Here is a 144,179-nt window from a genome sequence, read left to right on the forward strand (position 1 = left end):
CTTATGAAGTTTGTTGTACAGGAATGCCCTAAGAGTCTTGTAATATTTTTAACACGGCTCTTGACGGTGGATAAAATCATTTCTGATGAACCCGCAGACTCCATCCTGACAAAGAATAAAAAATAAATACAAATAAAATGAGATAGTAAACGGTGTAAGAACGTTGAAAAATTGAGCTGATTAACTGAGGCAGAGTGACCAGTGTGGAAATGTCTTTATATATACAGTGGTGTGAAAAACTATTTGCCCCCTTCCTGATTTCTTATTCTTTTGCATGTTTGTCACACTTAAATGTTTCTGCTCATCAAAAACCGTTAACTATTAGTCAAAGATAACATAATTGAAAAGAAATGCAGTTTTTAAATGAAGGTTTACATTATTAAGGGAGAAAAAAAACTCCAAATTTACATGGCCCTGTGTGAAAAAGTGATTGTCCCCCTTGTTAAAAATAACTTAACTGTGGTTTATCACACCTGAGTTCAATTTCTGTAGTCACCCCCAGGCCTGATTACTGCCACACCTGTTTCAATCAAGAAATCACTTAAATAGGAGCTACCTGACACAGAGAAGTAGACCAAAAGCACCTCAAAAGCTAGACATCATGCCAAGATCCAAAGAAATTCAGGAACAAATGAAAACAAAAGTAATTGAGATCTATCAGTCTGGTAAAGGTTATAAAGACATTTCTAAAGCTTTGGGACTCCAGCGAACCACAGTGAGAGCCATTATCTACAAATGGCAAAAACATGGAACAGTGGTGAACCTTCCCAGGAGTGGCCGGCCGACCAAAATTACCCCAAAAGCGCAGAGACAACTCATCCGAGAGGCCACAAAAGACCCCAGGACAACATCTAAAGAACTGCAGGCCTCACTTGCCTCAATTAAGGTCAGTGTTCGCGACTCCACCATAAGAAAGAGACTGGGCAAAAATGGCCTGCATGGCAGATTTCCAAGGCGCAAACCACTTTTAAGCAAAAAGAACATTAAGGCTCGTCTCAATTTTGCTAAAAAAACATCTCAATGATTGCCAAGACTTTGGGGAAAATACCTTGTGGACCGACGAGACAAAAGTTGAACTTTTTGGAAGGTGCGTGTCCCGTTACATCTGGCGTAAAAATAACACAGCATTTTAGAAAAAGAACATCATACCAACAGTAAAATATGGTGGTGGTAGTGTAATGGTCTGGGGTTGTTTTGCTGCTTCAGGACCTGGAAGGCTGGCTGTGATAGATGGAACCATGAATTCTACTGTCTACCAAAAAATCCTGAAGGAGAATGTCCGGCCATCTGTTCATCGACTCAAGCTGAAGCGATCTTGGGTGCTGCAGCAGGACAATGACCCAAAACACACCAGCAAATCCACCTCTGAATGGCTGAAGAAAAACAAAATGAAGACTTTGGAGTGGCCTAGTCAAAGTCCTGACCTGAATCCTATTGAGATGTTGTGGCATGGCCTTAAAAAGGCGGTTCATGCTAGAAAACCCTCAAATAAAGCTGAATTACAACAATTCTGAAAAGATGAGTGGGCCAAAATTGTGTTTGATGATCAGAAACATTTTGTGTGACAAACATGCAAAAGAATAAGAAATCAGAAAGGGGGGAAATAGTTTTTCACACCACTGTATATATATATAAGGCTATAAGAAATATGGTTCCACAGCCCTAAAAAATAAATACATATAATAATTAACACAAAATAAAAATAGTAAAGTAAAAATAAAATAAATTAACCTGCACTTTACCTTTAAAAAAAGTAAAAATAAATCCCGACAGATAAGTGTTTCCGTTTGTGCGTGCAGGTGCTGTGTGTGTGTGTGTGTGTGTGAATCTAAAGTATGCTTCCGCTCCCCCTTCTTGTCTTACACAGTTACTCTTCCTCCACTCTTTTGACACACACGCATACAACGGAAACACTTTTTATTCAGAAAAATAAACAAGAAATCTCTCTAATAACACTCGATTGAGTGACACACTAACGGAATCACTTCTGTAAAGTAAAAATAAAACAAATTACCCTGCACTTTACCTTTGAAAAGAATTGCGACAGAGCAGTGTTTCTGTGTAGAGCAGAGAGAAAGAGTGTGTGGTGTGTGTGTGTCTGTGAAGGCGAAAGTAGGAGGGGTCTGTGAGACACAAAGAGCAGGCTGATACAGAAAGAGAAAATGGATCTTTAGCCTCTCTAATGAGACTTGCTTTTGCTTTACATGCGCGCTGTACACCACAAAATAAAATATGTTTTACGCGCACACACAGGGTCACAGTGGTATGGTAAACAGTACACACACGCACGGATGTTAATTATACCAGTAAGAGACGTGCACTAAGATGAGATACTGCTTACAAAAAAGCAGGAAATACAATTGCCCACAATTCCACAGCGCAAGAGAGAGAAAACACGCTGACTCAGTTGTGATCATGTGACACTCGGCGTCAAAACAAGAAGTGCATGCGTGATACAGTACATGATACTCGAAGATTTGTATGTTTTCCAAGTCAAAATTTATTAAAAACCTTTGCTCGTCTTGCAGCACTTGAAAACTGCATTACTCGCAATCCAAGGTCTCACTGTATGTATATACACACATAAAAGGCTTTGTGAATATCATGCTGAAAGGCATCCAATCACTCACTCACTCATTTTCTCTACCTCTTTATCCTGTATTCAGGGTCGCGGGGGGCCGGGAGCCAATCCCAGAAGGCTTAGGGCACGAGGCGGGGTACACCCTGGACAAAGTGCCAATCTATCGCAAAGCACACATACATACACTCACTCACACAATATGGCCAATTTAGGAATGTCGATCAACCTAATCTACATGTCTTTGGACTGTGGGAGGAAACCGGAGTACCCGGAGGAAACCCACCAAGCACAGGGAGAACATGCACACTTTATGCACACAGAGACGGGAATCGAGCCTGGCCGGGAATTGAACCCGGACCCTGGAGGGCGACAGTGCTAACCACTACACCACCGTGAAAGGCATCCAATCGTAGTGTAGAAAGGAAATCAGATGTAGCGTCGAAGCTTTACAGTGCTGAGCTCCAATCAGTGGTTTATATAATTATAGTCATTACATATAAGAACTGATTGTAGATCAGAGCTTTCTGCCCAGTTGCCAGAACAGCGTGCATGAATTTACTTTCATAAAAGAGCTCAGAGCGAGCAGCCCCGTGTATGTATGTGTGTATGAGAGAGAAAGAGAGTGAGTGACAGGATAATTTTACTGAAATGCTGAAAGACCGTGTTGCTTCTATTTGGTGTGTTTTGGACTAAAAAATAAGGGTTTAATTTTGGGTTACTGAGATTAAGAATTTGATTAAGTATAGCATTAATTATATACATTAATCATTATGTCAGCAGAAGATCCTTGCTCTGATATTATATTAATGTGTGTGTGTGTGTGTGTGTGTGTGTATAAGAGAGAAAGAGAAAACATTAATCGTTCACACACAAAAGCACCTAAAGAACTGCACAGACTTTGTTCCTTCCTCAGAGATCTGTTCCAATCATCAGTTTTATTTATTGCTCAACAGTGAACAGTAACACTTTACATGAAGGTTCCCTTAACTAACATTATTCACTGCTTCAGTTAACATTAAAAATATTCAGCATTGACAAAAGTGATGTTAATAACACAGCAAAGTAAGTTCCCACATTCATTAATTCATGTTTGGTGTGAAAAACATTTCCAACGAGTCTCTCCGTGCTTAAGTATAACTCCGCATAAATAAGGATTGAAATAAATCAGAGCGAATGACTTAATGAATGATGAAAATCAAATCAGCTCAGGTCTCTGGGTGTAATTATTGGCACCTTAAATTTTGCCAATGGACCATCAAACGTTATTAAAAGCTTTAGTTCTTGCTGGGTGTTCTGGACTCATTTTCACTCATCAACTGTTGTTTTTCTAACGAAGCATCTTCTAATGAAGCATCTGTTTGTCCTGTGTTTGTTCTGTAGAGAATGTTAGACCATTGATTTTGTCATTTGGTGACAATAATCGTTATATTCATAATCAACTAAACTCAGGACTTCACAACCAAGCGTTTAATCTCAGTTATGAAATTTACCCGTTAAACACAAAAAACACATTACTGAATGTGTTAGCTCACATTGGTGTTTGTGGACTATTGGTTAGCCATATTAATAACTATTTGCTCATCAAATGCTTACATGCTTAACATTTTTAGAGACATTAATTTAGAAACAAAATAATTATATTTTATTAATTTTCCAAAAACAGCAGCTCTGACAATATTTCCAGATTGCGGGGAAAAGATTTCTTAAGAGATGTTTAACATTTTTGCTTAGCATCTAAAATTTATTGTAAATAGAAATGGAAAAAAATGAATATGTATATAAATAAATGATTGGCAAAGTGCTGCGGTATAAAATGAATGGTGTCATGCACACACTGTGCCATCATTGATTATTTTCCAACAAGAGAACACACGTGTGTTTTATTCCTTATTTAAAAGATTTCTGTTGCACATACAGTAATACTGTGGACTATAGAATGTGTAGTTAATAATCTTGTTTATTGTTTCTAAATGTTCCTAAGGTCAAGAATTTAATTAAGGTACCCCTTCTGTAAACTGATCCCAGTAAAATTTGCGAATTGGTTAAAAAGCGAGAAAGAGAAATGAAGAGCAATACAGAACACATAGTCAGTTTATCTTATTTTTTCCTCTTGGCCACATTTTACATATATCACTAGAGGGATATTTATTTGTTTTGTATGTGTGTGTGTGTGTGTGTGTGCGCACACACATGTGCATGTTCTCTTAAGACCCTGCTCCACAGGGGCTCTATCTTTAAGAAAAAGAAGAAGAAAAAAAACACTAACAGGCGCTGTTTATTTACCCAGGCCCACTAATCTGTCTGGCCATCCGGATGAAAGAGAAAGCTGGTGCTAGACTGAGTCACCTTTACCAGTGTAGGATTTTTGTACAGTCGTGTAGACACAGACGGTGGAGACAGACACACCCGCCTGTGGCTTTCACACACATAAATAGGCAATTTCATCATTTTCAGACTCTTCTAATTCACAGTCATAACAAAAAAGGCCATAAAAAGACACTTCTACAAATGAAAGCATGTGGTCCTTTGAAGCGCTTAAATTGGGTTAAAGACATTGAAATGGAACAAACATGGGTTTAATGCAAGAAACAGATACCGTCTAGCACTTTCTCTCATCTCATCCCCTCTTTTCTCTTTCTCTCTGACTCTCTCTCTGACTTTTAGTCGGTCTGAATAAATTGTTCCTATGAGAACGGCTCAGAAAGCAAAGGCTTTACTTTCCTTTTGGAAAACATGAGATCTGTTAAGAGCTCAGCAACATTGTACCATGTAACAGCAATGGAAGAAAACAAAACATTAAAAATATCAATACTACCAGTCAAAAATTAAATCATGCTTTCTTTTGCTTCTTTTTACACAGTCTTTTAAATAATGTTTAATTCAGCTGCTCGCAGCTATCTTTCATAAGTCAATAAAAACAACAAAAACAAGTAAATTTCTCCATTTTTTTTTTAAGATGTCTGATAGGTCTTACAGTAAGAGTGCCTCTTAATGATTATAACCTGCTTCCAACCTCTGACATTTCAATGCATGACAGCTAATGACTCACAAGGGCAGTATAGGATACACCCTCACCACAAAGGCACCTCTCGATGTCATTGTCATACCCTCGTATATGAACACAAAGGTCCTCCTTTACATATGCATCATATAATTACTGTACACACACACACAGAGTCTTCACACAGAGGATGCCTGTAGTTAGGGGGGTAAACTATAAATAACATTAGAATGAGCGTGCCGAAAAGTCCAGCCCACATCTGTATTTGAAATACAAGTCAACTGCGGTTTCAGGATCATCGTAGAAGTCTTTCGTTCATTAAGTGTCTGAAGTTGAAGGTAGGCGGGTGAGATCTTTACTTGTTACAGTAAATGAGCCTTTGGCTCAAAGTCATATTGCTTAATGATGGTGTGGAATATAAACAGGAACATGATCTTTATCTTACAATCTGATGGACACGTGTATTAACACAGAGATGCCAGATTTACCTGAATACTCATCAAACATGAACTCACAACCAAATACAGTATGAATCTTTCCCTGTTCAAACACACCTCTTTAAAATACAGCAGACTGACCCCCCCATTGTTTATACAGTTACACACGTCTCCAAAATTCAGAGTTCTTTGCTCTGCTCCCATTGGCGCCAATTCATCAAGCCAATTACAGTACATCTCGTTGATCGTTTCTCCGCATGTCAACCTTCAGTTTAAGTTAAGATCAGCTCTAAGTATGTGTTTGCGCAGGTGTGCATTTAAAAATGTGCGTGCATTGTGCGCCAACGCTTCCTAGAGCTCTTTCAGGTAACTTGGAGAGGTGTAGTTAAACATCAGGAAGTCCATTTTGTAAAGCTGATAGAGTTGTCTCTGTTGCTGTGCGCTGATGTTTTTGAAAAACATGGCCGCCATCTGGTCGGTGGTGCGGGTAGACTTGGCGTAGGATGGAAAATGTAGCGAGTTGGGCACGCCGGCCAGCTTAAGCACGTAGTCAGCATCCTCCTCCAGTGTCTCATACTTGCCTACCACGTCATAGTGGATGTGGCAGGGGTGGCAGAGTGTGTTCACAGTCTGCCAATGCTCATTTAGAGGTGCCTCGCGTTTCGTAGCCGGATCTACGAGGTATTCCGCGAATTCCGTGAACTTGACATCGCTGCCACTATGGATGGCTTCAGCCGTAGCGTTCTTGCGGTACCTCCGGATAATACGTGTGCCGTACCGCTTGTGGAAGGATTTGTTGTACCGCAGTGTGAACTTATTACGGTATGCCGACACTAGGCGCTCGAAGGGCTCACGCACAAACAAGAACTTGAGGTAGTTCTTCAAGCGGTGGTTGATGTCAGCAATGTTGTACTGGTTGAGTGTCTTCAGGTTGGAGGGCACATGTGCCTCGTTGGGGAGGATCTCCATGGGATCGGTGTACTTGCCGTGCCCGCTCATAACCATCATCACCCGCTTCCAGTTAGTGCACGCCACCTTGGGTACGTAGCAGTAGATTAGCTCATATTCTTCATCCACTACTAAGTGTTTAAGGTCGCTCGGTGTCAGTACGTGTCGTCTGCGGCTCGAGGCACTGTGGGCACGACACATCTGGGCCACAAGGTCTCGTCGAGCCTGGTGGAGAAGAGCTGCTCTTGAGAACTCCGTCTGAGTGAGAGAGAGCAAATTGAATGACCATTAAATAAAATATTTAGATAATGCATGGTTCCACTTAACCTTTTATAGGGCACTCATTGAAATACTTGGAAGTTCTAAATCTCAAAATGTGCAAAAATACAAACATATAAACATACGAAATCAAGCAGATAAAGTAACTTTTAAAAGGAACAAACATGTCTGTGATATTTAAAAATAGTTCGGCAACAGAATCTTGCCAAAATCACTGGTCTTAATAGAGGATGTGGAAAAATGTGGTGGATGTGGTTTGTAGTAATCAATATTCAAAGCTTTAATACTGGTATCATATTATGATTTAGGGAAATAAAATTCGGACATCCGCAACATTGCCAGGGATTTTATTTAACATTTTATAATGGTTGCTATTGGGTGTTCTATGACTGTTGCCATGGCAACTCTGATAATGCCTTCCTAGAGCGACATAGCTGCACATAGACCACAGGTATATTCAGGTAATTTTAAAATAGGCTTCAGTTGAGGTATAAAATTTGTATAAAATGTCTGTCAGTTGCACTCTATTATATTCTGTCCAAAGGTCAGCAAGGGTCAGATGTCAAGGGTCTGTCTTGCAAGGCATCCGAGAATTTTACAAGTAGCCAACAATGCAAACTTCCCTAGACCAAAGACACACAAAGACGGCCCGGCACTCTGAATTCACCACGCTACACTTCATTTAGTGCAGACAATTAACTTTAAATAGGCTTACAAGTGATCCAATCAAGAATGTTGATTATTTTCAATCCTAAGATTTTTTTCCTTTTTACTCTTTCTCCATTTCACACACACTTACTTCACAGTATGAGCTCTTTGTTACAGTGGAATTTCCCCAGAGCTCACAGCCTTTCCAGCGTGTTTCAGTAGTTCTGTTTATCAGATCATGGAATACAGAGCCTGTGTGCAGAATGTAGTGGATAAAATGACAGGAGGACAAATAAGAGAGATGTAATCATGTCAGAGTGGATAGTACAGACCAAAACAACTCGATGCCTTAATGCCTGGAGCCTGATCATTCTAATATTGGGGAAAAAAGCATCTAAACTCGAACAAATATTTCACTTTGTATCCTTATGTAATAACTCTCTTTAAGTGTGTATGTTCGTCACACTCACAAAAGTCATCTTCAATCCCCGGAACACGGCTTGCCTTATCATTGTGCAGTATCTTTGTAATTCTTTTTTGTTTTATATTTTCTTACCCATTTTTAAAGCAATTAACTTGCTATTTATAGTCATCCTAATTAGCCAGTGCATAATTAAACCATGCTCTCCACCACGAAAAAAGAAATAATGGATAATTTTAACAGCCCTTTTTTTTACTGTTTGAGAATTCTGGGTGTTATGGAGCCTCAGCTTTTGGTTTGCACCAAAAAAGTGTGCGCAGATAGCCTATATGTTTGAGGAGAAGAACTTTAAAGACCAGTCAGTGGTTCCTGAAACTGACCTTTGCCCTCTTTGCAACTGAAAACCTACACATAGAGGGTAAAAGCCTTTGGAAAAAGGTCTGCATCTTCATCTACCACTGATGGTACTGTAGATGTGGGGGTACCTGCGGGGTGGATGGCTTGGCCTCTGATAGGCGCTGTTTCGTAAATCCTGATAGGCCTTCTACTTCTTTCGTATTTTTGTTTCTGTCATTTCCCGTCATCTGGTTGCTATCCTGGCTGATCTTAGTGACCTTGCTTTCTTTCTCCTCTGACACAAGGGTTTGAGAAAGACATTGGAAGCAGGAGGATAAGGCAGAGTTTTCTAGGGTTTGTTTGAACAATTTTTTTGTCTTGAACAAACAGGGGTTTAAAACACTTTTCTGTAAAAAGACATAGCTGATACCACGCCAATTAACCTAACCTACTTCCTTTCCTTTCCTTCTTCCTATCCATTAAACCTATCCCTCAAGGACTTCTCCCTGGTCCAGCACACTGCAGCTATTAAAATGCAACAGTGTCTTATGATGGATAGATGTCTGTGGAAACATTGCTGGGCAGTAGCGTGACAACCTAGGAGTACATGGAAAAAACTCCATAACCACTCAAATGCATACCAGATTCACCTAATATTTCTGCAACCTCTCTCCAAGCTTGGTTCTTTTAGTTGGTGTCCTAGCAGGCAAACAACATCTGGTCATAATTTACAGGGTGATTCCTGACCACAAAAAGGTATGAAATGTATCCTTCATTTTCATTTTAAAAACTAGACATGATCTCTGGTGCTCTCTAAATATTTGCATAATGTGATTTGATTGGTTAATGCCCTTGCGCTCATTTGAGAGCTTGAGTTTGTCTGGCGCAAACAATGTGAGTAAAGCGAAGCAGCAGACGTACAGTACAGTTCAAGGACACATAACATCACTATATTTAAAGTAAATGGGAAGCACTAGTGTTGGATGTGTCAATTGAACTGTGTAAACGGGGCCTATGACATTTTAGAATGTTGACAATCAAGGCCAAATCTGGGTGTGACTTCTTTAACACCTTTAATGGAGCACTGGGACTTGTTGACTGGCCTGAAAAATCACCAGACTTCACTTCTGGGATCAATTTGGAAGCTCAAAACTCTGTATAACAGTAAGCTAAAACTGACAGGACCTGACTAAAGGTCCTTTCTTTAAGGAACTGATGATGTCTTTCTTTAAGGAATTGATAATGTCCCTTGCTGACCGGATTAAAGGGGATCTCAAGGCAAAGAGCAAATAAAAAATAACCAAGTAAATAGGAAAAATGTGACATGAGACAAATTCATTTTCTTTATTTATAACATATGTCCATCTTAACTTCTTCTTCATCCTAACATTCGTTTTGCCTTGGGTCCGCTTCTGTACATGCTATTCTCAACTTTTTCTGATCGAGTGCATCGTTGGGTGCGAAGTTGGTGAGTCTAATGAGTTCTTTGAGTTGGTTGAGCCACCATTTCTTGGGCCATCCGCAGGGCCAGTGTCCATCTGGACTAAGGTGAAGGGACCATTTTGACCATGACCTCGTTGCCGCTGCGTGTGACATGTCCATGCTAGCGTAAACAAGCTATCAAGGGAGCCTAGATATTTGTATTGGCCAAGTTTTTATTTGTCTAACATTATCAGGTTTTGAACCCTATGGATTAGTTTTCTGCTTCTTCTTGCCTATGCTATTTATCACTTATTCACTTTCACTCATCTTCTATACCACTTTATCCTGTATTCAGGGTCACGGCTGCTATTTATCATGTGGTTCAAAATAAAAACTCACTGGCTTTCAGGATAGAATTTGATTCAACAGTTTCCCCTTCACACTATACCAAATAAATAAACTCCATGTGTTTGTATTTACTTTCTGATCTAGATTAATCCGCAATTCTGTTCACCTGTTCGCTGTTTGATTCTTTTAAAGTTTGTCTATTTATTCCGTTGTGCCAGTGTGTCATTGTAAAGTATTACTATATATTTGTTCCCTTGATTGCATTCAGTGTTTCAGTATTGTCTTGCTTGAGGCTGTTGCCCGCCTTCATAGAATCTGATTATGGCTTCTGCTTGTTTAACTTCTCCTGCATGTGTTTGGGTGCCTGCTATGGAGTTGGATTACAGTTCTTGGATTAAAATAAAACTTGCCTTTAGTCACTGCATGTTACACTCAGCATGAATGTTCATTCTTTTTAATGATGTGAAAACCAGAGAATGAGTAGGATGATGAGTTAGTTACCTCCATAAGAAGAACACACTACTGTACAGAGAGTCCCGAGGCCTTACACACTCCAAACACACAATATCCAAATGCATCATGATAGTACTCAAGCTATTTGAATGAACTATTGTCAGAAAAAGATTAAAGCCTAAAGAGAATGGAGAAGATTTAGGGTGATACCATGCACATGAACAATTCTAGTTCTGTGTATAGAACAAACATAATCAGGTTTGTTTTCCGAGCTACAGATAAGGGCAAAACCCAAGTATATAGTGTGTTATGAAAACTGTTTTTTTTTTTCAGTTGGTGTTTTAATGATGGCGCTGGAGCTCTCTATTCAACACATCGCTCCAAAACCCACAGATGTTCAATTGAGCTATAGCTTAAGTGAGTGTGAAGGCCATAGCGTATGTTTTACACCATTATGGTCCTCATCAAACCATTCAGTGAGCCCTTGTGGAAAATGGGTGGAGTCATCCTAGATGAGACCATGTCCATTTGGAGGTTTCATCAGGAAAAAGGTGATCAGAAGCAACTTTGTATTGATTAGCGGTGATACTTCTCTCTAATGCGACAAGTGAGGCTAAACCAGGACAATAGACTAACACCTACCACTGCATAACTGAGTCAGTGTTTTCCTTTAATTTGCCCCCGTCAGCATGTAGGTTCAGGAGGAGCTGATAAGTGGCAAACCTAACGCTTCAGACCTTAAAAAATACATGTGTATGTATTTTTTAATGCCACATTAGGAAAATCCCTTCCAAAGCATTCCAATCCGGATTAAGAACTGTTTGCATCTCGTTGTGTCGCACAGATGGTGGAGGAATAACCTCCACTCTTCACACTTGTTTCTCATCTCTCCCATCACTCACATAAGCAGTGAGGCGTGAACAAGAGTCTCACACAACACATGTTTACACCAACAACTTGCATGCCGATAAGAGAGATTTGTGCCTCAAAATTAGTCGGAATGCATTAATACATTAGCCCAGAAAAAAGAAAGAAAAATGTAGACTCTTTCTCTCTCTCTCTCTCACATTCTCTCTCCGAAACACTGCAAGTGAATGATGTAAATGGTGTGAATGTAGTTATGCATCTGTAATACACCGTGGGTGCAAGTGATAGTTCATTAAGAGCTTTTTCACTTCCATTAACACATGTTCCATATCACACATTTATACTTATTTGTGAAGATCAGACCTAACATTTACAACATGCGAATACCCTCATTTTATCTCTCTAAACGCTCTCTCTTTTAACCACAAAGTCATGTTCATCTTCCACCGAAATCTTTTCAGGCTGAACTGGATTAAACATCATCTCCTTTGAGTTTAACAAATTAACAAACAGGGGTCAAATTTTTGCATAACAACAACAACTGAAAAACCTTGTAAGTGAAATATAAAATATTAAATTCAAAACAGAAAAGCTAATAATAATAACAATCAGTCAATACATAAAAAACAGTCCTTATACATTCCCTTTTTTGCTTGATTTGCTTGTTAATTAATTTCTTTTTGCATTAAATTAAAACATCCTTTGTGTTTTTGGTGATTATTAATGATCCATAGTCTTATTAATGACTGTACAGTTTTATTAATGACTGTACAGACTGTACCCATGTTTTTATTAATTATTAATTTTGATATGATTTTTGTCTAGATTGTAAAAAATATATTTCTTCTAAACATAAACAAACAAATAAACAACAAGACCATGATCAAGAACAATAATAATGATGATGTTGTTGGAGGGTATGATGGTGATAAGGTTGGCCACCAGTATTGGCTTGAATTTGAAGGAAACCACAGCCACTTACTGTACCAAACATGACAGATATTTCACTATAAACTTCTGCAAACACAAAAACAAAGACACTTTTTATGCACTTGCCATAAAAGAAATAATTATTTTTCATCTGTATTAATTATGTCCAAATTATTTTTTTTCATCCTTAATGTTCCGCTTTGTTTATATTTTCTGCGCTCTTCCCCAGCTGAGAGATGGTTTAGCAAAAACACATCCAGCTGCCGAGAGAACAGTGACCTGGGGACTTGAAATCGCCTTCAATCTTTTATTATTATTAATGAGACTGTGGCTTACACTGGCAATAGAAAAAAGTCGTTTTGTTTTTGGGGCTGCACATGATGATAATCGAGTCCTGAGGAAGAAAAGTGCTTAAATGCAGTTTTGCCATCATTTGAAGTCAGTGGGGTTCCTCATTTACCGCCTAGAACCCTGTGTGCTTAAAAAGGGTCCAGCATGCATTTTCTCCAGGAAACCCTATTAAAGTGTATAAATAAAATGTGTGGCTGATGGCTGATCCGTTCTGGCTTACAAAACACAGAAAAAAAGTGAGATAAGCTCAGTGGTGGACTGCTGGGAGAAAGGAAATGTGAGATACCGAGCTGAACAGTTAGGCAGTGTGTTATTCAGGCAGTGTGTATCAGAGGATAGGAAGTTATATGAGGGCATTTTCAGTGCAAGAGTGTTTGTATGCATGCAGAACACACATGATGACCTTCTGATTAGTAGTACGATACCACCTCCGTGTTACTGTACGTCTGGGACTTGTCAATTAATTATAAGATTAATAAATTGGCTGATGATAACATAAAAATAATCCTGTTATAATATTAAGCAAAACACTAACAGTGATGGAATACTTATTGTATTTATTTTATTTGGTATTTAATAATTTGCATTATACCACAATGCTCTGGAATCCTCAGATTGATCGGTTATAAGTTATCGGTTAATTTTCAAATAACAGAAGCTCTTCCAGAGAAGCTACAGTACAAAAAAATACTAATTTACAAAATAAAAATTTACTGCTAAAATTTCGTAATTTTTAATTTATAAATTAAAAATTACTGCTAATATTTTATTAAAACCTATTTTATCATAATCTACAAGATTTTTAACATTCCGTGCATTTTCACCATTGGAAAGTCTTTAGGAAAGTCTTTTTTTTATTTTTGTGTGACAGACATAGAGAGAGAGAGAAAGAGAGAGAGAAAGAGAGAGAGAGAATATAGAACGGGGAATAGCATATATAGCTTATATACTGTATTGCTGCTATAACATAAGTGGTAACTTGATTTTTTGATGTACCACAACAATAAAGTAAATTTTATATACAGTATATGCCTATTATGATGATTTTCCCATAACAGCACATTCTAAAGTGTTTTATCTTTTATTTGTTTTATGTAGCTCTTTTGTCTATAAATAACAAGTACAAAAAATAAAAATCTTAACTAAAACTAATATATGGAATAAAGTATTCCATATTTCAGAGCTCAACATCAAGGGTATTGCATCTCATTTAAATTTTTCTTTCTTTCACCTTCTCTGTCTCTCTGATTGACGGTTGTGACGTGACCCCCCTGACCGCAGTGAACTTGCAGTTCTCCTCTCAGACGTCTCTGTCTACAGAACTGGTGCTGAATTATTGAAACTCGGTGGCTTACACTGAATTATTGAAGCATGATTGCGTTCTGTTTGTACTCTGCTAGTGATCTCAAAGAGTGAATGTATTTCTGCCTAGTGGGGGATATTTACCTTACACATGGATGATACAGAGAGGAAAAAGAAGAAGCAAATGCACTTTATGATGTTGAAGATGAGGCAAGATGGGGTCTGTATCTAGAAATTTCTTCTGGGACATGAACTTTCATGGCAAAATGTAAAATTAAGAGTCATTTCTAAAAAAACAACAACAACAACAACAACAACAACAACAAGTCAGTGACAATGTTATAAAGGCCATGGCATGCTTTATTGCAGCCCATGATGGTGATTTTTAGTAACGAAGTGCAAGCAGTTCGCTCTGTTGCCGTGGCAATGATGATGACTCATGACAGCTGAGTGTCTGTGTGTGGATGTATTTGTAATTTGGGTGCAAGAAAGACTGAAAGAGTGGATGTCCAACATTTTCAATTAGTTCAGGAAACATAAAGTCTCTTCCCTTTCTCTCTCTCGCTCACCTGCTCTGTAACTCTTTCACATATACAGATACAGTACACCTACATAATTATTTTTAACACTCGAAAAAAAAAAAACTCATTGTGAATGCAAATTACAAATGAACTGTTTATGTGCATCCTAAACGGGACAGTTCGCAATACATCTTTGTTTATATGCGCTTCATATTTCATTCGATCCAAAGTTATGTGCACGCGGGATAATGTGGTTTAGTGTCAATTTAACCATAATAACAGGGAATGCAAGTTAGAGAAAATGCATTTAAATCACTCTTGTGTGTTTTAAATTTCACATTTCTTTCCATCAAATGTAATTATTAAGGAGATAAAGAGAATAGTTTGAGACTTCCATAAAACTGCAGTATTTTGTTCCTCAGTAAAAATATTAACAGATTAATAAGCTGCATGAAAATGCAGCTGCTGTGTTATGTTCGTCAATCCTCTGATTCAGACAAAGTATCAACACGTATTTGTAATGAAATAATTTTGGTTAGTAATAGCATAAGCAATATTATATGAGACGGAGTGCTGTTGTGCTAAATATGAGCACTGATGTGGTTGTAGGCACAATGGTGCAGCCAGCTCCGTTATCTTTCAAAATTGGGAATCAATCCCAAATGCATTAAAAGGATCAATCATTTGTTCCACACACCAAGTAGTGCCCTATATCAGAGGGATTTGGGAATCTAGTTAGCTTCGTAGCTCTGTTGGCATAAATAAAACAATACGGACAGTTCAGATTTAGAATGACTTAAAAACGATTACTAAAGGAGACAGAGTGTTGTTTTTTGTTTTTGTGTTTCGAATGTGGGTTTTGGCAGGTAGCTGCTCTTGCCTCTGAACTGAAGTACTTTCACGCGTGCTGGGAATCCACAGTTAATTCTGTTTATACATATAGTTAAACGTCTCATTGCTCTTACTGTCTATTATTACCCCTTATGCCAAGCCTCTCGTCCAATCAGATTATTCGGTTAGAAATAATTAAATACATACCTTGACCTGAAGGTTTATGACTGATCCTCAACTCAGCTGAGACTTCAATGCCCATGACTTGCAACTCAAATGCTTCAGAAGTGATATATTACAACTCGACTGAAACTTTAAAGTTCATGACTCACAACTCAATTAAAATTTAAAGCTGAAGACCTGCAGCTCGATTAGACTTTCCAGACTTCTGATTTATAATTTGTCTCAAACTTCAGAGCAAAAGACTCTCAAGTCAAATCCCTGTCCCTGCCGTACCCTATGGCTTCGCTTTTTGACTTCTAAAGCTTTGACTCAATTTCAAAGTGACAATTTCACTTTAGGCTACTCCCAATTCAACTTACATACCAAATGTTTATGATTCCTAACTTGACTTGGACTTTAAAAGATTATGATTGAGAACTTGACTTTAAAGCATATGATGTGCATCACTATTTTGTGTAATATATTTCTTATCACAATATCACAGTACAATATTTTTGGTCTGTCTTTAAACTCTACGGTGTACAGTACTATCATCTGTTTCTTATGTAAACTCATCTCCCATGTGAGTTCTTTATGACACTAAATCAGCTTTTTCACCCAATAAAACCTTACCAACTTTTCCATGATGCAGTTAACAGCCCACATCAGATTTTGCTTTGGTGCATTTATACATCCAATTCACTGTGTACAAAGCCCATAATTCTTAAGCCAATTTCAAAGTATGAAAGTACAACAGCAGTATTTTATCACTCCTCGCATCCATGATTGCATCAGCCTATGATTTCACAATCTTTGCTCACTCTCATTCATTCATCTTCTTATATGACTGAAATAGAAGCATAAGACTGCATTAAATAAAGGCGGTTCATAATCAAGATCATATATGGCAGATCATCGTCACATTCTGGGATGATTTTCACACAAAGTTAGACCCAAGTACAAATGAGGCTTTGTTAATCCTTGTGATTATGAGCGCAGTCTGTTTTTCATTCTGTTGAGAATGGATGTAGGGCAGTGTCCTGCACCTCAGGAAGTTTCCACTGGCTCTGCCTAGGTGCTGTCAGTTTGCCCTTTACACAGCTTACTCTCTCTTACACACACACGCACACACACAAAAGACAAAAACACAAATGCTCCCAAAGGATTAGTGATGCGAGTTATGCGAAGGTGCCCAAATATGATGCTATATACCTGATCTATCCTGTGAGGTACTGTGTGAATATATATGTGTGCGTGCAGTTGTGTGTCCATCAGAGGTAAGAGGTAGTTCTGCGATGCACACACCCACACACAGGTTGCTCTGGGGGGAAAACTGGCTTCAAATAAACAAACAAATACACAGGCACTCAGTATGAGGGAGAAAGAGAGGAGGACGAGCAGACGAGTAAGAGAGAGAGAGATCAGGAGCCAGTGATTTTCCACCTTTTGCACTTGAAATATTTTTTACATCAAGTTACTGAGACAAGCTTACAGTTCAGCGAGTTCATGACCATGATTAGCTGTGCGTGTATGTGTTGGGTAGGTCACCATGTTAAGCTACTGTATGATTATAATGGGTCTTGATGAGCTGAAAGATAATGAAAGGCTACACTAACTTCCTTTGGTATATCAAACGCTACACCTGCACACACACACACACACACACACACACACACACACACACACACATTAATACAGCCATATGCAAATGTACACAGGGCCGCAGTCCTGATTTCAATTAAGCCTTGTTTTAAATAAAGAATGTGCAAAGTTAAATTGGCAGTAATGGCAAATTTTAGCTTTAAGTTTGCTTCATCTGTGTCATCAGTAAACCAGCCCACTGTGTCTTGTCCAAAATGAGCAACAATTAAAAAACCTACAGAGCAGAAAAGAAGAAGCAGGAGGCTGTAATGGCTACTTTTACTGTATGTCAGACGTCTGTCTGCGTCACGAGGTTCGGAGGAAACACGTGATAGTCTTCGGCCCCCTGACTGAGTGGTAGTAGTAGCCTTAATGCGGAAGCCCCCTAGCATGCAACTAAATTAGGGTCGAGAAAATTTTTCCCTCCAAAAAAAGGATGAAATATTCTGATTTTTTTTTTTCTCAAATCAGTATCAAGCTAATTATTCAACACTGTTTTAAACTACTGAAAGCTAAAAGCTAGTTAGCTTAGTGTCTTAACACCATTTTTGCCGTTGTTGCAGAGTACAAATTCCTTATTTTGTTTGCAAAATTTATTTTAGCATTGTGATAATTACTATAGCTAAATCTAACTGTAATTGTACAACATGAAGCAGTAGAAAACACTGCACAATAAAAGGTACACACATACAAAGCACAAAGCATAGCATCCTGCCTGCTAGTTAGCGTTCAGTTATATTGCTAACAAAAAATATGATGAATAATTAAACTGGTTATTTTAAAAAGGTCTGCTTCCTATATGATTATTGCCAATTATATTTTTCTATTTCATAAAATAATATTTCACCATATTGGAAGTTCTAAAAGTCAGTTTTTTAAACAAGTAAACATTTTAGCATTAGAAATAGGCCCTGCTTGGAAGCTTATCTTAAGCCCCTGGTTGTAAAAGTAAAACCCTCAGTGGGACAAGCTGAAGAACCACTTAAGGTGTTATGCGGAACCCTTTTCCCATGAATTTTTCATACGGTTCCATCACTAATTGCTGTAGAGTCCTACATTTTATACATTTAATAGATTTTGAACAAACAACAGACCAGATTTCAGTTAATTTTAGTACAAATTAATTATTCAACAGTAATAATTACACATTCCATATTAATGAGTGCAGATCATGTCTTTTAGGAAGCCTCAGAAAATAGGCACAGACTGACCTGAGACTACTACGCATGGTTAATCCAGCCCATAAAATGATGTTTCTTGTCGGTTTCAATTTAGTCCCAGCCTACCTTGATCTAGCTCATAAATATATATCCATTTTGGTCTTTGGGTGTGACTATTACAATCATTTGGGGGTCAAAAGGTTTTAAAAATGAACATCTAAATGAACTACTAACATATGCCAGGTGTGATTTCATTCTTTCATTTATTATTGCGCTGACTGGATAGAGGTCCTTTGCTTACTGTGCCTCCTGTTTGCAGAACACTGCCCATCATGCTGCTTGCTTCATTACACCTTATTCCAACTGAGTTCAGGGAGAATCAAAAGGACATTACTGCATCAGTATTGCACCATTTATGTAGCTATAAACGGAGTAACTGCAGCTGTAAAAGTATATGGAATGTAAAACGAGAGCTTGGATATGTATGTATGTGTGGCTATATGTGTGTGTGTGTGTTAGAGGATGGGGTGTAACAGGTGTAAAAGTGCACCCCATAATGATATTTACCAGCTGTGACTTTCCCAGGAGGATATTAACCTTGCTGTAAAAAACTGCCTAGTGCATCTAAACCACCAAAAAAGCTCTTAAGTATATACAGCAAGGGCGTGTAGATTAAGTAAAAGGTCAGGCTGAGTCAGCACACATCTGTATAAACACATGCACAATCTGTAATTACATTAATTACAGACAGGTTCAGTGGAAATATTTTTTTTCTTCTTTATTTATAAATAAAATGATCCTAAAACAGGAAGGACGAGTTTGGTTACCCAGTGCAGTAACGCAGAATCAATGATCAGGTAAGCACTTGGATGATTGCATGGCTTCATGTAAATGTGTTGTAAGTTAAGCAGAAGCCATCAACCACATTACAAGATCTTTCCTAAAGTTCACGGTGTTAATTAGTGTAAAGAGCAGAAGGAAGTAAGTGTGATGCATGTGTTACTGCATGGAAGTCAATCAGTTCCCTATAAAAGCATGACCAAGATGAGAAATGAAATTACCACTTATTAGTAAGGAACCACAAAATGCAACATTCTCTGTCCTGAGTTGATAAACCTAACCGAAAAAGCTTCATGTCTGTTAAATAAAAACAGAGATCAGTTTTGCAATATTCACTTGACAATAGTGTACTTGTAAGAACTGCTCCAGGAGAGCTGGCCTTCATGTCTTAAAATAACATCTGACTACTTTAGGTTGTTAATTAACTACATAATTCAACTGTTTTAATTCATAATTTTGAAATGTCCAGTATTATTTGAAAACATACAGTAGAAAATAAATCACTAAACAAAAAACAATGAATTAGAAAATGTGTTCTTTTGACTTTTGACTGGTACAATGCATCAAACACTTTGATTTGGAAACTAATATGCTTTCCTTGCAGATGTTGTGGCTTTTTTAAGTGTAAGGAGCAGGTGGAGATTGGAATTACTTTATATCCCTGCTGTTCTTCATAAACTTTATGTAGAGGATATTATTATTACAGACCCATTACGTTTATACTATTACAGTGGCCTAAACTCAACAGCAAAGACAGAAATTACATCATTAATTACTATTAACTGTTTGCCAATTACCCACAATTATAATTGGGTTATTATTTTAATCCTACTTTAGGTTTTTTACCCTCATCAGGACTAATAAAACAATAATTGTATATTATAACTAATAACATAATGACATCGACCACTGCATGTTGGTATGGTTTAATATTTTAAACCATAAAAGCAGAATCTTGGGAAACAACACTGGCATCCTGAATGTGCAGTTTATTATTATTCACAGATTTTTATATACTTAACACAGACTAGTGTGTAGGACTGTATATGCAACAGCCCTGTGATCTGGACTGTTGCAACACAATAAACCTTTACAATTTCATACCTTTTTTAATTCATTGTAAAGCATATTATTTAGGAACTGAAATAATAAGAGCTAATAAGAAAGGTGTGCAGTTAAAATGTGAAGTTACAGTGTACGGCCAGAAACAAATCTCTCAACAATATGTTCTAACTTATATAGTCTGTTGTTTGTTGTGCTCTAGTACATTTGTAGTTGTTTCTACAAAACATCCAGTGATTTTTCCAAAGTAAAAGCCTGTGCTCCATCTTAGTGGCATTTCCCATAATAGCTTCAGCAAGTCATCTAAGGACGGAATTAAACTTCAAATGCCTCACATAACCTCTTGGTCCAACTAGAATAGCAACTAGAATACTGGAGAAGAAAAAGAAACTGAGCTTTATATATATTCATGTCAGACAACATCATGGTGTCCTGCTTAGGATCCATTATAATGATTTGAAAGAGGCAGATACTGAACATAGATATTGTGCTAGTTGGAAGTGTGATAGTGTCCATCTTCTATGAATCAACTGGTTTTATGTACATGTTTTGTAAAACTTGCTATAAGCAAGAATATTGTAGAAATTATGCCTAAATAATTAGCGATCATAAATATCACTGGTGTAACTACAAGGTTTTTGATTCCTGCCTTAGTGTCTGTGTGCATGGAGTTTGCATGTTCTTCCTGTGCTTGGAGGGTTTCCTCATACAGTCCAAAGACAAGCAGATTAGGCTAGTTGGTGCTTCCAAATTGTCCGTAGTGTGTGACTGAGTGTGTAAGTGTGTGCATGCTTGTATCCTGTTATGACCTGGCACCCAGGCCAGGGTGTACCCCTCCTAGGCTGCTAATCTCCGTGACCTTGTATAGGATAAGCGGTATAGTGATTGCGATTAAGCTACAGTATATGAGTAAAAACTCCCTTTATTTCTCTACCTAATCCTTTGCTAGACTAATACACTTATCTCTGCATTTCTCTAGTGCTTAAATACCATCAAGGTAGAAAGTTTTCTCAGTACGCCAGAGCCATGATGGCCTGCTTTACATCTGAAACGCTGGCCTCCCAGGAACTCCTTTAATAGCCTAAACATGTGGAAATGGCTTGGAGTGAGATTAGGACTGTACAGGGAATTTGGCAGTAACTTCCAGCTGGGGTTGTGAAATGTGCAAGTGGTGTTCCTGATGATTGTGTGTACAGTTCCCACAGACAGAAGAAAGGATTAGGTGTTCCACTCACTGATTGTTCATAGGAACGAGTGCACTGGGCTCTGAGCCACATCGGCTGGGACTATCATTCACGGATGTTGGGCCTTCTTTAAAATCTTTAAAACCATTCAGATGTTTTACTGTGGCCAAGAGTCTTCTGTCAATCAGTTTTACATGTTCATTCATGAGAAAGGTTTCAGTTGAACACGCCTCGAAGTGTTAGCTTTTTGTACTGTTGCTGTTTTGAATTGCTGCACAAATGCTAGTATTATTATTTAGTTTTTATGTGGAATAATGAAACAATTAAACAATTTAATTTAATGCAGAATTTATAAAGTAAAGGAATCAAAGTACAATATTTCATTGTACCTAAGAATCAGTGGAAATAACTTGTGAACGGCAGGGGTGAAGAACTGGATGGAAGTGTGTGATTCCTAAAAAGATGATACAGCACCTGAAAGTATAAATTCCTAAATGGCAATGTTTCAGAAATCCTGGACTGCTTTATACTGTAACGTGAAACTGTATTGAAATGGCTGCAAGTCATCTCACAGCAGGAACCAGAGCCCAGGTTCTTCAATATTAATGTCAACTTAATGTCTGGTTAATGCCAGATTCGTCTGCAAATTCGCTTGAAGCCCAATGAGCCCTCCCTATTATTCAACTGCTCTTTCAACTGCTATATTCAAGCTAAAACTACTTTCATAGACAGCCTTTTGCATTGCAAAATCCATGCCTGCTCTGCTCTCTTTCTTGTACCATGAAGAAACTGCAAATGAACAAAAAGTGATGCATGATCTACTGCTAATAGCAGACAGGAGGAGATACTATAGCTTCGTTAAAAATGGAAAAGGAGAAATAAATACAAAGCAGTATGGCATTCCTGTTATATACACTCCACTGGGAGTCATGATAAATTAAACTTCTTTAAAACTTGAAATGTTTTTTAAAAATGTTTCCTAGTGAAATAAGAGATGTGACTAGAGCTCCAAGTCCATCCCTTTTCTCTTATCCAGAGGAGGACAGTTGGCATGGCAACAATGTTCATTTGTCTCCAAAAAAGACGCAGAGGTGGACAAAGTGTATGTGTGTGTGTGTGTGTGTGTGTGTGTATATGTGTGTGTGAGGTTGTGGGTACGTGTGTGTGTGTGTGTGTGTGTGTGTGTGCGCGTGTATGAATGAGATAGAAAAAGATGTATAAGGGTGAGTTTAATATATGCAAAATGTGCCTAGAGAACAGTTCCTATGCAGAGTGGTACAGATATGTATTTTATAAAAGAAAGAAAATGGGGATTTGAGTGCCATATTGAGTTTCCATAGCAACATGGTCAAGCACTGAAGTCAGGGTCGAGAGGTTACTGTGAGCTTTCAGCGCACATTTCTGGTTACAATATTCAGTAGCCTGAATGCTATTGCTATGCTTTAACCATATATACAGTGTATATATATATATATATATATATATATATATATATATATATATATATATATACTCAGCAACGTCCCTTTTTCAGGACTGTGTATTTCAACAATAATGTTGTAAAAATCCAAATAACTTTACAGATCTTCATTGTAAAGGATTTAAACAATGTTTTCCATGCATGTTCAATTAACCAAAATCAATTAATTAACATGCACCTGTGGAATGGTCGTTAAGACCTTAACAGCTTACAGAAAGTAGGCATTTAAGGTCACAGTTCTAAAAACGCAGGACACTAAAGAGACTTGTCTACCGACTGTGAAAAACACCCAAAGAAAGATGCCCAGGGTCCCTGCTCATCTGCGTGAATGTGCATTAGGCATGCTGCAGGGAGGCATGAGGACTGCTGATGTGGCTAGGGCAATAGTTGCCATGTCCGCACTGTGAGACGCCTAAGACGGCGCTACAGGGAGACAGGAAGGAAAGCTGATCATCCTCGCAGTGGAAGACCACGTGTAACAACACCTGCACAGGATCGGTACATCCGAATATCACACCTGCGTGACAGGTACAGGATGGCCACAACAACTGCCCGAGTCACACCAGGAACACACAATCCCTCCATCAGTGCTCAGACTGTCCGCAATAGGCAGTCCATGAGGAGGAGATGCACTGCAGTACTTCAAGCAGCTGGTGGCCACACCAGATACTGACTGGTACTTTTGATTTTGAGCCTCCCTTCATTCAGGGACACATTGTGAAACATTTTTAGTTTATGTCTTATGGTGTTGACTCTTTTAGTGTTCATACAAATATTTACACATTAAGTTTACTGAAAGTAAAAACAGTTGAAAGTCAGAGGAGGTTTCTTCTTTTGCTGAGTATATATATAAAGTAAAGGAATTAAAGTGCAATATGGAATCAGTAAAAAATATTTAACTGTGCCATTTTTTTTAGCTTTGGGAAATAATATTTCTTTTGATAAAATGTCAAAAAATGGACATGAGAATCTTTATTGTTTGACTATACCAACCAATAAATGTGTATTGATAATGTGAACTGTATAATGTTAAATGTAATTAAGTCAAAATTAAAACTCAAGAAACAAAATTGTTTTTGCTGTTTCAAAAAAAAAATCATATCCAGACACCACCATATTTCATCAAATGTGTTTTGTATATATATACACTATCGTTCAAAAGTTTGGGGTCACTTGCAAATTTCTACATTCTATAACAATACTGGGGATTTCAAAACTCTAAAATACCACATATGGAATTAGGTAATTACGTATCAACGACAAAAACAACAGTTAGTTGTTATTTTAAGACACAGAGGTCAGCCTTTCTGTAATAGTTCATGCAGGAACAATATTGTCAAGTGCATTTGCAAAATCCGTCAAGCACCATAATGAAACTGGCTCTCATGAAGGCCATCCCAGGAGGACGAGACCAAAACCTACCTCTGCCTCAGACGAGAAGTTCATTTAGAGTTATCAGCCTGAAAAATGACCAATTAACAGCACTAAACAGCATTAAAATTAAGTCTTTACATTTGGTATTTGCATAAGTAGCAAACACATCTCACCATTAACTGTTCAAAGGAGATTAATGCATTTTTGGACGCCTTCAGCATTCCATTACAATGTTAGAAATTAATGTAGAAAAAAAAAGTCAGAAACGATCATGGAGTTAGAAAGTGACCCCAAACCTTTGAACGGTAGTGTATGTATATATATATATATATATATATATATACAGTCATGTGAAAAAATTAGGACACCCTTTGAAAGCATGTGGTTTTTTGTAACATTTTTAATAAATGGTTATTTCATCTCCGTTTCAACAATACAGAGAGATTAAAGTAATCCAACTAAACAAAGAAAACTGAAGAAAAGTCTTTTCAAGATCTTCTGTAAATGTCATTCTACAAAAATGCCTATTCTAACTGAGGAAAAAGATAGGACACCCTCACATGTATTCCCACTTAAATTGGCTCAGATCTCACACAGGTATATCACACCAGGTGCACATAATTAGTAGATCGTTACTCTGCATGTTGAATGAGGCTTGCCCTATTTAAACCTCAGACATTTAGTTTGGTGTGCTCCTGACTGTTGAAGTGAGAGTGAGCACCATGGTGAGAACAAAAGAGCTGTCAGAGGACTTCAGAAAAAAGATTGTAGCAGCCTATGAGTCTGGGAAGGGATTTAAAAAGATCTCAAAAGATTTTGAAATCAGCCATTCCACTGTCCGGAAGATAGTCTACAAGTGGAGGGCTTTCAAAACAACTGCCAACATGGCCAGGACTGGTCGCCCCAGCAAGTTCACCCCAAGAGCAGACCGCAAGATGCTAAAAGAGGTCTCCAAAAACCCTAAAGTGTCATCTCGAGAACTACAGCAGGCTCTGACTACTGTTGATGTAGAAGTACATGCCTCTACAATCAGAAAGAGACTGTACAAGTTTAACTTGCATGGGAGGTGTGCAAGGAGGAAACCTTTGCTTTCCAAGAGAAACATCGAGGCCAGACTGACATTTGCCAGAGATAAAGTTGACAAAGACCAGGACTTCTGGAATAATGTTCTTTGGACAGATGAGTCCAAAATTGAATTATTTGGACACAACAGCAGAGGACATGTTTGGCGTAAACCAAACACAGCATTCCAAGAAAAGAACCTCATACCAACTGTGAAGCATGGAGGTGGAAGTGTCATGGTTTGGGGCTGCTTTGCTGCAGCAGGACCTGGTCAGCTCACCATCATAGAATCCACGATGAATTCTACTGTGTATCAGAAGGTGCTTGAAGAACATGTGAGACCATCAGTTAGAAAATTAAAGCTGAAGCGGAACTGGACCATGCAACATGACAATGACCCAAAACATACTAGTAAATCAACCAAAGATTGGCTGAAAAAGAAGAAATGGAGAGTCCTGGAATGGCCAAGTCAAAGTCCAGATTTGAATCCCATTGAGATGCTGTGGGGTGACTTGAAAAGGGCTGTACGCGCAAGAAACCCCTCAAACATCTCACAGCTGAAAAAGTTCTGCATTGAGGAGTGGGGTAAAATTTCCTCAGACCGATGTCGAAGACTGGTAGATGGCTACAAGAACCGTCTCACTGCAGTTATTTCAGCCAAAGGAGGTAACACTCGCTATTAGGGGCAAGGGTGTCCTATCTTTTTCCTCAGTTAGAATAGGCATTTTTGTAGAATGACATTTACAGAAGATCTTGAAAAGACTTTTCTTCAGTTTTCTTTGTTTAGTTGGATTACTTTAATCTCTCTGTATTGTTGAAACGGAGATGAAATAACCATTTATTAAAAATGTTACAAAAAACCACATGCTTTCAAAGGGTGTCCTAATTTTTTCACATGACTGTATATATATATATATATGCACACTGCATATAAATATAAATTATTTGATAAAGCCAGTGTGAAATCAGATATGTATCAGACAGGCTGGTATTTATAGCCTGTTGCAGAGGTACCTTTGTGGGGTTGTAAAGCTCCTGCAGTGCATTTCTCGAGCCTTTCCTACAGCAACCCTCTGCTGCAAATGGGTTTCGTCTCATTACTGAAAAACAAACAAAGACAGAGACAGACAGTTAGCCAGTAAATCAGACACAGACCAGAGGTGAAACCAGAAAGCTAAAATGTGTCGAAAAGACAGTAAACACCTACATGTTTATAGTTTAAACAAAGTGCATGTGCCTCAGACCAAAATCCTCAGGAGGGGTTATTAAACTTTTTTTTTTGGCAGACTCCCTCATATCTTGTAAATTTCCACATGCACAGGAGCAAATAACACATCAAGCATAATGCAAAGATTTAACACAAATTACAACAGAGCAGAACATCTCTATTGACACTAACTGATAGCAAGCTATTTTACTGTAAAATGAGACATCTCCAGTGTTAGGTAATTTTGAGGGAGAAAAAGCCGCTTTTCTTTTTTAAAAGAACCAAGAAGTATTACAAGCTATGAAAAAATATTTCATGCATTGTTTTAAGTGAGTTAAAATGGTGTTAAAAGCACAAAGGCCAATTTTTCATTGTGGACGATTTTGTAAAAGGCTATAACTTCACCTGCCACAGACAAATGAGCCTGCAGTTGTGTTTATGGCTGTGTAAATATATAATTTATAATCAATAATAGTTTTGGTTTTAGTTTCATAAAAAATAAAATAAAAAAAGACTTAAGCTTTAAGTCCAAGAAAAATGTGTCATGTTTTCTCGTTACTATTACTTTTGTAAATACTGAAAAAATACTAAAAAGCCCCATTTTGCTATAAAACTCTTCATTTTTGTTCATGTTTGATTTTTCATTTCATTTTTCTTGCCTTAGGTCTCTGCTAAATCTCGATTATCATGGATTTCTCCAAAGTGTGCCAGTAATTGTGTAGACCTAAATATATTTTAATGAATTTGAGCAATAAAACTTGTGTATACATTATGTAAGAAAAATAATGAATCAATGTCATGTTTAATGTTCTGGAACCTCCACAACACAAGTAAGTTCCTATTATCTTTATTAGTTCCTATAAGGAATTTTCCCCCTCTGTGGGACGAATAAAGGGATATCTTATCACTCATTCCGTCACCAGCTTACCTTATTTAACTCTTTAACGAAGTGAATAAGACGAATAAGAAGTAAATAAGAATAAGCAGCTTGTCATGTAATCAAGAAACCACAATGTGCAAAGCCCTTCATCATGAAGACTTCCTCGTCTTTTGTAACATAATGCTGACTTTTACCAATAAATACATTAATAAATTAAAAAAAAAGATACTATTACTATAAACCTGTTATTGAACTGACCAATTCCGAGTTGAGAATTTATGTGGTTTGTCAAAAAAAACTAAAAATCCATTTTGTTTTGTCTCCCGACACTTGGCATCACAGACCTCATGCATTATTAGCTAAAGCGTGCAAAAAAGTGGGAAGTCCTTTATGTCAAAGCATATATGAAATATATGTGCCATGAATATTTCAGATAGAGAAAAACAAATCTAAGATTTCCCTTCTGCTTTCATGCTATCTTTATGTACCAGGGTCATCCCTTATGCGTTTTATGCAAAGCCTACAATGATTGAGTTTGTAAAACTGAATCACTGAAACCTGTGAAGCCATATTCATTTGATGTAATACGTAGGAACTGCGTCCGTTTCTCAGGAACCAGTAACCATTGCTTAAAATGGGAACATTACTGATTTTTTAAAATGAATGAATCATTTATTGAAAAGTAAGCAAAGTCATTGAAATGTCTTGATGAAAAATGCACTGTTCCAAAGTCATTTAACAAGTCTGTATTGTTGACAGTAGCAGTTTTGGGGACCAGGGTTTTAAGAGAGTAAAGCTGCTTTTCCAGGAAGTTATTATGCAATATGGTTATATATATATATATATATATATATATATATATTGTCTGCCTGCTGCTCTGAGAATGTTGCATGATTTTTACTGTATTTTATGTCTATTTGAGTTTACATCAACTCAACCAGTCACTTTATTAGAAGCATTTGAACACATGCTCACTCTTTCAATAAACTAATCAGCCAGATCCACCGAAACTGGACCACTAGATATTTTGAGGGATGTTACCTGTTTTTTTCTTCAGCCCTCCTGTTTTGGTCTTAATGTTTTGTCAGTTCTGAGATGTCTTTTCTTCTCACCATGGTTGCACAGAGTTAGTTATTTGAGTTACTGTACCCTTCCAACCAGTTTGGCCATTTTTCCTCTGACATTTCCAATGAATTTTCCATGAATAATGCATTTCTACCCACAAAACCACTGCACTTTTTCTGCACCATTCTATGCAAACTCTACAGGCCACTGTACAGTATGTGAAATTCCCATCATATCACCAGTTCCAAAACGCTCAAACCAGCCAAACTGCCACCAACAAGTATAACATCGTCAAAGTAACTAAGATCACATTTCTAATGCTGGATGATTTGGTGGTAATTATACATTTCGGGTGTACAAGTGTTTCTAATAAAGTTGACACTGGCTGGATACACTAGCCCTTATTCAGAAAACTGAAGACTGCTAGGATTTTGAATTGTTCTTAGAGTGTGCCAAAGCCATATTACTTTAATAGCAAAATGAACAATGAACAATCATTGTATCTCTTCAATTAAAGGGTTTTCCCGTAAGCCATTTATTTCTCAGAAACTTTGTGAATGAATAGTGTAGTAGTCTTTATACATCCGTGACATTTAAAAATGATTCTTTTTTTTTGCTGCAGAGGTTTAAACAAGCAGAGCTTCGGTTTTCTATAATTAACTGTAATGGATACATATTGAATAACCAAGTATAACATTGCACCAACTAACATACTAGACAGAAATGAATTCAGTTTTCAGTTTGGAGTGAAGGTCTTGATTCTCGAGATTTATTCCCCCCCTGAAATTGCTACAAAGAATGCTCTCTACTATTCAGGATTTACAGATGAAATCGTCACTAAAACCAAAAGTCCATTGTGTTTTTTTTCTTCATGCTGTATATATATATATATATATATATATATATATATATATATATATATATATATATATACAGTAGGAAGAAAAAACCACAATAAACTTTTGGTTTTAGTGACGATACTGTATATATACGTTTTGTATATACATTTTGTGTTAGCAATCAATGCTAAGAGTAACTACCAAGTCATTTTAGGCATGCTGGGATTTTTAGGTAATTTACAAACACATCTGGGATTGTTGTGTTTCGTTTTCACCGTAACTTTGCAAATCACCATCACTTTAGAAATTTTTTTTACATGATGCACCAGTCGATCAGCCAGTGACCAGAATTGTCTGTTTTTCAGCTTGATCTGCCATGACCGATCACGCTGGACATAACTGTACCTGAGTAGTAGGTTCTGAGTAGTGCAACAGAAACGCTTTTTCATGCGTTATTTCTCATGCAGAATTATGATTATGATTATTTTTATTATTATTAAAGTTGCACATGTTAAAAAGCCTCAGATTGGGCTTTATCTCAGTAACCACTGAATTAGTTTCAGACCCACTCATCCAAGACTTTGGAGGGATTTGACGCGGTAAAATGTCACTGTTTCTTTATAATTCTACAGATGGTACACTTTAAACTATACTCACACTAGCATCCTGTGTAGTATAACTATTTGTTTAGAAATAAAAATTATGGTAGATGATAGAGACATGCCACTCAGTAACACATCGGTATGTATGTCAAAGAAATGTAGCTTTTTCTTTAAATTAATTTTAAGTTAAATGTTAAAGTCTTATATTTGAAAATAGTCTGCATCCTTTATAACTGCTGCGCATGGTTTTAATGGTTCTAAGTCTTAAAATTGTAACAAAATCTAAAAAAGATGTAATATTAAAACCAAGCGCAGCATGTATCGTGGTATTGTATCGGTTGGTGACTGGTGACTCCCATCCCTAATCTCTACACACTTGATAACAGGATACGATCAATAACAACAACACAGGTATAATGTATGTTTTACTTTCATTGTTGCGGCCTGAAAGTAGAAACTAATAGTTTGGAGACATTTGTAAAAGGGAAATGGAAAAAATGTCAGATTACACAAATTATAAGATTCCGAGAAACCAAGTTAATAGTTTGGTTTTACTGGTTTATAACATCACACCTAATGTACGCACAATTGATAAATGTGTCTTGTTTTACTGATGTTTTGTCACTTTTAGCTCACACACATAGCAAATATAAAAAATACAAAAACAGCCACCTGTTGCTTTGTTAGGCTTATATACAGGAAATGACTGTACAACTTTTATATACCAACTTTACTTTCTAAAATTACAAAATGAAAAACAAAACCTAATAAACCAGTCAATTCTGTACTCTCACACACCGATCTACTTTAGTGTAAGTCTCCTGTGAATATGCTTTAATAATTTATGACATTTCAGTCTTTCAATGCTAAAAATTAAGTTATAAAGTTGATATTTAAGAAACAATACCATACCATAAGCTTCCTAGTGTTATTCTCTATTTTCCCCTACAGTTCTCTATTCTAGCAGAAAACAGAAGTGTTTGAAATTCCCTTTCAGATTCACTTACTAACCCCCTACACCTTTGGAAATGGAGTTGTGTGCGTATCGGTATATCAGATTCAGACATCATAAATAATTGAAGCATTTTAACAAGCCATGATGTAACTGGGCTTAATGGGTTTGCAATTCGGTCCACTGACAAAAGCAATCATTGCATAACAGAGCTAATGTCCACTAAAGAAAAAAAAGATATCCTGTGAATACTCTCTTTGTGTCGCACTGATACATGATAAATGCAGATGGTTACAGTTCATCAAGGCCTTATTGCACTAGTTCAGATGATATTCTCAGAGAATGTTCTTATAAAGAACAGATTACCAAATATGTTGGATTTGATACGTCTGTTATCAAAAAGAGCGTTTTTTACAACAGAACTAAAAAATGTGCCTGTTATCAAGGCAGTAGATATGAGTAATGAACTTGTCCTTACGTGCACTGCACCGTATTGTGCGCAACATGATGCTTATTCCCGCCTTTTACTTCATACTGTGCTGTGATCAGCGGGTTGAGATGTTAATCAGGCTAAAGGCCTGTCTTTTGTGTACATAATGGTGGTTTTTGGTCAGTTTCTTAAGTTCCTCCACCTTTTGATCAACTCCCTGTCATGCTTGATGAAAGCTTCTTGTGGATTCTTTGTTTGAACGTATGCAGCTTGAGAGGTAGTCATACTGCTTCATGTGTACAGAAAATCACTTCCTCACCTCCAGGTGCAGTTTGTGCATCGTGCAATGCAGCAGACGTGACATCATGTGCGAACAACCTTTCATTATCTCTCTACTTCTACCTGTGATAAACCGATTGTTTATAAAAGTAATAATGTAAGCAATAAAAGGTACCAACTTAAATGTAACTATAAATTGATTACAAAATATGTAGTGCCATTCTTTAAATTAAAAGAAATGAAAAAAATTATAATAAAAAAATCTTTTTATGAAATTTCAGGGCAGGCTGCTATAGAAAACAAATCAACTTCAAGGCTATAACTGCGCATAGACCACTTTGCATAGACCACATCACACTACTCCATCCTTGGTTGTTTTCCAATAACAGCACACAACCGAGTGAGATGGTTATCACATAATATTAGCACACGTGCACATCCCTGTAGCGAGAATAGATACTGCGTCTCGCTTTTTATACCAAACCATTTGCTGAATCTGGGCATATTAAATGCCGGGAAGGACAAACTAGAGAGAAGGTTAATGATAAAAGAAGAGGAAAGAATGAACAAAATGAACAAAACCTAATAATTATGGAGAGGAAAGAGGGAAAATGTGAGAGAGAAGAGAAATGGGTTTCTACAGCCATTACACACAGAACAGTTTACAGCTCATTAAGGCTAGAAACAATAAAGGGTACACAAAAGATCAAGGCTGTGTGTGTGTGTGTTTGTGTGTGTGTGTGTGTGTGTGTGTATGTCTCTCTGTAAAGTTCAGTGTGCGGCTGTTCCACCTGAGAAAGCAACTCAGCAGTATGAGACACCATTATTCCACCAAAAAGAATGTTCTTGGCTAAAACCAAAATCACGACACAGTGGGGAGGAAATTTTAAATGGCTTTTAAAATTTAATTTGCTTTCTTCATTTGTTCACTGGTGCATAAATAATACAGACTTACTATGCTATGCATTTGTAATTGTAAATGGAAAACTCTAATGTGATGAAAGAAAATATTGATAAGCCATTACTTTGCAATTTATTAAAATACAATTTCAGAGTTTCATCATCAGCCTTTTACTGAACATTACTTTTTATTTATCTATTTAGACAGCAGGGTGTCTTAGTGGTTAGCACTGTCGCCTTGCACCTCCAGGGTCCCTGTTTGCATGATGTTTGCATGTTCTTCCCGTGCTTGGTGAGTTTCCTCTGGGTACTCCAGTTTTCTCCCACACTCCAAAGACATGCAGATTAGGCTACTAGTTCCCAAATTGCTTGTAGTGTGTGAATAAGCGTGTGAGAGACCCTGTACACAGGACAAAGCAGTATAGACGATAAGATGATGACGACGATGATGATTTATTTATTTATTGTATAGGGATTTTAACCAACGTTCCCCCGTCCCTGAATGTAACTAAAACAGTTGCGACATATTATACTTTAAACCATTTCAAATTTCCCTGCACTATTGAAACGCCAGGAAAGAAAGACGTATTTTGGGGATATTTGGTACAGAGTGAGCTTATTTGCTATAATTTGCTTGTGCAAATGAAACAGCTCATGGTGACAGTTAGAGGTCTATATTTATTCTCATATTTATTCATTCAAAGTCACTTGCCAAATGAAATCTGCAAATATAGAGTTTCCAGTTTATTTGGTGTTAAATGTGTGTGTCTAATAAACACACAACTCAGTGTACATATAAAATGACATTTTTAACAACAGTGTGAAACATTACAAGGACTGTGGCAAAGAGTGTGCACACTGCTGAACTAAAGATCTAAAAGAGAAGTACTACAATAAACTTTGCTCATTTTAATACCCAACCCTGAAACAATGCTGCCAGGTATAAAACTCAAGTAATGGGGATTTCCTTCTTCCCCTTTTGCAAAACATTTTCAAATTGTTGTCTAATTAATACATCCTTCCAATTTTGTTATAATTTCCTCCTTAATCTTAACCTTAAGCTATGTCTCCCTCATCACACCGTAGTTCTCGATCGCAGTAAAGCAAATACAAGCCTCCTCCGAGATACAGAGGACTACACTGCCGCATTTTTACTTTTTAACCACTTCTCGTGGAAGCACATATGAGAATCGTGATAAATATTGAGCTAACAGATGTCCACTGTTTGTTAGCATCACTCTGACTGACTGGGGAAAGAGGAAGGTCATCCTTCATGGATCCCTACTGAGTACAGGGTCAACTGATTCTGCTCTCCTGGGTGTGAGTTACTCCTGACATCTGCATGTTTTACAGCATGACCCATGTGCGCCAAGTTTCATATTCCTCGCCTATGTACATCCCCTTGGTACTTCTGTAGAATAAAAAGCTTGGCGCTGTTGAATTTGTGATGCTGATGGAAGTTTTTTAAATTCATAATATTAATGCTTTCAGACATGCCATATTGGAATTTTTTTTTTTTTTAGCATTTATGGAAAGAGTCACCACTGTGTAAACTATATCTTTATCTTTATTTCACCTAAGGAAAGTTTTTCGCAATTGCTGTATGGTTTTTCTTAGTAATAAGATTCTTTCTGTCTTATCTTTAGGAGAAAGTGTCATTTTTCAATAAACACGAAGGGTGATCATGTCATACTGGGCCTGGTGATAAATGAAGGCGTAAATTTGAATGACATTTGCAGGAGACTTTAAGCGCAGCACGGTGATGAGACTCTTAGTCGCAGTAAAACATTTGAATGGTGCAAACGTGTCAAAGAAGACTGTACATCCGTGAATGATGATCCCCGCCAAGGTGGCTTGGAGCCCACTGCAGTCGTTCCAGTGAACGAGTAGAGCACATTTTCCAAGGCATTTTCCAATACCTTATAGTACTGAAATAATTCAGTGACATAAACCCTGCGCTAACATTAAACATTTCTGCTTATCCAGAAGTTTAAGAAGTAGTTTTTTTAGGACACGGTCTACTGTTAACGGTATTTTCAAAAAAACAGTAATTACACAATTTCCGGTATATCATCCACCCAAGCCTAGAATATACTCTATCTATGTGATTACACAATGACGTGGTTAAAACATACCCTCACCCTGCACATGGGTCACAGCCTGTTTCCTCCCAGGCTGTAATAACACATTATCTCCAACCATTCATCAACAACGGATTATGGTATACAGGGGAATTAGTTCTTCGCTATTTATCCCTCACACACATACACACAAGAACTGATTACTTCCATTATGAAGTTTTAAAAAGCCAACAATAATGGACACCCCTGCACACACACCCCCACACAAGAACACACCCTAAACTTGCCACAGGAAAATTCAGAGACCAAAATTCAGTGGGCCATAGTGCGAAGAAAAAAAACGGGGGAAAGAAGTGTGTGTGTGTGTGTGTGTGTGTGTGTGTGTGTGTGTGTGTGCTCTGTGATTTCTTGTTGAAGTCATTTCTGAAGATTACAGATTTCCCATTGGCAAAATATAGGTCAAGGGAACTCCACCCAAAAATACACACACACACACACACACACACACATGGATGGTTAAATACGATACACTTTCCTAAATATATTTGGGTAATGTTTTCCATATTAATCCAAAAAAGTTAACCATTTATGTACAAGGGGTGTTTACATCAAACCAGGACTTTCCAATGAATGATGGTATAAAACCGACTGACATTTACAGAAAACTTCAAGAACAGTACGGTGATGAGACTCTTAGTCGCAGTAAAACGTGAACGTTGTGAACATTTTAAAGAAGGCTGTACATCTGTGAATGATGATCCCGGCCGTGGTGGCTCAGAGCCCACTGCATTCATTCCCGGTGAACATTCAGTGAGTGTAAATGCCTGATGTTTAAAAAAAAAAGGATAACTAACAAGTCGGCAACTTGCCAAGAGATGCTTTTGTCTGTGGGAACTGAACACACAATCATTTACCAACACCATTTGCACATTACAGGACCTCGACTGGGAGTTATGGTCATATCCCCTGTGCAGTCCTGACCTCGCTCCAAGCCAGTTTGGTCCATTAAAGGAGTTCCTGGGAGGTCAGCGTTTCAGATGTAAAACAGGAAGTCCAATAATGGCTCAGACGTTTTGAGAAAACTTTCTACCTTGATGGTGTCCAAGCACTAGTGAAACACTGGGATGAGTGCATCAGTGTAGCAGGGGATTATATAGAGAAATAAAGGGAGTTTTTACTGTTATAACTGTGCTCTGTTATTCTGCACAATCAGTGCAAAAAGTCCCAGGTTTGACATGAAAGCCCCTTGTATTACGAAACAGAATAAATTAAGTAAATATTACCATTGGAAACAACTGTGCTGTATCTTCATTCTACAATTTTACTACACACCCTGCTTCTACTGTATAACATCTATACAAACAGGTACTACTAAATCTCCAGTGTTTTATTGGTTTAATTCACTTCATACAAGAGCTATTTGCCAAACTTGGAACTCGAATAAATAACATACACATTCTGTTTTTATATCAGTTTTTGCAGTCACTTCCTGCTTGTCCACTGTGGCCAAATCTGTCATGTGTCACAGATACAACTTCATTAAATATTTAAGCGAACGCTCTGGAGAACATTCCTTAATTAAGATGTGTTTGGAAGACTTTAGATAAGAATTAATTGAGTGTGGGTGGGCATGAGGGAAAGTGTGTGATCCCGGGGGGACAACAGGAGACACAAGTGTGAGGTTGTGATGCTGTGGTAGCTTTTAACTTCCTCTTTATATATTTACATTTCAGCTTTCTTTTTATCTTAAAGGTCTGATATAGCAATTATAATGACTGCAACATAATCATTATTATTATTATTATTATTAAATGAATGGTAGAGTGGCGGTGAAAATGCTCTGTGTGTGTGTGTGTGTGTGTGTGTGTTATACATCTACAGAATAAGGACAATAGCAGAGACAAGAAAAAAAAAGAAATAGAGACAATAGGGGGCTGGATGATAAAATAATATAAATGTTGTGATAATTATACTGTTGCCTTAGACCTCCAGGTTGTGAGTTTGATTCCTGCCTCAGGTCAGTCTGCATGGAGTTTACATGTTCTACCTGTGCTTGGTGGGTTTCCTCTGGGTTTTATGGTTTCCTCCCACAGTCCAAATACATGCAGCGGTTTGTTTGCAAACATATGTCACCATGCACAGCATTTACTGTACAAATATCTTTAGTGATGTAATAATATTTTTGTCATATCCTCCAAGACACAAAAATTAATGTAAGAGAGGAAAAAAAGGCTAATTGCTTTTCCTCCTTGCTATATGTCCCCGCCGCTCATGCACTCAACATTCAAAACTTTACACACACACACACACGCACACACACACCAAAACTGGAATCCTCATCACCGAGACCGCAGTTTGACTAAAAATGTACAGAACAAATGCAGACACACGGCTTCTACAATGTGCACGTTCGACTCAGAGCTTCTCAGAAGATCGTAGTTCAGAGGTCAGACTGAGGACAGTCAGGCTGTTGAGTCAGCACCCTCCAGCTTCCTTACTCTTAGACAGACTGCTAAACAGACCCCCTACACACACACACACACACACACAGCTGAGGGAGAGTACTGTGTGGTTAGATGTGAGAAACGGAGCATTCATGTGCATAACTACAATCAGACAGTCGGAAAGAATTTGGAGAAGTTTAAGTCATGGCCATGACTAAGAAGGGGTACTAGAGGGGCAACTTAACATTCTCACCTCAGAACACAAAATAATATATTTTATACTCCTGTACCTTGATTTTCGAAAATTGGGTTCCCTGAAATCAGAGCAATCTAAACCTCAAGACTGAAATATCACAGAGAATATCTAATAGTAAATGATAAAGGAAAAGACCTTTTGTGAGCTGAAACCGTCTTTAGGTAAAGATTCATGCGGTGAAACACACACACACACACACACACAAATACACACACACACAGACTTTCCTATTTCTTTATGCCAGGTGTTCTTTGAAGGATCTTTTATCAAACCTACTGCCCTCTGTTTCTCCCTTGTGTCCTCTTTTCCTCTGGCTCTGCCGTATAAATCAACCTGAAACCCAAAACCTGTCACACTCGCACACACACACACACAATGGCTGTGACAACGGCTGTCACTGCTCATCTTTTCTCGGTTTACCTTGAGTCTGGCATCTCATAGTGCTCTCAAGTCACATTCAGACTGACAAGACACATGTGCCCACACACACACAAACACACACACACACACACACACGCACATACACACAAAACAATATCATATATACATAGTAGTGAAGCATATACACGTTGAAAAGCTTGAAAACCTGTTCGAATTTGAGATAATCTAACAATCATTCTTAAAAAGTGAGTCATTTACAGTCTTATGGTGAATATTATTAAAGGACTAGGACTGACAGGCTACTCTGGAAAGTGTGGGTTTAATGCAGGGCTGTCAAATCTTATCCAGGAAGATCCAGTGTGGGTGCAGGCTTTTATTCCAACCAAGCACAAGCCACACCAGCTAGTCTATTGAGCGTCTATTTAAGAATAATTAAACAGGTGGAATCAGATGTGACTTCTGCTTGCTTGGAATGAAAGCCACACCGGCCCTTTCCCGGATGAGATGTGACACCCCTGGTTTAATGCAAATAACCTAAAAAAAATGTTGGTGTGAGATTATGGGCTCTATTTCTGTGCTGTAACAAGGAGAATTTGCATAAATTAGTGGTATAACGCTAGTGTATGGCTAATTAAGTTTGGCCTGAGCTCAATTTTGTGGTGATATAAATCGCAGTGGGACTTTTGAGGGCGAAAACTGCACTTGTGATGCCACCCAAGGAGGCACTAAAAGTCTTGCCACAGGCTCTTGCAGTTTTTTTCTGGACGTTTACTACAGTCTTAAAAATGCTTCACGTCCTAAAGGATGCACACAGTAAACAAGTGCATAGCAAGGCTGTTTTTTTGTTTTTTACAGCTTTTGTTCTTCCTGTGTCCATATGGGTTTCCTCTGAGTTTTCTCCCACTGTCCAAAAACATGAAGGTTTTTACATTGGCCTGAACTGACATCACACCCTGCATTATACCCAGTGTTATCAAGATCGGCTCTGGATCCACTGAATCAGTTTAAAGAACATAAGGTAAAGAATGAACAAACAAACAAACAAATGAATTCCTAAAGACTTTTTTGATTTGTTACTCTTGAGAAACTTTTGAATGTTCTGTATGAAACATTGTTTCTCTTTCGTTAAAGGTTCTAAGTAGATCCCCTTTCAATTCCAAAGAAGAATCTTTAATTCTATTTAAGTTAACATAAATAGGTTACATCAATGGATATTTACTGACTATTAATGAATTCTGGCTAATAACTGTGAGTCAAACAGCTGACACATTATCATGCTCAGAATATATTTATATAGGCATTCAATAAAATGTGTAGTGAAGCTAATTAAATATCCGCTTTGCCAGTCCTACAGATAAGTAATTAGACTCTTCAGGCACGTGAACACACCCACAGTGTGTTCGTAAAGAAATGCATTTGTTGGAAGTAACATCAGATGGCCAGCTATTTTTAACCACTAAAATACCAACTTTACATGTGTAAGTAACTCGGATTGTAAGCCATTACTAAAATAGCACTGAACTGAGCCTCTGGCACACACTTAGCTTTAAAGGGGGACAAGAGGAATTGATTTGGCTGAATAATTGCATCTATGATCAGGAAAAAAATGCCAACATTTATAAATTTATTAACTTAATAGGGAAAATTTTTTAATACCTAATTTTTAACAATTCTGATTAATCAGCAGTACTGACTTATTTTTTGTCTTTTTTCTACCAGAGCAGTTCCAACATTAAGGCAACTCAATAGTTTTTGCTAAAACTTTGTTTCCATAGCAACAACTAATTCACAGCGACTTTAACAAAACCTAATATAACATTTAAACATTAAAAACTTGACATTATATACACACATGGCGGCATTGATGGTTTCCTTCGGGTATTCCAGTTTCCTCCCACAGTCTAAGACATGCAGATAAGACTAATTGCCGTTCCCAAATTGCCCTGAGTGTGTGAATGCATGTGTGAATGTTGCTGGGACATTGAACCATAGTCATTAAAATTGGAATGAATACAAAAATACAATGGTCACCATTAACCACCACGATCCCTAATTGGGGAAAATCGCCCGCAAGTTTCACCGTTTCGTGAGCGTGACGGATAATTCAGACCAAAAGAACAAGTGAATACTTAAGTTTAGTGTTTAACAAAAGCCCTTTCTTTTCCTTTCTATAATTTTCCATTTAATCACTCTCTCAAAGGAGAGCCTGCAGGTTAAGTCATGTCTTGTTGTCAAACGAAATCTGTGACAAATATTATCTGATGATCTCATGACGTTTGTGAAGTGTCATAATTCGTCCAATTTAAAAAAAAAAATGTGAAAAAAATGAGGAAAGTCGCCCACAAGTTCTGCCGTTTCATGAAGTGAATGGACTGGCGCATTGTCATGAAGAAGGTGCACTTCAATTTTTTTCAAGCTGGGGCGTCATTTTGTTTTTAGGGTTTTCATATAAAATTTTTGTAACAACCAGTACATATTCAGAACAAAAGACTTTTATTGTAACATTGTGACAAACTGCCTGTTTTTGTTGTTTTATTAACTTTAAATGGAAATAAATAATTGACCCTGTTTAGGTAACCACCGTTTATATCTGCCATAATGTAAGAAACCTGCATTATGGGAATTTAACATTAAATATAGCTTTACATGGATAAAAAGTATACATTCATTAATTAGTACAAATCACTCGTAGGGATCATAAAATAAAAGACTTTACAGTTTGCTGTTATTAAAAAAGATTTAACTTTGATGTGATACAATCAACTTTACTGTGTTGCAGAGCGCATGACATCACTCCGCCGTTGATTTCTTCCTGTAACAGCACAAATCAAAGAGTTCTATTCATTACATAAAGCACTACCCTTTTATTGTTTGAAGGGTTCCATAAGTCAAGAATGAAATTTCCCCAGTGGACTAAACTTCCCAAGATGAGGAAAAGTAGGCAGAAACTCAATGAAGGTTATAGCTGAGCTAGGAGCAAGACAGCGCTTGTAACAAATGCTCTTATCACACTGCATTGGTACAAACTGATACTTAGGAAAAGACACAACAGCAGTCAGATACCAGGATAAGGTGCATATAGTTTAAGGATGTACAAAAAACATTATCCATAGGATCCAAGTCTCTCGCAAAAGGACATTCTTGCACATAAAATGTGATCACTATCTATGTTCGCTGAGCATGATGGATGATTCAGAACGAGAACAAGTGAATACTTAAGTTTAGTGTTTAACAAAAGCCCCCCCCCCTCCCTGATTTCCCATTACATCAGTCTCTCAAAGGAGAGCCTGCAGGTTTAGTCTTGTTGTCAAACAAAATCTGTGACTAATATTATCTGATAATCTCATGACTTCTTGTGAAGTGTTTTCTTCAACAACAACAAAAAAACTGACTCCGTCAGTTTGAAAACAAATTTCACACAGAATATCTGAAGTCACGGCGGGTTCACTGTGCTTTGGGGCTGAAACTCGCAGGAGATTTCAGCTGCACTGACTGAGGCAGATACAGCAGCACGTTTTTACAGTCTGATGATTTAAGGAATAAGTCATCAAGGAATTTGGCTTTAATACAAGGGCTTATAAAAGTCCAGGGACTCTATCTTTTTTTTTAGTAAGAAATAAAAACAAAAACAGCCCCACACAAACATATGAACCCAGCTAAGATGAGAATATTTTAAAGGTTTTAACATTTATATTTTCACATTCGATTAATCCTTGTCAGATCATTTGTCATGTATGGATCTTTTTCTTCTGATATGAAATAGAATACAATCTTACGTTAAAATTTATACATACAGTATATCCCTGTTATATTTGATTGTAAAATGTACTTTAGGTTGTAAATCAATCATGTGAAATATAAAACCGTAATAATGTATTTCATATTAAAGTGCCCAGTGGGCTACAACACAACTTTGACAACATGCCATCCATCTTTAAGTGTTGACAACACCTACAGCACAAGATGAATTTTCACCTGGAGAGACCGCAAGCCCACCTGATCCCCAAAAGCTTACTTCTTGGGACAATTAATGCGAGAACTGTCTATCATGGGACACTCACTCACTTACTCTTCATCAATGCTGCATTATCGTATGTACAGGGGGTCTGGAGACTATCCCAAGAGACCTACTGTAGGGCACAAGGCGGAGTTCACCCTGGACAGGGTTCCAAACAATCACAGGAAACACATACACACACGCGAGCAATTTGGAAATGGCAATTAGCCTAATCTGCATGTTTTTTTAACCACTAAGCCACTGTGTCGCCTCTACCACAGAACTTTGTCACATAAATTTTGGGAAACAAATGTTTTAGAAAGATCAGTTTAAAAGGTTTGTTGGCCAGTGAGGATTGTCTGTTCTGCAAAGACAACTGGAGATACAGTGCAAAGAAAGTAGCTATATTTATTCTGAGTGCTATTGTTCTCTATTCATACAAAATCATTATGATTGTGAAGTATGATTTTTTACCTCATACTTTCACACAAATAGACAGACAATAAAACTGGGTTTAGGGATCTTCTGCATGTTAGAGTAGATGAATGTGGCTTTTTAATTATACCTGTTTTTGCTACTAGAGATGGTTCATGCTAGAAAAAAAAAATCCAACATATATGAGATTACTTTAGCCACATGCTGAAAAAAATACACTGTGTAGTGTGCATTAGGCTTAAGACCATTTTCTCCATATCCTGGCCCAACGTTGATTGAGAGGCAACCTTACAATGTAAAACGAGAAAGGGCTTTGAGACTTTGGACCTTTTCAATTCGGATAAATGTGTCAAGCCCTGCCAAGTGGAAGATAATACTAATAATTCATTGTTCCTCTATACATACGAGCCAATATCGACACAGTTCTTATATAAGAGACTTCTGGTATTTGGATCTTTCTCTATGCAGTTGTCGCTCTAGTGGTCTGTGCTTGGATGATAGTGTGTATGTGTGTGTATGTGTATGGACTCCCTGGTGTGTGATAACACGTCTGCAGGCTGGAAAGCCATCTGCCACTCAAGAGCTTCATCCATCAAAACAAAGCAGCAGTGGCGGCCAAACAAAACACTCCAATCCATTCACAGACCACACACCCAACGAGTGGATGAATGTGTGTGAATGGAGTCGGTGGGGGCAGGTGCCCCCTGGAGTGTAAGGATATGCCGGAAATCTTTAGATTGCCCAGTAGCTTGAAACCCATACTAAGAGCATCTGCAACAAGCCAGACACAGTTCCTAATTAAGCATGCTTTTGCTTTCATTGCATGTTGTAATGTCCATCAGGAGTGAGATTGAAGGTCAGTTTAATTCATGACTCAAAAATATCACAATAATCCCAGTTTAAATGTAGAGTATATAGCCAATTAGCTGGTTACAGAGCTGCTTAAGTCAGCAATGAGTATACACACACATAGACACAGACACACACATACATTCTGATTTATCAACTGGGAATTTTAATGCACAACATCCTTTCAGAATCCCTTTTCAATGCCTTCCAGCGGACTCTACAGCACAGCTCAGTCTTTTTAAACACTTTTTCGCCCCTTTTGCTCCTTTACTGTCAGTGACAGTAATCACTGTGGTTTATAATCCTCCTCTCGTATCAATTAACCGACCCGCTTTCTTTCAGTGTTAATTTATTCTCTTTCACTCTTTTATTTTTCAAACAATAGCCTCTCTAATTGCACTCACTGTAATCATTCAGTCATTTGTGTACACGTACAGCTGAAACACATCTGCTATTTTATTTTATATTTCTGTCATTCTCTTTATTTTTGGCAGTGTTCACATATGGTGACAGGGAAACACTAAAATAGCATCCAAACAGGGTATAAATCTCTCTGTAACATTAGTGAGTTTCAGGTTGTGGGTTACAGTGGAAATGATTCACATACGCTGAAGTGACTCAAAAGGAAAAACATCACTAGAATCTCTTTAGGGACTTTAGTCTGCCTCACACAGTGAACTTCTTTCCCCTCACTTAAAGCTTCACTGCCTTTTTTTGTTATTTAACTGCTATTTCCCTAGACAGTTCCTTCAGATGACTTCAAATACAAGAATGTATCTTCTTACTTAAGATGCAAAATGAGAATAAAAGACATACGCCCCCACAAATCTCCAATGATCACAATAGTACCGTACAGTAAGTCCCCTACATACAAACAAACAAACAAGTTTAACCATGGAAGTTACACACATGTCCGTATGTACATCCCTGGATGTCCGGAAGCAAGCATAAAAGCAGCAGCGATGAAGAACCGCCAAGCAATAACAAGATACAGTAAGGAATAAAAGATGGAGACAAAAGTTTAAATAATTGAAAGAATGCTTGTTCTTATAACATGAATCGTTTAACCATCGGCACGATTCTAAAGAAAAACTGTACTATAATATACTGTGTATAGCCAATTGTGTAAGTACCTGGACATGTTTGTTGGACTTACAAACAAACTAGACTTTGTCCGTATGTAGGTGACCTTACTGTATATACAGTAGATTCAGCTATCAACAAAGGAGTGTAGAGGAGAAGAGAAGGCAACTATTCACATGCACACAGAATATGTATACAATAGGATGTAGAGAAGAGAACTATACACATACACACTCAGAGTATGTATACAGTCGAATGTATAGAATAACACAGTTAGCTCACAGTTTACTTCTCCATAAGAAGAGCATGAAGCTGTAAATGTACAACAACACAAACACCATGCTGACCAGCTGTAACCTTGAACCCCTGAGACTCTTAACATGGATCCATACCCATACAGGTCATTACCCCTGACTGGAAGATGCATTACTGCTCCCTGGGGAGGCAAAACTCAGCAGGAGCTAAAGAAAGTGCACTAACTGTGGAATATTAGATTACACAGAGTCTGGTTCATAAATATTTGTACATTGACAAAATGATTTCCATTTTTAGTGGTATACCATGGTGTACAGGAGTTGAAATTACTGTAAATAATGAATATGAGTTCAAAGTGGAGACTTTCAGTGTACAATTGTGTTCATCTCCAAATAAAGAGTACAGTGTACAGCCTGATGTATATGCCCCCCACCACCTCTTAAAGACTTATTGGACAATATGACATAGTCATAATTTAAATCATAGCCTTTAATAGTTCGCACTGCCTGAAATCTGGGACCCACAGACATCACCAGACACTGGATGATGCCATTTTAACGGTTTGTCTCAATTTTCTTGCTTGTTTTTGCAGGTCAGGCGACTGATCTGGCCATCTCAGGACAATCTATTTTTTTACATTGCCGTAAAAACATCTTGGGTTGCTTTTGCAGATTGCTTCTGGTTATTGTCCATCTGCTCCGTGAAGTGCTGTCCAATTATTATTGATGCATCTGGCTTCATGTGAGCAGACAATACAGCCCTATAAACTTCACAGTTCATCCTGCTGCTTATGTCAGCAGTTTTCTTGGCAGCCCTTGCCATAAGATGAAGTGTTATGCATTGGATCATATGCAGTTTCTACTTTTCTCTTTCCATTATCCCAGTACAAGCTGATTATTGTCTTATATGTTTGTAAGATGTTTTTCCAAAGCTGTACATGCCTGCTTTTTTAAAGATGGTTTTATTAAACGATAATTTGTTCTTCCTATATTGAGGCTTAGCAACGGTCTTTTACCTTGTAGTGAACAAAGTGTATTTACTCTGGCGAAGATTTCTCTTGATTGTTGTCTTTGACAAAGATACACATACCTAGGAATGAAAGGGGGAAGGTATGCTTCTGATTTTGCAATTGCAATTGAAAAATCCTAGCTTCAAGACTTGGTGCCCAGTATATTATGCTTTCAGAATGTCTCGTGTCACCCCTGTGCCTACCTCCTTGAGAGAGTTCTGAATCTGGCAACGTATTGTGAAAAGGGTTTTCTTCACCAAAGTAAGATTTCTTCTGTCATCTACTATAAGTGATTTGACCTTTTAGTGTTTTGGGCTCATTTTATAAATGAACCACACTTAATGTTTTATAAAACCTATTAATACTGTATTATTTTTTCACTCTTAGGATGTCTTTGGCAGTGCCAAAAAGTGGTGTAATGTTTTTTAGTATACATGTTTGCATTCTGGAACCTGGTGCGCATGACGTTGCCTCCAGGTGTTTCGGTTGAAACAGACTCAAAAAGTCAGTATCATAAATCAACACCACAAACACCACACAGAGACAAAATGAGAAACTTGCACACACACATACACCTACACACTCCCCTCAATCCACGCCCCCATTAAATGCCACAGAGGCAGTTGCCATGGGAACTTGCATGAGGAAGTGAACTGATGTCAATGTCACCCAGAGCTGTGGGAATCAGTAAAAGAGAAAGTGATAAACCCACTAACGACACACATGTACCAAAAAGTATTACATAACTAACAAACCTGGCAATGCTCAATGCCAAGTTTATTAATTTAGTTCATTCAACTGTATTTTATTTGCAGGGCACTTTTAACCACACCCTGTCAAATCTGGATGTTAATTCGATCCCAAATGAGCAAGCCAGAAGAGACAGTCATGGGGAAAATATTCTCTGGGGTGAAGTAGGAAGTAGTTTCTCCAGTTGGTAAGGTGGACAGTTTGTACCAGTGTTAAAAAATGTGTGAAATCCAGTAATATAATGAGACATTTCACATCTTGGATCATTCAATGATCATACTACAAGTACCGTCAGAATAAAATACAACAAGCATTTAAATGCCCTAAATTATCAATTCTCAGAGTCTGAGATCTTAGCAATACAGCAATACAGTAGCAGTCAAGCTCCTCTCCACCAACATATAATGGACATGTATATTTTAAAATAATAAAGAATAATAAATGGTATAAAATATAATAATAATGATACATCCTTTCGTCCATCTGTAGTCCAACTAGGAACCGTGGGGGCCAATGGTGATTATCATTGAATTTATTTCCAGTCAACATTCACACACGCATTCACACACTACGGGCAATTTGAGAATGACAGTTTGCCCAATCTGCCAGTCTTTGGACTGTGGGAGGAAAACATGCAAACTACATGCATCCAGGCCGAGACGGGAATCGAACCCCAACCCATGGTGTGCAATGCAACGTGCTGACCACTTAGCCACCGTGCGTCCATTATAAATAATAATAATATGGTTTGTAGCTCTTTTTATATTCCTGTCCAAAACTGTTTTCTCTCAACAAACACATAGACTGTAATCAATTTATACACATGGTTACGGTCAAAAGAGAAAATGTCATGGTGAAAAAGACATGCACATACAAATGGACACATACACAGACCACAAAATTACAGAGTAAGAATGAACTGTACAAAAGTGAGCTCTTAAAATAGTCAGTGGGGGAAGTGACAGCAGTTACACAGCACCGAGTCAGACGCACACAGACACGGATATCCACACACAGAGAGGTGTTTGCCAAAGGGCACGTGGTTCTTACACTATACACATTTATTTGAGTCAAGTATCAGTAGCATGGTATGCAGCACTGACTACATAGAGTTAGAAATGGAAATTATTCCTACTTGTTATGATCACAAACACTGTACACACACACACACACACACACACACACACACACACAGTGCATACACCTAACCCTAATTTTAACCTCAGCAACCACATGGACAAATTGGAAGAAAACTATATTTAAATTCAAAACGCTAATGTGATGCTAAATCGAAATGAATATATAAAACGTAACATCATAATAAAAAAGTTAACATCAGTTCTATTTTCTCAACAACAACAAAAAACACACTAGAAAAACAACAAAAAAACAACAACAACAAAAAAATAGATGATTTTTTGGAGATCCCCAGAAGAACTTTAAAGTATAAATCCGATATCACGAAAACATGCTGATTGATCTTTAGGACTAAGGGCAGTGTCAACTAAGTCCCATGCCCATTTAATACACCAATGAGAGTTTGTACAGAATGTAGAATTTAACAGGCAGTCAGTGTATTTCAAATAAAACTGTCAATGTGCTCGGACCGTTCTTTCTATTAAAAACATGGTCTTCAGTAGCAGCGACATCTGGCAACATGGGAAACATAACTTGGTGTTAGCAGAGCTGGCCTACACTGGGACACAGCAGTACCAGTATACTGGTCAAACAAAGAGAGCTAAAAGAACCTGTTTTTGTAGCACTAATTCTTAAATACCTTAATCTTGGGGATTGGTCCGACCTGCTGTTAGAGCCTCTTTACTTTGTCAACGTTGTTCCAATAGGCAGCTCTTTCAATGCTATCTTTATGTTTCATACATTGGAGAACCCGAAACCAGTCTCAAATTTTCTGTCTATATATCTGTCTGTATATCTGTGTGCCTGTCCAGTCAGATGTTGTCACAGCATCACGCAAAACTGGCAGAACAGAATTTAATCATACTTTGCCAGTCATTCAGTATTTGCCTGAAGTTAAAGCTTCATCATAAAATCAATTAAAATGGTGAGTAGTTATGAGCAGTTATGTACGCGATATTTTACTGTTAGTTTACTGATACTGATAGTTTACTGTTGTGAAGCAACGTTATACCTTGCTCAATTCAAACAAAGTGAGCTTGACTAAGTTGTGCAACTGAAAAGTGTTCACTGTGATGTCACAAGATTATTTTTACTTTAAATCCCATATTAACAGCATCAGCTGCTAAGGGCCAAGGAACTAAAATTGGCTTAGCCCTCTGCATAAAAACAATGGTACTCTCTCACTCTTCCTTCTTAGTCAGAGGGACATTAACCAATCAGTAATGTGTGAGTTTAAGCATGTAGAAGACCTGTTACACTTACAAAGACGATTTGTTTATTTGTTTAACAGTGTCCTACAATGTAGTAGCACTAGCATGAAATGAGAGACCACCTGCAACAAAGTCCCTGTTTTATAAAAAAAAACAAAAACATAAGAGATGTTTAATTTTTTTGTCTTTCTGTGTTTGTGCAACTGTGCTTCTGATAAATTGTGTATCTTTAGCAAATTGCATGTTTAAGGGACGGGATAAGAAGTCAAGACAATAGTGGGCCTAAAACAAAACCTTGTGGGATACCACATTTCATTTCATTTAGACCACTATGAATTTCCCTTGTGGGTAACAATGCTATAATGGAACATTTTTTTTTATTTATATTTTTTTTTTTACAAAAGTTATGATGGAACACCATTTAAAATGAACAGAATGAATACCATCCTTTTTCGGGGCAGCAAATTCTGTTTAAAAAAAAAAGAATATATTGCGGTTCTCCAAAAGAATCTAATAAATATAATAAATAGCTCTCATATAAAAAAAAAACACACGTACAGTACCTGTACACATGCTCCAACCCCCCCCCCCACACACACACACACTCCCCATGACACCTAATTCACCCTAGTTTCCATGGTGATCCTGTTAGACTTCTTGAATTCCTTTTATATTGTTTTTAACTTTTTTGTCTTCTTGCAGTCTTTTATTTTCATTCTGAAAATCTCTAAAATAAGACGAGAGTAATAAGATGAGCATGCTTGTTCAGTGGCTGCTGTTGAAGTGTCAGACTCATCTTCCCTGTGGTCCAGTAACACCCAGGAAATTCAAATTCACACAACATGTGCACACACACATGATAGGAAACATCCAGACACAATGGAAGTGTAAATCTAACAGAGGGAACCATGGGGAGATTATTAAAAACATTCAACAACACATGTCTAACACATTTTCTGCCTCTGAATAAAATCTGATTTCAATCTGATTCACATCGGTCTTGTTCCCAACACGTTCCTAAACAGCTCTCGTTGTTTTTTAAAGGAATATGCATGTGTGTGTGTGTTAAACAGATGATCATGTGGTCTGCAATGCTAACCACTAAAACACAGAAGAAAGGAAATGATCCAGACTTTAACACCACTGCTTTATACACAAACAGAGATACAAGCAATATTAGTCCAACTTGTATCTTGTATCTGTCTGTTTTGTCTTCAGGATAGAGAAGGACTTGCTTATATAAATATAGAAAGTGCATCTGTGCATCTGGAGGACATCACAGATCCTGGGTCAATTAATTTGGCACAGTTTAACGTAACCTTTTTAATATTATGTACACTGATGAAGGGAATGGTAATTTCTTTAATGTATTATTAATGATTTTTTTTTTATTTCATTGTCATCCAGAGCCACTATGTCAGCAAAAAAATGGGTGAACTCAATAATAACCTAGTCAGGAATGCAATGGACATGTTCAAAAAGAGCCTGGTGAGGACATGGTTGAAGCAAGACGCATAAAAAACATAACGAACACAGCATTCACCAGTTAACGGCGTAAATAACGTAACTTTACTGGTGCACTAAAAGAATGGTGTTGCTTGGCTTGTGCTATGACCATGGCAAGTCCATGGCATGCTGTAAAAGACAGCATTAAGTATATTATTATGTTAAATTTTGTGGTATTTCTACCAAACCGTTAAACGCAATGATAAGAGTGTGGTAAGCGCCCGATAAGTCCCCCGCGTGACCCGACTGGACACAGTAATACCTCGAGTAATAAGCTTGATCTCATTGATAGCAAATTACTGACAATGTAATAGATGCATTTAGAACCTGACAGCGACAAGGCTAGGAAGTAGTAAAATCATGATAAATGCACATTTTTCCATTTTGACCCTGTTCCTATTGTGTTGTTCGGATGCAGTGGGAACTTGTAGTGGTTTTCAATAAAGCGTGATGAGGCCATTAACTGTATCTGAATCTTTCTGGATAGATTGCTCTATATTTTACCTTCTTCAAAATGACCAGTAAAAACAACTCCAGATTATCTGTCCCTTTTCGAAATTAATGTTTTGCTTATGGTGGAATTCTATCCAGCAGAAAGTGATATATGTTCTTATTTCTACAGTATTAAACACTCCATGAAGCACCTCCTACTTTCTATCATCTCCTGCCAAAAACCAAATCATCCCAAGTATTGATTGAGCTATATATGGAAAATCCAATTTTATGTCTCAGATTCTTGTTTGATAGACAGCAGAAAACCTAGAATCCTACAGCTTACAAACAGCAAACGGTTTGGCCAAATTCGAACTCCATAACAATCTGTTATCGGACCAGTGCTATATCTTGGGAGTCAAATCAATGCTTATCTGTAAGCACTTGAGCATGCAGCACTACTGAACTGACAGCATAATGAGCCCACGATGTCCAGCATCAGGCTGACACAGCAAGTCACAAATAACAGATACAAGCTCATTATTGCTTTATACATACCACCAGTGCAGGGGAAAGCAATTGAACAGTGGAAACTTCTGAAGGCAATTTAGGAATGTAATTTGCATGGACATCAAAGTCTGAGGACTATGAGTCGGTGAACACCTGAGGCCCAGTGCCAAAGCCCAATACGAAATGATATCTCTGAGCTCAGGAACTTAATTAACAACACAGGAAGAAGGAAGAATGTAATGAAAATCAGCTGGGTTAACACTCGTCACTTGTTCTGTAGTCCTGAGTAGTCAGGCTACTAAGAACAAATTGTCTTATTTCATCAGACATAACAAGAAATTAACAAGATTTTACTCAATTTGTAAACAAAGGATAGATGATTTAAATTGCATTACATCAATAATTTTAGTGGCTTAAAAAATCATTATATTTCTGTAAGATATTAGGCATGTTTTGTTCATACAAAGTTGTAGGGAATATTTGATTTTTAGTATGTTTCATTGTATTCTGTGTGCATGAGAACAGAGTGATTTTCGTCCTGTTCTCACGACATAAGCTGTGCTTTCAGAAAACACATCCTATGGAAGTTTATGTTAAAGGTCGTAAAACTGTTAAACGCTCGTAAATTGAGAGCTACTCCTAAATTTATGTTCTTCCTTACCTTATCTGTTAAAATCATTCCAGACTGGATGTAAACACTTCTGCATCCACCTTTTCTTTGGTTCTTTGTGTATGTGCGTATATATACTCCTGTCTCCCACAATAAACTTTGAACGTCTCACTGAGCACTGACTTGTGTGTATCATTGAGGGGTTCCCTGGTACCAGGCGGGACAAGCAGAATACAGGCTGAGCACTGAGTAGACAAAAGGAGGTCTACCAAAATTCAAGAAATCCTTACAATTTGGGGGCTCTGTCCGGGATACCTCTAATCAGGTGAGTGCTGCTTTTAAATTTTTTTCTCTATAAGCATAGAGCAAGCACGCTCACTGGTTTTTGGTATCTGGACCATATACAGTACGGGGGAGGATTGTCTTGGGGCTTTTACGCCTGTTTAGCGCGCGCTCGCTTCTGAAAGGTTCCTTGAACTGAAGCATAGTGTGGAAGCTGTATTCTGTTGCCCGCTCTTTGTTATTGTCTTTGTTGAGCTCTTTGTTGTTGTCTTTGTTGAAGATATTGGTTTTTTCTGTCGCGGGTTTATTCACATTTATAAAATGGGTAATAAGAACACAACTACTTATCCAAAGCCGGACCCAGAAGAGGTTCCGCGTGACTGGATGAATAGGTGTGGACTTACTTACTTTACCACACCTTGGCTTGATAATTTATCAGGGTGGACTGAACCACAATCTCAATTTTTAACCTATCCACGAGGAGGTACTTTTAAGCCTGAATATCTAGCCTCTGCTTACTCTCAGATATATGAGGGTATCGGTGATCCAGGTTGGGATTATCCTTATATGGGTTCATGTTATCAAAAATGGGTAGAAATGAAAGCTATTTGGGATAAATATTTAGACATAAAAGAAACTAAAATACAGAAGAAAAAGATTCCAAAGGTTACATCTGAAACTAAATTCAAGCCGCCTGTTCACTCAACCTTTCCGATTCCTCCTCCATATCCTGTTGACATAGTAACGTCAGCATCTAACCAACTAATTGTTGAGAAAATCTATCCTAATTTGAATCCCACTAATCCTTTTGTGAGCTGCCCATCTGTGCCTGTCTCCCCTGTACCCACAAAACCGTGCTCACCTTCGTCGGAAGTGTGTGCCTCAGGAAAGGGAAAGACTCCCAAGAAGGTGTCAGGACGAACTTCTGACAGCCCTCTATCGGATGATCCCGAGGATACTGATGGTGAGGATGATGATAATTCGGACGATGAAGGTCCGGATGAGAGGTCTCGCCCCAAACCTCGACAAGAAAATACTGCGTTTGTTTTCTCTATGGGACCAAAGGGTCCAAAAATCCTTCCACCATCCGTAAGCACGCTGAAGGACATTATTAAGATGCTCCCTTCTCCCAACAAACCTTTGCATTTTGTTGATATGCTGATAAAGGCTTCTAGGCACTGTCAGCTCGTGGGTGCGGATTACCGCTTTATTTTGCAATCGGTTTTGGGAGATGGGTACGATGAGGCTGATTTGATAAAAACAGTAAAATGCTTAGACCCTGAAAAAGACACATGGACTGTAGTGGTGAAACAGGAAGATGTAGAGGGTGGGGGAAGACGGAAAAAGAAGGAATATGACTTTCATTGGGGTAATTCTAATGAGGCTATGAAACTTTTAAAAGATGAGCTAACTACTTATCTTCTTGCACGTCAACAAGCTAGTCAAGATCTGTCACAGGTAACTAATTGTAGACAAGAAAAGAGTGAGACTACATCCAGGTTTCTGGAGCGGTTTCGAGAGACCTGGACCCTTTTGGGTGGTATGCCCCTCCCTGAAGAAAATCCTAACCCACTTTTCCTTACAACCTTCTTGAATAATTGTCGACCAGAAATCGTGAAAATTTTAAAGTTTCAATTGTCAGATCGTTCTACAATGACTATTAAAAAATTAGGTGAGCGTGTGAGAACACTAGAAGGAGATGGTATTTTAGAAAATAAACAAGTGGCATGTTTGTTTGTGGAAAGTGAAGGATACAGAGGTGGAAAAAAGGGAGGTAGAGGAGGCCGAAGAGGCCGTGGAAGAGGTAGAGGAGGTCTGCAGGGTCAGAGTGTACCCCGTAGATCTGGTTATTGTTATTATTGTTATATAGAAGGTCACTGGGCTCGTGAATGTCACACGAAGGCCCGAGATGAGGGACGTAGTGGACAAAATGTGTATAATCAATTGAATGATGCTAATGAGGTGTTTTCTTCTAATCCTTCCCAGCAGCCACCACAGCGAGTACAACAACAACAACAGCAATATAGACCCAATCCCTTCTCAGGGATGCAGGTAGGAGCATATGATGCATAGGGATGCCCGCAGAGTTCCAGCCCCGCAATGTTACTTTGTACTTTCGAGTCACCTCAGGTTAATGAGTTGCCCTTTATAGAATTATGTATAGATGGTTCCGTATTCTCTTTTTTGGTTGATACGGGAGCCACAATGTCATCTTTGGGTCGTGATTACGAGGGGCCGCTCTCGAATAAAAGTATCAGCTCTGTGGGAATTGAAGGGGTTTCTCAACGGAATTATTTTACTCCCCAATTAACTGTAACATGTCCTTTAGATAAGGGAATTCAACTTTCTCATCGTTTTGTTTGCATGCCTGATTGTCCTTTTAATCTGTTAGGTCGTGATTTAATGAGTAGGCTACACATGTCCCTGACTTTTTCTGGAGCGAAACTCACTGTTGAAGTGCCTGATTCAGTTTCTTTCTCCCACCTTACAAATATGCGTGTAAATAATTGTTTCCTTTCTTCACAGAACAGCTCTCTTCCTGCTGCCCTTGAATGTGTGCCAAGCAGTCTGTGGGCTGAACATAAGGATGAGGTGGGGTTAGTTCACTGTGTGCCTTATAAAGCTAAATTAAAACACTTGCAACCTGTGTACATCAAACAATATCCACTCTCCGAGGCCAAGGCTTCAGGAATAGATGAGATTTTAGGCTCACTGCTCAAGCAGGGTGTTGTTAAGCCATGTGTAAGTTCTTATAACACACCTGTTAACCCAGTCATGAAACCTGATGGTACGTGGAGATTTACACAAGATCTAAGAAAAATAAATGACATAATTATCCCTGTAGCACCTGTTGTGCCTGATGTGCTTTCTTATCTAAAACTTTAGATGCTGTGGCACAAGGTTTGCCTGCCTGTCTCAGGGCTGTGGCCGCCTGTGCGGTGATGGTACAAGATGCTGAGAAGATTGTTCTCTCTCATCCTTTAATTTTGTATTCTCCACATCAAGTTAAACAAGTGCTACAGAACCTTCAAACACAACATATGACGGCTCAGAGAAGGTCTGGGTATGAGATTATCCTTTGTTCTACAAGTAACTTAGAGATAAAATCCACCTCTTCTTTTGACACCCTTGGATATGCTCTGGCACGCTTGATCAATGCACAGGACGACACGTTAGTAGATACAGATCATGACTGCTGTTCAGAGATTATTCACTCCACTAGTATACGCCCTGATCTGTCTTCTACTCCATTAGCAACTGGTGACACTCTGTTTGTAGATGGTTCTTGTTCAAAACCGTATGATGGGAAATTTCTTTGTGGTTATGCTGTGTGTGCATTGCCAGATATAACCATTGAAGCTTACTCTCTCCCTTTCTCATCTGCTCAGGCAGCTGAACTTTTTGCTCTAACTCGTGCGTGTGTTCTTTCTGAGGGAAAAGATGTCACTATATACACTGATTCTCGTTACGCTTTTGGTATCGCTCATGACTTTGGCCGCATCTGGCAATCCAGGGGTTTTCGTTCTGCTGAGGGTAAGCCAATTTCTCATTCTTCTCTAGTTCAGGATTTGATAGACGCATGTCATCTACCTAGTACTCTCGCTATTGTAAAAACTAAGGGTCATTCTTCTGGGGACTCTATGGAAGTGCGAGGTAATTCTCTAGCTGATTGTATTGCTAAAAAAGCAGCTCAAAAACAGATTTTCTTTCCTGACTCTGGTTCTGATTTGATCAATACATCCTTTCTTGCTAGCTCTTTGATTCCTGATGTAGATTTATGGTCTTTGCAAGCTTCAGCCACGCCAAATGATTCCTCTTTTTGGCAAGCTCAAGGTGCCTATGTTGCTTCTGATGGTTTATGGTATTGTGCTGATGGTCGTTTGTGCCTGCCAACTCATTGTCTTCCGTTCCTCGTGCGCGAGTTCCACGGTGTTACACATCGCGCGCGAAGGGGGGTTAAGGAAGATATGAAAAAACTCTTTTGCATAGCCAACATGCTTGGAACAATTGATTCATTAATATCTAGATGTTTGGTGTGTGCTCAGAATAATGTGACAAAGGGTTTAGGTAAACACGAAAGTCTTCTATTACCTATTGCCCCGTTTGCAGAGTGGCAAATTGATTTTACGCATATGCCTGCATGTGGCACATTCAAATATCTTCTGGTTTTGGTAGACAAGTTTTCTAGGTGGGTGGAAGCTTTCCCGTGTGCTCGTGAGAATGCAAAGGTGGTGACCCGAGTTTTAGCGAAAGAAATAATACCTCGTTATGGCGTGCCTCATGCTATTGACTCAGATAAAGGAACACCTTTTACATCTCAGTTAACACAGAATTTGTGTAAATATCTTTCACTGTCCTGGTATTTTCACATTCCTTATCATCCACAGTCATCAGGTATAGTAGAAAGAACAAATAGGACACTGAAAGAAAAATTGACTAAAGCAATGCAAACCATGGGAAGTAAAAACTGGGTTGATCTGTTACCTGCTGTTCTAGCTGAAATGAGAATGACACCAAGAAAAGACGTGCACATGTCCCCACATGAAATTATATTTGGCAGACCCTTTCCCGTGCCATGGAGGAAAGGTAAACCCGCGATAGGAACAACTGATCTTGATGTACATATTGCTGAATATTCTGCTGCTCTGATAGATACTCTAACTAAACATTATGAACAAATTGCTAATGTGACTCCAATACCCTCAACAAAACCCACACATCCTTTTAATGTGGGAGATATTGTTCTGGTAAAATCTTTGACCCCCAGAAAACTGGGAGATTGTAAATATGAGGGACCAGCAGAAATAATCGCAATTACTCGTACTGCTGTCTTAACTGATCTTTTTCCACAGTGGATCCATGCTACTAGGCTGAAGAGATGTCCTGTCGGCGTGAGACCAAAGGATGAATAAATGCGTGTGTATTATTATCTTTCTGTCTCTGTGATTTTTGTTTCCTAGACTAAAGACGTGCTGCAGTGATGTCCAACCCGTGATGTGACATAGAGAGAGTGACGTGACACAGAGGGATCGCCTGGGGTTGCCACTGAATGACTTTACTTCTGCTATTAGTGTAGCATTTCTGGTGGTGTCTTAGCGCCTCGTAAGGTGGGACGAGTGCAGATTGGGCGTGCCCGCACTCTGAGCACTGTATCGTCAAGAAAGGCAATAGTTCACCACTAGTAGTTATTTATGAGTTTGCACTCAACTTGTTATATTTCTGTGTATTCTTTTGGTCACACTCCATCCTGTAGAGCTTGTAAAACAGCACTAGGAGTGGAAACCTCTCCTGCCTTGAGATGAAGTTTCTTTTTGTCCTCCTAATCTTGAACAAGGAATTGTTGTACATAGTGCAACCTCATCCACATGATAATGTTTTTTGGAGATTCGCTAATTGGACCGCTAAGCAATATACCAATGAGTCTTGTTATGTGTGCCAACATTTCCCTTCCGCTGTAGGACAGACGTCACTGAGACCCCTACCTGGTAATGAATCAGCTCTCTTAGTAGCTGCACGAGTTTGTATTAGTTCCTACTGTCGAAATGGTACTCAGTATATTAACTCTAACCTGACACATAGCTTATTTTTGAATCAAACAGGGTCTGACTGGTGGTGCAGACTGATGCACTACGATCATAATTTCTCAAACCCTTGTGACTATTCACTTACTGCTTTAGATATTAGCCTTCTCCGCTTCAGCACGAGGAAAAGAGCTCTCGTCACTGCTTTCCAGGTCTTCACTTTGCCCAATTTTAAATATCCTTACTGCTTTATAGGAAATGGCTCTGTATTTCTTGGAAACATGCATCTAGATATGTGTAGTGAAGCATATTTTCCCTATTCTCCAGATCGTTCTTGTCCTGAAGGTAATTGCTCAGTAATCCACCCTGGCCCCCGTGGGACCATTAATCACTATTCAGATTGGTATTGGGTTTGTGATAAGGCTGTTTACATTTTCCTCCCTGCTAACTGGGCTGGAATTTGTGCCCCTTCTCAATTTAGAGGCTCTTTTACACTGGTCACACGAAACCCTCGTGGAACCCAACATCATGCTCGCCTTAAACGAGATAGTGATCCATTCCCTCCCCCTGATCATCAGTTACAGATTAAGGCAGTTAAATTTTGGCATGCTTTTTTTCCTCAATATGGTGTGACTCAATTATGGAATCAGATTGAGGTAACACATTACAGGTTAGCTACTTTTGTTAATGCCACTAATATTGCTGTAGAAGGTATTAAAGGGGAATTAACTGCTCTTCGACTGACCACGGTACAGAATAGAATGGCCCTTGATTTAATCCTCGCAGAGAAGGGGGGTGTTTGTGCTATGATAGGTGATAGTTGTTGTACATACATTCCAGCTAATGATGATGAACATGGAAAAATTTCTACTGCTTTGGAAAAGATGCGCGAGGTTGCTTCTCAGTTAAAGGATGATGAAAAGGGTCAAGTAGGTTGGGGAGTTTGGTATACTTTGTTTGGTCAATGGGCTCCTTATCTCTCCCTTGTCGTACCGGTTTTGTTTATTTTATTGTTGTTATGTCTTTTAGGTCCATGTATTTTTCGCTGTGTGCAAAATCTTTTGTACAAGTATGTTTCAGGTTATGTTCCTGCGCCGCGTCCGATGACCTATTATCCGCCAGCGACTTCTTGAAAGCTCTGAGTTTTATTCAACGATATTTCTTATGAATAAAAGGGGGGAATTGTAGGGAATATTTGATTTTTAGTATGTTTCATTGTATTCTGTGTGCATGAGAACAGAGTGATTTTCGTCCTGTTCTCACGACATAAGCTGTGCTTTCAGAAAACACATCCTATGGAAGTTTATGTTAAAGGTCGTAAAACTGTTAAACGCTCGTAAATTGAGAGCTACTCCTAAATTTATGTTCTTCCTTACCTTATCTGTTAAAATCATTCCAGACTGGATGTAAACACTTCTGCATCCACCTTTTCTTTGGTTCTTTGTGTATGTGCGTATATATACTCCTGTCTCCCACAATAAACTTTGAACGTCTCACTGAGCACTGACTTGTGTGTATCATTGAGGGGTTCCCTGGTACCAGGCGGGACAAGCAGAATACAGGCTGAGCACTGAGTAGACAAAAGGAGGTCTACCAAAATTCAAGAAATCCTTACAAAAGTCATTTTTGTGAATCACTGTTTACTAAATAAAATAAAATGTAGAAGATATTGAATCGCAAAAAAATGACTTAAGCTGGGTTTTCACACACCAGGTCATAAAAATGAGGGCCTGCATCATTACCTGCACTCAGGAAGTTCTGGATCACAAAGACTGCCATGTATATGGTTGTGCAACATTATACTGTACCAGTTATAAACCAGATTCTATGGTTCCTGAGAGGGCAGGGAAGGTCATTTAGCATCACCCATCTTGGAGCTCTATTTAAGTTAAAATGATGCTGTGGGGACTGCTATGGAGCTCAATATGTTTCATTCAGTTCAAATACTTTGTTTACTCAATAACATTAGGAACATTTATAGATTTTTACAGTATTTATTTATTTTTAAGTTTAGGTACACATGTAAGTTTTTTTTTTAATGAATGAAAGTCATTTTGTTTTTATTTCTAGTTTGACTTTTATACGGACAAAAATGTATTCATGCTAAATCAGTTTTGCATTATTCATGATTCAAACACAAAAATCTTCTCATTAGTTTTTCTTTATTAAATATCCCAATCAATATTTAAAATATCCCAATTATGCTTCTTTGATGCTGACATTTGAACTCCAGTTAGCTAGGTTCTGACTCAGGTGTACCAAGGTGACGCAGGTTTACTGCTATGTAGAATATTTTTTAATACCTGTCTGACCTGCATTCCCAGCTACAAATGTTCCTCCACTGCAGTACATTAATTCTGCCCACCAACGCCCCTGTTCATTTATATTCCCCCATAAAACTGGTCTGTTGTAAAACAATATGATTGAAGGTCCATTATGGCCAAAAGACAGCTCTGATGATTCTACCCCTGCATCACATATGGTGGAAGACAGAAACATAATGACTAACAAATTGCTTATTCACTAGACCTGGATATTTCATGTCATAAAGGAAGGTGTGCAAACTCACCCAGGTGTTGTCTGGTTGTTGACACGGGTGGTTTTCCATCATTAATCATTAAAAAAAAAAGAATTATGAATCTAATGAGCTTAAGAAGAAACCCCAAATATCTGTAAACCGTTTATTCCAAACACATTTTTGGGGGTGGCGGGGAGGTTGGGTTACTGGCAGGGGGTGGGCCTGTTTTTTTTTTTTTTTATATCTTAGTCATGACCGAATTTGTCTATAAGGACAGGAATATCTGACAGTTTTAATCTTGTGGAAACATTTGGTTGATACCCATGTGGAAAAGACTTTGTGTAAGGGGGTACGAGCCTCACAAGGTTTTAATCTATGATTCTTCATAAAAGAATTCAAGCTGCCACACTAAAAAATGAGTCATGTATCAAAATCAATAAAATGGCCAGAAATTCTACTAAAGAAAATATGATTATAAAAAAGTAAATTATGGTATGTTGTGGTAGGTTTATGTTAAAATAATTAAATAGAATTATATACATTAACAAACTGAATTTAGTGTAGTAAAATTGACTTAACTAGCATACAGTAAGTAATCGCTGTTGACGGGTAAAGAGTTTGTAGAAATAGTGAAAAGGTTAAAGCTAAAAACAAGCTGATCAGCATCTGGCACATAACTGCACATAGCTTCTCTTCCACTCAACATTTTGATTTAATCTATGATGCAAGGTTCAGTTTTCATAGTGTATGTACCATTTTTTAAGTAAGTCATGATGAGCCGTGCTTTCGTGTCTGTATATTGAGGATTTATAGGTGCCAGCTTGTAGGTGCATTAGGGTCATTACTATGTCTTCCGCACACTCTGTCTATCTGTTGAGTGATGTGTATAGCCACACCCACCTTGACATAAAAAGCGCTATATTCCTTCAAAAAACACCAAATGCATAAAAAAACATAATCTGGCACCAAACTGTTTATAACTTTACCTCTACTTAACATTTTGATTTCATGGTACAGATTTAACATCACGCAAATACCAAAGGTCTGGCAACGTTTCATTAAATTCTTTTCAGCTAGTTTTCCGTGATGCTATGACAAAATCTGACTGGACAGACATACAGACATACAGACATACAAACATACAGAGAGAAAATTTCCTGAGACTGGTTTCAATGTATAAATGTAAAAATATAATTGAAAGAGCAAGTTCTGGCCAATGAACAGACAAAATCTTTCTTTCATTTATATGAATATGTAAAAGCTACATAGGGCCATATTCGTTTTTCTATTTAGTGCACAAAATCTAAAATTTCACCGTCATAGTTTACTTAATCACTCACCATCTGTTTTATCCTGTATTTAGGATCACGGGGGGCCTGGAGCCTATCCCAGGAGAATTAGGGCACGAGGTGGGGTACACCCTGGACAGTGTGCCAATCCATCGCAGGGCACACACATTCACACACACACTAAGGCCGATTTGGGAACGCCAATTAGCCTAATCTACATGTCTTTGGACTGTGGGAGGAAACCCGGAGTACCCGGAGGAAACCCACCAAGCACGGAGAGAACATGCAAACTCCATGCACACAGAGACGGGAATCGAACCTGGACCCATTTAATGTTTAATACATTTAATAGACAAATGTGTCTAAAGGAACAACATACATTCTCTGAACAGTTATTTATAAGATTTGGCATATTTCAAAGCAATAGAGCCAATATGTGAGCCAGTCTAAAAAAACAGCTTTTTGAGATTCATTGTTTTCTACATAAAATCATATAAAGAATGATTTTATATAGAAACACTGAATTACACACAAAAAATACTTTAGCTGTACAAATTTTATGGAACTCTGTGTACTGTATGTTCATTCAACCTTCTACGCTAGGCATTGAAGAACAAATGGTAGCTTTAACATCCAGACTCTGCTATTTCAATACATCAGTCAGCCTTTGTCAGAAGGCTCTGGTTTTAGTCTAAGGTTTCATTTTGGCCAAAATATGTAAGCACACTTAGCTACCATTGATTATAATCAATCCAACACTAACCTTTTTTTGCGTGTGTGTGTGTGTGTGTGTGTGTGTGTGTGTGTGTGTGTGTGTGTGTGTGTGTGTGCGTGTTTGTCCGTCTGTGCTACCAGTAATGAATTCCAGCCGTCTCAGTCTATCAACCTGAATAAGTCAGGCAGGCCTCAGTGGGATTGCCTCTGGCTGTTGCCCAAACACTACTGCACATGACTCCACACACACACACACACACACACACATACACCGAATGTACAACAAGGGCCATCCCTCTCTCACACACACACTCTCTATTGTCCCTCTTACTCTGAAATACAATGAGAGGCTTGGCGTTTAAAGCCAAAACAGACTTCACTCATGCCAGTATCTTTAATCAGGAAAAGACTATTACGCAAACAGGATATCCTGAATTCACACACATTGAACACTGTGGCACAAACCGACAGTCACATGCAGTAAACCTTAATTTGTAAACCACTTCCTCTTCTTAGAAGCTAACAGTGTTCATGCATGCTGATATTAGCTCTATGCACAAACAGCATGTATGAAAAAAATCGCTTGTCCTCGCGTGCAATGGTTTTACTGCTCTATGCACCCCCAGTTCGGAAGCCTGAGGAATTTCGAAATCAACCAAGACATTCCTGGAGTGACCAGTGACCATGTCCTTTTCTCCACCCTCTGCCTTTTTCGTCCTTCTGTTGTCTCTTTGTCTCCCTGGCTCAATGGTGAAGATATAAACACGGCTGAACAAATAAGGTCAGCCTTGTCACTCCACTCCATGACCCTAGCTGCTATGAACATTCAGGTGCACTATGGCCAATTTTTAGAGTGCATGTGTGTGGTTTATCCTGTGTTTAGCAAAATGGCATGAAATTAGAGGCATGCCAGGACTGCAGGGCATGGCCAGAGTGCCAGTGTGTGAAGTGGCCAAGAAAACCCAGAGAAGCAGGATCAGTGATACACTGAGAAGGAAAACACGTCTAAACATATATACAAAAATAAAAATGAAAAATGCTTACTTTACAGAGTAACTTCCAAATGGCATAACGTAAACATGTTCACAGTTTTGTGCGTTCTGATTGGCCTGGACAATTTCACTACCCTGTCAGTCACAGTGACGCAAACCAACCATGGGCATCTGTGAGCTGATATATTCATGTATGAATGTGGGGAGGTCCACAGGTGAGTTTCAGGCAGTGTAAACCTTTAGAGTATTTATTTGTGGATGGTCCCACAAAATATATTGTGTATGGCATTGGTTCTCAACCCTGGTCCTGGAGGCACTTTTGAATGCCTTGCCTCCCCCATCACACGCACTTCAGTTCAGAAAAGGATGTTAATTAGCTGATTAGTTGAATCAGCTGTGCTGAGAGCTGGGAAAACACTAAAAGATGCACAGAAGAGGGTCCTCCAGTGAAGGGCTAAGAATCACTGATGTACGATATCGTGCCTGCTCTCTTTAAAAGGGTGTGGCCACATGGGGGGCAGCTTCCACCCCTAAAACAGACTTAGTCATAAATTTTGTTATTGATTTTATATTGCCAATAGGTCTAGTACTCCATATTTCCTAACTCATATCTAGCTAGTTAATATAAATCACTGCTACATCTTGTAGTTGATTTAACACAAATCTTTACAGTAGTTCTACAAAGCCAGTGCACTAAATTCAGATAATTCCTTTTTAGATGTAACTTCATTTTATGCATATTTACGTGGTTCCAACTATCAGTCTACTCCTGCTCTTTATTCTTTAGTACAGTGTTTGTGCTGTTTATTGACTGTTAGCCATTATAATTATGAATGAGGAATAGAGTGTTTTTTTAAAGCCATGCCACAAAGAATCAAAGGGATTAGTGTCTTCTAACTGACAGGAATAACTGGTTGGAACCACAAATGCATACTGTCTGTGCATGCAAACCTCTGAACACAAGTACCAACAGGTAGATAAACTGCAGAAGAGTTTGACATCGCAGCTCCAATGACTGACACAGGAACCCAATAACTGGGCGATACAGACGATTTAACATTCGGTATAGGATAAGGAGAAGAACACAACGAAACCTTACAAGAGCATTCAGAATATTAACATTTAAAAATATTTGAGTCAGAGCAGCTGTGAGAGCATCTGGACTTGCCCATGCCATCATGGATCACAGTGGGGTCTAATAGTCTGACAAAACCAGAATATTTCCATATTCCATACTAAATATTTTGTTGTTATAAATTATATTATGAGCTAAAAGAAATAAAAAAATGCATACAGAATGACTTAATACTGGTTTTGCAAAAGGACACACTGATCTGGCACACGAGTTTGTGTAAAACCTGATGATCCAGGTTAAATTAAATTAAATTTCGTGTTGTCTGAACATGTGCTTGAGTGAAAGGCATATGACTCAAAGAGACCTTTTGTACAAATAATTTAATAATAAAGTAAAGTCTAAATAATTTTGCCACACCTTTATCCCCACACCGTGCGCCCTGGCTGTCATCGTTGTACATCTGCATTGTAATTGCACAAGAGTAAACTTTCTTTCACTAAGCTGCCCCCGTCAAGGGGCCGCCACAGCGGACCACTCAATCACAGCTTGGCACAGGTTTTACCCCAGATAATTCCGCAACAGTAAATGAGCAAATTACCCCGTACCTCCTGCTTCCAACTGCTAGCATGTATGAATAAACTCTCCATTATCTCATGCATGATGTAAATTATATTCTTTGGAATTTGGATGTTTGTACCAAAGTTGTCAACACCTCACAATTGTATTTCTCAATACATCTGTAAAATGAATCTATGAGCAATATGTATAAGGATTTTGTCAGCGACACTTAATTTTTTCAATGGGCTGATGGACAGATGACCTCATAAGCAGAAACGTAGGTCTTACTACGATTCCTAATCTCTGTGTTAAACTAGCATGCTTACTCAGTCAATGTTAGTGATGAAATAAATTGATTTTCACTAGTGTCATGGTATATTTTACCAGGTTTTGGTTGCCATTAAATAAATCTCTAAGAATTTAATGATGCGAATCAAGTTTAATAATAAGATTATAGTACATCTACAGTACATCTACATAAATGTTATACATAAGTGTTATGTGTAAAAATTGACATGCAGTTTACTGACAATCTATCTACAGTCGGTTTTAGACTGTGATTTAAGTGCTCTTTTATTACTATTACATTATCTTGATCTTGAGCCAAATTCTATTACAAACTGTTTAATAGGGCGTTTTCCATTTTAGATTATGCAATAAATATCTGATGACAGAATGATCTGTGACTTAAAAAAATTACAACATTGAATAATAAAAAAAACTTGCCACTGCCAGACCTTTGTTGTCAACTGTCTTTGGTCACAGTGGAAACTTATGCATTTTATAAATTTTAGGACTACCAATATCAACTCTCTCTTTCTCTCATTCTCTATGAAGCTTATCATATTCAAGTACACAGGAATCTTGGAGCCTGTCCTACCGGTCTCTGGGCACAAGGTAGGACACTCTGGGGGGTGCCAGTCCATTGTAGAACACGATGGACACAAACACACACTAACTCTTACACTACAGGCAATTTGGAAATGCTTTGGACTTGAGAGGAAAACGGAGTACCCAGAGGAAACCCGCAAACCCCATGAACACAAACCCGAGGTGGGAATCCAACCCCAACCATGGAGGTGCGAGCTCAAACCTATGACACCAAGCCTATGCCAAAAATCACACAGTGTTAATCTAGCTCAAGTTGTCTAATTTTGCTGAGGCTGTTTAGGAGATGCTGTTTCAGTTTGCTTGCTCCTGCATACTTGTAGAGAGTATGATTTGAATCTAGGTAGAGATACAGAAGTCCCGGAGAACTTTAGAAATGTAAAAGATTTTGGGAGGGCAATTAATTATTTAACATCAGGATCTTTGAACTGCATGTCCCAGGGGACTTGGTGCACTAGGCAGAGTACACTCTGGACGGGGTGCAAACCAAAGTGGGAGGTGCGAAGGCAAACCTATGACACCAAACCTAGACCAAAAAAATCATGCAGTGTATAGCTCAAGTGGATACTTGAAGAGAGTTGCATTTTAATCTGGATACAGATACAGACGTTCCTGAGACATTTTCTGATGACTTTTGACTTATTCATTGTCTGATCACGTGGAAGAGATGTGTAGGAAAACTTTTTAAACTGGGACGTCTGGGAGATAGATTGCAACTGTTTATTTTTTATTCCATCCTTCCTTCCTTTCTCCATTCATTCATTCATTCATTCATTCCAGCGTAAGGGCTACTTTAAGATCTGTGAGATCGCGCACGAGCCGGCGGTGTCGATGACTCACCGCTTCCCCAACGTCCGTGATCCGGTTAATCAGTTTTTAGCTGCTCGTTTTATTTCTGTCTGCTTCTTACATTAGCGGAATGACTGACTCTAAGTGTCTAACGGAATCTCTGTCTGTCTGAATGTCTGTCTGTCTATCCAACCTCCTACACGTGCAATACGGGAGAGGGGTTGAAAGGCACGAGCGCGTGCCTGTAGAGGGTCCGTGGGAGGAAAGTTTTTATCAGTTTGTTTTCACTTTCATACTGTTTGAATCAATCTGGTTAAAACAAACGTTAGGCAACTTCAAGCAATGTTGTCATTCAATAAAAAGTTACATGGTTACATCAAAAGGCGTACTGCAATGTGAATCCCCATGTCCTCTCTACACGTCGTATTAATGAAAATGCACAGCATCGCGAAACATACCAGTCAGAGGAGCGTGTCAACAATTATCTGCTTGTTTCGATGCAGCGGATATCCTCCACTGTCCAAACTGGGCTCTTCGGAAATACGGAAATTTCAAAGCGGTTGCTCTACCTCCAACGCACTAAATCAAATCTACGCGACGTATTGAACGTGCAACGTGTTCGCAAAGGTTGCACAAAGCTACGGTACAGATTCCTCCTAACCCTAACACGCACAGCTGTCTCAGTGGCTCGCGATTCTCCGTCACCGTGCACGCGCGCTTCCGTTTTTATCATACAATGTTTCTTTATTCCGATACTCTTTAACATCTCAACACATTAAAGGTCACACACGCGATCAGCAACTACAAAAGGGATTAGAAACACATTCTTAATATACGCGGTGAAATCAAAAGAACATACCTGGCAGGAACATACTTTGGAAATAAAAGATGACCAGGATAAAAGATCCCAAACATGTGGCGAGGACCATCCGGCAAATCCTGCTCATCCTCATCAGGTCGAACAGCATCTGTTTCATGGCTCGGCGAAAAGAAAGACGGGGACACGAAGACAGAGCAGGGAAAGACAAGCACCAGCGCGCGCGCGTGTGTGAGTGTGTACGTGTGTAGGAGTCTGGGTCTCGATCTGCTGATGCTGATGCTGCTGTGCTGTCGCTGCTCACTAGGCGAGAAACCGGGTTGCCAGATCACGACGGGATCCATTCAGTCAAGAGATCCACCGAGTGTGTCATGTCAATGCGATGGCCATTTAAGGACGTCCGGTGATCTGTCGAAATATGCTATCTATCGAGAAGTGCTACTAAGCTGTTCTGCAGATGTGTTGGAACATACACAAGTTTCCTCTTTCACAGCAGCAAGGTGACTAGTGGTTAGCACTGTGGCTTCGCACCTCCACAGTCGAGGGATCGAGTTTGCATGTTCTCCCTGTGCTTGATAGTTTCATCCGGGTACTCAGGTTTCCTCCCATAGTCCAAAGGCATGCCAATTAGGTTGATTGGCATTTCCAAATTGCCCATAGTGTGTGTGCCCCGCAATGCCCTGTCCCATACAGGTTCCACTTAGAACAGGCCCCGCCATAGTAGACGAAAGAAGTTGAGTGCACATGCTCAGCGTCATGTCCAGAGGTTGGCTTTTGCAATAGAAGTGTGTGTGCTGCCAGCATTGCTGCAGAGGTTGAAGGGATGGGGAGCCAGCCTGTCAGTGCTCAAACCATATTCCGCACACTGCATGGCTGTCGTCCCAGAAGAAAGCCTCTTCTAAAGATGGTGCACAAGAAAGCCCGCAAACAGTTTGCTGAAGAAAAGCAGACTAAGAACATGGAATACTGGAACCACATCCTGTGGTCTGATGAGACCAAGATAAACTTATTTGGTTCAGATGGTGTCAAGCGTGTGTGGCAGCGACCAGGTGAGAAATACAAAGACAGATGTGTCTTGCCTACAGTCAAGCATCGTGGTGGGAGTGTCATGGTTTGGGGCTGCATGAGTGCTGCCGGCACTGGGGAACTACAGTTCATTGAGGGAACCATGAATGCCAACATGTACTGTGCCATACTGAAAAAGAGCACGATCCTCTGCCTTTGGAAACTGGGCCGTAGAGCAGTATTCCAACATGATAATGACCCCAAACACATTTCCAAGACAACCACTGCCTCGCTGAAGAAACTAAGGGTAAAGGTGCTGGACTGGCCAAGCATGTCTCCTGACCTAAACCCTATTGAGCATCTGTGGGGCATCCTCGAACGGAAGGTGGAGAAGCGCAAGGTGTCTAACATCCACCAACTTCGTGACATAATCAAGGAGAAGTGGAAAAGGATTTCTGTGGCAACCTGTGAAGCTTTAGTGAACTCCATACCCAAGAGAGTTAAGGCAGTGCTGGAAAATAATGGTGGCCACACAAAATATTGACACTGGGCACAGTTTGAACATTTTCATTTAGGGGTGTACTCACTATTGTTGCCAGCAGTTCAGACATTAATGGCTGTTTGTTGAGTTATTTTGAGGGGACATCAACTTTACACCATTATACAAGGTGTACACTGATTACTTTACATTCTTGCAGAGTTTCATATCTTTAGCGTTGTCCCTTAAAAAGATATAATTAAATATTTACAAAAATATGAGGGGTTTACTCACTTTTGTGAGATACTATATATATATATATATATATATATATATATATATATATATATATATATATATATATATATATATAATGAAATTAATATAAGATTGTTGCAAGTACAGATGGCACGGCAAAGTAGAGGTTAGCACTGTGACCTCACACCTCTAAGGTACCTGTTAAGGGTTGAAGGTTCGATCCCAACTTCAAGTCTATGTACATGGAGTTTGCATGTTCTTCCTGTTATTGGTGGGTTTCATTAATATACACTGGTTTCCTCCCACAGTTTGAAGACATGCATGTTAGGATAACTGGCATTTCTAAATTTGGAAATCATGTGCGAGTGTTTGCATAATTGTGTTCTGTGATGGACTGGCATGATAGAAAATGAGTGGGTAAGCGTTACAGATCTAACATGTTACAAATAATATTACTTGCACTTATTTAATTTTACTATTGACCTGTAAATCAACAATGAAAAAAATGTTTGCCATGGTCTGGTCTGAACAAATAAATGCACTGTTTTTTTTGTTTTGTTTTGTTTTTGTACTTTCTTTAAACCCCACCACTGGTGCAGGACTGCAAATTTTTCTCTTCAAGTTTGCCAAATTGACAAGCATTTTTAAAAAATTGTAATAGGATCAGGATCAGAAAAAGCTTTGTTGCCAAGTGCTTTTTCACAAATTATGATAACACAGTAATGCACATGATCAGAAAATGCACAAAATGAGACACAGTAATGCACATGGTCACTGTTGCACAGCTCATGACGTACACAGAACGATGTCTTTTGGCACACTGACTTATAAACTTTAGTGCAACCTCCAACTGTGTGTGTGGCCTTGTGCTGCCATCAGTTGCCGTGTTACAAAACTAGACTTGAAAATTTTTAATACCCCTAGTATAATTCACAACAATAGCTGACAAAATACTTATCAAATTGGCCAATGTAACCGGACCAGTAAGTGTATCAAGATGCGGCGGACACAACAAGCAATAACTCTTCTTCTCTTAGCTTAAAACTTATTTTAGACACACTTCTTCTTTATTTAAACCTAACATTCAATTAAACATTTTTATTAAAACAATAATTACATAAAAATTTAAGTTGCAAGCAAAAGAAACCAACGATGATGTCGCAAGCCTTTTTAAATTTAAAATTTTCACAAATCAATTTTATGTTTTAAACCAAGTTAACCTAAGTAGGATAAAACATTTGTTTATCATATCACTTTTAAATAACATTTAAAAAACATTTTATAAGATGAACATAAAAAAATAAATAAAAGATGATTCAATACACCCATTTGTAAAAAGCATGAAGAAAGAAGATTATGGTTCAATCTGGCAACCCTAAGCTTAGCTCCGTCCCTGGAGTGAACTATTCCTCCCACATTCATAGGGGTCGCGGGCTGCGCAGAGTCACATTACAGTACAGCAGACTCCCCTTCTGGTGAGAAAATGAGCTCGTCCATACAGCACGAGCGCAGCGAGCCTAAGCAGCTGTATGTTAAACTATTACTAACCTAAATAATCAATATCACAAATATCTACTATAACCACTACAATAAAATTATCAACATATCACAGTCAAAATTTTTTTTTGATATTACATGCAATAAATAAATAAAATAAAAAAGCGATAGAAAAGAGCAAATATCAATTACATGTGAATATGAATAGTTGTCTGTGATAATATTTAAGAGCTCTGAGTTGTATGACAACTATAAAATATAATGTAACATATACACAATTGAAATAAAAATATAAATAATTATTACATAGTAATTCAAAAATAAAGTATATTAAAAGTAATTTATATATTATATTTATAATAAACGACTACAGGAAATATCATTTAAAAGTCAATAAAATATATAATATAAGAACAAATCTAACTGTTAATGCTAACATAACTATAAGCACAATTATTCAGTTAAAAAGGTTGTTTTTTTTTAATCGTTCAACTCAACAGTAGCCTTTTGCTGCATATCATACTGTGTTTGGTTGTGTATGTGACAAATAAAATTCAAAAATTGATCAAAAATTTTATTTGAACATTAACATAGACATTAAGGTTTTTTACAGTTTTTCTCAGTCGCTTTGGTGCTTTTCTCACATCACTTTTAACATTTGCACATGTGTATTTCTCAAAACAATTGGTGCAAACTGCAAAACCTAGTGGATAACATGCAAAAGCAGGTCACTTGCTCAAAACCGATAATCCATTCCTTAAAAGCAAGTATTCATGTCAATGAAACTGCCAGTGTCATCAAAATAAGAAGTCTTGACACCATCTTTATGAACAAGATAGTCAAATGGCTTTGTCATGTTTTCATTATGACAGTTTACAGTATTCTCTCAGTGTTTTTAATGCAAAAAAAGGTCAGAAGTTGGTAACACTACCTGAAAATGCTCAAGACAGCACGATACACTTTTTGTACAGCCATTTACTGTAAAATCTACAGTAAGTTAGACATTCCTGTAGTTAGGGAAGTAAGTGATTACAAAACACTGAATACGTATGTTTCACATTTTTACTGTGTATGCTGTTTGTAATTCTACAACATTGTGCAAAAGAAAAATACTCTACAGTCACTTATGTAGAATAAACATAAGAAACACCCTTTTGGTAGAACAAATGTAAACAATATAACAGTACATATTGTAACTAAACATTCATAAATCATTCTGGCACATCCAGACGTTCCTGTCTGTCGGGTCACATATTTTCATCGACATCACAACGGATATCATCCTGGAGTATCTCCTGGAGTGGCGAATCCACCCTCTGCATGACTCTGCTGTGATGTCATCACATGCTGCATCCATGGTGCTAGCAGGGCCGTTTGCACATGTGAATGCCGGTCATAAACTTTCCACCTCCAGGCAGAGGATTAAGGAATGGGGAGTAGGGAGGGAGATATTCAAAATAATAATAAAGAAAGCTTGACAGAATTTGATAACTAATTCAACAATTTTGTATGTAATGACTCAAGCAATGAAATAAGGACTATTAGTTTTATTGGAAACGACTATTCAGCATCCAAAAGTATAGGTAATTTTGACTGACATGACATAAGCAAATGATAATGTTATAAAATGGCAGAGAATTGTATGAAAGCAACTGATACATGTCCAAGGGCATTTGCAATTTGTTCAGAGGAATGTGCTGCTATGATGTGCACAAATGAGTAAACATTGTGGAGGTTGCACTAATGGTTTTAAGAATTTTCATTCTGATCTGAGAAAAGCACCAAAGCAACTAAGAAAAACTGTAAATACAAAAGAAATTGTCTGGACAAAAAAAGAGGTCAGAAGGGTCAATTGAAGCAAGAAAAACTACTAAGGAAATTATTGAAATTACTGGAACTGGGTTAAGACCCCTTCAACACATTATCAAAACCTGAAAGGATAGTGCTGAACGGTCACCCCTATGTGACAATAAAATTAAGTCAGCTGATGACCTGAATATACTGAATTCCCAGGTTATTACATCTATGGAGTGTCATTTGCTGATGAGATAGGCATATTCCAGGACTCATATTGTGAAAGAGTGGTTCTGGGAGCATCTTTTCTTTTGATTCTGTAAATCTGCTTTGTGATTCTGTAAATAAGCATTGTTAAAGGTGCTATATAAATAAAATTGAATTTATTCATTTTTACACATGAATTGGACACCACATTGTGTGCTGTAATTTAAGCTGACTGAATTAAATTTTGGAATGTGTGATTATTTGTTAATTTTTTTTTTGGGGGGGGGCAGTCAGTGTGTAAAGCTACATGAATCATACAGTAGTACAGTAGGTACAAATACCATCATCTTAGTTAAGGGCTGAGTTTGTCAGCCAACATTCTTTAGAATATGCTTGCTTAGGTGTTGTAAAGTAGCTAGCCAAAACTTTCTGTTTCCTAACGGTTTCTTTTAGGTTCACTCACTCAGTATCTATACCGCTTTAAACTGTATATGGGGTCCCAGGGGGGCTGGAGCCTATCCCAGGACATTTTGGGCACATGGTGAGGTACACCCTGGATGGGGTGCTAATCCATTGTGGGCACACAGATATAAACACACTCAGACACTTATTCACACACTAAGGACAATTTAGGAATGGCAATTAGATAGATAGATAGAAAGATAGATAGATAGATAGATAGATAGATAGATAGATAGATAGATAGATAGATAGATAGATAGATAGATGTACTGTTATTTACACTTGCCTTTTCCTTTCCTCTTGTAGCATTGCTACAAACGTAACATTTTAATGTCAAGTACACTGAACTTCAATCCACATGGTATAATTTTAAAATAATTCTTATCTGATGACTACAGTATGTCCAGTCACAAATTAAGTGAGAAAAAATAACATGATCGAATTATAATTTACTGTAAATTTCATAATTTCATGGTCAGTCCATGCTAAAGTTAGCTTTAGCAATTAGAATGTACACAATGGAAAGATTTTAGGCCACAGTACAAATGTGTATTAATAATTTTTATGTTGTTTAATAAGGGCTTTTGTTGAACACCTTTATTAACCCCGGTTCACATTTTGGGGCTGAGTGTTAAATACTTGAGAAAATGGGTCTGCATATTGGATCCAATACTTGCATTAGAAATAGGTAGCATACAGTCTGTTTAATTCCAAACTGTACATTTTTATAGATGTAATTTGATGTGGCGACACAGTAGCATAGCACAGTGCACCTCCAGGGTTGAAGGTTCGATTCCGTCCAGAGTTTGCATGTTCTCCCCATGCTTGGTGGATTTTCTCTGGGTACATGCAGGCTAAACTATCCAGGTTTACATCCATGATGTAGTGAATAAATAAGTGTATGAATGGATGAGTCAGTGAATTTAATGTAACTGACAAATTCCATTTTATCTCACAATTTCTTTTAATGTACTTATAAATAAACAGTGGCAGTATTTAGGCTGATTTAGCAGTTAAGATTCTCCTCAGGAATGTGCTGAAGAGCATCAATGAGATAGGTCATCATGTTGTGTTGTTTCTATCTGGTGATCCAAGACCAACAAAAATGACCCATTTGCTGTCTTTGATGGAATACACGAGCTTTTCTTTTAAATATGTGCCTGTATTTTTTATTAAATCAATTTGTTCATTATATATATTTAAGCATAGTCTGTTGATAATAAGTGGAGTTTGTGGAACTGTTGTATAAAAGCAATATCACACTCTAGGTTGTGCTGTTGTACTGAATATCAGCATAGCTGTAGTGCCATTTGTGATCAAGAGAATATGATTTGTTTGTTTAACTATTTATTGTAATTAAAAGGGGTGGAAATAGTTTTAAATTCTTACTGGAACTAGGTGAGGAGAATAAACCATAGAGTTTTTGGACAGTTCAGAGAAAATTGTGAGATTTAATTTGTTTTTCCAATTATTCTTTTTTAGAATAGCAGTTAAAGTCTGCTGTCTGTTTAAATCTCAATAGTGTTAAATGGAAAGTGAAATGAAGGGTATATCATCCCTTCCCACACATTAAGTAGTGCCCTTGAACAGGGGTTAGAGAAGGATTTGTGGTTTAGTGTTGTGTTAAAAGTTAGTTAGAAGCTTTTTTTTTTTTTTACTTTAAGCTAGTTTTAATATTCCTCCACACCTTGTTGCTTGTATGATGTTGTATAATTTTCAAACTGGCTGCTGTAAAATTACAATTTCCCTTCGTGATTAATGAAATGCTTTATCTCTAGGTTTCTATTTATCTATCTATCTATCTATCTATCTATCTATCTATCTATCTATCTATCTATCTATCTATCTATCTATCTATCTATAAGCTTTATTAGCTGTCAATTAGCTGTGAACAGAACAACACAGATGGTTCAGAGGCGAACTGAAACAGCTTAGAAGCAATTACTAAGTAGACAGAGTTTAAGATGTTATCACATTATTGCTGACAGTGCTTCCGTTACTGGTTTAAAATGTGGGTTTTGGCAGGCAGCCACTCTCCCCCAGTACTGCGGACTTTACTGACCTATTTTCACCCATGCTGTGATCGACAGTTCGTGGTATTGACAATTGTTAGATCACCTGTGACATGTAGTGGTAGATAAAGTTAAAAGTCCCAGTGTTATTATGCTCTTTATCACCAATCATTGAATGCCTCTTGTCCAATCAGATTACTCATTCAGAACTAACTGTTGTACAATATTTAGTTTATTGCTGTACAAATGACTTGAAATATTTACCAATACACTAACTACAGTTACATGTATTGATTGATTTAATAATAAATTAATTTATTAATTAATTTACTGATTGATTGAATGATTTATTGATTTATTGGTTGTTTGGTTAATTCATTAATTATATTATTTAATTATTTGAACAATAGGCCTAAGCATTGTCAGATATATAACTGTTGTATGCTTCACACACCATTCTGTGCAACCTCTAGAGACTGCTGTGTGTGAAATTCCCAGGAGATCAGCAGTTTTTGAAATGCTCAAAGCAGCTTATCTGGCAACAACTTCTATACCACGGTTAAAGTCATAGAGATTACACTTTTTCTTCATCCTGATGTTTGATGTGTTCAGATCTCTATTAGCTCAGATTATTTACTGCTAGCATCTCAGCACTCAGTTTCAGGCCTTTTATTTTTGCTGCTGAGATATTTTATATGTTACATTTACATTACTCACATGAAACGTGGCTTACATTCAACATTTTGTTCATATTCAGAAAGGCTATGCCTATCTATCTCTATAGTAGGGATAACCTGTGATGAATGACTATTATGTCCTGCTCTTCCTGTCCCTGTTCTTCACAATATCTTATTCTCTTTACTTTCATCTTTCTTCTTTTCTGCTTTCTCTTCCTTTTTCCTCTCCTCCTCACCTCTTTTTCTTGCTCTTCCTCCTCTTTACCATGCTCTTCCTTCTTTTCTGCTTTCCCACCTTCTTTTTCCTCTTGTCCCCCCCTTTTCTCTTCCTCCACCTCTTTGCCTTGCATTTTCTCCTTCTTACTGTCCTTTTTCTCTTTTTCTTCTTATTTCCTCCATTTCTCTTTCTCCTCTTTCTTTTTTCTTTACCATTTTTTCTTGTCTTCTTCTCATTTCCTCTCTTCCTCCTCCTTTTCTTTCTCCTTTTCTTTTTTCTTTATCCTATTTCTTGTCTTCTTCTCATTTCCTTTCTCTTTCTCACCCTTTTCTTCTTTCTTCTTGTTCCCTACCTTATTCTTCTCCTCTCTTCAATTTTTTCCATCCTTACTCTCCTTCTTTTTCCTCTCTTCCTCTTCCGTCTTCTCCTCTGTGGATTATAATGCTTTGTAGGTGTTTTTTGCTACCACATAATAAATCATATAATCCAAAAATCTGCCGTGCCTTATTTAGTTGGTAAGGTAGACAGCTCTAAGGAGCGCTTGCAAAGACCTCTCATATATGGGTGGAGCAAAACCGCTAAAATGGCTAAATCCAACTCTGCACACTAAACTACTGTTTAGTATGCTTAACAAGATGCTAGATCCATGGCTAAATGCATCTATAAATACAGTGCTGGGCAAGTTCATGCTTCACAGGAGCTAGTTTTAAAGCTTAGAGCGCACAAATTAATGTGAACAGGTTACACAATTTTTAAAATTTTTAGTAATGTTAGGGTTTTCTAATATAATCCCTTCACTATATTAACTTTTACATGCTTCCTTCTCTCTTTTTTGTCCACATGAGTTCTTTTTCATCTTGCCAATTGATGTCTATAATTTGCTTTGCACAGATTTATAAAGAACATGTGAATGGCTTATTCTCCTCGATGTAATAACAGGTGTATGTGATACGTGTTTTCTCAGGGCATTTTGCTTAGGACATACTGTATGTCTCTAGAGATATACATATAGGTTCTTTGTATATCCAAAGAACATTCCAACACAACGTTGTGTGTGTTTGTGTCTCTCCCAATCTGTAATCTGCGTCACAGTCGACAAATCTAGTGGTTCACTCATCAAAAAAAGTTCACGGTCCCAAAAATGTTTTATGTTACTTTTCTTTTTTTCTTTTTTCTTTTTTGATTATAAAAAATGCACAAAGCTGCACTTTTACACTTTTGTACTATAATTTGTTGACAAACCATTTCATTGCAATACAGAAAAGAAAAAGAGAAGACTCTTTCACACCACTGTACAGCACAAAGAAAAGAAAATAATACTAGATTATAAATGCAAACATGGGGAAACATTTCTAGGCAGACTTGTACTTGCTGTCTAGTATAAGCAATGACAGTACTGTTATTCTTTATTTCTTGACTTTCCTGCCCATCTTCCACATCACAACAGAGCACTGAAAGAATGTCTGCTTTGACGTCCTCACATTGGATGCATTGATCAAATGTGCATCCATGGCAACCAGAAATGTTGGAGAACTGGTTGATTATTAGTTGATCAAATGCTTCAAACATGCCTCTCTATTGGTGAAGTCAAGATTCACCTGAGAGCATTTCATCAGTTTCGGACAGATTCACAGGAAAAAAATTCTAATAGAAATGTCTAGAAAATATGCTTGGCAAATTATGACAAATGGTTCAACCAATGATGTATATGATGAACTGATGCTTTGAAGTAGAAGAAGCAGTATTTTTTTGCTTTGCATGAATGTACAAAAGCATTTGCAATTTGATCAAAAGAATGAGCAATTGCTTTTATGATGTGGATGTGCACAATTGTCTAGATGATGTGAAGTTTGTATTTTTTTTGGGGGGGGGGGGGGTACAGTTTTATTTTGAGACATGAACGAAAAGGCCTGAGAAACTGTAACAGGCCTGAAGTTATTCCAGCCTATCAATGCCCATGTCACAATGTCAGTTCCATGGTGTATTCAGATCAGACTGGAAGAACCCAAGTGTCCTGCACAGAGCCCTGTCTAAACACAACTCCACCATGTTTGGGATGCACTGGAACTAGAGCTTCCTCCACATCAGTACCTGACCTAGCTAATGTTCTTAGCTGAACAAATCCCTGCAGCTAAACAGTTACCCAAAGCCAATGGAAAACGTTTCCAGAAGAGTGGAGCACATTATGGTCAGTAAACATTTTAGTGGCATTTGAATGACAAGTCTGCAAGATTAATGCTTTAAAATAGGATAGTCAAAATGCTTAACTGTGCTGCCAGTACAACAGTGTGCTCTGTAACTATTATCTGATCAAATCTACTGCTAAGGTTTTGATGATGGTGATTTAAAAACTGCACAAAACTGCATTTTTTAAATGGCACATATTAAGTAAAATGTACAAATGATTGCAAGAGATTAAGACAGGATTGAGGATATTTGCACTTTTACTGCTTGTTCTGTAATTTGTTAGCACAAAAAAAAAATTTTTTAAATGTTAACAGGAAAAAACACCCTTTAGGCAGAACTGTAAGTGCAGCAGTATATAAGGAATTATAGTTTAGTCTTGTTACAGCTTCTGACTTTCTGGCTGTCAGGACACAGATTCTCATCCACATCACACCAGATATCTTTCCTTACAAGAATATTTTGTGGTATCTAATCCAGACTTTGCTGACATATGCTGTGATAGCAGCCAGCTATTTTAGGGAACTATTTGATCATTAGTTGAACACCTTGACTATTCTCCTCCAATTATAGTGATTTATACATTTGTGACAGGTTTACAGAAAAGTCTAATAGAAATGTCTAGAAAATATGCCTGATCGATTATTCCACTGGTCCATTTGAACTACTGCCTCAGTGTTTTTGGGTGTAAGACTATTGTTAACATGTGAACAGGGAAGCAATAAAATACATTTTGATAATGTAGTAAACAGCAGACAGTTGTACATAATCACTTGCAAGGATGTGACAAAGCATTTGCAGTTTGTTCAAAAAAGGAAATTGCTTTTATTGATAGCAAAGTGACTACCTGGAAGTTTGTAAAAGTTGTTTTGAGAATTCCAACTGTGATCTAAGAAATGTACCGAAGGAATTGAGGAAACAGTAAAAGGCCCACAACAGTGGCACCTTCTGGATACACACTTTCATAACACATGTCTAATCAGGTATTTCTTTTCTTTTTTTTTTCTTTCTTTGTTCAAAAGAAGAAAATAAAGAAAATAACTTTCTTTCTTTCTCTCTCTCTCTCTCTCTCTCTCCTGACTCACTTTAGGTTTTTTTGTATCCCAGCTTATTATCAGATTGAAGCAAGATCAATGAAAAAAAATTTTTTAATTATGTGTATATATACTGTACTTCTTTTTCTTTAAACTAACATTTTTATTTTAGCATGTAATTTATAATAATTTCTCTTATTATAATTTTTATTTATTTTGTGGTAGTAGTAGCAGTATCATTATTAGCAGCAGACAAACACATTCCTACATGCAATTTCATTTGTGAGGTTTTTTTTTTTAATACAAAAAAAATCATTTTCATCATAGGTTCAACGGGTCAATTTTTATTTTTATTTTTTTTCGGAGTGTGTGTGCGTGTGCACCTGTGCAGGCACATATGTGTTTCTAGATACTGTGTCCTCCAATAAACTCTAGTGTGTGATGGAGAACAGATGTTTAAATGTAGATGTTAAATGTAGATCCTGAAACTGAGGAACCTTGGACTGTAAATGATGATCAGAGGCACTTGGGGATTGAACACATCCATCAATCATCTCAGCATTAACATATTAGGTCATTTTTTTGCCTCCTTACTAAGGAGTTTAAATCATTAGCTGGTAAACCATACATTAGCACAGATATACTGCATTTATGTACAGACATACATATACAGTTGTGTTCAAAATGATACCAGTGTGTCAAGAAAAAGTGAGTAAAGCTCTATATCTATATAATAACTTTTAAATCACACAAATGCATTGGACACCCTGCACGTTCTATTCTGAATCACAACATGAAGAAAAACAAATATTAGTCTGTTCAAAAAAATAGCAGTGTCATTATTCATCTTTACAAAGTGATGAATTTACCGTTTAACCAAAAATGCTTGAAGTTTAATCTTTCTTGTGCATCTCTGAACTAAGATTTAGTTGTATAACCATGGTTTCTGAGAACTGATTCACATCTGTGACAATTGTACTACACGCCACAATTCCTCTGCATTTCTTGGTTTTGCCTCAGAAACAGCATTTTTACTGTCAGCCCACAAGTTTTCTATTGGATTAGGGTCTGGGGATTGGGCTGGCCACTCCATAACATTAAACTTGTTGGTCTAGAACCAAGATGCTGCTTGCTTACTGGTGTGTCTGGGGTCGTTGTCTTGTTAAAACACCCATTTCAAGGGCATTTCCTCTTTGGCATAAGGCAACATGACCTCTTTAAGTATTCTGATGTACTCAAATTGATCTATGATCCCTAAAATGTAATAAATAGGCCCAACACCATAGTATGAGAAGCATCCCCATATCATGATGCTTGTGCCTCCATGCTTCACTGTCTTCACAGTGTACTGTGGCTTTTTCAGTGTTTTGGGGCCTGACAGAAGCCTCTAGACCCAAAAAGGACAATTTGGCTTTCATTAGTCCACAAAATATTGCGCCATTTCTCTTTGGGCCAGTCAATGTGTTCTTTGGCCAGTCAATGTGTTCTTTCTCTGTAACCTCTTCAGCGTGTCTTTTTTTCAACCATGGGACTTCACATAGCCGTCTTCTAATAGTAACAGTACTCACAGGTAACTTTAGATGTTCTTTGGCAATTTTGTTATTCTTCGATCCATTCAAATAGTAGTTTTCCATTTTCTTCCACATCTTTCTGGTTTTGATCTCCATTTTAAAGCATTTGATATCATTTTAGCAGAGCAGCCTATCATTTTCTGCACTTCTTTGTATGTTTTTTTCCATCTCTAATCAACTTTTGAATGAAAGTACGCTGTTGTTCTGAACAATGTCTGAAACAACCCGTTTTACTCTGATTTTCAGAGGGAAATGTACAGGACAAACTTTTCTGCATTTATTTTTAAAAAAGGAGAACTTGTTTGACCTTGTTTTTCACAGAATATTTTACCTCTCCAATTGAACTTATTTTGAATATGCCCCTTTTCAATTAATGATTAAATTACACAGAATCAAGTGCATCCAATCATGACTTTTGGGTCTGTTGGTTTTCTATTACTCCACTACACCTACAAGTAAAATATTTACCATAAAGAAATATAATTTCTCCCCAAAACAATTATTGATCTGGTTACTGATGTTGGACTACAGCTGTATGTCACAGATACATCTAAGATTTAATTTGGACATGCACAAATGTGCTACACTTAAACCTAACACTTTTGTTGTTGATATATTTCCTCACCAGTGATCTATAGTGGCTGCAGTTTCTGCGCTGCACATATAAACTCCAGAGTGATTCAGAGTAACAGGAGATAGAAACCACCAGATCCTCTGCTCCTGTCTGTACCTGTACCTGAGGGAACCCTGAATGTCTCTTTAGGGAACAGCTGTGTATAGTCACTCAGTGTGTTTGCATGCACAGTTAAGCGAGCTATGATTATAGCTTGACTGGGCAATTTAATTGGTCTACTGTCCTTATCCAAATATGCAAGTGTGCCAGGGGAATCAATTTATTGACTAAAGTATGTTCAACTTACAGCCCTTTCCTCCCTCTCAGCTTGTTAGTATTCCCAGTTGACCTATTACATCACAGACCAAAACAATTTGCCAAACAAATTAGCTAATGGCAAACTCGTGTAAGTCAAGCAGTAAAAACCCAGACAACATTCTGTACGTACTGCATGCTTTACTTTTTGTACAAACGCAATTCCTTGTGGTTGTGGTGTTGTCCGAACACAGACTACGCTGTTGTATTGTTAACGGCTTCTGCTACTTTTACACTACTGGGTTAAAGCCCAGCTGTGGAACATGCACAGAGAACCTACTTGTAGGTCAGTTTCTGTGTCCAATTATACATGCTGAAGGACCTTGAATCACAACCGCATTATCTAGGTGTGTTAGCCTGACTTGATTTGATTTGGTAAAATATCAGTTAGACTAACATGTTTATTTTAAAAGTCTGGTTTATTTACCCATGTTAGCATTGCAGCAACTGAGCTGAGGCTAAACTCTTACAATTTGCGATAGGAGTAAAATATGTAAGCATTCTTATACTGTACCAGTTGTAGCACTACTCAGTGTCTCCTTCCTGTATTTACATCTTATATGTACAGCGGAGGGTGAAAGTCTCTCCTCTGAACAAACGTTTACCAGGTTTTATGGTAATCTGTACTCAAGGTACCATAAAATAGCATGCACCTTATGCTCAATGTACCCATGGCAAACTATAAAAGATCAGAATTTTGCTCAGGTACTGTCTTGTGAGTTCAGTCATTGCTTTATACTGTATGCAGTAGTGGGTTTTTTTTATAATCAATGTGAATTTGTTTGGAAGCCAGTGAAGTTTGATAAGATAGGCCAGACGTGGTCATAACTTCTCATTCTTATAGAGACTCTGCTAGATTGGTTGCTGCTAGATGCATGTGGTCCTAATACCAGTACTGTATTTCTGTTTTGTCAGAGTTATCGTATATTTACTAATCTTTACTCTAAGTTTGCTGAAACATACAACAATATTTTAAGCATACCTGTGAAAACTAATACCCATCCATTCATCCATTATTAATACTGCTTATCTTGTGTCTTGTCCAGGTAACTTGGGGCAAAAGGTGGCATGATGGGGTGCCAACCCATTACAGGTAACAAGCACACACTACGAGCAATTTAGAAGAAACAATCAACCTGTTGGCTCTCTAAGCCCCTTATACAAGGCTTCTGAGGGGCTCAACAAAATAAGAGGCTGTGAGAGTTCTTATGAGACACGCACACAAAGACCTTTCCATTTCCACACAAAGACCTTCAATGAGATAATGTGGGATAATTCATTGGGAACTAAAAAGTAACTAAAGAAAACTTTCTCAAGCCAACCACCCCTAGTAAAAGCTCAAGCACACTTAATGTAAAAATAAACTTACAGCCAGTGGATTAAAAGGCTTTTTCCTTTGATGCATAATGACATCAATACATACATATAAAATATGCAGAAATAATTATGTTAATTCATAATGCTTAAATTCAAGCATTTAAACTCAACTGGAAGTCATCCCTATGCCAATGGGCCAAAAGAAAAATACATTATGTAACTTTACTTTGTACTGTCTATATGTCCTAGTTCCACTATATATATATATATATAAATATAAAAAAATATTCAGAGTAAATCACTTAGTTGTGTGTATTCAAGCACATGCTTGAGTCAAGCACATGCTTAAATAATTAAGGACACTTGTCTAACTATGACACAAATGTGTTTTACTCAAACCCCACTCCTCATGCATAATTTCTAATTTGCACTTACTTTGTCTGTAGTTACATCTATAGTCTGATTACTGATACAGTGGAACCTTGTATTACAAGCATAACACGTTCTGGAAGCGGGCTAGTATTTCAAAACACTCATAACCAAATCTAAATTTCCCATAAGAAATCATGGAAACTCAAATTATTCGTTCCACAGCCCCCAAAAATAAATACATAAAAATAATTAACACAAAATATAAAGTAAAAATAAAACAAATTAACCTGCACTTTACCTTAAAAAAAAGGCAAAAAATAAAAATCACTGTGTGTGTGTGTGTGTGTATCTAAAGTAAGCTCCCCTCTCCCCCTTCTTGTCTTACACAGTTACCCTTCCTCCACTCTTTTCACACATGTGCGCACACAACGGAAACACTGTTTTATCAAAAAAATAAACAAGAAATCTCTTTAATGACACTCGATTGAGCAACACATTAACGGAATCACTGCTGTAAAGTAAAAATAAAACGACAGAGCAGTGTTTCTGTGTAGAGCAGAGAGAAAGAGTGTGTGTGTGTGTCTGTGTGTGTCTGTGAAGGCAAAAGTAGGAGGTGTTTGTGTGTGTGTCTGTGTGTGTGGCACAGTGTGCAATGAAGCGCGCACAGACACAAAGAGCAGACTGATACAGAGAGAGAAAATGGATCTTTAACCTCTCTAATGAGACTTGCTTTTGCTTTACACGCGCGCAGTACACACACGCATACAGACACAAAAAATACATACGTGGTCACATTGTTATAGTTATAGTAAACAGTACACGCATCCACAGATGTTGATTATACCAGTAAGAAAAACACGCACTATGACCCAGCAGGGGAGATGATTACCCACAATTCCGCAGCGCAAGAGAGAGAAAAAACGTTGGGTAGGTTGTGATACGTGATACTCGGTTCTCGTAAACCAAGACTTGATTGTTTTCCAAGTCAAAATCTTACTCGTCTTGCAGAACACTCGCAAACTGTGTTCCTCACAATCCGAGGTTTCACTGTACTAATGAAGTCTTTGTATTAAATCCTTACTACACACTTACCTGAACTTTTTAGGTAAGTTAATTCAAGAAAATGTTTACCCTTACATGTACATTTTTAAAGTCTATATAGAAACACATAACATGCTACAAAATTACATTTAGTGTAAATTACAGAATTTGACAAATTAATGAATCTACAGTACATCCTAAATATACTGTATTTATGTGTGTATGTACACTGTTGTAAACATTCCTTGCTATAAATTGTATTCATGTGTGGGTTGATCTAGAAAATGACCTAAAACTTTTTTTTTTTAATCTGCCTTGAAAAGTTTATTTTTTGGGGTGACACCAGACACAAAAAAAAAAAAAAAATAAATAAATAAATAAGTGTGCTAATTTTAATACATTTCTCATCTATAACTGTACATCATAATGTCAAGCAGTAATAAGAGTGTCTATCAGAACCATTTCTGATTTCACTAAAGCGTTAACTTTATGTCTACTGTATCAATGTGATGTTATTTACTACTCAGTGATTGAGAATAGAGTGTAAATGTGTTTAACCCATCTTTATGCCATCCAAGAAGGAACATCTACGAATGTATTTAAAGGTTTGTATGGCACCATCCACAGCAATGTCAATATTTAGGCTATCTATGACAATATAAAATAATTAAAAATACAGAAATACCATGTTATTTGTTTTAGGAAAAAGCTTTATTGGTGAGTTGCATACACGTTTATGTTAAATATGTACCAAAGGTCCAAATGATGCACACACTGTAGCACTTTTTTCCTTATAATGTACAGTACATCAGGACTTGTGTAAACCTGCTTTGTCACAATGTCTAGTGTTGAACATACTATACTATTACACTATTGTACTATTGCATACAGTGTTGTTTCTGGTTGTGACAGAGCCAAAACTTCATCCTGTACTTAGCACAGAGACAGCACTTGTTAAAGTAGTAAATGACCTCCTAGTGGCCTCTGATCGGGGTTGCGTCACTATACTTGTGTTACTCGACCTCAGTGCAGCTTTTGACACTATTGATCATAGTATTCTCCTTCGCAGATTAGAAAATGTAGTAGGAATTAAGGGAACGGCCTTCTTATGGCTTAGATCCTATTTGACTGATCGTTATCAGTTTGTAGATTTAGATGGTGACCATTCCTCATGTTCTCAAGTTGAGTTTGATTTTCCACAGGGTTCTGTTTTAGGCCCACTGCTTTTTTTCCTTTACATGCTTCCTCTGGGCAACATAATTCGTAAACATGGTATTAGTTTTTATTGTTATGCTGGTGACACACAAGTATACGTTTTAGCAAAACTCTTCTTTCCAAATTCTCATGTGATGTGACTTCTGCCAAAACTACCTTCTTCAGACAAAAGTTGGAAGCGTCTGCACATGATCCTGGCAAACTCCACAACATCTTCTCCTCACTACTCAACCCACCGACTCCTCCTGCCCCTTCCTCTCTGACTGCTGACGATTTTGCCACATTCTACGATGGGAAGATTGTAGCAATCCGCCAGTCCTTCGCTCTCAACCAAAGTCCTACGGCAGAACCTCAGGACCTTTCCTTCCCTCCTTTAGCAGAATTTTCCAACTTGTCATCTGACGAGATTCAACAGATCATCTCGTCATCTAACCCCACCACCTGTTCATTAGACCCAATCCCTTCCACAATGCTCCAGGCCATCTCACGAGACCTCCTTCCCTTCACCACAGCCATCATCAACCAATCCATATCATCTGGTCATGTTCCTGCCGCTTTTAAGAAGGCGAGGGTTATTCCCATCCTCAAGAAACCCTGCCTGGACCCATCAGAAGTTAACAACTATCGCCCGGTATCACTGCTCTCTTTTATTTCCAAAATTCTTGAAAGAACGGTTTATAATCAAATGTCTCTTTATCTCTCACAGAACAACCTTAATGACCCAAACCAATCTGGATTCAAAGTGGCACATTCCACAGAGACTGCCCTTCTGTCAGTCACTGAGAAGCTCCATGCTGCTAGATCTGCTAAACTTTCATCTGTCCTCATCCTCCTGGACCTGTCAGCTGCATTTGACACCGTGAACCACAAGATTCTATTATCTATTCTTACAAGCCTTGGAATTTGTGGAACAGCGTGGCAATGGTTTGCTTCTTACCTTAAAGATAGGTCATATGAGGTAACATGGAGGGGATCTACATCTGCCCCACGTAGACTCTCTACTGGTGTCCCGCAGGGCTCAGTACTTGGTCCTCTTCTGTTCTCCCTCTATACCCGGTCTCTTGGTAAGGTCATATCATCGCATGGATTCTCATACCACTGTTATGCAGACGACACCCAACTTGTCCTCTCCTTTCCTCCCTCTGACACTCAGGTTTCCACCCGGATCTCAGCATGTCTGGCAGACATCTCATTTTGGATGGCTGCTCATCAGCTGAAGCTCAATCTCAGTAAAACCGAACTGTTGTTTATCCCTTGTGACTCATCTCCAGGTCAAGACCTTGTGATATCCATGGACAACAACCAAATCACTCCCTCAACCACCGCCCGCAATCTCGGGGTAACCGTGGACAATCATCTGTCATTTTCCCCACACATCGCTAACCTTACTCGCTCTTGTCGATTTCTTCTTTACAATATCAGAAGAATTCGCCCATTTCTTTCTTCACAGGCTACTCAGGTGCTTGTTCAGTCCCTTGTTATTTCAAGACTGGACTACTGCAACTCACTCCTGGCAGGCCTGCCTCTGTCCACGATTCGTCCTCTGCAACTGATCCAGAATGCAGCAGCACGACTCGTTTTTAACCTTCCCAAGTTCTCCCACACCACCCCACTCCTCCGCTCCCTGCACTGGCTTCCTGTAGCTGCCCGCATCAAATTCAAAACACTGATGCTTGCCTACAAAGCCAAAAATGGCCCAGCACCCACTTACCTCTCTGCGCTAATTACACCACGCACTGCACCACGTTGCCTCCGATCCTCCAGCACTGCTCGCCTCATCCCACCATCTCTCAGGGATCGAGGGCGGCATTCATCCAGGCTCTTTTCTGTTCTGGCACCTAGATGGTGGAATGAACTTCCTCTAGATGTCCGTACATCAGAGACTTTGACTATCTTTAAACGACGACTCAAGACGCATCTGTTTCTCCAGTACTTAGACTAACCCCCCTCCCCCCGGGAAAAAAAAAAAAAAAAAAAAAAACTCAGTTGTGTTGGACTAATGGTACTTAGTTATTAACCTAGTTAACCCAGTGTAAGTATGTATCCAATGTTGTAAACATTAAAGCACTTTTTGTAAGTCGCTCTGAATAAGAGCGTCTGCCAAATGCCTAAATGTAAATGTAAATGTAAATGTAAAACCAGATGAGAAAAACCAGTTTACTAAAGTTGAGCAATGTGTGCAGAACATAAGAGATTGATTGTTAATTAATTTCCTTCTGCTTAATCCTGATAAGACAGAAGTTCTAGTCATAGGACCACAAGCAGCTAGAAGTAAGCTTTCTAACACACTGATTTTAAATGGTCTTTCTGTTCCATCAAGTGCAACAGTAAAAGACCTTGGTGTGATTATAGATTCCAGCCTTTCATTTGAAGCACATGTAGATAATATTACCAGGATAACATTCTTTCATCTCAGAAATATTGCCAAGATAAGAAATATATTGTCACCAAATGATGCAGAAAAAATAGTTCATGCTTTTATCACGTCTAGGTTGGATTAATGTAACGCCTTACTGTCTGGTTGTTCAACAAGGTGCTTAAACAAGCTTCAATTAGTCCAGAATGCAGCAGCGAGAGTCCTTACTCGAACCAGAAGATACGAGCACATCACTCCTATTTTATTCACATTGCATTGGCTTCCTGTGAAATTTCGCATCGATTTTAAAATACTACTCTTGACGTATAAAGCATTAAATGGTCTCGCGCCACAGTATCTGAGTGAACTGCTAGTGTCTTACAATCCGCCACGCCTACTTCGATCAAAGGATGCAGGCTGCTTGTCAGTACCGCGTATTACTAAAACTAGAGCTTGATTTATAAAACAGAGCTTTTTCTTACAAAGCCCCAAAGTTATGGAATAGTCTTCCAATTAATTTTCGGGACTCAGTGTTTAAGTCTAGGCTTAAAACCTATTTATTTAGCCGAGCATTTTTGTAAATAGATTAGCCTTAGGTAAAGGAGCAGATCTGGGGGACTCATGGACGTAGAGTATTAGGTGAACTGATGTGTTTAGATGCTGTCTTTCCCACTCTCATTGATCACTCAGGTTTGTTGACGGTGAGGTGTTTGGTTGCTTTACATCTCAGGAAGCCCTCATGTCTGTATTTCCTTCTGGCTCTCCCTTTTTAGTTATGCTGTCATAGTTAGTCTTGCCAGAGTCCCTGCTTGCACTCTGCACTAAACATGCATTTACCTTATACATTGTTCGACTGTGACCATACCTAACTGCCATCTCTCCATCTCTTTTGCTCTCTCCTCTTCTGGTCTCTCCTCTCTCCTTTTTCCTCTACCTATCTCTCTGTCAAGCAATACATGTCGCTCCTGAGCTGCCAGTGATCCAGACCTCCTCTGCCCTCTAGACCTGTCTAACTCGTCCTGGAGTCCTGCATCACATGGATGCCCCGTGTGGTCTGCCTGGGATGCGTGTGGGTGTTTTTACCCAGATGAGGATGGGTTACCTGTTAAGTCTGGTTCCTCTCAAGGTTTCTTCCTATTACCATCTCAGGGAGTTTTTCCTTGCCACTGTCGCCGTCGTCCTAGGCTTGCTCATCAGGGACAATCATATCATTTTGATTCATACACATTCACATTTCATACAAGCTTAATTCTTTTGATTGTGTAAAGCTGCTTTGTGACAATGTAAATTGTTAAAGGCCCTATACAAATAAAATTTAATTGAAAAAAGTTTCTCTGGCAGTTACTTCAGGGGTCAGTTTGAAAGCTGGACCGTGACAGGAAACCAGCGTACTCAGAGGAAACCCACCAAGCACAGAGAGAACATGTAAACTCCACGCATACAGACCACGACGCAGGAATCAAACCTGGACCCGGCAGGTAAAAGAAAAAATAAGACAGGAATGTCCTGTTATTTGTTTTGGGAGAACGCTATATTGATGAACTGCATACATTTTTATGGTAAATATGTACTAAATGTCCAAATGTTTTACACATGAGCAGACCAGGACAGCCAGTAGGAAATGTAGTGTAGTACTTTATTTCTTAGATTGTACGTCAGAATATGTGTAAATCTGCTTTGTCATAACGTCTATAAAACGTCTATATAGTTGAAATAAACAAGTTTTTAAAAGAGAGAATTAAACCAGTATTAGCTGTGAGTGAAGCGGCGTGCTGGCGCAGTGTCGTGTCCCTCACTCGGCCTCTAGTGGGAGCAGTAGGCGGTGCATTATGGCGGCGCTCTCCGCGCTGGGACTGGTCCTTTCGCAGCCATTTTCTGTCCAACCACACGGCCGTTTGCAGACGCGAACCAACCAGGGCTTCATTGCAGGTTTGTATCCGGCTTCGGCCAATGATTGCTAACCGATTTCTCGTTAGCTCGAATGAAAATGTCCGTCTCGGACAGATTTTTTTGCTTGTTGTCTGTCTGAATGTGCGATTGAAAGCAGGAAGTGTCGAGAATAATGCTTAATTAGGGACAGGTTTGGGACTGTGGTCGTCGTCCATGAAGCACAAGGCCCAAACTCAATCCTGAGCTCAGGAGGATTTCTTTGTTGGACAAGCAGCTAGCTAGCGACATTACACTGCACTAATACAGGCTTGTGTAACAGCGTAGTAAAGGTTTCCTTTCCCGGGCAAAATGTCACCAACATACCCCCGATCGAAGACTCTGACTAACCACGGAAAAGTGTGCGTTACTGGTATGTAGTTACGTAGAGATTATTTAATAGGAATGTGTCCAATGTTGTCGTTATGGTGAGGAGTCTTATTTCAGCAGTAACCATGGCTAGCTAGGCAGTGCTCCTGGGTAGCTAGCTGCTGCTTACCCTTAGATGCTTAGCTAACTTGAGAAACGGACAAAAAGCACAACGTTGAGATGAACATAGATAACGAGTTAAATGTCAAAGTGTGCTTTATTAAAAAAAAAAAATGGATGAACGTGTTTTGTTTCAATATATTAACTGAATTCTGGTGAGTTGGCTAGTTATGTTGAAATAGGCGCGCACTCTAGCTAACTAGCTAGCATGATTGTTTAAGAAGTGCAGGGACGTTAACGGTTAAATGTGCGCTAAATTTAGCAATACAGATCAATAACTCAATAATTTGGGTTTTGTTTTCAGATGGACGGAGACAGCACTACCACCGATACCTCGCAGCTGGCTATAACGGGTGATTATATGACCGGTGGCCATTATGTGCTGCAAGCGCAAGATGGTAAGTTAATATCTGACCTAATGGATTAGCTTATAGAACTTAAATTATGTGCGTTATGTCTTAAAGTCACACACATTATGGTCGCGATCAGAAGTATTTCGTGTAATGTAACGAGACGAAGCTTCGAATAAGTCGGTTCATTCACCAGTTCGCACCAGGGTTACATCATGTTTCTACAGGAGTTAAACTGCGTTCCTAGTCCTGGATATAGCTGAATTACTGAGCTCCCAGTTAGAGGCTTTGAAACCAGTTTGTTATACCAGTAGTGTAGATGGCAATACAAGTTTAGGTCTGACTCTGATGATGCAAACTGCGCCACAACGAAAGCTTCAGCGATTCAGAGGCTAGTTCACTAATAAGAGTCGACTCTTTGAGCGCTCAGACGGCCCCTCACTAGTTGTTGTAATGTGTTGTTTCTTGAGTGAGTTCGCTAAAAGCCACTAATAGCAGTACAGCATCGGGCACAAAAGCCAGCAACAATGGCAAGGTGTAAACTAAACACAGTAATTGATAAAAGGCATCTTTAGGCATCAACCCCATTGAGCACCTTTGTGAGTAGAGATTGTGAGCCAGACCTTCTTATCCAACATCAGTGCCTGATCTCTTAACTGCAGTACAGAAAGAATGGGCATGAATTCTCACAGAAACATTCCAAAATTGTACGCTAAAGCCTTCGATCTGTCTGTTTTTCTATTCTCTGAGCAAATTAGTCTCAAACCCACTCATTATACACACTTACACCAGTCTCAAATCACTGGGCGTGCTAAGTAGTGAAAAATTGCATGCATTAGAAGCCCTTTGTCAATGTGCACTAACTTTGAGAGGCATTTATTCAGGTAAAACATCAGTTTCTTTATAATCCTGCTGGTGGTACACTCTAAACTATTTACACATTTTCATCCCGTGTGGTAGGAGTAAATTATTTAAGTTTTGTTTAGAAATCATTATTATGGCAGAAGATGCACATGCTGCTCAGTAAAAATGTAAAAAAAAAATAAAAAAATTGTGTTTTAAGAAACGGGCCACATTTAATTACTCGTAAAAATTATTCTAAAAGTTTAAATTTGCGATTTAAAAAAAATCACAGTACTTTTAGAGTCTCAGTTTTTTATTGAATTAGCACCTAGGTATCGTGATATCATATCGGGAGGTGACTGGTATTTCCCATTCCTAAAAAAACAGTCTAATCATGCTTAAAATGACTTAGCAGTATCCACTGGAAATACAGAATTTACAAAGTTTGGCTTTGTCATGAAAGATTTTGCTTGTGAGCTGTCCTTGAAATGAAAAATTTAGTTAAGTTGCTTGTTTTAAGCATGTGTTCTGCCTTATTGTGCATTCACAGGCACAAAGCCTTTATCTTCACCCCTAAACTAGTGCAAGTTGAAATGGTGTGGCAAGATTCAAATGCAGAAGTCAGAGCTAAGATAAAAAAAAAAAAAAGTTTTAATTCATGGTTTCCACTCTGGTCATAATCGACCCTAGTTCCCAACTCTATGACTAAGATATTTGTGCGCTCTTTCATTTATTTTGTTAACAAATGCTGTCCTGACAACAAAAGTGTGAACCTGTAATAAATCCTCAAGGGTACATAAATGCAGCATTTGTGACACTGTATTAGTGTATTATTGTACTAGTGGGTTGTGCCGTATTCCAAGACGGGTGATCTAAAACAATTTAATACTAGTGCCAATAATTAAACATTTGTCTTGGAAGCACACATGTGGATACCATTAAGAGAAATAGGCTAAAGGTTTTGGTATAGTGCTGGTAAATATGGCAGTTCTCAGCATATTTATATGATCACAACTGTTTGCAAATATTAATGCGTGTATCTTGTCTTTTTCTAGACGATGGTGAAGAAAGTCTTCACGACCATGAAGATGGCAACGGCTGCAAAGACAATCTCCGAGAGCAGGATATTTACCTGCCCATTGCTAATGTAGCTCGCATCATGAAGAACGCCATCCCTCAGACTGGAAAGGTTTGTGTCTCATTCTTTCACATTAACTAATTGTTTTGAGTTATGATTGTTGTGCTGATTTATGAAAAATCATTAATGTTTTTTGGACAGATTGCAAAAGATGCAAAAGAATGTGTACAGGAGTGTGTGAGCGAGTTCATCAGCTTCATCACGTCAGAAGCCAGCGAGAGATGTCATCAGGAGAAGCGCAAGACCATTAATGGCGAGGACATCCTGTTTGCCATGTCCACGCTGGGGTTTGATATGTACGTGGAGCCGCTCAAACTTTACCTGCAGAAATTTAGAGAGGTATGGGTTCAAGAACATGCACACGCATGAAGTTTGCGTTCCTTAACATTGGTGTAATGAAGGAGTTTAATGCTTGTGATCTTTTTCTAGGCAATGAAGGGTGAGAAGGGGATTTCAACTGTGGCAGTCTCAGAAGGCCTAAGTGAAGAACTTACAGAAGACAGTTTCAGTAAGAAATTAAACTTAAACTACAAGCATTTTAGTTAGTAAAATAACTGATTATCACTTCAGTTATTGTGGTGCTGGATAAAGTGCTACAGTATTAAATCTAGAAACATGCTCGGGCATCATTTAATGTTGCAAAAATTATACAGTACATTGATGGACAGTATGTCATAAGTGCTTTACATTTAAAACTGCTTTTTGTGTTGCAGCAAATCAGTTACCTGCTGGATTGATCACAACTGATGGCCAACAGCAGAACGTCATGGTGTACACCACGTCATACCAACAGGTAAGTCTGTGTAAAGTCGACCCTAAATCATATGTTAAGAGAATTTACTTTAAACTTGGAGCTGTGAAGAAAGTTGTTTGCACCAAAAGACTTTTTGTTTGTAGTTCAAGGCAGTAGCATAGTGGTGTATTTCTCCATTACTAGCCAATCCGAAACACTATCTGACATAAACAGGAAATACTATTCACATGATAGAAATGCAGTAATGTTAGTTTCTGTCTTTCTCAGTGTAACACGTATATCTAGCAAGGTCTGTCTTTTGAGTCACTTCAACACATAGCTGAAAAAAATAAACTTTTACAAAAAAAATTGTGATTCAGATTGTTCGTGCATTGTGCTTGATCTGCTTTGATGCTGTTAGCCATAGCAACAACACACATTTATAAATGTTTATAAATGTGTTTTTATAATTTATCTGTTTGTAGCCATATTTTATTTTAGTAGTTGCCATGCACATTTAAATGATTCTAATTTAGATGATGCTGATTCTTACTTTGGCATTTTATTCATTTCAAGAATGGCATTTTATTTTACGAAAACGTATGTCATTTTAGCCATTTTATTAGGTCGGCCTAGTACAAAAAGCATTATCTTTAGCTGATGTGTTCTGCTAAACCTCACTGATTATTCAGTATTTATGTAGTGAATAATTTTCATTTATGATGATGCAGTGATGTGTAGTGCTAATAATAGCTAAAATTGTTTTAAACCCCATTAACAGTGAATCTACACATACCGTGTAGAAGTAAGAGATTCTAATCTTGCACAATATCTGAAACATTCCTTTTATCTTTTCATCAGTGGTCTGATTTTTATATGCAACAGTAGGCGTTTATAGCCAATAATATCTGAGACTATGTATTACACTGCATCTTATAATGCAATTTTATCTTATAAAGAGAACTAGTTTAAATGGTGAATTGTTTAAAAGATCTCCAGCAAAAACATTTTACATTTTTTTTAGTAAAAAACATTTAATATAGACTAGTCAAAATCTGTTACATTTTTAAATGAAAGTTTAAGTGAGCTTATCATCCTTTTGTTTTATTTAGATCCCTGGTGTTCAGCAAATCCAGTTCTCATGACCTGGACCAGACCTTGACCATGCACTTGTCCACAGACTGCTCCCTCACCTTGTAAAGTTTTACTGGTGGTTTTGGAGAACAAAGATAATGAGTTGTGAGCAGGGAAAGAGGAAACTGCTAGCAGAGAGGCAGAATTTGTAAATTTTCTTATTGATGTCTGTAATTCATGCAACAGTCATTTGTTACAGTTATATAATACATGTTAATTTTAAAACTTTAAGGTCACTGAGTCAAGACTGCTTTTTTTTTTTTTTTTTTGATTTCTGTCCAGTGTGTTAGTTTTTAAGGATCTGTGGGTGGGGGGAGTTCTACTACTGGGTTTACATAAAGACAAATAAATAGATTCTCATTTGATTTCTATTTCAATCATGTAAGATAAATAACTTCATGTGGATTGTCATTTCATGTTAATTCTTAAAATAAAACAAAAATGCATAAACTTGGATAATTGTATCAAATGATAAATACTGGTCATACATGAAGTAGTGTAATTAAACAGTGGTTATAAATTTGCAGAACTAAATCTGAACCAAAAGTACAGCTTTTGTCAGAAAATGTAAGAAAAGACAAGGTATGATATTACCATCCTAAAACTCAAATTTCTTGTTAACAAATGGCAGGTTTTTAATTATTTACATCTAAAGTTGTCGAACATGATAGTTCCTGTTCTCAATTGTTAAAGGCTTTAAGCAATATCTGGTATTTTTTTCATGATCTCAAGGTTAAAGTAAGTTCAAAAATGCAGCTAGGCTTTTGTCCTGGACATTTTTTGTGTTAGAATTATTAAAGTCATAATTACATTTAATCACAACAGATTGTTAAAATCTCCTTAAAAAAGGTTAATCAGGCCAATAACAAACATAATTGACTTTAAAATTTGCCAAACACTGAAAGATTACAACATTATGCAATTAGAAAAAGTGAGCTTAAAAATGTAAATAAAAGGCTAAAAAAATATAACTTGCCCTATACCAATAATAAAAAAAATCAGATATGGAAACCAAGTCATAGCTAAAACACTTTTGTAAAAAAAAAAAATAACAGCTTGTATAATATTCAACTGTAAAAAAAAAAATAAGTTAGGAAATACATTTACAGCAAATACACTTATGTACATAAGAGTTGTATTATCTATAGCAGAGATTAAACACAATGCTAGAAAATACATAACACTGACTCCTATGAAAACAGGTCCAACATCAGGGCTGATCTGTGAGACCTGAACATGTTCCTCTGCTGGGGTCATGAACTAGACGAAACAAACAAAAGGAAAACACTACTGATTAGCTCCTCTAATGATCAGAGTCATAGACGATTGCAGGGGCTGATTAAAGTTCTTCAATATCATCACCGGTGCCATATGTAATCAAACAGGGATGGCAGTATGCTGCTTATCTTACCTTATAATGTCATCTGGCTCAGGGTTTGTAGGGCTGGAGTCTGCATTTAATGCTGATTTGACTTTATTGCTGTCTGCAGGACAACAGACACAATGATAAGAATTTTGAATATGACCAACAGGCTACCATACAGGCAGAAACACTGCATCAGAACACACACACACACCTTGTAGCCATCGGATCTGAGTGGCGGGCCCATAGCCACGTTCGTTCTTGGCGGCGATGCGGAACACAACGGCTGGACGAGCCGAGCAGTCGATGTACGCGTTACTCAGATTCGCAGCGTTCACTGTACATGAAGTTTTGGCACCACGGTAAATGCGTATAAAGGTCAGATCTCCTGGCTTTTCCGAAGTGTTTCCTCGTGACTTCTTCACTGCCAGGTACAGGGAATATTCCTGAATTTTCCCTGATGTCTTGGAAGGTGACTCCCATGTGATGTGTACTGAATCAGATGCCTGAATTATGGAGAATTATAGCATGAGGTGACCACAGTTTTAAGCTACACCTTAAAGGAAAACTGAATATGGTGAAATTATAACATGCTGTCAATATGTCATTCGGTATTTTATAGAAATTTCTGCCTGAGTAGTTGTACCCTGCCTGAATTATGGAGAATTATAGCATGAGGTGACCACAGTTTTAAGCTACACCTTAAAGGAAAACTGAATATGGTGAAATTATAACATGCTGTCAATATGTCATTCGGTATTTTATAGAAATTTCTGCCTGAGTAGTTGTACCCTGGTGATTTTGACAGCAGGAGGTGCTTCTGGGAATCCAGGATGGCACGTCTTAAACTCCCCAATGGGACTGAATTCTCCTCGTCCACAGCAGTTCAGGCCTGCCAATCTGAACCGGTAGGTTACATTGTATGTAAGCTCCTGCTTTTTCCGTCCTTCAAAAGGCCCTGGCATCTTCCACTAGATGTGTGAGGGCGAGAGAGAGAGAGAAGGAGAACTGTATTGGCTTGTACAATGTACAAATGTACAAGTCATGTTTATGTCATATTCACAGACTGACCTCGCTGTTATTGGAAATCTGGTCAGCGTTCCCATTCTCAGAGGGTAGGTAGTAGTGTGTGACCTCAGCGAAAAGTGTTTTAAATATACCGATATCAAACCATGTGGAGACTTCAGCTCTTTCACCCTGCAGCAGGATGGGGAAGTTCATCGTAAATGTGTTGGTTACATTCATAGATATTTGACACATGGGAGAAGTTTACCTGTCCTGAAGAGTTGGAGTCATTTTCATGTTCTGTGAATTGAACAGATTAAAAACAGATTAAAAACCTGTCTGTAAGTGAGAACAAAAACTGCAGTTATCTGAAACATTCTCTAAGACAGACATATGCATTGGGACTGGAATGCTGTAGGACCCAACAACAACAAAACAAGTTTGTGGGAAGGAGTATGCCATTGAATACAAAGCTTCCTAGACAAAGAAAGGCCATATTCATTATCCTGAGAGTGCATACAGAGCTCACTCCGTGCCGCATGATGCACTTTCAGCTTTGGTAATTGTTTTTTTCTGGTCAGTGTTACAGTGGCTTAAATCTATTTTGTTTAAACTTTGGCAAACAGAACTGACTGAAAGCCAGAAAATAGTTCTTTTGGGGGTGATATAAAAAATCCATCCCATGCACAGCTCCACTTTTAGCAAAGCTTTTACCTTGCAGTTGCTGAGATTTAATGCCATCCTTGTCATCCGGCTCTTCTGTAATAGGTCTCAGAGAGGCCGCCTGCTGCCTCTTTACTGTCAGTATTGAGGAAATACAATCAGACACATGAGCTTTGTTGGACTATGATCAGAGAAAAAAAATTATCTAAGCTGCAGCGTGAGGAAGTGTGTGTTACCAGAGTCATCTGTCTTGATCTCAGTTACAGGATTGAGTTCAGATTTGTGCTGCTTATCTTTGGTCTCTGCTCTGGCTTCACCACCATTAAAGCTCTCCTGTGGGATCACAAACGTGTTCAGAAAAGATCATTGCCATTTCAGGAAATTATATGTATGTTTCACATATGCAGTGTTTAGTCTGCTGTTTCCTGCTGGGTGCAGGTGAGACCACAGCTCACACTGTGTCCTGAATGTCTGTAAGAGCTTGTCTTGGGGCATTTCCAAGTGAACTCTAGCACAGTTTTCTCATGAGTTGCAGTATTCTTTGTAGATGCAAGCTTCTACATTGATACAGGAGGCAAACCAAAAGGACAGCACTGGAGAAATGCCATTTGTTCTGGATATTTGGACTAACAGAACAAAAGAAAAAAGCATTTTGTGTGTCATGCTCATTACACTGATACACAAAAGTAGTTTGTACAAATGACTTTAAACAGAGTACTTTATATACTGCCTTGCCCCAAAAAATGCCATTTAAGAAAGGGCACAGTAGGAGTAGATTGCATCTAGCAAAGAAATCAACTAAGCAGAATGACTCGATATGCCTGGAATTAGGACCTGGTTAAGAACTGTCCAAGACATTATTTTTACTTGGAACGGTGGTGCTGAAATGTCAAATTCACAGACAAAACAAGGTTGAAAAAATTACCCAAGATCACTTAAATGCTTTATGTTTGTTGGGACTTATTAGCTGTGTGTAATCCACATGTGGTCATGTGGTCTGACAATTTCAGACTGACCTTATCCCGGGGCATCGGAGCATAAGATGAAAGGTGAATCAAGCAATGCACAAGCGAATAAATCATGCATAGTGTCCACTGTACAAGCCTCTGGAGGCAGAGTTATGATCTAGGGTTGCTTCAGTGGGCCAGGTCTAGACTCAGGAATGTTATCTATTCTATACATTTAATTAAACCGTAAAGTTTGGCGTGTCTGTACATTAAAGATATTTGTGGAATAAAAATTGGGGGGACATAAAAGGAGTAATACATCAAGATGGTTTTTGATATTTGTCTTGTTTGTTTGTATCACGTAAAAATTAGTGAACAAATTTTTATAGGGTTTTCACAGGTGTATTTGGCTGAGCTTGAGATAACACATAAGCTTTGGTTCATCGCAATCGCCCAGGGAAAAAAAAAATCCTACTGATGATTTTTCTGTTGCCGTACTTCAGACTAATGATAGATATTCATGAGCACCAATTAATGTAAGTGTAAGTGAAAAAAAACAAGTGTCAGATTTATCAAACCTGTTTACTTCTGATTTAGCCTCTAAAAATGAACTAATAGGTGTGAAAGCATCGTTACAGACATGGATAGCTAACAGAAGCTTAAAGTACTGCACTCATCGGTAGATGCGCATCAGTTGTTAATTTCTTGTTAAAATCTTAAAAGTATTTAGGTCCTCCACAGAAACAGAGTTAATAATGGAATATAAGTTATTTAAGCCTTTAAGACCCTGCATTGCCCATCCCAATTATAATTAAGCTCTGACCTGTAGTGTTGAGCTCCTATGCTTTTCATCTTCACCTCCAAGTGATGGCTCAGGCTCTAGAGAAAAAACAATACAGGTAATGTCTGCTAACGAAACTGCTGTCTTCATATAAAGCATGTTTTCAATTTTCAACACCCTTAATACATACGAGTATGAACGGGTTTCTGTCGAGGCTCCTCTCCCTCTGTGAGACAGGTGGGTGAGGTTGGAAGAGTTGGCGAATCAGAGGCCTGCGTTTGTGAGGCTGGAGGTGGAGCTACACACTGCAACTGAAGCAGGTAGCACTCAGCTGCAGGTAAAGGGTGCCAGGCCACATGCAGCATATCAATGGTAGACTTGACCAAAAACACAGCAGCTGGTGCAGTTGGCTTCTCTGTACACACAGCAAGAAAAGGGTTAGAAACATAAAGAGAAATGTGAATTCATAGTTGAGTCTAAATGCTGCCTTTATTTCATCAACAATCAATATGGTTGTCAAATATTTCTAGGTATTACTATTTAAATAGAATATTCAAGTTTGATACTTTATTTCAGTTTGAGAAGTTTGGGAAATCTAACACCAATAGTCCAAACGTAAGGTTTACATGGATTCCCTTTGTGAAAATGAAGGAAACCGAATAATGTTGTTGTTGGTCTTTCGGTTGCTCCCAGCAAGTGGTCGCCACAGCGGACTATTTGGTTCACACATACATGCTTGGCACCGGTTTTTAGGCCGGATACCTTTTCTGATGCCGAACAAGTGCATCATAATATATTGTAATGTAATGTAATATAATAATAAAACAAATGATAGTATTGGATTCCTGGACTAACACTATACTAAGGTTTACTCACAGCAGAGCTTTTTCAGTATCTCTTAGCTCATCTACTGCATATCCTGTACACTAAATCAGCAGTATTTACATGCTGATTTTACTGTACCTGTTTCCAAATACCACAGGTCTTTGAAGCACACTTGGTAGTTCCGATTTTTCCTATAGCCATCTCGTCCACTCCAGATGTACAGGCGTGTCCCGATGGCCACAGAGCAGTGACCAGCACGGGCTTTTGGCCAGCGGATATGATGCTGCCCTTCCTCCTCCTCCCCCACGGCTGTGCCTGAGTGCCGCTGCTGTTGGCTCTCAGAATCCAGACAACGCCACGTCATTGTGTCTTAAAGTGAAGTCAGAGATTATAACAGAATTATGTAATAAATAATCACACAGCCCCCAAAAATTGAAGACTTCATGATTAAACATGGTCAGTTCTTTTTCATGATGTGAGGTACATACCGAGGTTAAGAGCCGACATAGTGTTAGTACAGATCCATTCTGGACCTACGGCCTTCTTGTCCTTTGCAGGAACCCAACCACCATACACATACATCCTACATGCAAAGAGGAGGGAGAAGGTTTAAGATTTTTATAACTTTATACTTTTTAAATATAGCCAGTGTGTCAGGATAAACTAGCCCACCCTAAACATTATTTATTTTTCCTTAAATAACAACCCTGTGTCAAGTATACTGGAACAAAACAATATGAAATTAAAAAAACCTGGGGAAGTGTATGACCAGTGATGTATAAAAGAGGGAGAGAATGAAAGTAAGAGCTTTATTACTGGTTTCCAAACACATTTGAAGAGTGTTGACTTCTTGGTAAAGGACAGGGTCCAGTAGTTTTAGGCAATGACCAGGTCATAGTGTCTGAAAGAGAAATTTAAGTAATGAAAGAGATTTGACAGGCACAAACAAAAAAGGAATAAATGTGAAGTGTTCAGGACAATATGTATTTATTTTTTTTTTACTAGAAATAAAAATCAGTAAAATAGATGTCTACTAAAAAATAATAATCCTCTGAAACGAGCCTTCTTCAGAGCTCATGACTGATTTATACAACTCTAAAAAGTAGAATTATTTCTGATATTTGTCGTTACAAATGACGTTCACTAGCAGACACTTAAAGCTTACCAATATCCAGCTGCCACAAGTCTGCCAGTCTGTTCCCGCACATCCCTCCAAAAATGTAAAGCTTTGGGGAGCTGCCGCTCTTTCCGCTGTACACCACACATGTGTGAGACTCCCTGGGTGATGGACCACGCCCTTTTGTTTCAGGGATGATCCAGGCCTTGACTCCTGACTGTGCCTGTAGCTCCAGCTCATAAAAATCATCCAAATATCTGCAGAGCATCACAATTAAAAGAATGAGTGCGTGGAAGGGTTAAAAAGTAAGACAAGGAAACTGGAGTTTATTTAGCCAATACTGAGTGAGCATTGATATGCAGGACCAATACTGAATCAGAAAAAGATCAGCAGTGGATCGATATTAGGTATAAGCCAGTACTTAGCTACCTTGTATTAACAGGATACATGCTAAATATTTTAGCAGCTCAGATCCTCTGCACAAATGATTATACCCGGAGGCAGCTTGTCCAGAAAGGGACTTCACAATAATACTGTAACTGCTGTCACCACTCAGTCATGTTAGCTGCTCATTTAAAACTTGAATGTTGCTCCAGGCAACTGTAATTTTATTTGTTTTTGTTTTATCAATATACAGTATACAGTGTGTTTAATTATGGAAACAGGTAGGTAAAATTTTCATCCCACTAAAGATCAATAAGCTGTTAAAACAGAAGGATATTTGTGGGTGACTAATTAGTTTATTCTGTAAATAATGTAAAAGAGTTAACGATTCAAAGATGAAAAGAGCCTTCTAGGGGATGAATCTACTTTATGAAGTATGGAACAGAAAATAATTCCTCTAGTCTAAGGAACCTTTATTTTCTTTGAGTGCATACCCTAAACGGCACTTACCGAGGAATGTTGCCATTTGGGTCTTCGCTGTCGTTGGCCAGGCCTCCAAACAGGTAGCACTTATTACCATGGAGAGTAAAGCTGTGTCCCAGACGAGGGCAAGGAGGAGGCGCGTTCTTCGGTGGCCGTGGCTTTAGCTTCTTCCACAGCCAGCGACTGGCCTGCAAAGATCATAAAGGAGAAACTTAGGATTATAATGTTTCACTGAATGCTCATGTACTTATCTTAATGACAAAGCGGAGTAACCTGGAGCTCGTAGAGACTGTTACTGTATTGTCCAAACTCCACCATTCCTCCAAACACCAGGATGCGTGTGCCGTCACACACAAAACCATGTGCGGCACAGCCTGGTGGGATATCCCCTCTAACAGCCGGAAGAAACCACCGTTTGGTGACTAAAGACACAGAGAAGCAAGAAGGACTTTCAGGGCCAAGAAATTACAGAAATTACACTTTACTACCATTCTGTTTGTTTTCTTTATGACTATTGGTGCTCCTGTTGTCGCAAAAAAACAAAAAACAAATCGCAAAATAATAACCTATAGGACAACTAACATTAAATAATCTAAATTATCTAACAACCACAAATTTAAACGAAGTGAAGACTGGGGACAGTTTTTCTTCCAATCAGAAGCACTGAGTATTTAGGTCCTCCAGTGTCTTCCAATCAGACACTCATACTGCACATGTTCAGCTGGGACAAGACATGACGATTTCAACATCTTGTGCTGCATTTATTGAAAAACACTTCTTTTGGAGGTGTGAAGGTATTTTTCATTTCATGAGCAGTATGTTTGTGATATAGCCTATAGTTGCTTTGTCTGAATTACTGTTTTGTTGACTTCTAAGTGACTATGTTAGCATGTCTCATGGTCAGAGTGTATTTAGGTATTTAGCCAGGACGTTGTGTTCTGTCATGGCTGGTAGGGTGGGAAAAAGTTACAACAAGCTGTTGCAACAGACCTCAAACTGAGCAGTCATGTGAAAGCAGACCACATGCAATAGACTTAAGACTCTGATAAGGAGGATGTCTGTTTTATATGCCTAGAAGGTTATGCTTGATCATGAGATGATTCAGTAAAAAAAAAAATGAATTAATAAAAATCTTGGAATGGTTTTGCTGGCAAAATAATTGTAGGAGCCAGCCTAGTTGGGGGTCATGTTATGTGCCACTTCAGGATGGGTGCCTTCTAAAATAATAAACTGATTGTTGTTTTACAATGTAGAAAGAAATAAAAATCAGGAAAGTCCATGGAATTAAAAGATGTGTCCAAACTGGTAGTGCACACAGTACAATAAATGCTTTTATAATAAATACAAGTTTTTATAAATGTTTCCTGCTTTTCAAATTGTTTCATCCTTCCTGTCTCACACTGAAACAGAGAAACATTGAATAACATTTGTACACAATGTACTGCTCTAATGCAGGAAATATATGCAGGAGAGGCTCGATATGGTGGCACAGTGCCAAGAACCAGGGAGAGTAGAAAGCAATGTTACAAGTGTTTCACACTGGGGGAGTGACTGATCAGGGAGGGAAGCATTTAATGTTGTTTTTGAGGAAGACTCAAGTGGAAAGTTGGCATTAAAGGAGAGGGAAGCTGAGGAGAGTGAGAGATCTATAGGTGGTGGTGTGAAACCCACAACTCCAACCAAAGATGCTGAGTGATAGTGAAAGTGAAACGTGTCGAGAAAAAAAAGGCACAAAAGACATTTTTACACTGACTTAAAGTAGGGTTATTTCATAAGTATTACAAGATAAATGAATATTATATTAGTGTAAAACGATGCATTTTTTTTTATTTGCATGGTTACTGAGACAAAAAAGCACAAGTTAATAGCTGAAATTGTATGTATTTCTTTTTCAATTTATATGCATATGCACCAGTCGTTGATGGTTAAACAGTTATAAACAGTTATAAAGTTGGTTATAAAGTTATAAGTTATTTATAAAAAAAGTTATTAGCTTTAAGTTAAAAATAAGTTGATCAGCTTTAATTTAATCAGTTATGATATTATTTTAGGTTGAAGCCCACAGGCAAGAAATCGAAAAAGTAGATCAGATTAAGTTTTGTCTGATAAACAACTTCAGCGCGTTAAGACTCACTTATACCACTTCAGCGCTGTTCTTTCAGCTGTGACAATATGAACTAATCCCAGTACATATATTCAGTTTAGCTTTTCTAATAAATATCTATTGCTGCAGGTGTGTTTAAATTGAGCAAGTAGCTTATTAGTATCTTATTTTAAAGTAGATTATTAAATTCGTCACAAAATTGTTCATAACAGCGCTTCTACTCAACATTTTAATTTCACTTATGGTGCAGGTTAAACGTCAGGCAGATATTTAAGTACTGCAAAAGTTTCATTAAATTCTGTTAAGACAGTTTTGTGTGATGCTGTGACAAAATGCTGGCTGGACAGACATACTGACTTTTTTCTGAGACTGGTTTCGGGTCCTCCAGTACTGTATATATGAGACGTAAAGATCAAATTGAAAGAGTGATTTCTGACGAATGTACAGACAAAACCTCTTTTACACAGTATATTATAGTCATGTGTAATCACCTTTAAATGGTATGAATTTTTAACAGGCAGATGTATTAATATTTTACAAACTGTTTGTTCTAGTACATGTATTTCATAAGTAACTGAGAATAATGTATTGCAGCAGTCCCTGGTCTCAGTGTGGTTCAAACTGTAGCACTCCATGGTAACGCCCCGGAAGCGGTTGTGTCCTAAAATACGTTGCCTTGGAAACCTAGTGCACTAGATAGAGCGCCATTGTTTCCATATGGATTAGGGCGCAGTTTGGGATTTAACACTCTGCAGAAATCCTGGTGCAAACAAACAAACTTGTAATCGAGTAAACACGTCGTAAACAGCGCTGCTTTGCTCCTCTCCTACCTGTGTTATAGACATGCACCTCCTCTGCTATTCCTTCATTTCCACCCCCAAACAGTACGATCATTTCACGGATGGCCGCCGCTCGGTGTCCGTGTCTCGCCCGGGGAACCGGCCCGATAAACGCCTTTACACGCTTCCACAAAGGAGCATCAGCTCCCATAATTAATACTATTATATATGTGATTTTATTTTAAATCCAGTGTACTGCTCAGACACTGAGCGAGTGAAGGTTTGTGTCCCGGCCGCGGTGCCGCCGTTGTCCCTAATACGCGTTTCAAATCAACTCCTGCTCACCCACTTTCCCCCTTACTCCCTTCTACACTACAAACAACTGCTCAGAGATGTTTAATCATGTAATGGATGATGTTAAACATCATAACAAAACTTTTTAACATTGTCAGGAATTTGCCGAAACATACTAAAAATATTATACCATTATAGAAGACGCCAGAACAAGGGAAACTAAAGAAGGTAGGTTGATTGAACTGGGTTTAGACGCAGATTGCTTTTGTTCTTCTCTGGTGTGTGCGCGCGCTGCATTTTCCTCAACAGCGCCACCATGTGGTTAGTCAAAGATTTACTAATATAATAATCAATATGAAAAAAAAAAAAAAAACTATTGTCCAGCTGGTGACCGTGGAGGCCAGTGGTGACCATCGTATCTGTTTCTAGATACATTCAACATTCACACACGTACAGTATTTACACACTAAAGGCGATTTATGCCGCTTAGTCTAATCTGCATTCATTTGCACTGTGGGAGGAAACTGAAGAACACAGAGAAAACCCACCAAGCACAGGAAGAACATGCAAACTTTATGCACACAGACCCCAAGGTCGAATTCAAACCCAGACCCTGGAGGTGTAAGGCAACAGTGCTACGACTACGCCACCGTGCCACCAATATTTACATTCACACACGTGGCATTTACATTTAAAAATGTTTGCATTTAAAATGTAAACATTTAATTATATATTTAATGTAGTACAGTATTTACATTTTACATTTAACATGTTTCTTTATTATAAGAAATGTGTAATTTAAAAATATTATTTATATTTAAGGGTTGCACTAAATCATAAAACAGTTTACATAAATCACAATATATAGCAAATTTTCTATATGATAGAAAAGATCCTAATTTTTTGGGGGGTTTGGTTCCCCATATACTGTTTATCCATTCACAGAAATTTTGGAGTCAACTTATTTATTTATATTTTATTTTTGAAAAAAAAAAAAAAATATATATATATATATATATATATATATATATATATATATATATAGAGCTAAAAACTGTGATGAGAAAAAGAATGTATAGAAATGCAAATATATGAGAAATATGTAAAAAAAAATTATTATAAATACTTGCTACTTACAATAGGTAATAGGAAAACTGAGTCACTGAGTGTTCATGTCAAACAGGGACTTTGGATTGTGCCTAGCTCAAACTCCCTTAATTTCTCTATATAATCCCCTGCTACACTACTGCACTTATCTCAGTGTAGAACATTTTCTCAGTACGCCGGAGCCAAGATCAGACTGTCCGCTTAACGTCTGCAACTCAGGCCTCCCAGGAACTCCTTAAATGGCTCAATCATCTGGAAATGGCTTGCAGTGAGGTCAGAACTGTATGGGGATGTGGCAATAACTCCCAGCCCAGTTTGTGTAATGTGTAAGTGGTGCGGACAGCAGTGTGAGGTCGGGTATTGTCCTGCAAAAACATAACTCCTTTGATGATCATACCAGGCTGTTTCTTCCATTAAAGAAAGAGCCATTAAAGAACAGATGATTGCTTTAATAGAACCATTTCAATTAGATTTTTAATTAGACTTTTTCTAATTTAATTAAAATGTACTCTATTTGAGTTGTAATTCTCTATACTGTTGTAATTTACTGCAACAGTATAAGTAAAAATGTAATTATATGTTTTTTTTTTTACATGAGTACATGCTGTAAATACATATATATTGCTATGAATGTATAATCCAGGAAAAATGCACATTTAAAGGATATACATTTGCACAGTTACATGTACATTATAACTGCTATTATAATGATGCTACTAATTACAATAACCAGGTTTTCTGCCCAAAAGGTGCTGGATTTATTTATTCTTTTTTTTTTTTTTTTTTTTTTAACAGATTATGTATTATTTTTCCTAACTGTATATTAGGTAGTTTGTGTGCTAAACAGTATGTATGAATTATATAAGAGTAGGTGTTGTACTTGAAGCTTACAATGACTTGATAAGGTCAGTGTGTAATGTGTGCTGTAGACTGAGGAGGTCAGTAAAACCCTGCGCTTTCACCCCAGCCTTACAGGAAACAACAGGATATGTGTCTCTGAAACATTATTTTTGGCGGTGATGTTCTTTTATCCTAGGATTCTATCATCTTCAAATGAAATGTTGTATTGCATCATTATTAGTTTCAGTTATTTAAAAAAAATGTCATTTAAACTTAATTAGAAATTTTAGTTTAAGCAGAAAAATAATAAAAATAAATGTAACGATTCACTGATTTACTTTTTTATAAATCTTTGTATAAAACTATCAGAATCAGAATAATGATATTACAAAAAGTACATAAGTGTGGCATATTTACAATAAATAACAAAAGATACAATATGGGTGTTTATGTACAGGGGTGTGTGTGTCTTATCTACCGGATAAACAGGATACATATGGTAATATATGTCTGTACAAAGAATGACGTAAAAATATATATTTCTATTTATACAGATGTCTACAGTATGTAGTGGAGTTAATAGGGGAAATATATGTATGGCATATACAGTAGTGCAGTAACAGCGTACTGTGTAAAAGACAGTGCAGTAGTGTCGGTAGTGGTTATTAAGTCATGATCACATGTTCAGTATGGAAACAGCCACAGGAAAAAAGCAATTTCTCAGTCTGTTTGTGTGGGCGCTGAAGCACCTGTACCACCTGCCTGATGGGAGGAGGGTAAACAGTCTGTGGTTAGATTGAGAGGTATTTTGGGGAATGCCGTTCACTCTTTGCAGACAGTGTTTTTTTTATGTAAATGACCTACGTGGCAGGTAGCTGATTGCAGATGGATTTCACTACCAGCTGAAGGGCTTTGCAGTCTGAAGGGGCAAAATTGCAGTATCACACAGATAGTTAGTGAAGACGCTTCCAGTTGTACAGAGATAAAAGTGCAGAAGTGCACCATTTGGACAAACTGCGGTCTGTTTGTAAGGAAGTCCAGGACCCAGGATCCAGTTCCAGCTGTTTCAGCTGCAAGACTAGTTTAGAAGGGCTGACTGTGTTAAAATAAATTGCAGTATATTTTTTATTAATGCAATAAATAATGCTATATAAAATCCAACATGACCAATTGTTTCAAGAAAGTGTCACAAAAATGCACAGACAAGTTGAAGAATCGAAAATGAAAATTTAACAAGAAATTGAAGATCTTCAACGATCTTTTGCTTTCAGAACGTAGACCTTCAGTCCCATCAACAAGCCTGAATGATTCATTTATGGTAGCATAATTATGGTTCCATTAATGTATGGTATTGATTTAGTAGCAGTTGATAAATATGATTCAATGCATATCCTAGATCGAAAACAATATAATATTTTTTATAATTACCATGCTTTTTTAAGGCTTTTGTTAAGCCGGCACCACTGCTTTGTAATGTATTGTTTCGGGCTGGAGACATTTACAAGCATTATTACACTGTATGAGGAAAAAAATCTGACCAACAATGCTTGAATTGCTGCAATTTAGTCTGCACACTTCGAGCCAACATTTAGTGAAGCTTTTCTTGTAGAGAAATAATAATAGTGGATCGGCACAGGCTTTTTGTGTAATGTCTAACAAGTTTGTTTATTTTTTTATTGATCTATTTTTTGTGATTTCACACTCCACAGAATTCCTAATTCTATCACTCTGACTTTGACTTTGTAGTATAATATATAGGATTTAAGAGTTCTAGTAAACTTTAGGCTAGTGCTAAAGTCTACTCATAATTGTAAGTTGAACAAGGCTTTTTTATTTTTGCACCCGCTCATCTATAAAAATAAATAAATAAATAACTGTAGTAATTATATGAAAAAAAAAAGGTCTAATCAAAATTCAGCCCCCCTGTGACCTTTAGATATTGAAGCTGTTGTTGCAGGATTTAAGGAGTTTCACTGTTCAGGAGCTTTCTAACGAGGCAGAGTTATTACACAATCTGTAAACAAAAACACACAAATCATCACACAGTCCACTGAATATTGCATAAGAGTGCAGGGCCTTAGCAAAATAATGCATAACTACACATCCGAGTAAGAGTGAGGGTTGGATTCTCATTTCATGAGCTTTTCCGACCTGGTTATTAGGTGTCTCCTCTTATAGTACAGCAATTAATTAGAAGGTTGATTTGTTTCATATAACTGCTCTAATAGGTTTTCTGGCTGTAAGCTTTATACTGATGTGCTTGTTTTAATGTGATTTTGTTTCCATAGTAACAGTTTATATATTGGTTTAAGGGACGGCAGTTACTTTAGAGTTTTACATAACATTTATTTTACTGCATTTAGAAGACGCACTTACCCAAAGCAATTTATATTTTTGATTTCATTTTAAGTACTTGTGGGTTAAAAGCCTTGCTTAAAGGCCAAACGGACCAACTTATCTGTGGTGGGGTTTAAACAAACCTGGGACCTTCTGAGCAGCAGTCTAATCTCACTCTAACCACTGAGCTGCCCCTGTCCCCAACAAAAACCCTGATGTATTGGAGTTTTTATGAGAAAATTTTTGGGAATTAATCCCCAATTTCAGTACTTTGTGGCAGTAAATATTCCACCATATTCAGGACAGGAGATATATTTGAAATTATTATTATTTACAAGAAAGAGAAAAAATTAATGGTGCAAGGGAAAAACATGGGAGGTTTATTAATATTTATTTCCCCTATGTTAAAACCTGTTAGGTCACTTGTTGTTCAGCTTTATAAATAAGGTATGCAATGGTAAAACATGGTAAGCACGACAGAAGCCTTCACCATTTGATGTGATTGCAGTTGACAACACATGTTATACAACACTGACCAGCACATAGGGAAATTTTACCTGGCAAAATCCCCTCCCTGTTGTCACTCAGCCTCTCAGAGAGGTGACCCTTACACAAGAGCCTCATGTCATACCGATGTGCATGGAATGGAGTATTTGACGTGGCAGCAGTGACAAAACCTGCTGGCAAGCAAACACAAGCCCTCCAGCCAGCACGCCTTCCATCCAACACAAGACCTATTCCCCTTCCAGACAAAATATATTGTTGCAAGACCACATAAAAAGATGGTTCTTCACCAGAGAATCAACCATATTTTTCAAACCTATCACACAAGGGAAACGCAGATGATGAGATTTACTCAGATTTCTCTGACTGATGACGATGAAGGGAGTGATTAATTAAATCATAAAGTTTTGTGTGCTTTTAAAAATTTAATAGATATTATTAATCTTTTAGCTTTTGTAGAAATTCAACAGCAACAGTAGTGTTTTTATTCATGTTATTACATTGTTTTTATTTTTATATATACTGTACAGTATATCTATACAGTGTATTAATTATATATAATGCTTTGTTAAATTTTATTACTTTTGCTAAAGCTTTGCATAACTGTTGCATTGGCTGATAATACTAGATAGATACAAATTTGTAATTTGCATTGAGCAATGCAGGTTGCCACACAAAATGACATACATACAACATTCAATACATCTTATTTTCAATTATGTAATTAAAATCACTGCGGGAAGGCTCAGTTTGAGGGACCTTGGTAATGAAAAGTAAAAAAGAAGTGTTGTGCAATGGAAAAACATGAGATGTCAATTTTGCATTAATAATCTTTCAGAAGTTGAATATTTAAAATAAAGTAATAAAACAAGCAACAATTTGTTTAATTTAAACACTCTTAAACTACTTTATCACAAACACACAGTTCTAAATGCAAAAATGCATGAAAGGGACATCTCATGTTTCTTGCACCGTTCAAATAGACAGTGGGAAGGAAACAGGAAATAACATTTTCCATAGATGATCCACAATATTAAATGTAACTATAAGTGGATAAAAAAGGAGGAGAGGTGGTTCTTTAATTGTTTGCAATGTAATTATTGGCAAATTGCCACTGCATAGGAGGAATAAATTAAATGAAATCAAAGCCCATTACAGTGCAAACATGTACACATAAAATCAATATCTAAGATCTTTCTAATTAAACACATTCCTGAACATAAGACCTTGGCTAAAACAGGGCCATAGCACCAGAGTATATTAATGTGCATATAAATGTATTGTAAACAGCACAGCATGTTACAGTAAAATGGTCTCACAGTGTGTGGTTTAGTCAGATGTTACACTTCCATTCAGTATTTCAATGCTAGCAGCTTCTTTTCTGTCCAAATGTGCCAGTTTTCAATGTTGGATATGGAGTTGGATGGGGGATTAGAGAGCAGATGGGTAGGAACACTTTCAGGGGGCATAGTTCATTGATAATTCTGATTCCCTGGGGAGAAAAGCTATTTAGCATCCTGCTGGATCTATCATGGATGCTGTGACACCTCTTCCCTGAAGGCAAGAGAGAAAACAAAACTGTAGGAAGGGTGATGAGGTTACTTGATGATTCCTGAGGAATCATAAATTAAGGTTGTGTGAGGTTTAATGTCAAAGTATTTCATATTTTACATAATTTACACATTTTTACAAAATGTATGCATTGTTTTTATATGTAAAAATATGATTATAATGTTGGAAATTGATAATATTGATCATACCTATATCATTTGGGTGGCTGGAACGGATTATCTGCATTTACATTATTTCCTATGAGACAATGTGTTTCACAATACGTATTTTTGCCTTAAGATCTCGCCTTCCGAACAGATTAAATTTGTTCGCTGAGTTACCGCTGTATTAAATACCGAGCTAAAATCAATGAAAACAATCCTGTTGGTCTTCCTCTTTAAATTTGATACTGTAAGCGCTGCATTTCGGGCTCTCAGCAGTGAATGGATGTTCACAGTAAGCCATGGTTTCTGATTAGCCTGCTGCTTAACAGTCTCATTGTCAGTGCTTTACTGGTATAATCAATGACCGTCTCAGTGTATTCCAGTGATGTTACGTGAGTTGCTGTCACTTAAAAAAATTCCAGCTGTGTTCTTTCACAACAGGCTTTCAGTGATACATTGCCACCTGTGGACACACATCTTTGTGACTTCTCTGAATACTGTTTCCTCCTACAAACATGGTGGAGAAGAATGCTCTATGGCAGGTTTTGATGGTTGTGAACACCATGTCTAATGTGTTATTGCCCTCTCGTTGCAAAATTCACATTCTGATAAAATTTTGGTAAATCTTCCACGGCAATGAAGAATGCATCAGGTTGCTTGATAATATTGTTGTAGAGTAAAGTCATGACCTCCTTCACATTGAGATGCGATGGTACATACTGTAAACTGCCACAATAATGACCACATTAAGTACCATGGCAAGTATCTATCAAAAGATGTTTGTAACTGTTCATTTGGAAGCTTCAAACCCTAAATGATTTCCAAAAGAACCTTTAAGGAACATTTTCTTTAAAAGACTGCCGAAATGTGACAGTGTGTTGTAGCTTCAGATAACTGGTAATTATTCTATTATTAATATCTAGAACCCCTCGGGCATTTAAAATTGAGCTGTTTTGGTTAAAAAAGGATTCTTGAACGGAGCTTTAAGGTCCATAAAGTTTCTTAAGGTTTTAAAAGGTTTAGACTTAAAGTTTTTCTTATGCTCTATGTTTAAGAAAATGCTTAAGGGTTTCTTTAGAAAGAAAACACAAAAGATCCTTTAAATTAAGAGTACTAAACTGACATTTGGAGTAATTTTTTACATAATATACAAGTAATTACTTTTTTTAAAGAAAGAAAGAAAGAAAGAAAGAAAGAAAGAAAGAAAGAATCAACCAGCAGAAATCCTACAAGTGTACTCTATGTTTGTTCTTGTGCTACAGGTTTTTGTGTGTGTGTGTGTGTGTGTATCTGTGTGTTAGAACTTGACCGATGGCTGATGCTTTATAGCGTCGATGGAGAACACACTTCCTGTGCTGATGTACACTAATGTTACTGCACCAGAGGGAATGGCACACAGATGGAGAATAGCATATACACATGAGTGTGGATGGGATTTTTAGCCTCTATAGTTGATAAACAGCAATGCCATTTGAAAACAAAAACAAAAAAACATAAGTTCAAGTTCAAGTGACTCGACATTTTCCAAGCAAGAATCGACTCGACTCACACATGAATGTATAGTAAATCCAGATGAAGAATGAATGTGTTAAATATACTTTGCTCTTCTCTGAGATTCATCAGGAACCTGGATACTGTGTGTTCAGACTGCTGTGGATGCTATTAAAATAATCAGGAAACTATAGAGAAGAGAAATAGCATATGGCCACCTGTTGTTAACAAGAATCAAGCAGGAAATTCCGAGTATTCTTGTCCTGAAGATGGTAATTGTTTAAGTGTTGAGGAGCTGATTGTAATTTATTTGAATCTGTCTATACATCAGAAACATCTGGTATTTATAGTCACAGTGGAAGCAGTTTTTATATCAGTAAATCTACCTAAAAGCTTCATATTAGGGTAGGAAGAAAAAGAGATGTAGGTATGATGAATTAATACTGGAAAAATATGTGAAGTTCTTTCTCTATTTTTATTAGACTTTGGTGTGATTTTTAGCACCATGACCTCTCATCTCCAGGTTCGAAGGTTTGATTCCTACCTTGGGACTGTGAGTTTTAATTTTCTCTCCGAGTGGGTTTCCTCCGGGTATTTTTTTGGGACTTTCTTTACGCAGTCCAAAACCATGCACGCTAGGCTAATTGACATTTTCAAACTGCCCGTAGTGTGTGAGTGAGTAGATGTGTGTTTGTGCCTTCCAACGAATTGGCATCGTGTCATCGAGTCCCCTGGGATCCTGAACAGAATATAGAGTATAGAGAATAAGTTAGACAGAATAATTAGAATTCAACTTCTTTTATTTTCTTTCTTCCTTCATTATTTCCATCCTTCGTTCATTCATTTCTTCCTGCTTTTTTTGTTGCTTGATTTATGTGACCATCGCTCAGTTTCATTATTAATTACTATTCGGTAGTGTATTATGAACTTGTCCAGTTGATTAACTCTCAGCCTTAATTTCGAAAGTAATAAAGCACTCTGAGTTTTTACTATACCAACAATATTTATTGAATCTGTTAATTATAAGTCAGCAATTCAGGGCAGAATTTCGACTCAATTAATTGTAGTAAAACATACATATACATATGTAAAAGCCACATGAGGCCAAAATAATTTTTTGAGTATGATATACGGAGCTTTGGTGGCTCAGGGGTTGGTTTCTTGCCTGCAATGTGTAAAGCCGGGGTTTGATTCCCAGCCAATGTCCAAACCAAAGCCAACTGACCTCAAGTCAGTAAGAGCATCCGGTGTAAAACCTGTTTCCTGTGCCAAATTCTATGCAGTGGGCTGTGACGACCCCCTGATGGAAGCAGCCAAAAAACCAACAACAGCAGAAAGGTATTCGAATAAGTTCATTAATATAAACCTGTAAAAACATTTGGATTCCTGCCGACACTATCGTCTGAGCTGCTGGTTTAAAAGATTTACCATCTGATCAATATCAGACATGATGTGATTTATACATACTTTATCACACATATCAAACTCATTTCTTTAATTGCATTTTTTTGATTCTGTGAAGCTGCTTTAAGAAAATGAACATTGTTTAAAGTGCTAAAAAAATTTAACTGAATTTTAATTTTAATGATTACAGGGATACTGAAACATAAGGAACTAGGCATAAACTGTTAAATAAAGCATTTGTTATAATACTGATAACATACAGTAGATGCAGAAATGTAGCCTTCATACATTTTTGTACCTAAAATATTTCAATATATGTTAAGGGTAATATTTTTACTGGTGGCATGGTGGCTCAGTGGCACTGCCACCTTGTGCCTACCTCCAACTGTTGGAGGTTTTAGTTTTGCCTCCGCTTCTTTGGGTGTGGATTTTGTTGTTCTGAAACTGATGGTGTCCCCTGAGTACTCTGGTTTTCTTCGACAGTCCAAAGACTAGCTTGATTGGTATTCCCAAAATTGCATTTAGTGTTTGATGGGGTGGGTAAGTGCATGTGTGCTTGTGCTCATCCAGGGGTACCCTGCCTACACTAAGTTCTCTGAGACAGGCTCCAGGCCCCCCGTGACCTTACACAGGATAGTGATATATATGGATATTTATGGATATTGTTGCACTGCCAAACTAAAGTAAAAAAAATAATGATGGCAGTAAAAAAAATAATAAAAAATCACAGCTTCTGCACAATTCCTTGTACCTGTGTTTAGACCAGCTGGAACATTGGTTATTATAGTTACAGTATAAATAGTGTGTACTTTACATATCTTGTAGATATCGTCATTAGATAAGTTCCCCATTATAAAGACAGCAAACATTTCTCAATGGCCTACATGTCCAGATCAAAAGATGAGCTGGAAATGACCTAGCAATTGGGTTACACTTACAGGCAGCCCGTTCTTAGCCTGTGGTGTTTAGATCTGTAGATGTCTGCATACATGGCAGCAATGTTTATCCATTAATCTGTGATAAGATTAGAATCAGAAGAGAACAAGAGTACATCATGTTCTTATTAAAATTAGATTTGAAAAAGCTGGAGTGAAGTTAAATTTCCTATTAGAGTTCAGAGAGACTGAATATAAGACCTGACAAGCATGGAGCAGATGGATGAGATCACACACTCATGTGTGCACATGTTTAGTTTTTTTGCTTTGAGCACTAGTTTGCATATTTTTTTCCAGGAATCTTAAGCTAGAGTTCGTGATGCAGAGCACACCAACAAGCAACAAAGCACCACACAGAGCCACAATTTCAAAGAAAAAACAAAGAATTGCTCTATGCAAAATAAGTATGACGAATCCAAGAAACAGGCTTAAATGAATCCTCTAACCAATTCTAGAGTCCCTGTGGTCCAACTTTCCTTCAAGCAGAAAGTTTAGATTATTATTATTATTATTATTATTATTATTATAAGAGGGTTTTTTTTGTTGTTTTTTGGCACCCAAAGACGGACCCATTCCAGATTTTACTCTGAAGTGTGCTCCATGTGCAGGAGATATTACGGGAAATTCCCACAACAAAATTTCACCATTCTCAACACCCTGTCAAGGACACCAGCACAGACATCACTTCCTCCATGCATTACACTGGTAACTCGAATACCTGTTGAGGCTATTGTGGAACTTTTACACTACTGAAATTAAGTATTGATTATTTGTTAAAACAAAAATTCATACTATTTCAAAATACTATACTGTATATACAGTACTGTCAAAATGTGTGTAACTTGTAAAAAAAAATCTTTGATTCATTTACAAGATGTACAGAAAAATAATTGTCCATCTTTTTTTATTTTACAGATTACTAGACTACTGTATTTAATAGTAAGAATATATTGATTAAATAGATTTTTTTGTTTAAATTAAATTATTCCATTTATTACAAATTATTTTATTGTCAATGTTAATATTATGTCATCCGTATTTATATAAGAAATATATAAATCTCTTTTTCAGCGAAGTGATGCACCATTGTTCACTTGTTCCCTACACCGCTCACAGCTCCTTATGAAATGAGCAGTTTCACTCCCTGTGGTTTGAAATCATACTTAACATGGCTGAACACACTTTGCAGTCCACTTCACACTGAGCTACTTGTTAATTGGAGCGCAGCTGAACCCCCAGCACACACATACACACACACACTGTCACCTGATTGCCAATCACACACCTAAGTTCAATTCATACTCACATTATATAAAGATTCTCATTCTACACATTATCCTACTGCATTGTCACCAGTCGTTACTAATCCCTATCTCTTATCTTTATCAGTAGTTCTGTGCGTGACCTTCTGTTTGTTTACATCAGTTTTGAATTTGCCTACTTCACCTGATCCAAGCCTGTTTTGCAGATTAAGATTCCACATGACCATGTGATCTGACCTTATTGTTGGACTTGACTGTTTGATTGAACGTTTGATTGTGAGTAATCCCTTCTGCAACCGCATCCTCCTACTGTTTTGAAAACAGAAAACAGTGTGGAAAAAAATTTGCATTTTATATTAACTTGATATATGGTTTATATTGATTTGATCATTGTAATATGCTTAGTGTAAGTTAAAATGTCAATAGTGTTATAAGTTAAAATATTTCTAAGACTTGGATGTAAAATGTATATGTAAAACTAATAATAATAATAATAATAAAAACATTTTATTCATATGTGCTTTTACAGTCACTCTTTCTGCTTTTCGTTTCTCATTAACATGAAAACCTGCATTTTATTTATTCTTATTTATTTTAGAAAAAAAAGTGACTATTGACTAGTGAGGGAACTGTTTAAAGACGTTATGATTATTAGAGTTTTTAACTCTTTATAGCATTACATCTAAGGTTCAGAAATGATGTGCGCTATGGATTGAAGCATTGAAAATGCAAACTTTTACAAACATGAAGAAACTAAGTTTTAAAAGATAAGCAGAAATCATTGGTGTGTGAGTATGAGTGCAGTCAGCTTGCTTTTTTTTTCTCTTTTTTCGTCTGGTAATGGACTGATTGGTTCAGACCCAAAAAAAGACACAAAAAAGTGACACAAGGAACTGGAATTCTGCTAACATGAACATAAGCTTCATTTTTCATGCAGAAACCAAAATTGCATTTTTATGCCAGAGGACACAGGGTCAAAACTCCATGGAGCTCTAGCACAGACATGGACTCTAATCCGTTATGCGTTACATGTGCTCTGCTTGTCCAGACCTCTGTGTGCTCTGGGCAGTAACTATGCTATCTTACCAAGCAGCAAAGAGCCACTTCCGTTAATACCCATAGCTTCAGGGTGGGTCTGTCGAGCACATGAGCTCCGTGTTTGTGCGCTTCATTACATCACCTCTGTCACCACAGGCACAGTGTACTCGATGTCCACCGCTAATCACTGGTGGAAATGAAATTCTCAGTAAAATGTGCATATTAATGTGAGCATGTATTATTAATAATGAGAGAATGCTTAGGACAAGACTTCCGCTTCCTTTCTGGAGAGTGATTATGTCTGTCGTTATTGTGAAGTAATGTGAATGTTTTGTTATATTATTATCATTTTACATGCAAATACAATGGAAAAAACACAACGATTATTCAGTAAACTTAATTTATTGATTTGTCTGTTTAAATAAATCATATTTACAACAATATACAAATAGAAGCCATATGTACGAGAATACAGCGGCCAACCTTATTGGGTAAATGTTTGGCCCATTCCCTAAATACAGGTCAGATTTAGGCTTTAAAGCAATGCCTGTAGTGATCCTTAATAAGAAACCTGGAATTATTCTATATACACATTATCTTAATAATTAATAACAAGTTTTATTAATCATCACATAACACATCTCATGACATTTTAGACATGTGGACATTTGTACATTGGTAGCACACACTAGCAGCTAAGCACTTAATTCTGTTGCTATGCAGGTGGTCATGAACTGGAACGTCAAATGCTGATCACAAATTTCCACACTCCAAAATCTAGTGGAATGCATTATATGACCAAAGGTGAAAAAATTTCCACACTCCAAAATCTAGTGGAAATCTTTCCCATAAGATTTGGGGCAGTTATAACAGCTGGCAGGTGGGCGGAAGCGGAGTGGGGGTGGGGGGGGTTGGGGTGTGATAGGGGGGTGGCTGTTGGTGCTTTGGAAACATACAAATGAATGGCAGGTGTCCACAAACCTTTGGCCATATAATGCATTTCATCCCTGGAAAAAAAACACCATAGCAACAACCATAACTGTATACAAAACTGAATACAGTTAAACAGCTCAAATTTCAAAACATGAATTAGCACTGCTTATATGACAAATTCACTGTTTACAGTTTATTCAATCACATGGATTTATTTAAAGTTTTTTTTGATAAAGTGGGATAGAGACATTTTAGCTAGAGGGCTAGATGCCTGAAACAGCAGAGTGTTCATTGACTTTCTTTAATTTTTCAGTTTACGACGGACGTTCAAGTCAAACCAGGACAAGTGATGACATTTTCTCATTTGATTTATTTACAAAAGACCTCAAGCACGGTACGATGATGAGCCGCAGTAAAACATTTAAATGTTGCAAACGTTTTAAGGAAGGCCGTATGTCAGTGAATAAGAGCTCCCTGCAGTCATTCCGTGAATATTTAGTGAGTGGAATGCCCGATCCTTAAAAATCTACAGATAATTTGTTGCCAACTTGTGAAAGAGACGCATCTGTGTGGGAACTGTACACCCAATCATTCACCAACACTACTAACACATTACAGGAACTTGGCTGGGAGTTATTGCCACATCCCAGCTGAGTCCCAGTTTAACTTGAACGCCGCTTGTAGTTTCCCTCACTTGTATGATTAGCAAACTGATGACACTACTTTTCAAAAACAAAAAGTGGCATGTATGTAAACAGAATGAATGAAGTGTGGATAATTTCTCCCATGCATCTGTCTCATCTAAACAGTGCATGAAGCACCATACAAAAACATAAAAAAACATAACTTTGATATATCTAGCGGTTACCACAATGTAGTCATGTGAGTTTATAATCTGGATCTTTGTAAATAATACACTTTTCATGTTACAATGTTTCGTTAAATAGCCAGTAGTATACACGCAGTAAAGGACCTTTCGTAGAACAAATAATTGAATGTTTATACTGCTCATAGCATAAAATGTACCAAGCTCAGAAAGTAAACAGAAAGTTTACCATATTTTGAAGTATTTATAGGTATAATATGAGGTCACAATATACATACATTAGTCACAATTACCTGAATTACAGGCAACCATAAAAACAACCCGTGCAAACATTTACACTATAGGACAGGACAGAAAAAGTGAACAATTAAGGTAAACCCTATTTCTCTTTGAGCCATATTAGAGCAAAATACACTGGCTGGCCATAAGCAGCAGTCACATCCAAATACTTTGCTGTTCATTATGTAAATGTCAGAAAAGTCAAAAGACGGTGTAATTCATTTTGTCTTTTTTGCCACTGTTATTTAAATATTCAAATGAGGAGCTACAAAAACTCTAATTAAAAGACAGATAAATATGAATATACTGAAACATACATTCATGAAGTCATTTTAAAGCAGTTTATCTAGAATAAGCATCAAGCATCATGTAAACATTGAAATTAATGAATCCATAGTTGACCGAAGTGCCAGTAAAGTCCTCAACTGTCTGTATCTACGGCATGATTTGGGTTGGAGTGACTGTGATTGTTCAGATTGTCTGTGCTCAGACTACTTTTATGTAACGAGTCAACAGGGACACATTGGTTGCCTTTATGAGAACAATCTTGTACCATTGCCTGGTTGGTCTTGTGATAATCCCTCAATGATTCAGCGGCATTTGTGGGTGTGCAGGCAGCAGGTAGTTTGCTCAGCAGAGTGTTTCTCCTCAGGCTACTGTCAGAATCATTACGGATGTCATACCCGAGCTTCCGACAACATGGAAAGCAGCGCAGGAAGTCGTAAAGAAGGTGACCACTGAACAGCATGTAGATCCACGGATTACAGCAGCTGTTCAGGCTGGCAAGTAATGCAGATAGGGACACCGCTGCATTCTCTGAATCTGAGAAAGAACAGTATTGAGAAAAAGAGGAGGGGTATGAAGAAGGAAGGAAGAAAATAAATAAAAAATCTATTTTTTTGTTCCAAATGCCACCTGATGCGGCCAAAATTGTGCTAACCCATTTTTTTATGTGTAAACCTGGGCATATACCCCAATATTGTGCATATGATGATCATACAAAAAAAATGGAGAAAGAGTAGTAACTGAAACAATGAAATTGAACAATCTTATAGGTTTTATGGGTAAATGCATCTATATATACACAGATTAGCCATAACATTAACACCACCATTAGGTAATCTAAATAACCCTGTCTGGCCTGATCCCACAGAAAAGCCACTCCAGCATAAATCGGCAAAAAATTGAATGCTGGCCACAATAGAAAGACACCAGAACACCCAATTCACACATCGCCAACAGTGCCTAGCAAGCAAAAAGCCCAAACCCAAGTCTCCAACCTTCCCATATCCCAATTCAACTATATATCTATAGGCTGTACCTGACTGACAAGTTTGATAGAGGGAGGCTCAACCCCACAACCCACATTACACAAAGGATCCACTGCCAACGGATTAGTTTCAGACACGACAGCACAACCGTTGGTGGAGCCACGCCCTGAGGTGCCAGACCCACCCTGGTGGCACAAAGGGAAACTACAGTGTTTCGCAAAGTTCTCTCTCAAAGTTCCACAGGACATGCCTTCGTGAGCACACTTCACATCTTGCTTCAACATCATGGAAAAGTCAATCTCCTTTCTTCCTGCCTATTTTGTTCTGCCTAGTCAGGTTGTGCACTCAGAAAATCCCTTCTCTGTTTTAGTGCTAATCGACTCTGGTCTGGCTACCTTTGTCAAGAACCTCTTAAGTCCACCTTGTGAAGAACCTCTTAAATTTGGACCCTGGATAGGGGATCCATTAGAGGGAGAGCCATCATTCGCTATAGTGACCGTCCACCGCTCGTTTCAATAACATGCACCAAAGCCAAATCTTTCTTCTACATCACCATCTTGACTAAGTTGTCTGTATTTACATAACAGTGTACATCTAGCATCTCTCCAACATCCACCAAGGTCTTATTTTTGACGAAAACCAATGGGGACTGCCTATGGCCATGTATCACCAGTCACTGTCTAAACCAAGTTAAAATATCAAATATCTTTCTGAAACAATTATGACTTGCCAAGATCTTCACTAAACTTACCACCTTGTGTGTATTCGTGAAGGGCCTGATGTAAGAAAGCAGCACCACCTCTGGCTACTTTGAGTACAGCGTAATACCATATGGGCATATCTTTAAGGCCAGCAGTCTTACCTTGTTAATACAATATGTTGGAAATTTCTGGTTGTTTTAGTGGTCACATTCTAGACAGTGAGACATCCCCAGTTAAAAATCTGCAGCCTTTTTTGGGCTTTGCCAACTTCTATTAATGCTGCATAAGGCTTTTGCATCATAGCATCTCCTGATGCTGAATGGCCTTATTAAAAATGCAGCCAAAGAGTTAAAGTGGAAACCCTTATCAGATCAAATGGAAACCCTTCATCAGTACACATGACTCAAAGAATCTTTCACTATAGTGCCCTTATTAAAACACCCTGACCTCTTAAATTCATACATAGGGGAGGTTAATGCCACACAAATAGATGCCTAGCCTGTTCCTTCACAATTTGGAAAAAAGCCCAAGCTCCACCCAGTGGCTTTCATTGTGAGAAAGCTGGCCCGTGTTGGAAGCAACTATAGTAACAGGGATCTTCTAGCTGTAAAAATATTTTTGAGGAATGGCGTCACTGGTTGGAGGGGGTCTTTCACCCTTTTAGGATTTACACAAATCACAAGAACTTAGAGTACATCAGATTACTACCAGACGTGCTTCTTCACTCGCTTTTATTTCACTCTCTCATCGTCCACCAAAAGAAAAATTCATGCAGAGATCTGATATCTTTCCCCAGCATGCCATTAGACTTCAAACAGCTGCAGTTGTGGTCAATCACGTGTGCAGGCACTCTGTCATTCCTGAAGATACAGTAAGAGACTGTAGAGCCTAATTAACATCTTATGTCCCATTCAATATTTTCCAACTGATGTCATTAAGCTGGCCCTACCATGTCACAGCTGTGTAGGTCAAGTCACTCCCGTCACTCCAACCCTCATAGATGACTTTTTCTTTTACCCCCAGCATCCCTGGACATTAAATGTGGCACTCTATGAGGGGTGGAACTTATATTGTTAATCAATGTCAAGCTTAGGGTGCAGAAGTTGGAGTACATCATTAAATGGGATAGCTATGGACCTGATAAAATATTTGAGGACCCAGCTTATAATGTACTCTATCCCCTACTTTGCAAAGAACTCCATACATTTACCTGATTACTAATCACAGACACTTGGACTCAGTTACAATAATAGTTTACAGTAAATAAGAACTTTTCATTAAGACTTGTATTGTCAGTGATATGCTGATGTTTTATAAAGAATATCTGTTGTTACCAAGTCTGTTCTTTGGTAGACTGTTCCCTGTTCTGGTTTTATGGTTTTTGGTGTTGGCCATTATCTGTTTCCTGTTTCTGAGTTTTACAAAACATAATGGATTTGTCTGCAAGTTTTATAAAGCTGGATTGTGACTGCACCTGCGTCCGTGCCTGCATATGTGACAGTATGAAAGAGTATCAACCACTGAGTGATTTTTACTAGAGAACCCTAAATCCAATTCTAGTCTTTAAACATCAAGCAGCTCTAATCGCTCTTTGTCACGATATTAGAAAAGCAGCTGTTCAATCAAAGACGATAATCGTGCAGGTGGTGCTACAAAAAAAAAAAAAAGAAAAACTGAATTTTATAATGTTAAATTAGCTAGTATTTTTATTGCACGTAACACAATCTGACATTAAAAAAACTGCTGAGCAAACATTCTCTGATGTACATCCGTCTAGGTGAAGAAAAAGGAAAAACTAGTTTTTATCTCAGCCCGAGCACAGAAGAGACATGACTTTATCATATTCTGTTGTCTCTTTAAGGCCAGGGAAACACTTTATATTGTGCCACCATGCAGCCCTGTTGTCAGGTGGACAAAAGGGTACAGATGACCATAGCACAAGTCCCAGTGTGGGCCATACCAAGGCCTATGGTTGACCCTTAATTGGGACCAAGTACAGCAAATTACTCACTGATAAATACAATTCTGACAAAACAATTTACTTGTATTTACATATTAAATATATTTATTGTTATTGTTAAAATACATTTTAACTAATTTTAACTTGATACTTCATCTGGTGCAGCTGAAACACCTGGCCAATCACAGTCCCAGTGACTTGGCTGGAAATGAACGTACATTCAGCCAAATGAAACTATATGCACACTATACTCAAAAACTATGTGGACTCCACAATATGCCAGGAAACACTCAGTAAGATCCATTTACTCCAAAGAGAGAAAAGTCGTCCAAAGTCTGGACTTCGAGAACATCAGAGACTTTTCTGTTGGATTTGCATTTGGATCTGAACACTAGTCAGTAAAACAATAAAAGTAATAGCATACAGCTGTTCATATATTGTAGATAGAATAACAAACTACACACGTGGGCAAGGTGTTGTTTATATGATTATCATAATTTCGGTGTATGGTCCTATACTCTGCACAGTGTTTTAATTCTGCAACCAACCTGACCAATATATATATATAGATATATATATATATATTTCTTTATTAAAAAATAGTAAAATTGTCTACTTTTCTTTATCCATGTATGATTTGATATTATGATTTAATATGTTGTGGTAATTTATTACATTATTTCTAATTTCTTCTAATCATAATTCATACTTTGGAGGCTATTTTTTACTCCTTTTTTGTCTAACTTTACCTTTGTGCTTTAGAAATATATTGAGTAAATATACTCAAACAGAGCATACACTGGGTGGGACTACAACAAAGTGAATTTGTAAAAAGAAAAAAGAAAAATACCATGCTAATCGCCAAGCACATTTTGGAAATAATCCGTGCTGTATTGTTGTATTCCTTGTATTCCAAATATTAATTCAAGTAAAAATTTATAAAAACAGTTCACAGATTTTCTTTTTGTCTGTCATTTCTAGACACCAGATGCACCACATTAAGACAGATGGCACCATCAAGTACAACATTTTACCAAATCATTTAGTTAATTAACCAACTGCGACAATTTGCACAATTTAAACGTCAAATATGAGCAAATAAAATACAAAGAAAAGTTATGATCAAAGTTATGAACAGCACGTGTGTGAAGTTTTCTGGCCGATCTGCAGATGCGCACGTGAACACTCACCGTCCCAGGAGAAATTCTTGTCCCACACCGACCACATCTGCACGATGAAGAACGGGGCCCAGCACACGATGTAGGCGAGCACGATGACGAAGGTCATTTTGACGGTGCGGAGTTTGGCGCGCGAGATGGTGCTCACGCTGCTCACCGACGCCTTGCCGATCAGCGCGCTCGTGCCGTGCGCCGCGCCGCTCTTCGTCTTGCACTTGACGTTCATCCAGATGCTGCGGCAGATAAATCCGTAGCACATGACGAGCACGGTGACTGGGATGAGAAAGATGCCGACCGTGATCCAGGTGATGTAGGCGCGCACGCCCCACGGCTCGATGAAGTGACCCCAGCAGTCGTACACGTCCGAGCCGTTCTTTATCTCGCTGAGGGAGAAGATGAAGTACTGCGGGGTGCTGAGCACCACACTGCACAGCCACGTGCAGGCTATCATCAGGCGCGCGCGGCGCGCGGCTCCCTGCAGACTTCGTAACGGGTGGCAGATGGCGATGTAGCGGTCCACCGTCAGCATCACCAGCATGTAGGTGGAGGCGAACATGCCGAGCACCTGGAGGTGCTTCACCACGCGGCACAGGATGTCGGGTCCATTGAAGCGGAATGTGATCTCCCAGCAGAGCTGGGGAAGAACCTGGAAGAAGGCCACCACCAGGTCGGCGAGGCTCAGGTGTTTAATGAACAGGTGCACACGTGAGCTCTTCTTGGCGGCGTTGCGCACGGCCAGTAGCACGCTTATGTTCCCCGCCACAGCCGCCAAGAACGTCAAGCTCAGCACCGTGATCTCCAGCTTGGCCACTTCTTCATTACGGCCAAACGGATCAGTGCTGCTGTTGGTTACCAGGCTCGCGTTTCCAGCCGAGTGCGCATCCGAGGCGCTCAGACACAGTGTCCGGTTATCGTGCGTGCCGTTCCCATGCGGACCGAGTTCCGGCGTTGGGGCACACATCCCTGGTCCCGGGTGCGCCATTCGGTCACTCCTGCGTAATGACAACTGTTTAACAGACGGGACTGCGCGAACGTCTCGTGCGTCTTGGACGCGCGTAAAAGGCAGAAGAGCGCGCACAGATCACATTCTCAGCCATTTGCTCGGTGCCATCGTCCTCATATCGCACGTTCTAAAGCCAACCCCTATGTGAGTCTCTGGTTAAAAAGGGCAAGCCTTACAGGTCCGCCCTTCCTCCCCCTCCCCAGATGTCCAGGAGCTAATCATCACTGAACAAAACATCCTAGACAGACGAATGCGTTTTAAGTTTACCACCGAGCATTTATTCATCACAGCATCAATATCTTTTAGCCTTTCTTGTCTACTGATTTACCTTTGTGACACTTTATTACTTATTTTAAATGTGTTGTGTATGTCAACTTGGAGATAAATAAACTGCTCGCTGCGCGTCTATTTCAAGCTCGGTGGAAAAATTGTTATGAAATGCTGGCCGTAGAAGACCAGCAACAGGTGTGTGTGTGTGTGTGTGTGTGTGTGTGTGTGTGTAAAGAAATATGGCAAAGTCCATTTGGACAGTGTTTGGTCCTCACAAATAGGCATTTTTAGTTTTATTAAAAACTGCTATAATGTATAATAATGTTACATTAGCTGAAACCTGTGTTCGTGTTTGTGCATCATTTATCTGATTATTATCTAATTATTATCTTATCTTATTTATTTTACTTATTATCTAAGTGAGGACCAAATGTACTCAGGAGGATAGAAATATGGTTATGGTTATACTTCAAAGTGTTTCATAAAGATAGTGGCATCTGTGTGTGTGTGTGTGTGTGTGTGTGTGTGGAGGGGGTGAGTGATTACAAATATGTAGTTTTAGTTTTATTAAATTTGATAAAATGTATATTAAAAGAAATGTTTATAAAATGTTTATACTATTAGTAAATTTATAGCTTATTTATATAACTTAATATCTGAGTGAGGACTAAATGTACCCATAAGGATAGGGATATCTGATAGCTTTAACTTTGCGGGGAAATTTGTCTTACGCCCTCAATAAGAAAAAAATGTCAATATTTTACTTAACTACTTGAGCCAATTATCCTGGCACGAATTGTAAGATCGTGGATGGGATTGTGTTCGTGTGTGTGTGTGTGTGTGGAGAGAGATTACAAAGTCAATCACAAATATTCAAAATTCTAAATTGATATAATGTGTAAAATGAATATTAGAAGTAGGTGAAACCTATGTGTGTGTACTGTATGTTTGTGTCTGTGCACACAAGTATTGTATTTATTTTTTTATTATCCGAATGAGGACCAAATGTACCCATAAAGATGGGAATATTTGATAGCTTCAATCCTGTAAATTTTTTTCTTGCCTCCTTCAAGAATATTTTTTCCCCTTATATTTAAAAAAATACGAGCCAAAATATCCTCACAAGAACAGTAAAACATTTTTTGTGCGTGTGTGTGTGTTCGCAATTGGAATGCGTCGAAATGCGTCGAAAAGCATGATGACTTGAGCACTGCTGGAAATCCTTTGCAGGCCCTCACAAAAATGAGTAGGGTAAAGTATTTCATGAAGATTGTGAAATATGAGTGTGTGTGTCTGTTTAAAAGAGCGCTCAATTCTTTACACATCAAGCAGGTGAAGTACACACCTGATGTAACTTTACATGAATAAGGGTAGACATGAGGACTCTTTACTCTGCTTCTCTTGGGAAGCAATAAAGGTTTCATATCCAGCCATAGAAGATAGATAGATAGATAGATAGATAGATAGATAGATAGATAGATAGATAGATAGATAGATAGATCAGTCGAAACTAACAAGCAAATGAACAAATAAACAAATTCCTTACTATCAAACTGGACAAATAAATGAACAAATAAATACATGGATTAAAGTGATCTTTTCAGGAAAGCTGGAATACAGCACCCTGTAATTCATCTCTCGTTTATGTTTTGCTTATTTCACTATTTATGGTCAGTGTTTTAGTAATGCTCATCTTGCTTGATGTTATGGTAACTCTGGTGGTGTGTGTCCTAACAGTAATGTTCATAGTCCTTGTTCATAAATAATATTCATGTTTCCAGTTTGGAAGTGTTCGTGGTGTTTGTTTCTGCGCATGAATCTACTCATGAATCCTCTTCTCTTTCCTGACAAATCTAGATTTTGTAGACAACAACTTCTGACATGATGCTTAATGTGTTTTTAGGATAGATCATAAAAATAGAATAAAAAAATACAACCTGGACTGTCCATTTGTTTTCCCAAGGGCTGGACTGGGAAACATTGGAATCAGTGGGACTTTTCACTTTAGACCTTAGAGATGAATATCACTCTTATTTGTGTGTCTGTTCGTCTACCTCACTCCAAACATCTACTTCATCTCACCATTATAATGTTATAAAATTTTGTGCCTTCTCATAAGATAGCTCACACTATTCATTAATCATCCGGAGCAAGTGAGCAGGAAAACAAAAGTTTAACCTTTGAAAAATGTCGAACCTCTCCGGAGTCATCAGGCATAAATTCCATGCTTTTGCAAGTAGACACTTTTCTTTTTAGTCTCTCTTCTGTCGTTTTGTTTTTAATGCTCTTTTATTGCTGTTTGGAACTACGTGATTTTGTTCTACACTGACTGACATTTAATGTTTTAAAATGTGCTACAGAAATAAATTACTTGATTTTCAGTATAAATATTATAAATATAGTTTAATAATTTCATCTAGAGTTGCAGATTTATTCCATGCGTATGCTATTAATTAACTCTCCTTCCTTCTCTTATTTATTGTCTTTAGTATTTAAAGGTTGAACCTTATTTTCTTGGTCTCCATAAATTCTTCAATTTGTGAACCAATTACAATAGGTTGAAAAAAATGCTTGTGTGTGTGTGTTTTAAACTGTCATGAGGGGAATTAAGGGGTCATGGATTTTTTGATGAACTCTGACTGTGTGTGTGTAGGATATATATCAGCTGAAACAAAAAAAACACCACAAAATATTAACCACACTGCAAAGCCACATGCAGGCGATCATTAGGCGCACGGCGCGATCCAACCCCACACAAAAGCCAATGCAGCCCAACTTGCTTAAAAAGTCAATGCTGGCCACAACAGAAAAGCACCAAAACACTCAACAGGCAAAGAGCACAATGTTTGTGTACCAATTAACCATAGGGGATTCAACATTCAACATTCAACATAGGGGGTTGTAGGGATCAACATTAAAACCACCTTGTTTGGTTGGTTTTCCATATATTTTTTTTAAAGTGTTTTACCTTTTAGATTCAATTACAAATAAAGTATATATACTGGCAGCAATGCGGCATGCCATGGAGGTGAGGTGTTGTGGAAGCCCAGGTTGCTCTGATAGCAGCCTTCAGCTCTTCTCCATTTTTGAGCCCAGTGTCTCGCATCTTCCTCATAGATTGGAGATTTTAGATTCACAATACCTCATAGATTGTCTGTGGGGTTAAGGTTTGGCGAGTTCGCTGGCCAATCAAGCACAAGGATGCTATGGTTTTTAAACCAGGTATTAGTACTTTTGGCAGGTAATTATTTCCAGCTGAAAAATAAAATCAGCATCTCTATAAAGCTGGTCAGCAGAGAGAAGTATGAAGTGCTCTAAAACTTCAGACCTGATAAAACACCACTGACTGTGCAAACTTTACACTGGACTTCAGGCAGCTTAGATACTCTGCCTCTCCTCTTTCTTACTTTCATCTGAAAAGAGGACTTTGTGCCCACTGAGCAACATTCCAGTCCTTTTTGTAGCATTGCTGCAGTAATTCATGCAAAGGGAGCCCTGACCAAGTATTGGGAGCTGTACACATTCCTACTTTTCAGTAGTTCAACATTGTGTGATAAACATTATCTGTGATAAAATAAATTAATTAATTAATTTGGTCATAAGTAATATTTACATTTTCTGAGAATTACGGCAATAAATCAACTTTTCAATGATATTCTAATTTATTGAGAAGCATCGCTACATACTACATAAGTATATTTAAAGAAAACGGATGGGAACACCAGAAGAAGCCAAGTAAAGAATTTGTTCAGTTGTTTTTCTCAGGTTTTTAAGAAATGCCCCCTGAGATCAGTGGAGATTTTAGATTTGAAACAAACACTGTTCATAGTCAAGTGTGAAGCTTTCCCAAATGAGTTTCCAGGTTTCCAAAGATACCTTAGAAATCACTAACAGCTGTCAACTTTAGCCAAGGAACATTGCTTGCCAATAGACTACTCAATTTCTACACAGTCCAGGGTTATTATAGAGCAACTCCAGACCCTCATCGTCTTTTCTCATGCCATCCCTTGTCCAAAACAAGTAAAGGAATAACTCATTTGCTTTCAACAAGAGCCGGCTCGTAACTGTTTCAGTCAGATACGTCAGTAAGAGCTACACAAATTTAAAAGAAGAGAGGTTTCAGCGTTTCTTGTTTGCCTATTATACTCGCAAGTGGCCATCATGTTTTGAGGTAATTAACATGCAATTTACTGCACTCAGCATCTCTCCGTGGGTCTTCAGTTTTCCATTACTTTGCATGATCCACCAAAGTGACATACTGTAGTAGATGTCCAAATTTTAGTGCACCTTGAATTTTAAGTTTAACTACATGCTTGGCCAAAAAAAAGTTATTATTATTATTATTATTTTTTTTAACGAAATGGTTATTTGACTGGGCTACATTAAGCAAAGGAAACAACAAGGAGATCTGAAATAACTGGAACTGAGTTAAGAATTCTTCAACACATAATCAAAACATTGTGGGCAAAACAAGGTGGGCAGACATAGCTCATTGGTTATGACATTGTACTATTTTTCAGAAGGTCCCAGGTTTAAACCCCAGCACCACCAAGTTGCCACTGTTGTGCCCTTCTTGTAAATGAAGGGATTGTGCAAGGTTAAGTTTGTTGACAGCAAAAAAAATCATGAATAGAGATCACTTAAACAGTTGGTGAAGTTGCATAGTAAAAAAAGGAAAAATCAAAGCTACAATATGTTGAATAATGAAGGGTAGAGCATATCTATATGCACATAATGTGACAAGAACTTGGGACTAAACAGCTGTGTGGCCATAAGAAAACTACTTGAAAGTGAGACTAATCAGAAGAAAAGCCTTTGCTAAGGAGCATAAAAATTGGACTTTCGACACGTGGTCAGATGGGTTGATGGTCAGGTCTAGGCTCAGCAATGTTACATGACAATAAAATGAAGTCAGCTGATGACTTGAATGTACTGAATGACCAGGTTATTGTAACACAGCCATATTCCAGGATGTAGATTGTGAAAGAGTGGTTTTGAGAGCACAAGGAATCATTTTCGCACATGAGCTGGCCATCACAATGTGTCAAGATTACACAACTAGGGTTATTCCTGAGCTCTTGCTAATGTTTGCATAAAGTTGTGTTGTGTCTGGTTTCCCCCATTTCTTAAAACATGTTTGGAGAAGGATTGGGTACTACTAAGGCTGCTCTCACACTACATGTTTGAGAACACCCCCCCATATAGTCGAGACCTCTTAACGCACCAGATGCTGATTCATGCCTGTGTTCATATTACACAAATATACCAGACATTGGGGTCAAGGGTACTGAGATCCATGGCTGAGAAAGTAGCACTGTGTGTATGTTTGTTAGTGTCTTATAGACCAACATATAATAGAATTATGTATAAAGCATGCATAGAGACACTGTGTAGTTAGTTCATGATCTGTGTATCTATCATTTTTTCAGTTATACGGATTAATTACACTATTCTTAAAAGCCAGGTATATGCAAACAAAAAATAGGAAACTAAATTGTACAGTGATGTTTCCAATGCTATGTTCTGGGGAACACATGCTTCTTTGTTTGTTCAGTGGTTCTCAGATGGACACAGATATACCCCTGGGGGTACGTTAAGGTGCTATAAGGTAGAATGCAGTGATGGTGTAATCTTGTCATCTAACAGCACCAGGGTCCCTGGTTTCATCCTGAGTTTGGTTTACCGGCTATGATATATTTCCCCTGAGTTTACAATGTGTCCGTGTATGGTGCTCTGAGATAGACTGGCATGTCATTCTTTTAGTGGTTCTCAAAGTTTGGTGCAGTTGAGTATAAAATAGTTTTGGACTTGATAGAAAAATACACTATCAAAAGTTTGGCTTAAAACATAATATGTGCGCAACACTGCCTAGAGGTTGCAGTGTGTGTGTGTGTGTGTGTGTGTGCAATCCCCCATAGCTTGTGTTCAAATAAATCTTACTTTAACCTGGCATGCTTGTTAAGGGAAAAAGTAATCACATCATGACTATGGAAAGAACACACTACACACCACACTCTACACTCTACACTCGCACTCAAACACACTGAAGTCTTACCTCGAGCTAAGATATGAACTGAATAAACAGAAGCTAAACAACAGAGAACTATGGTTAGTGCAGCGTAGGTTGTGCCAAGACCTCAAGGAAAATGCAACAACTAAGAAAATGTGGCTTTAATGGCTGGGCATAAAAATGATTAGAGACTCACACAGATAGATAGAGAGAGAAAGAGAGAGAGAGAGAGAAAAAGAGTTGAGGCAATAAGTGTTCCTCAGCTCAGCCGTCCATGCCTCTATAATATCAAATAATCAAGTTATTGTGGGTTATGCTCTCTCTCTCTCTAGATGCCCTTCTCTCCCCATATACTCAACACAATATTATTAGCGGATGTGTAAGATTGTGTCCTAAACTCATAATTTGAAGTAGAAACATAATGTAGTTACATTTCAGACCAAAAAAAAAAAAGTTGCACATTTTAATACCCAATATATATGCATCAGTCTACAGGATGAATAAATTAATAATTTAGAAAGTGAAATATCTCTAGTGAAACACAGATCCAGTTAAGGTTTACATTGACTGCTTTAATGAAAGTGTTCTACTAATGGCAGCTCCAAGCCTGTAAGATTAATAGATTAATTTCTGACCAGATGCAGAACATGAATGCTAATTAATGATGATTCTCTACTGATCACCACAGTGTTGTCCCAGTCAGAGAATTTTTTTTTTTTAAACCCCAGGTTTGGTGGTTCATTATAGAAAACACACACAAACCTCACATGTGAAGAATGATGACATGATCAGGATCAGGATTGCTTTTTATTCACCAAGGATGATGTTGACACACAAGGAATTTGTGTTCCAAAAAAAATTGTGTTGCAAAAATTCTGGCTGTTTGCGAGTCTCCAAAAACAGATGACCATAAAACACATTCACATTTGTGAAACATTTACACAATTTCACATGTTCATTTGTTATAGAGAAGACAGTCGGACACTTGGTGATAAAAAGTGTCTATATCAATATATTAAAACTATGTGAGGCCAAAATCACTGTTATAATTGTAAGACAAGGTAATTTCATCATTACAATAAGTAATGTTTATTGCAGTATACTGGCCCTATGTAAGACTTCTGTCAAATGTTCACAAGAACAAGTATGTAAACCTTTTTGGAATTTCATGAGTTTCTGCATTATGTTATACAGTATAATGTGATCTGATCTTCATTCATCATCACAACAAAAAAAAAGAACCTAAAATGACAGGCAAGGATTTGAAGACATCATTGTAAATGGCTGGTGTATATCGGAATAAATTGTAGGGTGAATGTACAGTAGGATGTCCATGGCAGTCGTAGAGGGGAAGATGAATTCCCAAGTGTATAAAAAAAATTCTTCAGGATAATGTGAGAATGTCTGTACACCAGCTGAAACTCTGGAGAAGTTGGGACAATGTCGCAAAACTCTGGAGCAAGTCCACAACAGAATGGCTCCAGAGAAGCAAAATCCACCTTTTGGTGGTGTATTATAAGTGTACAGTATATATACCTGCACTGCCTGTCTAATGACTGGGCACACCTTTTAATTCCATGGACTTTTTTTTATTTCTTTCTGTTTTGAAGGCATCAAAATATAATAATTTATAGTTAATATCTTTTTATATTTATTTATATATAAATATAATAATCTCCTTTGAACAGTTGACATTGAGATAAATCTGCTATTTATGCTCTGTAAAGCATAACATCTCTAAGTTTTGGTCTTGCTTTCCTGGGAAGGTCTTCATGAGAGCCAGTTTCATCATGGTGCTTGATGAGTTTTGCAAACGCGCTTGAGAGAAATGTTCTTGCAAGAACTGTTCCAGTACAACTCACCTTCATGTCTTAAAATAATGACTGTTGTTGTTGATACTTAATTACTTAATTTCATACCTGTTATTTCATCTCCAGTATTGTTCTAGAATGTATAAAATAAATTACGCTTATGTCCAAACTTTTGAATGGTACTGCAACGGGCCCCAAAAGAATATATAAATTTCAACAATTGTTGTCCATGCCATTTTTTTTAAACTTGAATTGCATTATAGGAGCAATGTGTAGTATGATATTTCCTAAAGATGTCAGTAGTCGCCCCGTCATTGATGCTATTATATGATCTTTATATTTTTGTGCATATATTTTTCATGATGAAGGTTGTATACATTTTTCAGGCCCCTCTGTATATTAAGGGCAAATGTTTCTGTTTAAGAGTAGTGGTCATATTGCAAATCATGAGCTTTTACCTTTTTTTATTTTAATTTTTTAACCTAAACCTGTACAGTATGAAAAACATACGATACGATAGCAAACAAAATGGATTCCAGTTTTCTGCAAGGGCGTTTAGAGGTAATTTATAGCCCTTACTGCAAAATGATTAAAGGCAACAAACTGGGTTTGGTTTCACAGATGTCTCAAAAACAACCACCAAGTCAGCCTAAAACACATGTGTTAAGATATCAACATGAGATTTTTGAATGTTATTATTATCCATGCAGACTTTCATTCCACTGATCCCCAGGGAGTTTTTCATGTCTTCTGCTGTTTTCTTTGTAGTTTTGGCAAAAACCTTATTGGTTTTATTTTCTCTCACTTTTCTTCTAGTCTCCTGAAACACACTAATAGCTTGCTTTTCTCCTTCCCAAGAACAATCCAGTATTTTCTGGTTTAGATCTTGTCATAGCCATCTCTCAGAATTTTCTCTTAAGTTCCTCACTTGACTCGAGACTGGGTTGAAACATTTTGTGCATTAAACATGAAATTAATAAATTACTTTGTGAACTGTTTTATGTCTGTAGATATATTCATGAGGCACACTGAGATACAATGCTAATGTTTGAGCTCACTAATAAAGAGCAATGCTTATAGAGATAAGTCATGCTCAATGGTTGAATTGTTAATGTGTATGTGAAAGGAGCAGGAGAAAACTTTAACAGTGAGGAGTATGTAAGTCTTTCACTAGTCATTTATAATATTATTATGACGAATGCTGTGTAGGCGTGTGTTTCGGTAGAAATAACACTTCAGTTTACACCTCCTTGAAACAGATGGCTGGTATTTGTTGCTGCTTCATCAGGGTCCTTGTGTTTGCAGACAATCCCTTTGACAGTACCTTCAGTTGTAATCTCAAATTATTTCTCATCTGTTCCTCCTTCAAACACTCCTTAAATGGCAAAGTAATTTGAGTGGAAATTTGCCTGCTTGTTAGTGAGACCAGCTAAGGTCAGGATTACATTGTTTTGATCTACTTGTATAGAAAACAGCTTCCTAGGACTCCTACTGCATCTACGTTGTGATTTGAGGAAATCAGGAAACTCTGCTGCATACTAGTGGCATAGCTAGATCTGTACAGTAAAAATAAATGTGACATGCTATGCAATTGGTGGAATGTCAAACAATGTTAGATGCGGTGGTGGATTTGTCTAAAGTTGACATTTAATTATTTTGAACATGATCTTGTTTTATTATTATTATTATTATTATTATTATCTCACATAGCAACATAAAAATGATCCACAATCTGCCTGTAAAGTTTATTTTCATTAAATAAAAAAAAAGGCTCCACTCTCCCCAGTCCCTGCTGTGTTACATCAGTTCTTTTGTAACTATGATGCGGTAAAAAATAGATGCATCGCTTGTGATTTCCACGAAAGAAGAGCAGCGTGCAGTGATTCGTTTTTTGTGGTCTGACCTTGTGCTGAAAGAACTCACGGGAGAGCATAAACAAAACAGTGCCGGGCGGTCAATAAGGAGCGCTGGGGCGCTGCCCCCTTAAAGTTAGGCAGAGAAGAAAGCTACTTTACCATGTAATTATTTAACAATAATTCTTTATTTCGATAATGAAATAAAATCATTTAGTCACAATATTCCGCTGTATTTTTTAAAAAAATGTAAGAAATCTAAACAGTACTACGTTCATTTGTGTTTGTGTACGCAGGCCGCCGAGCAAATGAGTGACCATGTAGGCACATAAATTTTTTAAAAAGCATGTGATTCGAACCCTTACACTTTTGTTTTTAGCGAATCAATATTGATTTTAAATATTTGGGCTCATGTGATTGGACCATTCTTAGCGAGTCTTATTAACAGTCAGCAGATTGTTAGTTAATGTATTGAATAGTGATAACTAACTGACGTGGAAGACAGATAAAGATGAGAGAAAATTCTGTAATTTCTTTGCTAAAATACCCCTTCACAAGGCGATCGGATAAAAAAAGTTAAAGAGCTTGTACCAGATCGAACTGGTCTTATAATTAAGCTGCAGTCAAGTGATCGTGGCCGAGCTTAAACTCTGCGCTTTTTAAGCACTTCTTATGGCTATTTACAGGCGATTATTAAAAGTTTAATAAAAATTTTGTTTGCACCCCCCAAAGATTTTTGCACCAGCCACCACTGAAACATAAGCGTTTGGATACAGACATGGATTCATCACTACGAGCCTGAGACTAAACAGCAGAGTGTGGAACGTTCCGATTACATTCTTAAAATAAAGTGAACTATAACACTATATTACTAATAACTCTGGAAATAGCAAATTAAAATTAAAATATTTCTGATATTTTCTAATAAGCAAATAAAGAATATCATACCTCCCATTATCGTGTCTGTATTTGTAACTGTTAAGATTTTTTTCATTCAGAGTAATTTATTTATATTTTGTTGCTTCCCAAAACTGAACAAACCCACTGCTTCCTTAATGAGAAATGTGCTTGTTTATTTGCATCAATTTCCCAGAAAATACCAAGTGATCAAGTACTTAATACCTACTAGTTGAGGTTTCTTTTCTGTCTCAGGTCAGTGTTTAACACCATGAACTCATTAGCACCTTATAGGCCCAAGTATGTTATGCTAAGCAGCTGATAATATTGTGGTATTTCTGTATAAGCTGCTTTATTTAAAAGGGAAAGGTATATAATTAATGTAAACAATTATTTTTCAAAGAATTGAGGCACACTGTGCAAGTGGATTCATGTCATGATGCATTTTACTAACCACAGATTAACGATTAATTTTTCTACATCAGTTACTCTTAAAATCAGGGGCAATCAAGGCAAACCAGTACTTTTGATGTGCAGAATTACAGAACATGGTTATGAGAGTAAAAACCTCTTTATATCTCTATATAATCATCTGCTACACAAATGCACTTATCCAGTGTTTCATTAGTGATGGGATACCATCAACATGCCAGAGCTATGATCGGACTGCCTGATTCACGTCTGAAACGCTAGCCTTCCAGGTACTCCTTTGATGGCCCAAACATGTAAAAATGGCTTGGAGCGAGGTCAGGACTGTATGGGGGATGTGGCAGTAACTCCCAACCAAGTTCCTGTAATGTGCCAGTGGTGTTAGTGATCATGTGTACAGTTCCCACAGACAAATGCATCTTTTTAGCAAATTGTCAACAAGTGTGTGTGTGCCCTGTCCAGGATGTATCCCACCTTGTACCCCAAGTCTCCTGGGATAGGCTCCGGGCCCTCCGTGACCCTGTATACAGGGTAAAGTAATAAAGATGATGAAGGGTGAGATTTCAAAAACAAAAAAGTGGTTAGCAGTACATTTTTCCTTTTGTTAACCAACACCAGGCTTGCCCCGACCTTAAGCAGGATAAACGGTAGGATAGATGATAGATAGGTGGATGTTTTCTTAATTTATTAAAGTAGTAATGAAATAATATTAGTAGCTACAATAAATACAATTAAGTCATATATCTTACTATTGACATTTAATAATAACTGACACTGTGTAGTAAAGATTAAATATAAATATATATGCAGGTGTGTATAAGGTATATACGGAACGTTTGGTCACGAGTGGTTTGAAATTATATATCCGTGCTTTCCATCCAATCTTCTCTCTCTCTCTCTCTCTCTCTCTCTCTCTCTCTCTCAGCCAAAAGGCCTCAGGTGACCTTTTTGTCCTGGTTGTCATTGTTTTTCCCATAGGTCTCAGCTTCCCTGAAATAGACAGATGTTAATGGAGAGTTTGTAAAGCTCTAAAGGGCTGTGAACATTGCATTAGAGCCTGAGGCTTTCTAAACCATTGGGCTGGTAAAAGAAAAAAGCAAACACCAAATGGGAAGAGGAGTTGTGACATGATGGAGAGAGGGAGGATGAAGATAACAAAGTTGAGTGTGTTTAGATCAAAGCAAGAGGTTGAAATATGGTATATTTTACTGTAGTGTGCCATGTACTGTCTATGATCTTGATTATGCCCTTAGTATGTACATGCTGTGATGTTGTATTACAATGAAAACTATTTAATAGTATAGACATTTTATTAAATTATAATCTTTTTCAAAGTGAGACCAAAGATAAGACTGCTTTTTTGTGTCTATATGCAAGAGAGTCTGTTGCTAAGAGTCTTTGCACAGAGAATAAACAACAAGGGCAGACATCTGTTGAGCCTGAGTGTGTGAGAGTGAGAGACTGAGCAAAGGCTATGTAGCCAAATCCAAGGTTTGGCATGAGTGGCAAAAAAATTGCAACATTTATGCTTTATGCAGTTGTTTGGTTCTCTTGCTACCGATCTAGGTTTGTGTTATATTTTGTAAGAAAGTCTAAAAATATAAAAATGTATGTCAATGTTTGTGGTACAGTTTTATTTGACTTACAGTAGACCAGTCTGTTTCAGGGTATCCTTATCTCTGCTCCAGATAATGAGAGAAAGTGTGCGTGTCTTGTCAACATTTGCTCTTGATTTTGTACTATGTAAAGATCATTTATATGAACCTGCAGCATGCTGGCCTGTGTTTGTGCAGTGGAGTGTGAATGTTTGGATCCCCAACATTTGGTTTTAAAAAGTATCTCTATTATACCAGTTATTTATGAAAAACTGAATTCCAGTCATTTATTCTATTTTTCAATAGATTCATTCATACATTCATTCATCTTCAGTATGCACTCCATCCTAATCAGGGTCATGGTAGCTTCAAAGTCTAGCATGAGAAATGTGAGAGCGAGGCAGGAATACTCCGTGGTTAGGATCACAGGCTCCAAGCACACACACATTATTAGAAACAATTTGGAGTCATCCAATAGAATTCCAGAAAATAAAAATAAAAATATGAATTATGGATGTGTTCTGTAATGGAATGTTGCAATATTATAATATTACTGAGAGGATCAAAAAGCTTTTTAGAGGATAAAAAAGACATGATATAAGAGAATATTTATATGACAGATAAAAAGGGGGAAAGTTTATTAAAAAGAGATGTGAGTCTGTGAGCTTGTCCACTCAATGTGCTATATTTTAGTTCATTAGAACTATACAGTAAAAAAGCATTTTTATTAGAAATATAAAAATTATGAAATAGCTAATGCACATCTGCACTTCATAATAAAGTCTATATAAAAGTTTGGTCAAATTCCCGTCAATAGTTTCTAGAGGAAAAGCATGTCAAAGACGGACAATGAATGCCATGACTGCCGCTAATGTGAAACGATGGATAGTGATCTCTTTGTGTTGCCTATTCTTTGCAGGGAATGATATCTTATGATAGCCATCATATTCCCGGTTATTATAAGGAAGGAACAGCTGTGAGGGCAAAGCTACTGCAAGCTCTTCTCTTTTTTATTTTGTCTGGTTTTTTTTTGGTAAAAAAAAAAGTGGTAGAATATTTGCTTTTTTATGAGATGAAATATTTTTTAGATGCACTTATATCCTTTTGGTCCTATAGGAAAAAAAACTATTAAATATACTATATTGTTTTTGAGCCATACTGTTATTAATTTACTACAGTACACTATACAGTAGTATACTCTACTAAATAATACACTATAGTATATACTATTTAGGTTTTTGTGATTTGTTTTAGTTCTGCAAAATGGCCAAATGTGAATGTATTTGTTTTTGTGTGTGAAAGTATATTTCACCTTGTGTTTCACACGTATGTACTCAGGCACCCTCTTTATACAGTATCTGGAGTTCATTTGAAAGTCTTTCCCATGACTGAAATGACACAAAATTATAGCTATCAAAATGTCCAGACATTATTATCCAAAGGACAAGCTGCGTATCCATTCCAGGTCACAAGACGAGACTGGGAATGGTGGAATTCTGTCCGAGCAAAAAAATGCTGGCAAGGTTCAGAACCAAATAGGGCCAGCACTCCTAGCTATGTGAGAGATCCAGTGGGTCAGGTATCCACAATCAAACTATGGTCATCTGTCAAAAATCAGTGGAGGACCAGACCTCATTAGTTTGTGTACTTTGGAGAGGTGATGAATGTGAAAATGAGATCAGACCATACACCCCAAGTAAAAACATTTTGTATGTGCTCAGTTGGCGACGTCAGGATTTTATTTTTGTGGGTGTGAGTAGTGAGAGTGAGCGGCACTTGCACATGTGTGCTCTCTCTCCTTTGTTATCTCCTGTAGCTGTGCATGTGTTGAAATAGTCTTGCATGCTTTCCACCAGCTTGATAAGTGATTATTACTCACATGGTATTGTTTTGTCAGACCATTAGTCATCTGCCAAATAGTCACAGCCTTATAGAACATTTGCACACTTTCCTGATCACACATAAACTTCAGTGTCTAGGGTTGTCACACAGCAGTTTCCAACTGGGAAAAAAAACAACTTTACTTCAGGCCAATTTCTAAAAAGCAGTTTAAATTAATCTGCATATCTTTGTACTGTGGGAGGAAACCAGAGTGCCCGGAGTAAACCCACCAAATGTTGGGAGAATATGCAAATTCTACGCAAACAGCCCACAGGCAGAAATTGAACTGGAGGTGTGATTCAATTACATTTAATACAATTCGATATGATGCTTGATACAATTAAATTGTAGTCAAGAACATTAAAAGCCCACACACAGTCACATTAGACAACACACTGCAAAATAGTTTTAATGGTGGTTTAATGGCTCTTAATAAGTTTTCTAAATGATATTTACATCTTAATTATCAGCAGGAATAAAATTTGTGTGGGATGTTAATTAGTGCCATTTTATGTTATACTAGACCTCAGAAACCAACATTCAACAAACTTAAACCATTTATTTCACTTATCCTTTTCTGCTCCTGTAATTAGTACTGGTGGTATGGTATGGTTGTATAATTGTAATATTACTATAATGTTGTATGATAATAGTTTCAAATATACAGTGGAACCTCTGATTGCGAGTAGCTCAATTTGTGAGCGTTCCGCATGACAAGCAAATTAATTTTTACTAGTTAAATGAGCGAGTCTTTATATACGAGTACCATCGAGTATGATGTAGGACGAACGCGCTTCTCGTTTGACAAGATCACAACTAAGTAAATTGTTCTCCTCTTTCTCACACTGTGGAATTGTGAGTAATTGACTCCCATGCTCTGTCTCAGTGCGTGCGTGATGAGTAAAGTCAACATCCATGCACACGTGTATTGTTTACTCTGTAATCGTATGTGTGCGTAAAACATTTTTTATTTTGTGTTTGTATGCGTGTGTGTGAAAGTTATCCTACACAGCAGCCGCTGACCCCCCCCCCCCCACCCCACCTTTTCTGCAAGCTAGTGTGTGTGTGTGTGTGTCAATGTCAGAGTCTCTATCGCTAAACTGGTAGATGTACAGTATGTGAAAATCCGTCATACACAGCAGCCCCTCCCCTCCTTCCTCCTCTCCTCTCTCTGATCTCAATCACTACAGCCACGATAATTTTTTAAAGGTAAAGTGTGGGTTAGTTTGTTTTATTCTAACTTTGGATATTTTTGGGTTGTGGAACGAATCGTCAGAGCTTCCATTATTTTTTATGAGGGAAATTTGTTTTGATATATGACTGTTTTGATATACAAGCACGCTTTCGGAACAGTCCATGGTTCCACTGTATATGAAATAATATACAAGATAATGCTTTAATAAAAGAGAGTAGTACCATATGTGTTTGAGAGAGAGAGAGAAAGATAGAAAGAGAGAGATAGAGAGAGAATATTTTTTAGTCACCCAAAGAGATTTTTAACTACATCATATCACATAACTCTGTCAATCTCTTGTTCTCTTTCTCTGTGCTCTGTTATTTTATTTATATATTTTCTGTTACCAAACCAAAGAGCAATTATGTAGTAATCTAATTTTACTGTTAACAGTACTGTTCATATGCTTTAAGATTAATTGCATTGAACTCGAATTTTATTTTTTAAATAGTGCTTTTACCACTAGTTTCATTTTACTTAGGTTTACTGCTATGTAGCACTTCATTTTTTATTATATCTTATTTTTCTTTTCTGCCATATAAGTTCTGTAATTTGTGGGGGGGTTTTGTGCTTTTTTAGTATCCGCTTTGTATTTGTTTCTTTGTATCTATTGAAAAAATCTCTATGACAGAAAAAGAAATGGACGTGTTATTTGTTCAAAATCTTTATTCAGATGCTATGAGCCTGAAAGAGATAAAGACCAATAAAATCTCATCACTCATGAGACTAGACAGACCTCTCATTCACATCACCCAAGAGCATTAAATAATGGTATGAATATCCGTCGCACACATATCCACAATTTATCACAATTCTATCTGTTAAAACAGCTTGACTGTTTAAAGTGCAGTCTTGGCTTAAGTGTAAAGAATAAAACGTTCTGCATTTGGATTTAGTATTTCCTTATTTAAATATGTCTCCTTTTCCCCTGATTTATAATTTTTTTTTTTTTTATCTGAGGTTAGTGTTTTCAGCAATCTTTTTCAACTACCTGCTACTGTTTGCTCCAGTCTCTGAGTGCCTGGGTAAAATTGACAAAATTGTAGTCCTTGTGATTAAGATGAAATACTGAGAACTTACTTACATAACAAGGAAAAGCTCTGCTGTTGAGATGAAATGCGTGTGTGTGTTTGTGTGTGTGTGTCCTTTGTGTTGAGACCCAAGTCCAAAATGTGCCAGAGCATCTTGTTCTGAAAATTGCTTTAGCGCTTCATACTGCTTATCACAAAACACACCGTAAGAGAACATGCTCAAACACACACAATGTTTTGGTAGATTAGACATGTAGCTGGGTACTAAAATTATACTTTTAATTCAGTATGTTCAATTTATATACTATTTAAAAATTCTTCTGTTTATATGTAAAATAATATAAACTAAAAGATTTAGCTTTTTTATTTTTTTTTACTTTTTGAATAATCCTCTCAGAAACCCCATCAATGCCTTATTATACCCATTAAGCCAATATTATATGTATTTAAAAAATATTAATGGATATGATTCCAAAATCCTTACAGACTGGCTTAAGTCAGCAAGATAGCAAGCCACCCCAATAAACACCACTACCATTTAGGAAATTTGGTTATTCTTCTAATAAATACTGTCAAGAGGGTTTATACAAACTAGCTACAGTAGTTACCCATGCCAGAAGACTTAACATTTATGAATATAAAATTTTTTGTTAAAAAATGTCCAAGAACTCCTTGTGCTTGCAAGTTCCCTAGCTAGTGTGAGCTAGCTAGCTAGGAGCACAAGTAAAAACTATAACTCCTTATATAACCTAATATATTTTAATAATTCTCTTAAAAATGCTGTTAAGGCTAGTTCAAGTCTTATTCAGCTGCAATTACCAGTGAATATTACAAACATTTATAAATAGGATTTATTTTCACAGAATTAATGTCAGTGTTAGTTTTAGTTGTTTAGCTGGCTAGCAATTCCAGTGAAGACTATGCATACAGTATGACTGTAATTAGAAATATACTTCAGGTTAGCTCATGTTAGTTGAATAGTGTTTAATTTGCATATGTACGAATAACATAATTTTCTATTCTTTTTAGGTTTGGAGAGTTTTCCTAAACATTTTCCTTTAAATTGTTATATCAGAACCATTTTGTTCTCAAAAAGCGCTATTCCTATACTGTTGGAATCCATGAAAAAAAAAACGGGCTTCTCCCACTCTTAAATACTGGTTTATCTGTTGTACACAATGAGTGCACTATGCGACAGTGTGAGAAAGACAGAGAG

At 37.7% G+C, this 144,179-nt stretch overlaps 4 protein-coding genes across 6 annotated transcripts; 1 reads left to right on the forward strand and 3 right to left on the reverse strand.

Moving 5' to 3' along the window:
* Positions 1-3,503: 3,503 nt before the first annotated feature.
* On the reverse strand, positions 3,504-67,472 carry chst11 (carbohydrate (chondroitin 4) sulfotransferase 11). 2 transcript variants are annotated; one of them, XM_053508597.1, is made up of 3 exons: positions 67,243-67,472; positions 26,656-26,741; positions 3,504-7,225 (listed from the first exon to the last, which is right to left on the reverse strand). In XM_053508597.1, the coding sequence occupies exons 1-3, from the start codon at positions 67,343-67,345 to the stop codon at positions 6,371-6,373; spliced, it is 1,044 nt and encodes a 347-aa protein (XP_053364572.1). In that variant the 5' UTR covers positions 67,346-67,472; the 3' UTR covers positions 3,504-6,370. The 2 variants fall into 2 exon arrangements, with proteins under 2 accessions (XP_053364572.1, XP_053364571.1); XM_053508596.1 differs by having other exon boundaries at positions 67,228-67,472.
* A 22,151-nt stretch (positions 67,473-89,623) lies between these two features.
* On the forward strand, positions 89,624-94,654 carry nfyba (nuclear transcription factor Y, beta a). The gene is made up of 7 exons (XM_053508057.1): positions 89,624-89,739; positions 90,530-90,623; positions 92,474-92,607; positions 92,698-92,895; positions 92,986-93,064; positions 93,270-93,349; positions 94,402-94,654. The coding sequence occupies exons 2-7, from the start codon at positions 90,530-90,532 to the stop codon at positions 94,432-94,434; spliced, it is 618 nt and encodes a 205-aa protein (XP_053364032.1). The 5' UTR covers positions 89,624-89,739; the 3' UTR covers positions 94,435-94,654.
* Positions 94,655-95,467: 813 nt separating this feature from the next.
* Positions 95,468-105,173, reverse strand: hcfc2 (host cell factor C2). 2 transcript variants are annotated; one of them, XM_053508268.1, is made up of 17 exons: positions 104,926-105,173; positions 102,265-102,413; positions 102,019-102,179; positions 101,173-101,381; positions 100,824-100,908; positions 100,496-100,590; positions 100,146-100,376; positions 99,373-99,597; positions 99,225-99,280; positions 97,691-97,787; positions 97,506-97,589; positions 97,060-97,091; positions 96,858-96,983; positions 96,578-96,757; positions 96,001-96,292; positions 95,835-95,907; positions 95,468-95,683 (listed from the first exon to the last, which is right to left on the reverse strand). In XM_053508268.1, exons 1-17 carry the CDS (start codon positions 105,083-105,085, stop codon positions 95,677-95,679), a joined length of 2,262 nt encoding a protein of 753 aa, XP_053364243.1. In that variant the 5' UTR covers positions 105,086-105,173; the 3' UTR covers positions 95,468-95,676. The 2 variants fall into 2 exon arrangements, with proteins under 2 accessions (XP_053364243.1, XP_053364244.1); XM_053508269.1 differs by lacking the exon at positions 95,468-95,683 and having other exon boundaries at positions 95,831-95,907.
* Positions 105,174-118,731: 13,558 nt separating this feature from the next.
* On the reverse strand, positions 118,732-126,217 carry avpr1ab (arginine vasopressin receptor 1Ab). Its single transcript, XM_053509151.1, has 2 exons — positions 124,962-126,217; positions 118,732-120,661 (listed from the first exon to the last, which is right to left on the reverse strand). The coding sequence occupies exons 1-2, from the start codon at positions 125,929-125,931 to the stop codon at positions 120,261-120,263; spliced, it is 1,371 nt and encodes a 456-aa protein (XP_053365126.1). The 5' UTR covers positions 125,932-126,217; the 3' UTR covers positions 118,732-120,260.
* Positions 126,218-144,179: the final 17,962 nt, after the last annotated feature.

The sequence above is a fragment of the Clarias gariepinus genome, chromosome 12, assembly GCF_024256425.1.
Source record: "Clarias gariepinus isolate MV-2021 ecotype Netherlands chromosome 12, CGAR_prim_01v2, whole genome shotgun sequence".
In the NCBI taxonomy this organism is placed as follows: Eukaryota; Metazoa; Chordata; class Actinopteri; order Siluriformes; family Clariidae; genus Clarias; species Clarias gariepinus.

Bases quoted from the DNA above. Each gene is read 5' to 3' on its own strand.
- chst11 (XM_053508596.1), bottom strand. From the start codon at position 67,345: ATGAAACAGATGCTGTTCGACCTGATGAGGATGAGCAGGATTTGCCGG. The intron at 26,742-67,227 runs GTATGTTCTTTT...TTTGTTTTTCAG, and splicing joins CCAAAGTATGTTCCTGCCAG to TAATGAGACGAAACCCATTT. The intron at 7,226-26,655 runs GTACCTCTGCAA...TCTCTCACTCAG, and splicing joins AGCTTTACAACCCCACAAAG to ACGGAGTTCTCAAGAGCAGC.
- nfyba (XM_053508057.1), top strand. From the start codon at position 90,530: ATGGACGGAGACAGCACTACCACCGATACCTCGCAGCTGGCTATAACG. The intron at 92,608-92,697 runs GTTTGTGTCTCA...TTTTTTGGACAG, and splicing joins CCATCCCTCAGACTGGAAAG to ATTGCAAAAGATGCAAAAGA. The intron at 93,065-93,269 runs GTAAGAAATTAA...TTTGTGTTGCAG, and splicing joins ACTTACAGAAGACAGTTTCA to CAAATCAGTTACCTGCTGGA.
- hcfc2 (XM_053508268.1), bottom strand. From the start codon at position 105,085: ATGGGAGCTGATGCTCCTTTGTGGAAGCGTGTAAAGGCGTTTATCGGG. The intron at 102,414-104,925 runs GTAGGAGAGGAG...CTGTGTCTTTAG, and splicing joins GGTGCATGTCTATAACACAG to TCACCAAACGGTGGTTTCTT. The intron at 95,908-96,000 runs GTGTGTGTGTGT...GTTGTCCTGCAG, and splicing joins TCAGATCCGATGGCTACAAG to ACAGCAATAAAGTCAAATCA.
- avpr1ab (XM_053509151.1), bottom strand. From the start codon at position 125,931: ATGGCGCACCCGGGACCAGGGATGTGTGCCCCAACGCCGGAACTCGGT. The intron at 120,662-124,961 runs GTGAGTGTTCAC...GTTCTTTCTCAG, and splicing joins CAAGAATTTCTCCTGGGACG to ATTCAGAGAATGCAGCGGTG.